Source organism: Gorilla gorilla, chromosome 14 (genome assembly GCF_029281585.2).
Source record: "Gorilla gorilla gorilla isolate KB3781 chromosome 14, NHGRI_mGorGor1-v2.1_pri, whole genome shotgun sequence".
NCBI lineage: Eukaryota > Metazoa > Chordata > Mammalia > Primates > Hominidae > Gorilla > Gorilla gorilla.
In genome coordinates, this window is record NC_073238.2 from 71,690,153 (window position 1) to 71,827,773 (window position 137,621).

At 49.4% G+C, this 137,621-nt stretch overlaps 15 protein-coding genes across 15 annotated transcripts; all 15 read left to right on the forward strand.

The window, feature by feature from the left end:
- Nucleotides 1-1,719: 1,719 nt before the first annotated feature.
- Nucleotides 1,720-3,402, forward strand: LOC134757064 (proline-rich protein 20E). Its single transcript, XM_063697657.1, has 2 exons — nt 1,720-1,771; nt 2,789-3,402. The coding sequence occupies exons 1-2, from the start codon at nt 1,720-1,722 to the stop codon at nt 3,400-3,402; spliced, it is 666 nt and encodes a 221-aa protein (XP_063553727.1).
- Nucleotides 3,403-8,253: 4,851 nt separating this feature from the next.
- On the forward strand, nt 8,254-9,936 carry LOC129526459 (proline-rich protein 20E). The gene is made up of 2 exons (XM_055360635.2): nt 8,254-8,305; nt 9,323-9,936. The coding sequence occupies exons 1-2, from the start codon at nt 8,254-8,256 to the stop codon at nt 9,934-9,936; spliced, it is 666 nt and encodes a 221-aa protein (XP_055216610.2).
- Nucleotides 9,937-14,787: 4,851 nt separating this feature from the next.
- On the forward strand, nt 14,788-16,470 carry LOC129526460 (proline-rich protein 20E-like). The gene is made up of 2 exons (XM_055360636.2): nt 14,788-14,839; nt 15,857-16,470. The coding sequence occupies exons 1-2, from the start codon at nt 14,788-14,790 to the stop codon at nt 16,468-16,470; spliced, it is 666 nt and encodes a 221-aa protein (XP_055216611.2).
- Nucleotides 16,471-20,876: 4,406 nt separating this feature from the next.
- Nucleotides 20,877-23,949, forward strand: LOC129526461 (proline-rich protein 20E-like). Its single transcript, XM_055360637.2, has 3 exons — nt 20,877-21,151; nt 21,306-21,376; nt 22,394-23,949. Exons 2-3 carry the CDS (start codon nt 21,325-21,327, stop codon nt 23,005-23,007), a joined length of 666 nt encoding a protein of 221 aa, XP_055216612.2. The 5' UTR covers nt 20,877-21,151; nt 21,306-21,324; the 3' UTR covers nt 23,008-23,949.
- Nucleotides 23,950-27,858: 3,909 nt separating this feature from the next.
- LOC129526457 (proline-rich protein 20E-like) lies at nt 27,859-29,541 on the forward strand. The gene is made up of 2 exons (XM_055360633.2): nt 27,859-27,910; nt 28,928-29,541. Exons 1-2 carry the CDS (start codon nt 27,859-27,861, stop codon nt 29,539-29,541), a joined length of 666 nt encoding a protein of 221 aa, XP_055216608.2.
- A 4,851-nt stretch (nt 29,542-34,392) lies between these two features.
- On the forward strand, nt 34,393-36,075 carry LOC129526458 (proline-rich protein 20E-like). Its single transcript, XM_055360634.2, has 2 exons — nt 34,393-34,444; nt 35,462-36,075. Exons 1-2 carry the CDS (start codon nt 34,393-34,395, stop codon nt 36,073-36,075), a joined length of 666 nt encoding a protein of 221 aa, XP_055216609.2.
- Nucleotides 36,076-40,929: 4,854 nt separating this feature from the next.
- Nucleotides 40,930-42,612, forward strand: LOC134757065 (proline-rich protein 20E). Its single transcript, XM_063697658.1, has 2 exons — nt 40,930-40,981; nt 41,999-42,612. The coding sequence occupies exons 1-2, from the start codon at nt 40,930-40,932 to the stop codon at nt 42,610-42,612; spliced, it is 666 nt and encodes a 221-aa protein (XP_063553728.1).
- Nucleotides 42,613-47,463: 4,851 nt separating this feature from the next.
- Nucleotides 47,464-49,146, forward strand: LOC129526370 (proline-rich protein 20E). The gene is made up of 2 exons (XM_055360424.2): nt 47,464-47,515; nt 48,533-49,146. Exons 1-2 carry the CDS (start codon nt 47,464-47,466, stop codon nt 49,144-49,146), a joined length of 666 nt encoding a protein of 221 aa, XP_055216399.1.
- A 4,406-nt stretch (nt 49,147-53,552) lies between these two features.
- LOC134757066 (proline-rich protein 20E-like) lies at nt 53,553-56,625 on the forward strand. The gene is made up of 3 exons (XM_063697659.1): nt 53,553-53,827; nt 53,982-54,052; nt 55,070-56,625. The coding sequence occupies exons 2-3, from the start codon at nt 54,001-54,003 to the stop codon at nt 55,681-55,683; spliced, it is 666 nt and encodes a 221-aa protein (XP_063553729.1). The 5' UTR covers nt 53,553-53,827; nt 53,982-54,000; the 3' UTR covers nt 55,684-56,625.
- A 10,451-nt stretch (nt 56,626-67,076) lies between these two features.
- Nucleotides 67,077-68,759, forward strand: LOC134757067 (proline-rich protein 20E-like). Its single transcript, XM_063697660.1, has 2 exons — nt 67,077-67,128; nt 68,146-68,759. Exons 1-2 carry the CDS (start codon nt 67,077-67,079, stop codon nt 68,757-68,759), a joined length of 666 nt encoding a protein of 221 aa, XP_063553730.1.
- A 4,852-nt stretch (nt 68,760-73,611) lies between these two features.
- Nucleotides 73,612-75,294, forward strand: LOC129526452 (proline-rich protein 20E-like). Its single transcript, XM_055360628.2, has 2 exons — nt 73,612-73,663; nt 74,681-75,294. Exons 1-2 carry the CDS (start codon nt 73,612-73,614, stop codon nt 75,292-75,294), a joined length of 666 nt encoding a protein of 221 aa, XP_055216603.2.
- Nucleotides 75,295-80,146: 4,852 nt separating this feature from the next.
- On the forward strand, nt 80,147-81,829 carry LOC129526455 (proline-rich protein 20E-like). Its single transcript, XM_055360631.2, has 2 exons — nt 80,147-80,198; nt 81,216-81,829. The coding sequence occupies exons 1-2, from the start codon at nt 80,147-80,149 to the stop codon at nt 81,827-81,829; spliced, it is 666 nt and encodes a 221-aa protein (XP_055216606.2).
- A 17,536-nt stretch (nt 81,830-99,365) lies between these two features.
- Nucleotides 99,366-102,385, forward strand: LOC134757068 (proline-rich protein 20E-like). Its single transcript, XM_063697661.1, has 3 exons — nt 99,366-99,584; nt 99,739-99,809; nt 100,827-102,385. The coding sequence occupies exons 2-3, from the start codon at nt 99,758-99,760 to the stop codon at nt 101,438-101,440; spliced, it is 666 nt and encodes a 221-aa protein (XP_063553731.1). The 5' UTR covers nt 99,366-99,584; nt 99,739-99,757; the 3' UTR covers nt 101,441-102,385.
- A 3,910-nt stretch (nt 102,386-106,295) lies between these two features.
- LOC134757069 (proline-rich protein 20E-like) lies at nt 106,296-107,978 on the forward strand. Its single transcript, XM_063697662.1, has 2 exons — nt 106,296-106,347; nt 107,365-107,978. Exons 1-2 carry the CDS (start codon nt 106,296-106,298, stop codon nt 107,976-107,978), a joined length of 666 nt encoding a protein of 221 aa, XP_063553732.1.
- A 17,928-nt stretch (nt 107,979-125,906) lies between these two features.
- LOC129526352 (proline-rich protein 20E-like) lies at nt 125,907-127,589 on the forward strand. The gene is made up of 2 exons (XM_055360305.2): nt 125,907-125,958; nt 126,976-127,589. Exons 1-2 carry the CDS (start codon nt 125,907-125,909, stop codon nt 127,587-127,589), a joined length of 666 nt encoding a protein of 221 aa, XP_055216280.1.
- The last annotated feature ends 10,032 nt before the right edge of the window (nt 127,590-137,621 follow it).

Here is a 137,621-nt window from a genome sequence, read left to right on the forward strand (position 1 = left end):
TTGAGCTGAGGACTTCCAAACAAGCCTGGGCACATAGCGAAACCTCGCCTCTCCAAAAAATCCCAAAATTATCCCGATGTGGTGGCGCTCACCTGTAGTCCAGCTACTCCGGAGGCTGAGACAGCAGAATCACTTGAACTGATTCTCCTATCTCAGCCCCCCAAGTAGCCGCAGCGAGCCGAGATGGCACCACTGCACTCCAGCCTGGGCTACAGAGCGAGAACCCGTCTCTGTAAAAAAACGAGGATGCAAACCGACCAAATAACCCACTGTGGGATCCCCTCCAGTGTCCTGCTGTGTTTCCTGCTGTCTTCCTCCACCCGTGTGTGCACCCACAGCAATAAAAGCCAGTGGTGTGGGTCTCACACGCATCTCCAGCCCCATCGCCATCGCGCTCAGCTCCACTCTTTTTACAAAAGGCCACTTGACATCCTCCCCTGGCAGTTCAAAAGCTCCTTCAACCAGATGTGCGCAAGCCAAGCTCCGCCACTTCCCACTCAGAGCAGGTTCTCGGTCCACCTCCGCCTGAACGAACGGGCGGGCTACCAAGGCCGCAGTCTCTTCCTCAAGGGCTGTCCACACTGGGTCTCGCTTTCTCTTGGAAATTTCTCTCCCACCAGGGAACTTTCTCCTCCTCTACCTCCCTGGGTCTCAGTCTAACAGCACCCTGCGCCCAACCCCGAGGGCTGCAATAGCCTTCTTGCCTCTCCTGACTTATTCTGCGGACCCTGGGTTGGCGCTCCTTCACAGCCAGGCTGGTCGTTTCTGAAATGTTAACCCACTGCCGGACACCGTTCCACGGTTTTCCGCTGCCTTGGAACAAGACCAGCTCCTGCGCGGACCCTGCCTCCACGTCGCACCACCTCTGCGCCCGGACTTGGCCTCCCGTCCATTCCCAGAATGTGCCGGGCTCCCTTCCAGTCCGGGCCTCAGCACACTTTCTTCACTCCCCTTCCTCTCTCCCTGCCTCTCCCAGCCCGGTGCAGGTTGACTAATTTCAAATTTTATGTTCCAGATTTCAGCCCAGATATCCCCCCTTTGGATGCTTTCCTTGACCATGCTCAGATCTAAGCTAATCACATCTTCCTGTCAGCCGCTTTCAGGGCACCGCACCTCACTGTGCTGACACTCAAAGCTCATTATGCATTTTCTTCCTCAATGATTAGATTAATCAATCCACCATTGACGTCTAGAAATGGCGGCATCTCAGAAGGGCCCCATTTGACTGGCAGGGGACTGGCCCAATGCGCCTCGCAAGCCCAGCCAGGCCCACCCCAGCCGGCCCCCCTCTGACGACGCCTGTCCCTTACGCGACTGCCTTGCTGCCATATAAGAGGGACCGCGCTCGGCCTCCAGCAGTCGGCTTTCTGCTGGGCTCGGAGCCAGAACCTGCTGCGTGCTCCCTCCAGACTCCCTGGCTGCGGCTGGACTACCTCAGAGCTACAGCGGTGAGGTGAACCTGTGGACACCTCCAACTCCTCGGGCCTCTCTTCGTCGAAGAGTCTCTTAATTTTCAGATCTCCGGAGCCAGCTGTAGGAAGATCAGGTGTGTGTCTGGGAGTCCCGGAGGGGTGGATAGATCTTGGGTGGGTGCAGTTGGGGACAGAATCCTCATTCCCCCAGAAAGGCCACGGCCATCCCCCTGCCTTGTCACCTCTGTCTTCCTAAATCCGTTCTTTCTCCCTTGTTTTTCTCCCCAGCCCCTCCCGCAGATTGCTCATGGAGGAGCCAAGGCCTTCGAAGCGACTTCGCTCCACGGCCCCTAATCAAGGTACATCAAACGCCTGCCACTCTCTTTTTAATTTCGCTTGTTCCCCAATTCTTCCCCAATTGTTTGAATTCAAACTCAATCAAGCATTCTCTGTTTCACCTTCTCATAGCCTGCCTCAACCTGGGCTGCTTGTTGTAAGTCAGCTCCCAGGTTCCACATCATCTGGGAAATTCCTTTCCCTCTTTCCAACTGTAATCCCATTTCCCAAATCTGAGATTTGCTGTTGTTGTCGCTGTTTTGTTCTGTTTAGTTTGTATTACTGTTTCTCCGTAGCAGAGCGAGTCCTCACGCTACATCTTGATCTATAATAAGCCAGTACTTCCACCTTGTTCTTTCCCGGAGGAGTTGGAATTTTACGGCTATTGCCACATTGTTCTCCAAAACATTTCCCTTCATACACTGAGTGTCCTAAATCTTTTAATCTTGTCTAGTTTGACAGACGCATAACAACAAAGCATCCACTGAAAGGAAATTCTTTAACATCTTGCTTGTCTGAAACATCTTCCTTCTACCCTCCCAGATTCTTTAGTGTAACTTTGGTTGGACACGAAATTTTAGGTGGGAAATTCATTTCCCTTGAAATTTCGAAGACATTTTCTCTTACGTTCTAGACTCAACTGCTGCTTTTGAGATGTCTGATTTGTGAGACATGTGGAATCCTAGCCCTTTCCATGTGACTTTTCCTTTCTCTGTCTCCCGCTCTCTAGAATCTTTTAGAATCTTCTCTTTTCCCTCAGCACTCTGAAATTTTATGGTGAAATGTCTCAGTGACAACATACCTCTAATTCTCTTATATCTCATCCTTCTTTCCATCACTTTAGATTTTTGCTTTGTTCTGTGGGAGATCTTCTCAACTTCCTTCTCCAATTTCCATGGAGAGTTTTGTTTCTTCTCTCACAATTTTAACTTCCAAAATCCCTCTTTCCTCTGAGTATTTATTTTTAAAAGTATCCTATAACTGCTTGATGGGTAAAATTCCTTCTATCTCTCTCTGCTCACGCTCTGCTTCTCTTTTAGCCTCAGGTGGGCCTCCTCCAGAGCCAGGCTGCTGTGTTGCGGACCCTGAAGACTCCGTGGAAGCAGATGGGCCCGCACAGCCAGCCCAACCCGCAAAACCCATCGCTTACGTGACACCCTTCAGATGGCAGACCCCGGCTCGCACAGAGTCACCCCGTCCTGCAGAGAGAGGCCGGCGCCGGGGAGGAAGCCGGCGGCCAGGGCGAGGCCGTGGCAGAAGGGCTGGGCCCCGCGGGGACGCTGGCCAGAGACAGGGGGCAGAACGCTTGACGGGACCGGACGTGCACATCCAACTGGACCACCATGGAGAGCCAGGCCACCAGGGGGAACCGGAAATCACGGAGACCGCAGCCTTCTCTCTTTCTGAAACTGGTCCTCTGCCTGGAACTGTGCAGGGAGGCCCTGGCCCCGACGTGGCGCAACCTGAGCTGGGGTTTCAGGAGCCGCCCACTGCTCCTGGGCCTCAGGCTGTTGCCTGGCAACCCGTGTTGACCCTCTATCCCTGCATCGGGTTTAGGGCTCTGGGTGACTCAGCTGTTTTACAAGTCATTCAAACCCCCCACGGCACCTATGTGCAAGGGGTCCCAGTGTTCCTCACCGACATTGCATATTGACCACTGTCTGCCACCCACGTTGTTCCCAGCCTCCCTTTCTTCCACCTGGACGTTCCCCCCAGCCCCAGTTCTGCTCCACTCCTCCCCCGACTGGACCTGAAGCCTGAGCTTCCCCTGAACTTAGAGTACACAACTTACAATATGCAAGCTGCTAAACCCCCTTTCTGTACAAGGCGATTGGAATGGAACTGTCATGTACAGTGAAAGTACACGTCACGTTTTTCAGCCAAGAAAAACCCAACCCAGACAACCTGGAAGAAGTGGGATGCAGCAACGATCAGGAAGCATGGAAATTAGGAAACTGTATTCTTAAGTCCAGAGAAGTACGATTCTGGAAAAAGGATTGATGACCTAGAATGAAAATTCCAGAAGACACTCATATAGACATGTGCGGCATGCGAAAATACAGAAGGAGCTAGAAGTTACTAAAGTTCTTGTCTAGTGCCTGGAGACGATAGAGTGGCTGAATATAAGAGCAATAAAACTCTAGACTGACACATTTTTAAGTCTCAATGTAGGTACCCTTTGGGAACCACTAAGTGAATTGGAATAGAAGGTAAAATTTCAAACCGATTGAGGACAAAGGGGATCAAAGGACATTTGATGAATCAGGCAAAAGGTGTTGGGGTGGGGGGGGTTAACGGAAACAAGGAGAGTGCGTGACTCACTGGAACCGCTAAATGAGGAATCAGTAATTTGACGGCAGTGTCCTTGGCTTCCTCCTGGCTTCAATGGGAATATTTTAAATGTTTCACCATTAACCAAGTCGTTTGCTGTAACTTTCTCATAGATGTTTAAGTTGAGTTAGTTCCCATCTTTTCAGAGTTTGATAAATGTTGCGTTACGAACTGTTGTATTTTGTATTATATTAAGTGGGCTCTTATTGGCTGGTTTTCACTCCTTTGTAAACGTCCAAATAAAATACAGACAACTTTTTACATCAAAGATTTTTCTCTCGTGTTTTCAATCCTTCTAAATAAACCTTTCTCTTCAGACTTATTTTATAGAACAGCTCTTTTACTAAAATTTCACAAATCGCAAATATAAAATGTGTTTACTAAAAGCAGAAAGGAAGGTAGAGAAAGGTCTCCAGTCTCTGTTCTCCATTCACATCGCATCTTTCCCCATAGTCACACAAGTCTACACCAACAAACGCATACATTAAGAGCATCGTTTGTGGCTCGCTTTCACAAACACCTGGCGTGCCATGTGCCGGGGTCCCGCTGAAGTGACTATAAGGTCCAGGCAGGCAACACAGGTGTGGTCAGGACCAGAGCCTCTGTGGGGTCCGTGTGTCTCCAAACTAGGAACAGGTGACTTCGTATTGCAGCATGGCATGGATCACAATGAGCACTGTGCAGTGGGAGCTGCTTCTTGGCTTGCCATTGGGGTCTGTCGTCCATAAGCCAGAAAGCCCCCTTGCAGTCATCCTACACACATGTGCCACTATCTCCTTGCTGTACATCTGTCTGGAAAGATGCACAGGTTTTACATTACGCGGGGGAGGGTCTGCTGATACGCTACTTCCAGGATATTTCTACCACCAGAATGCTTCATTAAACGTTTGTACGTGGAGTAAGACAGGGTCTCATTCAGTCATCCAGGCTGGAGTGCAGTGGTGCAATCACAGCTCACTGCAGCCTGCACCTCCTCAGCTCAGGTGACCCTCCAACATCAGGTTGCCAAGTAGCTCAGACTGCAGGCAGGCACCGAGACCCCTTGGTAATTCCTCCTGGTTTGTTGATTCATTCATTTACTTATTCATTTTGAAACAGAGTCTCACTCTTTCACCCAGGCTGGAGCGCGGTGGCTTCGGCTCACTGAGAACTCCATTCTCGGGAGTGAAGCGATTCTCATGTCTCGCCCTAATAAAAAGGGAAAAATTAGCCAGGCATGGTGGTGGGCCGCTGTAGTCCCAGCTGCTCAGGAGGCTGAGGCGGGAGAATCCTTTGAACCCAGGAGGCGGAGGTTGCAGTGAGCCCAGATTGAGCCATTGCAGTGATCCGAGATCATGCTATTGCCCTCCAGCCTGGGTGACAAGAGCAAAACTTTGTCTCATAATGGAAAAAAGAGAGAGAAAAGTCATCCCAGTAAGAAAGATCAAAGTTTGGAAGAGAAACTTCACAGAAGAATCTATGGGTTTGGTCAGTGAGCACACGCAATCCCAATAAGGATGAGAATACGCAAATAAGCGTGGAGCATCCTGTGGTGCCAGGGAGAAAGGAGCCGCCCAAAACCAAACAAAACCAAAAGCCACAGCGATGGGAGGTTGACAAAGGGACATGGAAGCCAACTAAAGGAGCTCCCGGTGGCCAAAGCTGGAAACATTGTGTAACAAAGTAATTAACTAAATAATTACTAATTAAATAGTTAAGTAAAATATTTGACAAAATAATCAGTTCAATTATTGAATAATTCATCCCCTGAAGTATTGGAGTGTAAACCAAAGTATACAATAGGTGTCCATAAGTCCATACTGATATAAATAAGTGATTAAATAAACAAACATGTGGGGAGAATGGGAAAATCCTCCACACAGGAGAACTCCGCAGAGTTTAGGTAGCTATTCCCCTGCAAGGAGATAAAGCATAACTTCCCTTTTATTTAAGTATAGGCTACAGGTAGCGACTTCCAAACAGTACAGTAGAGAAAGAGGTGGGAAAATCACTTTATGGTGGAGAAACGTAATCAACACTGCCCCAGCCAGGTGACCAGGACTAATAGCAGCAGTGATAAGCCGGCTTGATGGTGTGTACTCTAGACAGGATGGGATGGGAGTGGCACTTTCCCGCTGCAATCTTCCTTACAAAAACGTATAATTCCAGTCAGATCATAAGGAATACATCACACGAACTTCAGGAGAGGACATCCCACAATACATCTGATCAGTATGCAAAGTGTCAAGGTCATCAAAAACAAGGCAAGTGTGAGAAACCGTCGCAGCCAAGGGGAACCGTGACGAATTGTACGGTGGTACCCTGGATGGGGTCTTGGGACAGAAAAGGTATGTGAGGCGAAAACACAGCAAAACCTCACTTCAACAAAAAATACAAACCCAAAAAATAATTGGCCCGGCACGGTGGCTTGCGCCTGGGGTCCCAGCTACTCGGGAGGTTGAGCGGGAAGGATGGCTTGAGCTGAGGACTTCCAAACAAGCCTGGGCACATAGCGAAACCTCGCCTCTCCAAAAAATCCCAAAATTATCCCGATGTGGTGGCGCTCACCTGTAGTCCAGCTACTCCGGAGGCTGAGACAGCAGAATCACTTGAACTGATTCTCCTATCTCAGCCCCCCAAGTAGCCGCAGCGAGCCGAGATGGCACCACTGCACTCCAGCCTGGGCTACAGAGCGAGAACCCGTCTCTGTAAAAAAACGAGGATGCAAACCGACCAAATAACCCACTGTGGGATCCCCTCCAGTGTCCTGCTGTGTTTCCTGCTGTCTTCCTCCACCCGTGTGTGCACCCACAGCAATAAAAGCCAGTGGTGTGGGTCTCACACGCATCTCCAGCCCCATCGCCATCGCGCTCAGCTCCACTCTTTTTACAAAAGGCCACTTGACATCCTCCCCTGGCAGTTCAAAAGCTCCTTCAACCAGATGTGCGCAAGCCAAGCTCCGCCACTTCCCACTCAGAGCAGGTTCTCGGTCCACCTCCGCCTGAACGAACGGGCGGGCTACCAAGGCCGCAGTCTCTTCCTCAAGGGCTGTCCACACTGGGTCTCGCTTTCTCTTGGAAATTTCTCTCCCACCAGGGAACTTTCTCCTCCTCTACCTCCCTGGGTCTCAGTCTAACAGCACCCTGCGCCCAACCCCGAGGGCTGCAATAGCCTTCTTGCCTCTCCTGACTTATTCTGCGGACCCTGGGTTGGCGCTCCTTCACAGCCAGGCTGGTCGTTTCTGAAATGTTAACCCACTGCCGGACACCGTTCCACGGTTTTCCGCTGCCTTGGAACAAGACCAGCTCCTGCGCGGACCCTGCCTCCACGTCGCACCACCTCTGCGCCCGGACTTGGCCTCCCGTCCATTCCCAGAATGTGCCGGGCTCCCTTCCAGTCCGGGCCTCAGCACACTTTCTTCACTCCCCTTCCTCTCTCCCTGCCTCTCCCAGCCCGGTGCAGGTTGACTAATTTCAAATTTTATGTTCCAGATTTCAGCCCAGATATCCCCCCTTTGGATGCTTTCCTTGACCATGCTCAGATCTAAGCTAATCACATCTTCCTGTCAGCCGCTTTCAGGGCACCGCACCTCACTGTGCTGACACTCAAAGCTCATTATGCATTTTCTTCCTCAATGATTAGATTAATCAATCCACCATTGACGTCTAGAAATGGCGGCATCTCAGAAGGGCCCCATTTGACTGGCAGGGGACTGGCCCAATGCGCCTCGCAAGCCCAGCCAGGCCCACCCCAGCCGGCCCCCCTCTGACGACGCCTGTCCCTTACGCGACTGCCTTGCTGCCATATAAGAGGGACCGCGCTCGGCCTCCAGCAGTCGGCTTTCTGCTGGGCTCGGAGCCAGAACCTGCTGCGTGCTCCCTCCAGACTCCCTGGCTGCGGCTGGACTACCTCAGAGCTACAGCGGTGAGGTGAACCTGTGGACACCTCCAACTCCTCGGGCCTCTCTTCGTCGAAGAGTCTCTTAATTTTCAGATCTGCGGAGCCAGCTGTAGGAAGATCAGGTGTGTGTCTGGGAGTCCCGGAGGGGTGGATAGATCTTGGGTGGGTGCAGTTGGGGACAGAATCCTCATTCCCCCAGAAAGGCCACGGCCATCCCCCTGCCTTGTCACCTCTGTCTTCCTAAATCCGTTCTTTCTCCCTTGTTTTTCTCCCCAGCCCCTCCCGCAGATTGCTCATGGAGGAGCCAAGGCCTTCGAAGCGACTTCGCTCCACGGCCCCTAATCAAGGTACATCAAACGCCTGCCACTCTCTTTTTAATTTCGCTTGTTCCCCAATTCTTCCCCAATTGTTTGAATTCAAACTCAATCAAGCATTCTCTGTTTCACCTTCTCATAGCCTGCCTCAACCTGGGCTGCTTGTTGTAAGTCAGCTCCCAGGTTCCACATCATCTGGGAAATTCCTTTCCCTCTTTCCAACTGTAATCCCATTTCCCAAATCTGAGATTTGCTGTTGTTGTCGCTGTTTTGTTCTGTTTAGTTTGTATTACTGTTTCTCCGTAGCAGAGCGAGTCCTCACGCTACATCTTGATCTATAATAAGCCAGTACTTCCACCTTGTTCTTTCCCGGAGGAGTTGGAATTTTACGGCTATTGCCACATTGTTCTCCAAAACATTTCCCTTCATACACTGAGTGTCCTAAATCTTTTAATCTTGTCTAGTTTGACAGACGCATAACAACAAAGCATCCACTGAAAGGAAATTCTTTAACATCTTGCTTGTCTGAAACATCTTCCTTCTACCCTCCCAGATTCTTTAGTGTAACTTTGGTTGGACACGAAATTTTAGGTGGGAAATTCATTTCCCTTGAAATTTCGAAGACATTTTCTCTTACGTTCTAGACTCAACTGCTGCTTTTGAGATGTCTGATTTGTGAGACATGTGGAATCCTAGCCCTTTCCATGTGACTTTTCCTTTCTCTGTCTCCCGCTCTCTAGAATCTTTTAGAATCTTCTCTTTTCCCTCAGCACTCTGAAATTTTATGGTGAAATGTCTCAGTGACAACATACCTCTAATTCTCTTATATCTCATCCTTCTTTCCATCACTTTAGATTTTTGCTTTGTTCTGTGGGAGATCTTCTCAACTTCCTTCTCCAATTTCCATGGAGAGTTTTGTTTCTTCTCTCACAATTTTAACTTCCAAAATCCCTCTTTCCTCTGAGTATTTATTTTTAAAAGTATCCTATAACTGCTTGATGGGTAAAATTCCTTCTATCTCTCTCTGCTCACGCTCTGCTTCTCTTTTAGCCTCAGGTGGGCCTCCTCCAGAGCCAGGCTGCTGTGTTGCGGACCCTGAAGACTCCGTGGAAGCAGATGGGCCCGCACAGCCAGCCCAACCCGCAAAACCCATCGCTTACGTGACACCCTTCAGATGGCAGACCCCGGCTCGCACAGAGTCACCCCGTCCTGCAGAGAGAGGCCGGCGCCGGGGAGGAAGCCGGCGGCCAGGGCGAGGCCGTGGCAGAAGGGCTGGGCCCCGCGGGGACGCTGGCCAGAGACAGGGGGCAGAACGCTTGACGGGACCGGACGTGCACATCCAACTGGACCACCATGGAGAGCCAGGCCACCAGGGGGAACCGGAAATCACGGAGACCGCAGCCTTCTCTCTTTCTGAAACTGGTCCTCTGCCTGGAACTGTGCAGGGAGGCCCTGGCCCCGACGTGGCGCAACCTGAGCTGGGGTTTCAGGAGCCGCCCACTGCTCCTGGGCCTCAGGCTGTTGCCTGGCAACCCGTGTTGACCCTCTATCCCTGCATCGGGTTTAGGGCTCTGGGTGACTCAGCTGTTTTACAAGTCATTCAAACCCCCCACGGCACCTATGTGCAAGGGGTCCCAGTGTTCCTCACCGACATTGCATATTGACCACTGTCTGCCACCCACGTTGTTCCCAGCCTCCCTTTCTTCCACCTGGACGTTCCCCCCAGCCCCAGTTCTGCTCCACTCCTCCCCCGACTGGACCTGAAGCCTGAGCTTCCCCTGAACTTAGAGTACACAACTTACAATATGCAAGCTGCTAAACCCCCTTTCTGTACAAGGCGATTGGAATGGAACTGTCATGTACAGTGAAAGTACACGTCACGTTTTTCAGCCAAGAAAAACCCAACCCAGACAACCTGGAAGAAGTGGGATGCAGCAACGATCAGGAAGCATGGAAATTAGGAAACTGTATTCTTAAGTCCAGAGAAGTACGATTCTGGAAAAAGGATTGATGACCTAGAATGAAAATTCCAGAAGACACTCATATAGACATGTGCGGCATGCGAAAATACAGAAGGAGCTAGAAGTTACTAAAGTTCTTGTCTAGTGCCTGGAGACGATAGAGTGGCTGAATATAAGAGCAATAAAACTCTAGACTGACACATTTTTAAGTCTCAATGTAGGTACCCTTTGGGAACCACTAAGTGAATTGGAATAGAAGGTAAAATTTCAAACCGATTGAGGACAAAGGGGATCAAAGGACATTTGATGAATCAGGCAAAAGGTGTTGGGGTGGGGGGGGTTAACGGAAACAAGGAGAGTGCGTGACTCACTGGAACCGCTAAATGAGGAATCAGTAATTTGACGGCAGTGTCCTTGGCTTCCTCCTGGCTTCAATGGGAATATTTTAAATGTTTCACCATTAACCAAGTCGTTTGCTGTAACTTTCTCATAGATGTTTAAGTTGAGTTAGTTCCCATCTTTTCAGAGTTTGATAAATGTTGCGTTACGAACTGTTGTATTTTGTATTATATTAAGTGGGCTCTTATTGGCTGGTTTTCACTCCTTTGTAAACGTCCAAATAAAATACAGACAACTTTTTACATCAAAGATTTTTCTCTCGTGTTTTCAATCCTTCTAAATAAACCTTTCTCTTCAGACTTATTTTATAGAACAGCTCTTTTACTAAAATTTCACAAATCGCAAATATAAAATGTGTTTACTAAAAGCAGAAAGGAAGGTAGAGAAAGGTCTCCAGTCTCTGTTCTCCATTCACATCGCATCTTTCCCCATAGTCACACAAGTCTACACCAACAAACGCATACATTAAGAGCATCGTTTGTGGCTCGCTTTCACAAACACCTGGCGTGCCATGTGCCGGGGTCCCGCTGAAGTGACTATAAGGTCCAGGCAGGCAACACAGGTGTGGTCAGGACCAGAGCCTCTGTGGGGTCCGTGCGTCTCCAAACTAGGAACAGGTGACTTCGTATTGAAGCATGGCATGGATCACAATGAGCACTGTGCAGTGGGAGCTGCTTCTTGGCTTGCCATTGGGGTCTGTCGTCCATAAGCCAGAAAGCCCCCTTGCAGTCATCCTACACACATGTGCCACTATCTCCTTGCTGTACATCTGTCTGGAAAGATGCACAGGTTTTACATTACGCGGGGGAGGGTCTGCTGATACGCTACTTCCAGGATATTTCTACCACCAGAATGCTTCATTAAACGTTTGTACGTGGAGTAAGACAGGGTCTCATTCAGTCATCCAGGCTGGAGTGCAGTGGTGCAATCACAGCTCACTGCAGCCTGCACCTCCTCAGCTCAGGTGACCCTCCAACATCAGGTTGCCAAGTAGCTCAGACTGCAGGCAGGCACCGAGACCCCTTGGTAATTCCTCCTGGTTTGTTGATTCATTCATTTACTTATTCATTTTGAAACAGAGTCTCACTCTTTCACCCAGGCTGGAGCGCGGTGGCTTCGGCTCACTGAGAACTCCATTCCCGGGAGTGAAGCGATTCTCATGTCTCGCCCTAATAAAAAGGGAAAAATTAGCCAGGCATGGTGGTGGGCCGCTGTAGTCCCAGCTGCTCAGGAGGCTGAGGCGGGAGAATCCTTTGAACCCAGGAGGCGGAGGTTGCAGTGAGCCCAGATTGAGCCATTGCAGTGATCCGAGATCATGCTATTGCCCTCCAGCCTGGGTGACAAGAGCAAAACTTTGTCTCATAATGGAAAAAAGAGAGAGAAAAGTCATCCCAGTAAGAAAGATCAAAGTTTGGAAGAGAAACTTCACAGAAGAATCTATGGGTTTGGTCAGTGAGCACACGCAATCCCAATAAGGATGAGAATACGCAAATAAGCGTGGAGCATCCTGTGGTGCCAGGGAGAAAGGAGCCGCCCAAAACCAAACAAAACCAAAAGCCACAGCGATGGGAGGTTGACAAAGGGACATGGAAGCCAACTAAAGGAGCTCCCGGTGGCCAAAGCTGGAAACATTGTGTAACAAAGTAATTAACTAAATAATTACTAATTAAATAGTTAAGTAAAATATTTGACAAAATAATCAGTTCAATTATTGAATAATTCATCCCCTGAAGTATTGGAGTGTAAACCAAAGTATACAATAGGTGTCCATAAGTCCATACTGATATAAATAAGTGATTGAATAAACAAACATGTGGGGAGAATGGGAAAATCCTCCACACAGGAGAACTCCGCAGAGTTTAGGTAGCTATTCCCCTGCAAGGAGATAAAGCATAACTTCCCTTTTATTTAAGTATAGGCTACAGGTAGCGACTTCCAAACAGTACAGTAGAGAAAGAGGTGGGAAAATCACTTTATGGTGGAGAAACGTAATCAACACTGCCCCAGCCAGGTGACCAGGACTAATAGCAGCAGTGATAAGCCGGCTTGATGGTGTGTACTCTAGACAGGATGGGATGGGAGTGGCACTTTCCCGCTGCAATCTTCCTTACAAAAACGTATAATTCCAGTCAGATCATAAGGAATACATCACACGAACTTCAGGAGAGGACATCCCACAATACATCTGATCAGTATGCAAAGTGTCAAGGTCATCAAAAACAAGGCAAGTGTGAGAAACCGTCGCAGCCAAGGGGAACCGTGACGAATTGTACGGTGGTACCCTGGATGGGGTCTTGGGACAGAAAAGGTATGTGAGGCGAAAACACAGCAAAACCTCACTTCAACAAAAAATACAAACCCAAAAAATAATTGGCCCGGCACGGTGGCTTGCGCCTGGGGTCCCAGCTACTCGGGAGGTTGAGCGGGAAGGATGGCTTGAGCTGAGGACTTCCAAACAAGCCTGGGCACATAGCGAAACCTCGCCTCTCCAAAAAATCCCAAAATTATCCCGATGTGGTGGCGCTCACCTGTAGTCCAGCTACTCCGGAGGCTGAGACAGCAGAATCACTTGAACTGATTCTCCTATCTCAGCCCCCCAAGTAGCCGCAGCGAGCCGAGATGGCACCACTGCACTCCAGCCTGGGCTACAGAGCGAGAACCCGTCTCTGTAAAAAAACGAGGATGCAAACCGACCAAATAACCCACTGTGGGATCCCCTCCAGTGTCCTGCTGTGTTTCCTGCTGTCTTCCTCCACCCGTGTGTGCACCCACAGCAATAAAAGCCAGTGGTGTGGGTCTCACACGCATCTCCAGCCCCATCGCCATCGCGCTCAGCTCCACTCTTTTTACAAAAGGCCACTTGACATCCTCCCCTGGCAGTTCAAAAGCTCCTTCAACCAGATGTGCGCAAGCCAAGCTCCGCCACTTCCCACTCAGAGCAGGTTCTCGGTCCACCTCCGCCTGAACGAACGGGCGGGCTACCAAGGCCGCAGTCTCTTCCTCAAGGGCTGTCCACACTGGGTCTCGCTTTCTCTTGGAAATTTCTCTCCCACCAGGGAACTTTCTCCTCCTCTACCTCCCTCGGTCTCAGTCTAACAGCACCCTGCGCCCAACCCCGAGGGCTGCAATAGCCTTCTTGCCTCTCCTGACTTATTCTGCGGACCCTGGGTTGGCGCTCCTTCACAGCCAGGCTGGTCGTTTCTGAAATGTTAACCCACTGCCGGACACCGTTCCACGGTTTTCCGCTGCCTTGGAACAAGACCAGCTCCTGCGCGGACCCTGCCTCCACGTCGCACCACCTCTGCGCCCGGACTTGGCCTCCCGTCCATTCCCAGAATGTGCCGGGCTCCCTTCCAGTCCGGGCCTCAGCACACTTTCTTCACTCCCCTTCCTCTCTCCCTGCCTCTCCCAGCCCGGTGCAGGTTGACTAATTTCAAATTTTATGTTCCAGATTTCAGCCCAGATATCCCCCCTTTGGATGCTTTCCTTGACCATGCTCAGATCTAAGCTAATCACATCTTCCTGTCAGCCGCTTTCAGGGCACCGCACCTCACTGTGCTGACACTCAAAGCTCATTATGCATTTTCTTCCTCAATGATTAGATTAATCAATCCACCATTGACGTCTAGAAATGGCGGCATCTCAGAAGGGCCCCATTTGACTGGCAGGGGACTGGCCCAATGCGCCTCGCAAGCCCAGCCAGGCCCACCCCAGCCGGCCCCCCTCTGACGACGCCTGTCCCTTACGCGACTGCCTTGCTGCCATATAAGAGGGACCGCGCTCGGCCTCCAGCAGTCGGCTTTCTGCTGGGCTCGGAGCCAGAACCTGCTGCGTGCTCCCTCCAGACTCCCTGGCTGCGACTGGACTACCTCAGAGCTACAGCGGTGAGGTGAACCTGTGGACACCTCCAACTCCTCGGGCCTCTCTTCGTCGAAGAGTCTCTTAATTTTCAGATCTCCGGAGCCAGCTGTAGGAAGATCAGGTGTGTGTCTGGGAGTCCCGGAGGGGTGGATAGATCTTGGGTGGGTGCAGTTGGGGACAGAATCCTCATTCCCCCAGAAAGGCCACGGCCATCCCCCTGCCTTGTCACCTCTGTCTTCCTAAATCCGTTCTTTCTCCCTTGTTTTTCTCCCCAGCCCCTCCCGCAGATTGCTCATGGAGGAGCCAAGGCCTTCGAAGCGACTTCGCTCCACGGCCCCTAATCAAGGTACATCAAACGCCTGCCACTCTCTTTTTAATTTCGCTTGTTCCCCAGTTCTTCCCCAATTGTTTGAATTCAAACTCAATCAAGCATTCTCTGTTTCACCTTCTCATAGCCTGCCTCAACCTGGGCTGCTTGTTGTAAGTCAGCTCCCAGGTTCCACATCATCTGGGAAATTCCTTTCCCTCTTTCCAACTGTAATCCCATTTCCCAAATCTGAGATTTGCTGTTGTTGTCGCTGTTTTGTTCTGTTTAGTTTGTATTACTGTTTCTCCGTAGCAGAGCGAGTCCTCACGCTACATCTTGATCTATAATAAGCCAGTACTTCCACCTTGTTCTTTCCTGGAGGAGTTGGAATTTTACGGCTATTGCCACATTGTTCTCCAAAACATTTCCCTTCATACACTGAGTGTCCTAAATCTTTTAATCTTGTCTAGTTTGACAGACGCATAACAACAAAGCATCCACTGAAAGGAAATTCTTTAACATCTTGCTTGTCTGAAACATCTTCCTTCTACCCTCCCAGATTCTTTAGTGTAACTTTGGTTGGACACGAAATTTTAGGTGGGAAATTCATTTCCCTTGAAATTTCGAAGACATTTTCTCTTACGTTCTAGACTCAACTGCTGCTTTTGAGATGTCTGATTTGTGAGACATGTGGAATCCTAGCCCTTTCCATGTGACTTTTCCTTTCTCTGTCTCCCGCTCTCTAGAATCTTTTAGAATCTTCTCTTTTCCCTCAGCACTCTGAAATTTTATGGTGAAATGTCTCAGTGACAACATACCTCTAATTCTCTTATATCTCATCCTTCTTTCCGTCACTTTAGATTTTTGCTTTGTTCTGTGGGAGATCTTCTCAACTTCCTTCTCCAATTTCCATGGAGAGTTTTGTTTCTTCTCTCACAATTTTAACTTCCAAAATCCCTCTTTCCTCTGAGTATTTATTTTTAAAAGTATCCTATAACTGCTTGATGGGTAAAATTCCTTCTATCTCTCTCTGCTCACGCTCTGCTTCTCTTTTAGCCTCAGGTGGGCCTCCTCCAGAGCCAGGCTGCTGTGTTGCGGACCCTGAAGACTCCGTGGAAGCAGATGGGCCCGCACAGCCAGCCCAACCCGCAAAACCCATCGCTTACGTGACACCCTTCAGATGGCAGACCCCGGCTCGCACAGAGTCACCCCGTCCTGCAGAGAGAGGCCGGCGCCGGGGAGGAAGCCGGCGGCCAGGGCGAGGCCGTGGCAGAAGGGCTGGGCCCCGCGGGGACGCTGGCCAGAGACAGGGGGCAGAACGCTTGACGGGACCGGACGTGCACATCCAACTGGACCACCATGGAGAGCCAGGCCACCAGGGGGAACCGGAAATCACGGAGACCGCAGCCTTCTCTCTTTCTGAAACTGGTCCTCTGCCTGGAACTGTGCAGGGAGGCCCTGGCCCCGACGTGGCGCAACCTGAGCTGGGGTTTCAGGAGCCGCCCACTGCTCCTGGGCCTCAGGCTGTTGCCTGGCAACCCGTGTTGACCCTCTATCCCTGCATCGGGTTTAGGGCTCTGGGTGACTCAGCTGTTTTACAAGTCATTCAAACCCCCCACGGCACCTATGTGCAAGGGGTCCCAGTGTTCCTCACCCACATTGCATATTGACCACTGTCTGCCACCCACGTTGTTCCCAGCCTCCCTTTCTTCCACCTGGACGTTCCCCCCAGCCCCAGTTCTGCTCCACTCCTCCCCCGACTGGACCTGAAGCCTGAGCTTCCCCTGAACTTAGAGTACACAACTTACAATATGCAAGCTGCTAAACCCCCTTTCTGTACAAGGCGATTGGAATGGAACTGTCATGTACAGTGAAAGTACACGTCACGTTTTTCAGCCAAGAAAAACCCAACCCAGACAACCTGGAAGAAGTGGGATGCAGCAACGATCAGGAAGCATGGAAATTAGGAAACTGTATTCTTAAGTCCAGAGAAGTACGATTCTGGAAAAAGGATTGATGACCTAGAATGAAAATTCCAGAAGACACTCATATAGACATGTGCGGCATGCGAAAATTCAGAAGGAGCTAGAAGTTACTAAAGTTCTTGTCTAGTGCCTGGAGACGATAGAGTGGCTGAATATAAGAGCAATAAAACTCTAGACTGACACATTTTTAAGTCTCAATGTAGGTACCCTTTGGGAACCACTAAGTGAATTGGAATAGAAGGTAAAATTTCAAACCGATTGAGGACAAAGGGGATCAAAGGACATTTGATGAATCAGGCAAAAGGTGTTGGGGTGGGTGGGGGGGTTAACGGAAACAAGGAGAGTGCGTGACTCACTGGAACCGCTAAATGAGGAATCAGTAATTTGACGGCAGTGTCCTTGGCTTCCTCCTGGCTTCAATGGGAATATTTTAAATGTTTCACCATTAACCAAGTCGTTTGCTGTAACTTTCTCATAGATGTTTAAGTTGAGTTAGTTCCCATCTTTTCAGAGTTTGATAAATGTTGCGTTACGAACTGTTGTATTTTGTATTATATTAAGTGGGCTCTTATTGGCTGGTTTTCACTCCTTTGTAAACGTCCAAATAAAATACAGACAACTTTTTACATCAAAGATTTTTCTCTCGTGTTTTCAATCTTTCTAAATAAACCTTTCTCTTCAGACTTATTTTATAGAACAGCTCTTTTACTAAAATTTCACAAATCGCAAATATAAAATGTGTTTACTAAAAGCAGAAAGGAAGGTAGAGAAAGGTCTCCAGTCTCTGTTCTCCATTCACATCGCATCTTTCCCCATAGTCACACAAGTCTACACCAACAAACGCATACATTAAGAGCATCGTTTGTGGCTCGCTTTCACAAACACCTGGCGTGCCATGTGCCGGGGTCCCGCTGAAGTGACTATAAGGTCCAGGCAGGCAACACAGGTGTGGTCAGGACCAGAGCCTCTGTGGGGTCCGTGTGTCTCCAAACTAGGAACAGGTGACTTCGTATTGCAGCATGGCATGGATCACAATGAGCACTGTGCAGTGGGAGCTGCTTCTTGGCTTGCCATTGGGGTCTGTCGTCCATAAGCCAGAAAGCCCCCTTGCAGTCATCCTACACACATGTGCCACTATCTCCTTGCTGTACATCTGTCTGGAAAGATGCACAGGTTTTACATTACGCGGGGGAGGGTCTGCTGATACGCTACTTCCAGGATATTTCTACCACCAGAATGCTTCATTAAACGTTTGTACGTGGAGTAAGACAGGGTCTCATTCAGTCATCCAGGCTGGAGTGCAGTGGTGCAATCACAGCTCACTGCAGCCTGCACCTCCTCAGCTCAGGTGACCCTCCAACATCAGGTTGCCAAGTAGCTCAGACTGCAGGCAGGCACCGAGACCCCTTGGTAATTCCTCCTGGTTTGTTGATTCATTCATTTACTTATTCATTTTGAAACAGAGTCTCACTCTTTCACCCAGGCTGGAGCGCGGTGGCTTCGGCTCACTGAGAACTCCATTCTCGGGAGTGAAGCGATTCTCATGTCTCGCCCTAATAAAAAGGGAAAAATTAGCCAGGCATGGTGGTGGGCCGCTGTAGTCCCAGCTGCTCAGGAGGCTGAGGCGGGAGAATCCTTTGAACCCAGGAGGCGGAGGTTGCAGTGAGCCCAGATTGAGCCATTGCAGTGATCCGAGATCATGCTATTGCCCTCCAGCCTGGGTGACAAGAGCAAAACTTTGTCTCATAATGGAAAAAAGAGAGAGAAAAGTCATCCCAGTAAGAAAGATCAAAGTTTGGAAGAGAAACTTCACAGAAGAATCTATGGGTTTGGTCAGTGAGCACACGCAATCCCAATAAGGATGAGAATACGCAAATAAGCGTGGAGCATCCTGTGGTGCCAGGGAGAAAGGAGCCGCCCAAAACCAAACAAAACCAAAAGCCACAGCGATGGGAGGTTGACAAAGGGACATGGAAGCCAACTAAAGGAGCTCCCGGTGGCCAAAGCTGGAAACATTGTGTAACAAAGTAATTAACTAAATAATTACTAATTAAATAGTTAAGTAAAATATTTGACAAAATAATCAGTTCAATTATTGAATAATTCATCCCCTGAAGTATTGGAGTGTAAACCAAAGTATACAATAGGTGTCCATAAGTCCATACTGATATAAATAAGTGATTAAATAAACAAACATGTGGGGAGAATGGGAAAATCCTCCACACAGGAGAACTCCGCAGAGTTTAGGTAGCTATTCCCCTGCAAGGAGATAAAGCATAACTTCCCTTTTATTTAAGTATAGGCTACAGGTAGCGACTTCCAAACAGTACAGTAGAGAAAGAGGTGGGAAAATCACTTTATGGTGGAGAAACGTAATCAACACTGCCCCAGCCAGGTGACCAGGACTAATAGCAGCAGTGATAAGCCGGCTTGATGGTGTGTACTCTAGACAGGATGGGATGGGAGTGGCACTTTCCCGCTGCAATCTTCCTTACAAAAACGTATAATTCCAGTCAGATCATAAGGAATACATCACACGAACTTCAGGAGAGGACATCCCACAATACATCTGATCAGTATGCAAAGTGTCAAGGTCATCAAAAACAAGGCAAGTGTGAGAAACCGTCGCAGCCAAGGGGAACCGTGACGAATTGTACGGTGGTACCCTGGATGGGGTCTTGGGACAGAAAAGGTATGTGAGGCGAAAACATAGCAAAACCTCACTTCAACAAAAAATACAAACCCAAAAAATAATTGGCCCGGCACGGTGGCTTGCGCCTGGGGTCCCAGCTACTCGGGAGGTTGAGCGGGAAGGATGGCTTGAGCTGAGGACTTCCAAACAAGCCTGGGCACATAGCGAAACCTCGCCTCTCCAAAAAATCCCAAAATTATCCCGATGTGGTGGCGCTCACCTGTAGTCCAGCTACTCCGGAGGCTGAGACAGCAGAATCACTTGAACTGATTCTCCTATCTCAGCCCCCCAAGTAGCCGCAGCGAGCCGAGATGGCACCACTGCACTCCAGCCTGGGCTACAGAGCGAGAACCCGTCTCTGTAAAAAAACGAGGATGCAAACCGACCAAATAACCCACTGTGGGATCCCCTCCAGTGTCCTGCTGTGTTTCCTGCTGTCTTCCTCCACCCGTGTGTGCACCCACAGCAATAAAAGCCAGTGGTGTGGGTCTCACACGCATCTCCAGCCCCATCGCCATCGCGCTCAGCTCCACTCTTTTTACAAAAGGCCACTTGACATCCTCCCCTGGCAGTTCAAAAGCTCCTTCAACCAGATGTGCGCAAGCCAAGCTCCGCCACTTCCCACTCAGAGCAGGTTCTCGGTCCACCTCCGCCTGAACGAACGGGCGGGCTACAAAGGCCGCAGTCTCTTCCTCAAGGGCTGTCCACACTGGGTCTCGCTTTCTCTTGGAAATTTCTCTCCCACCAGGGAACTTTCTCCTCCTCTACCTCCCTCGGTCTCAGTCTAACAGCACCCTGCGCCCAACCCCGAGGGCTGCAATAGCCTTCTTGCCTCTCCTGACTTATTCTGTGGACCCTGGGTTGGCGCTCCTTCACAGCCAGGCTGGTCGTTTCTGAAATGTTAACCCACTGCCGGACACCGTTCCACGGTTTTCCGCTGCCTTGGAACAAGACCAGCTCCTGCGCGGACCCTGCCTCCACGTCGCACCACCTCTGCGCCCGGACTTGGCCTCCCGTCCATTCCCAGAATGTGCCGGGCTCCCTTCCAGTCCGGGCCTCAGCACACTTTCTTCACTCCCCTTCCTCTCTCCCTGCCTCTCCCAGCCCGGTGCAGGTTGACTAATTTCAAATTTTATGTTCCAGATTTCAGCCCAGATATCCCCCCTTTGGATGCTTTCCTTGACCATGCTCAGATCTAAGCTAATCACATCTTCCTGTCAGCCGCTTTCAGGGCACCGCACCTCACTGTGCTGACACTCAAAGCTCATTATGCATTTTCTTCCTCAATGATTAGATTAATCAATCCACCACTGACGTCTAGAAATGGCGGCATCTCAGAAGGGCCCCATTTGACTGGCAGGGGACTGGCCCAATGCGCCTCGCAAGCCCAGCCAGGCCCACCCCAGCCGGCCCCCCTCTGACGACGCCTGTCCCTTACGCGACTGCCTTGCTGCCATATAAGAGGGACCGCGCTCGGCCTCCAGCAGTCGGCTTTCTGCTGGGCTCGGAGCCAGAACCTGCTGCGTGCTCCCTCCAGACTCCCTGGCTGCGGCTGGACTACCTCAGAGCTACAGCGGTGAGGTGAACCTGTGGACACCTCCAACTCCTCGGGCCTCTCTTCGTCGAAGAGTCTCTTAATTTTCAGATCTCCGGAGCCAGCTGTAGGAAGATCAGGTGTGTGTCTGGGAGTCCCGGAGGGGTGGATAGATCTTGGGTGGGTGCAGTTGGGGACAGAATCCTCATTCCCCCAGAAAGGCCACGGCCATCCCCCTGCCTTGTCACCTCTGTCTTCCTAAATCCGTTCTTTCTCCCTTGTTTTTCTCCCCAGCCCCTCCCGCAGATTGCTCATGGAGGAGCCAAGGCCTTCGAAGCGACTTCGCTCCACGGCCCCTAATCAAGGTACATCAAACGCCTGCCACTCTCTTTTTAATTTCGCTTGTTCCCCAATTCTTCCCCAATTGTTTGAATTCAAACTCAATCAAGCATTCTCTGTTTCACCTTCTCATAGCCTGCCTCAACCTGGGCTGCTTGTTGTAAGTCAGCTCCCAGGTTCCACATCATCTGGGAAATTCCTTTCCCTCTTTCCAACTGTAATCCCATTTCCCAAATCTGAGATTTGCTGTTGTTGTCGCTGTTTTGTTCTGTTTAGTTTGTATTACTGTTTCTCCGTAGCAGAGCGAGTCCTCACGCTACATCTTGATCTATAATAAGCCAGTACTTCCACCTTGTTCTTTCCCGGAGGAGTTGGAATTTTACGGCTATTGCCACATTGTTCTCCAAAACATTTCCCTTCATACACTGAGTGTCCTAAATCTTTTAATCTTGTCTAGTTTGACAGACGCATAACAACAAAGCATCCACTGAAAGGAAATTCTTTAACATCTTGCTTGTCTGAAACATCTTCCTTCTACCCTCCCAGATTCTTTAGTGTAACTTTGGTTGGACACGAAATTTTAGGTGGGAAATTCATTTCCCTTGAAATTTCGAAGACATTTTCTCTTACGTTCTAGACTCAACTGCTGCTTTTGAGATGTCTGATTTGTGAGACATGTGGAATCCTAGCCCTTTCCATGTGACTTTTCCTTTCTCTGTCTCCCGCTCTCTAGAATCTTTTAGAATCTTCTCTTTTCCCTCAGCACTCTGAAATTTTATGGTGAAATGTCTCAGTGACAACATACCTCTAATTCTCTTATATCTCATCCTTCTTTCCATCACTTTAGATTTTTGCTTTGTTCTGTGGGAGATCTTCTCAACTTCCTTCTCCAATTTCCATGGAGAGTTTTGTTTCTTCTCTCACAATTTTAACTTCCAAAATCCCTCTTTTCTCTGAGTATTTATTTTTAAAAGTATCCTATAACTGCTTGATGGGTAAAATTCCTTCTATCTCTCTCTGCTCACGCTCTGCTTCTCTTTTAGCCTCAGGTGGGCCTCCTCCAGAGCCAGGCTGCTGTGTTGCGGACCCTGAAGACTCCGTGGAAGCAGATGGGCCCGCACAGCCAGCCCAACCCGCAAAACCCATCGCTTACGTGACACCCTTCAGATGGCAGACCCCGGCTCGCACAGAGTCACCCCGTCCTGCAGAGAGAGGCCGGCGCCGGGGAGGAAGCCGGCGGCCAGGGCGAGGCCGTGGCAGAAGGGCTGGGCCCCGCGGGGACGCTGGCCAGAGACAGGGGGCAGAACGCTTGACGGGACCGGACGTGCACATCCAACTGGACCACCATGGAGAGCCAGGCCACCAGGGGGAACCGGAAATCACGGAGACCGCAGCCTTCTCTCTTTCTGAAACTGGTCCTCTGCCTGGAACTGTGCAGGGAGGCCCTGGCCCCGACGTGGCGCAACCTGAGCTGGGGTTTCAGGAGCCGCCCACTGCTCCTGGGCCTCAGGCTGTTGCCTGGCAACCCGTGTTGACCCTCTATCCCTGCATCGGGTTTAGGGCTCTGGGTGACTCAGCTGTTTTACAAGTCATTCAAACCCCCCACGGCACCTATGTGCAAGGGGTCCCAGTGTTCCTCACCCACATTGCATATTGACCACTGTCTGCCACCCACGTTGTTCCCAGCCTCCCTTTCTTCCACCTGGACGTTCCCCCCAGCCCCAGTTCTGCTCCACTCCTCCCCCGACTGGACCTGAAGCCTGAGCTTCCCCTGAACTTAGAGTACACAACTTACAATATGCAAGCTGCTAAACCCCCTTTCTGTACAAGGCGATTGGAATGGAACTGTCATGTACAGTGAAAGTACACGTCACGTTTTTCAGCCAAGAAAAACCCAACCCAGACAACCTGGAAGAAGTGGGATGCAGCAACGATCAGGAAGCATGGAAATTAGGAAACTGTATTCTTAAGTCCAGAGAAGTACGATTCTGGAAAAAGGATTGATGACCTAGAATGAAAATTCCAGAAGACACTCATATAGACATGTGCGGCATGCGAAAATTCAGAAGGAGCTAGAAGTTACTAAAGTTCTTGTCTAGTGCCTGGAGACGATAGAGTGGCTGAATATAAGAGCAATAAAACTCTAGACTGACACATTTTTAAGTCTCAATGTAGGTACCCTTTGGGAACCACTAAGTGAATTGGAATAGAAGGTAAAATTTCAAACCGATTGAGGACAAAGGGGATCAAAGGACATTTGATGAATCAGGCAAAAGGTGTTGGGGTGGGGGGGGTTAACGGAAACAAGGAGAGTGCGTGACTCACTGGAACCGCTAAATGAGGAATCAGTAATTTGACGGCAGTGTCCTTGGCTTCCTCCTGGCTTCAATGGGAATATTTTAAATGTTTCACCATTAACCAAGTCGTTTGCTGTAACTTTCTCATAGATGTTTAAGTTGAGTTAGTTCCCATCTTTTCAGAGTTTGATAAATGTTGCGTTACGAACTGTTGTATTTTGTATTATATTAAGTGGGCTCTTATTGGCTGGTTTTCACTCCTTTGTAAACGTCCAAATAAAATACAGACAACTTTTTACATCAAAGATTTTTCTCTCGTGTTTTCAATCCTTCTAAATAAACCTTTCTCTTCAGACTTATTTTATAGAACAGCTCTTTTACTAAAATTTCACAAATCGCAAATATAAAATGTGTTTACTAAAAGCAGAAAGGAAGGTAGAGAAAGGTCTCCAGTCTCTGTTCTCCATTCACATCGCATCTTTCCCCATAGTCACACAAGTCTACACCAACAAACGCATACATTAAGAGCATCGTTTGTGGCTCGCTTTCACAAACACCTGGCGTGCCATGTGCCGGGGTCCCGCTGAAGTGACTATAAGGTCCAGGCAGGCAACACAGGTGTGGTCAGGACCAGAGCCTCTGTGGGGTCCGTGTGTCTCCAAACTAGGAACAGGTGACTTCGTATTGCAGCATGGCATGGATCACAATGAGCACTGTGCAGTGGGAGCTGCTTCTTGGCTTGCCATTGGGGTCTGTCGTCCATAAGCCAGAAAGCCCCCTTGCAGTCATCCTACACACATGTGCCACTATCTCCTTGCTGTACATCTGTCTGGAAAGATGCACAGGTTTTACATTACGCGGGGGAGGGTCTGCTGATACGCTACTTCCAGGATATTTCTACCACCAGAATGCTTCATTAAACGTTTGTACGTGGAGTAAGACAGGGTCTCATTCAGTCATCCAGGCTGGAGTGCAGTGGTGCAATCACAGCTCACTGCAGCCTGCACCTCCTCAGCTCAGGTGACCCTCCAACATCAGGTTGCCAAGTAGCTCAGACTGCAGGCAGGCACCGAGACCCCTTGGTAATTCCTCCTGGTTTGTTGATTCATTCATTTACTTATTCATTTTGAAACAGAGTCTCACTCTTTCACCCAGGCTGGAGCGCGGTGGCTTCGGCTCACTGAGAACTCCATTCTCGGGAGTGAAGCGATTCTCATGTCTCGCCCTAATAAAAAGGGAAAAATTAGCCAGGCATGGTGGTGGGCCGCTGTAGTCCCAGCTGCTCAGGAGGCTGAGGCGGGAGAATCCTTTGAACCCAGGAGGCGGAGGTTGCAGTGAGCCCAGATTGAGCCATTGCAGTGATCCGAGATCATGCTATTGCCCTCCAGCCTGGGTGACAAGAGCAAAACTTTGTCTCATAATGGAAAAAAGAGAGAGAAAAGTCATCCCAGTAAGAAAGATCAAAGTTTGGAAGAGAAACTTCACAGAAGAATCTATGGGTTTGGTCAGTGAGCACACGCAATCCCAATAAGGATGAGAATACGCAAATAAGCGTGGAGCATCCTGTGGTGCCAGGGAGAAAGGAGCCGCCCAAAACCAAACAAAACCAAAAGCCACAGCGATGGGAGGTTGACAAAGGGACATGGAAGCCAACTAAAGGAGCTCCCGGTGGCCAAAGCTGGAAACATTGTGTAACAAAGTAATTAACTAAATAATTACTAATTAAATAGTTAAGTAAAATATTTGACAAAATAATCAGTTCAATTATTGAATAATTCATCCCCTGAAGTATTGGAGTGTAAACCAAAGTATACAATAGGTGTCCATAAGTCCATACTGATATAAATAAGTGATTAAATAAACAAACATGTGGGGAGAATGGGAAAATCCTCCACACAGGAGAACTCCGCAGAGTTTAGGTAGCTATTCCCCTGCAAGGAGATAAAGCATAACTTCCCTTTTATTTAAGTATAGGCTACAGGTAGCGACTTCCAAACAGTACAGTAGAGAAAGAGGTGGGAAAATCACTTTATGGTGGAGAAACGTAATCAACACTGCCCCAGCCAGGTGACCAGGACTAATAGCAGCAGTGATAAGCCGGCTTGATGGTGTGTACTCTAGACAGGATGGGATGGGAGTGGCACTTTCCCGCTGCAATCTTCCTTACAAAAACGTATAATTCCAGTCAGATCATAAGGAATACATCACACGAACTTCAGGAGAGGACATCCCACAATACATCTGATCAGTATGCAAAGTGTCAAGGTCATCAAAAACAAGGCAAGTGTGAGAAACCGTCGCAGCCAAGGGGAACCGTGACGAATTGTACGGTGGTACCCTGGATGGGGTCTTGGGACAGAAAAGGTATGTGAGGCGAAAACATAGCAAAACCTCACTTCAACAAAAAATACAAACCCAAAAAATAATTGGCCCGGCACGGTGGCTTGCGCCTGGGGTCCCAGCTACTCGGGAGGTTGAGCGGGAAGGATGGCTTGAGCTGAGGACTTCCAAACAAGCCTGGGCACATAGCGAAACCTCGCCTCTCCAAAAAATCCCAAAATTATCCCGATGTGGTGGCGCTCACCTGTAGTCCAGCTACTCCGGAGGCTGAGACAGCAGAATCACTTGAACTGATTCTCCTATCTCAGCCCCCCAAGTAGCCGCAGCGAGCCGAGATGGCACCACTGCACTCCAGCCTGGGCTACAGAGCGAGAACCCGTCTCTGTAAAAAAACGAGGATGCAAACCGACCAAATAACCCACTGTGGGATCCCCTCCAGTGTCCTGCTGTGTTTCCTGCTGTCTTCCTCCACCCGTGTGTGCACCCACAGCAATAAAAGCCAGTGGTGTGGGTCTCACACGCATCTCCAGCCCCATCGCCATCGCGCTCAGCTCCACTCTTTTTACAAAAGGCCACTTGACATCCTCCCCTGGCAGTTCAAAAGCTCCTTCAACCAGATGTGCGCAAGCCAAGCTCCGCCACTTCCCACTCAGAGCAGGTTCTCGGTCCACCTCCGCCTGAACGAACGGGCGGGCTACCAAGGCCGCAGTCTCTTCCTCAAGGGCTGTCCACACTGGGTCTCGCTTTCTCTTGGAAATTTCTCTCCCACCAGGGAACTTTCTCCTCCTCTACCTCCCTCGGTCTCAGTCTAACAGCACCCTGCGCCCAACCCCGAGGGCTGCAATAGCCTTCTTGCCTCTCCTGACTTATTCTGCGGACCCTGGGTTGGCGCTCCTTCACAGCCAGGCTGGTCGTTTCTGAAATGTTAACCCACTGCCGGACACCGTTCCACGGTTTTCCGCTGCCTTGGAACAAGACCAGCTCCTGCGCGGACCCTGCCTCCACCTCGCACCACCTCTGCGCCCGGACTTGGCCTCCCGTCCATTCCCAGAATGTGCCGGGCTCCCTTCCAGTCCGGGCCTCAGCACACTTTCTTCACTCCCCTTCCTCTCTCCCTGCCTCTCCCAGCCCGGTGCAGGTTGACTAATTTCAAATTTTATGTTCCAGATTTCAGCCCAGATATCCCCCCTTTGGATGCTTTCCTTGACCATGCTCAGATCTAAGCTAATCACATCTTCCTGTCAGCCGCTTTCAGGGCACCGCACCTCACTGTGCTGACACTCAAAGCTCATTATGCATTTTCTTCCTCAATGATTAGATTAATCAATCCACCATTGACGTCTAGAAATGGCGGCATCTCAGAAGGGCCCCATTTGACTGGCAGGGGACTGGCCCAATGCGCCTCGCAAGCCCAGCCAGGCCCACCCCAGCCGGCCCCCCTCTGACGACGCCTGTCCCTTACGCGACTGCCTTGCTGCCATATAAGAGGGACCGCGCTCGGCCTCCAGCAGTCGGCTTTCTGCTGGGCTCGGAGCCAGAACCTGCTGCGTGCTCCCTCCAGACTCCCTGGCTGCGGCTGGACTACCTCAGAGCTACAGCGGTGAGGTGAACCTGTGGACACCTCCAACTCCTCGGGCCTCTCTTCGTCGAAGAGTCTCTTAATTTTCAGATCTCCGGAGCCAGCTGTAGGAAGATCAGGTGTGTGTCTGGGAGTCCCGGAGGGGTGGATAGATCTTGGGTGGGTGCAGTTGGGGACAGAATCCTCATTCCCCCAGAAAGGCCACGGCCATCCCCCTGCCTTGTCACCTCTGTCTTCCTAAATCCGTTCTTTCTCCCTTGTTTTTCTCCCCAGCCCCTCCCGCAGATTGCTCATGGAGGAGCCAAGGCCTTCGAAGCGACTTCGCTCCACGGCCCCTAATCAAGGTACATCAAACGCCTGCCACTCTCTTTTTAATTTCGCTTGTTCCCCAATTCTTCCCCAATTGTTTGAATTCAAACTCAATCAAGCATTCTCTGTTTCACCTTCTCATAGCCTGCCTCAACCTGGGCTGCTTGTTGTAAGTCAGCTCCCAGGTTCCACATCATCTGGGAAATTCCTTTCCCTCTTTCCAACTGTAATCCCATTTCCCAAATCTGAGATTTGCTGTTGTTGTCGCTGTTTTGTTCTGTTTAGTTTGTATTACTGTTTCTCCGTAGCAGAGCGAGTCCTCACGCTACATCTTGATCTATAATAAGCCAGTACTTCCACCTTGTTCTTTCCCGGAGGAGTTGGAATTTTACGGCTATTGCCACATTGTTCTCCAAAACATTTCCCTTCATACACTGAGTGTCCTAAATCTTTTAATCTTGTCTAGTTTGACAGACGCATAACAACAAAGCATCCACTGAAAGGAAATTCTTTAACATCTTGCTTGTCTGAAACATCTTCCTTCTACCCTCCCAGATTCTTTAGTGTAACTTTGGTTGGACACGAAATTTTAGGTGGGAAATTCATTTCCCTTGAAATTTCGAAGACATTTTCTCTTACGTTCTAGACTCAACTGCTGCTTTTGAGATGTCTGATTTGTGAGACATGTGGAATCCTAGCCCTTTCCATGTGACTTTTCCTTTCTCTGTCTCCCGCTCTCTAGAATCTTTTAGAATCTTCTCTTTTCCCTCAGCACTCTGAAATTTTATGGTGAAATGTCTCAGTGACAACATACCTCTAATTCTCTTATATCTCATCCTTCTTTCCATCACTTTAGATTTTTGCTTTGTTCTGTGGGAGATCTTCTCAACTTCCTTCTCCAATTTCCATGGAGAGTTTTGTTTCTTCTCTCACAATTTTAACTTCCAAAATCCCTCTTTCCTCTGAGTATTTATTTTTAAAAGTATCCTATAACTGCTTGATGGGTAAAATTCCTTCTATCTCTCTCTGCTCACGCTCTGCTTCTCTTTTAGCCTCAGGTGGGCCTCCTCCAGAGCCAGGCTGCTGTGTTGCGGACCCTGAAGACTCCGTGGAAGCAGATGGGCCCGCACAGCCAGCCCAACCCGCAAAACCCATCGCTTACGTGACACCCTTCAGATGGCAGACCCCGGCTCGCACAGAGTCACCCCGTCCTGCAGAGAGAGGCCGGCGCCGGGGAGGAAGCCGGCGGCCAGGGCGAGGCCGTGGCAGAAGGGCTGGGCCCCGCGGGGACGCTGGCCAGAGACAGGGGGCAGAACGCTTGACGGGACCGGACGTGCACATCCAACTGGACCACCATGGAGAGCCAGGCCACCAGGGGGAACCGGAAATCACGGAGACCGCAGCCTTCTCTCTTTCTGAAACTGGTCCTCTGCCTGGAACTGTGCAGGGAGGCCCTGGCCCCGACGTGGCGCAACCTGAGCTGGGGTTTCAGGAGCCGCCCACTGCTCCTGGGCCTCAGGCTGTTGCCTGGCAACCCGTGTTGACCCTCTATCCCTGCATCGGGTTTAGGGCTCTGGGTGACTCAGCTGTTTTACAAGTCATTCAAACCCCCCACGGCACCTATGTGCAAGGGGTCCCAGTGTTCCTCACCCACATTGCATATTGACCACTGTCTGCCACCCACGTTGTTCCCAGCCTCCCTTTCTTCCACCTGGACGTTCCCCCCAGCCCCAGTTCTGCTCCACTCCTCCCCCGACTGGACCTGAAGCCTGAGCTTCCCCTGAACTTAGAGTACACAACTTACAATATGCAAGCTGCTAAACCCCCTTTCTGTACAAGGCGATTGGAATGGAACTGTCATGTACAGTGAAAGTACACGTCACGTTTTTCAGCCAAGAAAAACCCAACCCAGACAACCTGGAAGAAGTGGGATGCAGCAACGATCAGGAAGCATGGAAATTAGGAAACTGTATTCTTAAGTCCAGAGAAGTACGATTCTGGAAAAAGGATTGATGACCTAGAATGAAAATTCCAGAAGACACTCATATAGACATGTGCGGCATGCGAAAATTCAGAAGGAGCTAGAAGTTACTAAAGTTCTTGTCTAGTGCCTGGAGACGATAGAGTGGCTGAATATAAGAGCAATAAAACTCTAGACTGACACATTTTTAAGTCTCAATGTAGGTACCCTTTGGGAACCACTAAGTGAATTGGAATAGAAGGTAAAATTTCAAACCGATTGAGGACAAAGGGGATCAAAGGACATTTGATGAATCAGGCAAAAGGTGTTGGGGTGGGGGGGGTTAACGGAAACAAGGAGAGTGCGTGACTCACTGGAACCGCTAAATGAGGAATCAGTAATTTGACGGCAGTGTCCTTGGCTTCCTCCTGGCTTCAATGGGAATACTTTAAATGTTTCACCATTAACCAAGTCGTTTGCTGTAACTTTCTCATAGATGTTTAAGTTGAGTTAGTTCCCATCTTTTCAGAGTTTGATAAATGTTGCGTTACGAACTGTTGTATTTTGTATTATATTAAGTGGGCTCTTATTGGCTGGTTTTCACTCCTTTGTAAACGTCCAAATAAAATACAGACAACTTTTTACATCAAAGATTTTTCTCTCGTGTTTTCAATCCTTCTAAATAAACCTTTCTCTTCAGACTTATTTTATAGAACAGCTCTTTTACTAAAATTTCACAAATCGCAAATATAAAATGTGTTTACTAAAAGCAGAAAGGAAGGTAGAGAAAGGTCTCCAGTCTCTGTTCTCCATTCACATCGCATCTTTCCCCATAGTCACACAAGTCTACACCAACAAACGCATACATTAAGAGCATCGTTTGTGGCTCGCTTTCACAAACACCTGGCGTGCCATGTGCCGGGGTCCCGCTGAAGTGACTATAAGGTCCAGGCAGGCAACACAGGTGTGGTCAGGACCAGAGCCTCTGTGGGGTCCGTGCGTCTCCAAACTAGGAACAGGTGACTTCGTATTGCAGCATGGCATGGATCACAATGAGCACTGTGCAGTGGGAGCTGCTTCTTGGCTTGCCATTGGGGTCTGTCGTCCATAAGCCAGAAAGCCCCCTTGCAGTCATCCTACACACATGTGCCACTATCTCCTTGCTGTACATCTGTCTGGAAAGATGCACAGGTTTTACATTACGTGGGGGAGGGTCTGCTGATACGCTACTTCCAGGATATTTCTACCACCAGAATGCTTCATTAAACGTTTGTACGTGGAGTAAGACAGGGTCTCATTCAGTCATCCAGGCTGGAGTGCAGTGGTGCAATCACAGCTCACTGCAGCCTGCACCTCCTCAGCTCAGGTGACCCTCCAACATCAGGTTGCCAAGTAGCTCAGACTGCAGGCAGGCACCGAGACCCCTTGGTAATTCCTCCTGGTTTGTTGATTCATTCATTTACTTATTCATTTTGAAACAGAGTCTCACTCTTTCACCCAGGCTGGAGCGCGGTGGCTTCGGCTCACTGAGAACTCCATTCCCGGGAGTGAAGCGATTCTCATGTCTCGCCCTAATAAAAGGGGAAAAATTAGCCAGGCATGGTGGTGGGCCGCTGTAGTCCCAGCTGCTCAGGAGGCTGAGGCGGGAGAATCCTTTGAACCCAGGAGGCGGAGGTTGCAGTGAGCCCAGATTGAGCCATTGCAGTGATCCGAGATCATGCTATTGCCCTCCAGCCTGGGTGACAAGAGCAAAACTTTGTCTCATAATGGAAAAAAGAGAGAGAAAAGTCATCCCAGTAAGAAAGATCAAAGTTTGGAAGAGAAACTTCACAGAAGAATCTATGGGTTTGGTCAGTGAGCACACGCAATCCCAATAAGGATGAGAATACGCAAATAAGCGTGGAGCATCCTGTGGTGCCAGGGAGAAAGGAGCCGCCCAAAACCAAACAAAACCAAAAGCCACAGCGATGGGAGGTTGACAAAGGGACATGGAAGCCAACTAAAGGAGCTCCCGGTGGCCAAAGCTGGAAACATTGTGTAACAAAGTAATTAACTAAATAATTACTAATTAAATAGTTAAGTAAAATATTTGACAAAATAATCAGTTCAATTATTGAATAATTCATCCCCTGAAGTATTGGAGTGTAAACCAAAGTATACAATAGGTGTCCATAAGTCCATACTGATATAAATAAGTGATTAAATAAACAAACATGTGGGGAGAATGGGAAAATCCTCCACACAGGAGAACTCCGCAGAGTTTAGGTAGCTATTCCCCTGCAAGGAGATAAAGCATAACTTCCCTTTTATTTAAGTATAGGCTACAGGTAGCGACTTCCAAACAGTACAGTAGAGAAAGAGGTGGGAAAATCACTTTATGGTGGAGAAACGTAATCAACACTGCCCCAGCCAGGTGACCAGGACTAATAGCAGCAGTGATAAGCCGGCTTGATGGTGTGTACTCTAGACAGGATGGGATGGGAGTGGCACTTTCCCGCTGCAATCTTCCTTACAAAAACGTATAATTCCAGTCAGATCATAAGGAATACATCACACGAACTTCAGGAGAGGACATCCCACAATACATCTGATCAGTATGCAAAGTGTCAAGGTCATCAAAAACAAGGCAAGTGTGAGAAACCGTCGCAGCCAAGGGGAACCGTGACGAATTGTACGGTGGTACCCTGGATGGGGTCTTGGGACAGAAAAGGTATGTGAGGCGAAAACATAGCAAAACCTCACTTCAACAAAAAATACAAACCCAAAAAATAATTGGCCCGGCACGGTGGCTTGCGCCTGGGGTCCCAGCTACTCGGGAGGTTGAGCGGGAAGGATGGCTTGAGCTGAGGACTTCCAAACAAGCCTGGGCACATAGCGAAACCTCGCCTCTCCAAAAAATCCCAAAATTATCCCGATGTGGTGGCGCTCACCTGTAGTCCAGCTACTCTGGAGGCTGAGACAGCAGAATCACTTGAACTGATTCTCCTATCTCAGCCCCCCAAGTAGCCGCAGCGAGCCGAGATGGCACCACTGCACTCCAGCCTGGGCTACAGAGCGAGAACCCGTCTCTGTAAAAAAACGAGGATGCAAACCGACCAAATAACCCACTGTGGGATCCCCTCCAGTGTCCTGCTGTGTTTCCTGCTGTCTTCCTCCACCCGTGTGTGCACCCACAGCAATAAAAGCCAGTGGTGTGGGTCTCACACGCATCTCCAGCCCCATCGCCATCGCGCTCAGCTCCACTCTTTTTACAAAAGGCCACTTGACATCCTCCCCTGGCAGTTCAAAAGCTCCTTCAACCAGATGTGCGCAAGCCAAGCTCCGCCACTTCCCACTCAGAGCAGGTTCTCGGTCCACCTCCGCCTGAACGAACGGGCGGGCTACCAAGGCCGCAGTCTCTTCCTCAAGGGCTGTCCACACTGGGTCTCGCTTTCTCTTGGAAATTTCTCTCCCACCAGGGAACTTTCTCCTCCTCTACCTCCCTCGGTCTCAGTCTAACAGCACCCTGCGCCCAACCCCGAGGGCTGCAATAGCCTTCTTGCCTCTCCTGACTTATTCTGTGGACCCTGGGTTGGCGCTCCTTCACAGCCAGGCTGGTCGTTTCTGAAATGTTAACCCACTGCCGGACACCGTTCCACGGTTTTCCGCTGCCTTGGAACAAGACCAGCTCCTGCGCGGACCCTGCCTCCACCTCGCACCACCTCTGCGCCCGGACTTGGCCTCCCGTCCATTCCCAGAATGTGCCGGGCTCCCTTCCAGTCCGGGCCTCAGCACACTTTCTTCACTCCCCTTCCTCTCTCCCTGCCTCTCCCAGCCCGGTGCAGGTTGACTAATTTCAAATTTTATGTTCCAGATTTCAGCCCAGATATCCCCCCTTTGGATGCTTTCCTTGACCATGCTCAGATCTAAGCTAATCACATCTTCCTGTCAGCCGCTTTCAGGGCACCGCACCTCACTGTGCTGACACTCAAAGCTCATTATGCATTTTCTTCCTCAATGATTAGATTAATCAATCCACCATTGACGTCTAGAAATGGCGGCATCTCAGAAGGGCCCCATTTGACTGGCAGGGGACTGGCCCAATGCGCCTCGCAAGCCCAGCCAGGCCCACCCCAGCCGGCCCCCCTCTGACGACGCCTGTCCCTTACGCGACTGCCTTGCTGCCATATAAGAGGGACCGCGCTCGGCCTCCAGCAGTCGGCTTTCTGCTGGGCTCGGAGCCAGAACCTGCTGCGTGCTCCCTCCAGACTCCCTGGCTGCGGCTGGACTACCTCAGAGCTACAGCGGTGAGGTGAACCTGTGGACACCTCCAACTCCTCGGGCCTCTCTTCGTCGAAGAGTCTCTTAATTTTCAGATCTCCGGAGCCAGCTGTAGGAAGATCAGGTGTGTGTCTGGGAGTCCCGGAGGGGTGGATAGATCTTGGGTGGGTGCAGTTGGGGACAGAATCCTCATTCCCCCAGAAAGGCCACGGCCATCCCCCTGCCTTGTCACCTCTGTCTTCCTAAATCCGTTCTTTCTCCCTTGTTTTTCTCCCCAGCCCCTCCCGCAGATTGCTCATGGAGGAGCCAAGGCCTTCGAAGCGACTTCGCTCCACGGCCCCTAATCAAGGTACATCAAACGCCTGCCACTCTCTTTTTAATTTCGCTTGTTCCCCAATTCTTCCCCAATTGTTTGAATTCAAACTCAATCAAGCATTCTCTGTTTCACCTTCTCATAGCCTGCCTCAACCTGGGCTGCTTGTTGTAAGTCAGCTCCCAGGTTCCACATCATCTGGGAAATTCCTTTCCCTCTTTCCAACTGTAATCCCATTTCCCAAATCTGAGATTTGCTGTTGTTGTCGCTGTTTTGTTCTGTTTAGTTTGTATTACTGTTTCTCCGTAGCAGAGCGAGTCCTCACGCTACATCTTGATCTATAATAAGCCAGTACTTCCACCTTGTTCTTTCCCGGAGGAGTTGGAATTTTACGGCTATTGCCACATTGTTCTCCAAAACATTTCCCTTCATACACTGAGTGTCCTAAATCTTTTAATCTTGTCTAGTTTGACAGACGCATAACAACAAAGCATCCACTGAAAGGAAATTCTTTAACATCTTGCTTGTCTGAAACATCTTCCTTCTACCCTCCCAGATTCTTTAGTGTAACTTTGGTTGGACACGAAATTTTAGGTGGGAAATTCATTTCCCTTGAAATTTCGAAGACATTTTCTCTTACGTTCTAGACTCAACTGCTGCTTTTGAGATGTCTGATTTGTGAGACATGTGGAATCCTAGCCCTTTCCATGTGACTTTTCCTTTCTCTGTCTCCCGCTCTCTAGAATCTTTTAGAATCTTCTCTTTTCCCTCAGCACTCTGAAATTTTATGGTGAAATGTCTCAGTGACAACATACCTCTAATTCTCTTATATCTCATCCTTCTTTCCATCACTTTAGATTTTTGCTTTGTTCTGTGGGAGATCTTCTCAACTTCCTTCTCCAATTTCCATGGAGAGTTTTGTTTCTTCTCTCACAATTTTAACTTCCAAAATCCCTCTTTTCTCTGAGTATTTATTTTTAAAAGTATCCTATAACTGCTTGATGGGTAAAATTCCTTCTATCTCTCTCTGCTCACGCTCTGCTTCTCTTTTAGCCTCAGGTGGGCCTCCTCCAGAGCCAGGCTGCTGTGTTGCGGACCCTGAAGACTCCGTGGAAGCAGATGGGCCCGCACAGCCAGCCCAACCCGCAAAACCCATCGCTTACGTGACACCCTTCAGATGGCAGACCCCGGCTCGCACAGAGTCACCCCGTCCTGCAGAGAGAGGCCGGCGCCGGGGAGGAAGCCGGCGGCCAGGGCGAGGCCGTGGCAGAAGGGCTGGGCCCCGCGGGGACGCTGGCCAGAGACAGGGGGCAGAACGCTTGACGGGACCGGACGTGCACATCCAACTGGACCACCATGGAGAGCCAGGCCACCAGGGGGAACCGGAAATCACGGAGACCGCAGCCTTCTCTCTTTCTGAAACTGGTCCTCTGCCTGAAACTGTGCAGGGAGGCCCTGGCCCCGACGTGGCGCAACCTGAGCTGGGGTTTCAGGAGCCGCCCACTGCTCCTGGGCCTCAGGCTGTTGCCTGGCAACCCGTGTTGACCCTCTATCCCTGCATCGGGTTTAGGGCTCTGGGTGACTCAGCTGTTTTACAAGTCATTCAAACCCCCCACGGCACCTATGTGCAAGGGGTCCCAGTGTTCCTCACCCACATTGCATATTGACCACTGTCTGCCACCCACGTTGTTCCCAGCCTCCCTTTCTTCCACCTGGACGTTCCCCCCAGCCCCAGTTCTGCTCCACTCCTCCCCCGACTGGACCTGAAGCCTGAGCTTCCCCTGAACTTAGAGTACACAACTTACAATATGCAAGCTGCTAAACCCCCTTTCTGTACAAGGCGATTGGAATGGAACTGTCATGTACAGTGAAAGTACACGTCACGTTTTTCAGCCAAGAAAAACCCAACCCAGACAACCTGGAAGAAGTGGGATGCAGCAACGATCAGGAAGCATGGAAATTAGGAAACTGTATTCTTAAGTCCAGAGAAGTACGATTCTGGAAAAAGGATTGATGACCTAGAATGAAAATTCCAGAAGACACTCATATAGACATGTGCGGCATGCGAAAATTCAGAAGGAGCTAGAAGTTACTAAAGTTCTTGTCTAGTGCCTGGAGACGATAGAGTGGCTGAATATAAGAGCAATAAAACTCTAGACTGACACATTTTTAAGTCTCAATGTAGGTACCCTTTGGGAACCACTAAGTGAATTGGAATAGAAGGTAAAATTTCAAACCGATTGAGGACAAAGGGGATCAAAGGACATTTGATGAATCAGGCAAAAGGTGTTGGGGTGGGTGGGGGGGTTAACGGAAACAAGGAGAGTGCGTGACTCACTGGAACCGCTAAATGAGGAATCAGTAATTTGACGGCAGTGTCCTTGGCTTCCTCCTGGCTTCAATGGGAATACTTTAAATGTTTCACCATTAACCAAGTCGTTTGCTGTAACTTTCTCATAGATGTTTAAGTTGAGTTAGTTCCCATCTTTTCAGAGTTTGATAAATGTTGCGTTACGAACTGTTGTATTTTGTATTATATTAAGTGGGCTCTTATTGGCTGGTTTTCACTCCTTTGTAAACGTCCAAATAAAATACAGACAACTTTTTACATCAAAGATTTTTCTCTCGTGTTTTCAATCCTTCTAAATAAACCTTTCTCTTCAGACTTATTTTATAGAACAGCTCTTTTACTAAAATTTCACAAATCGCAAATATAAAATGTGTTTACTAAAAGCAGAAAGGAAGGTAGAGAAAGGTCTCCAGTCTCTGTTCTCCATTCACATCGCATCTTTCCCCATAGTCACACAAGTCTACACCAACAAACGCATACATTAAGAGCATCGTTTGTGGCTCGCTTTCACAAACACCTGGCGTGCCATGTGCCGGGGTCCCGCTGAAGTGACTATAAGGTCCAGGCAGGCAACACAGGTGTGGTCAGGACCAGAGCCTCTGTGGGGTCCGTGCGTCTCCAAACTAGGAACAGGTGACTTCGTATTGCAGCATGGCATGGATCACAATGAGCACTGTGCAGTGGGAGCTGCTTCTTGGCTTGCCATTGGGGTCTGTCGTCCATAAGCCAGAAAGCCCCCTTGCAGTCATCCTACACACATGTGCCACTATCTCCTTGCTGTACATCTGTCTGGAAAGATGCACAGGTTTTACATTACATGGGGGAGGGTCTGCTGATACGCTACTTCCAGGATATTTCTACCACCAGAATGCTTCATTAAACGTTTGTACGTGGAGTAAGACAGGGTCTCATTCAGTCATCCAGGCTGGAGTGCAGTGGTGCAATCACAGCTCACTGCAGCCTGCACCTCCTCAGCTCAGGTGACCCTCCAACATCAGGTTGCCAAGTAGCTCAGACTGCAGGCAGGCACCGAGACCCCTTGGTAATTCCTCCTGGTTTGTTGATTCATTCATTTACTTATTCATTTTGAAACAGAGTCTCACTCTTTCACCCAGGCTGGAGCGCGGTGGCTTCGGCTCACTGAGAACTCCATTCCCGGGAGTGAAGCGATTCTCATGTCTCGCCCTAATAAAAAGGGAAAAATTAGCCAGGCATGGTGGTGGGCCGCTGTAGTCCCAGCTGCTCAGGAGGCTGAGGCGGGAGAATCCTTTGAACCCAGGAGGCGGAGGTTGCAGTGAGCCCAGATTGAGCCATTGCAGTGATCCGAGATCATGCTGTTGCCCTCCAGCCTGGGTGACAAGAGCAAAACTTTGTCTCATAATGGAAAAAAGAGAGAGAAAAGTCATCCCAGTAAGAAAGATCAAAGTTTGGAAGAGAAACTTCACAGAAGAATCTATGGGTTTGGTCAGTGAGCACACGCAATCCCAATAAGGATGAGAATACGCAAATAAGCGTGGAGCATCCTGTGGTGCCAGGGAGAAAGGAGCCGCCCAAAACCAAACAAAACCAAAAGCCACAGCGATGGGAGGTTGACAAAGGGACATGGAAGCCAACTAAAGGAGCTCCCGGTGGCCAAAGCTGGAAACATTGTGTAACAAAGTAATTAACTAAATAATTACTAATTAAATAGTTAAGTAAAATATTTGACAAAATAATCAGTTCAATTATTGAATAATTCATCCCCTGAAGTATTGGAGTGTAAACCAAAGTATACAATAGGTGTCCATAAGTCCATACTGATATAAATAAGTGATTAAATAAACAAACATGTGGGGAGAATGGGAAAATCCTCCACACAGGAGAACTCCGCAGAGTTTAGGTAGCTATTCCCCTGCAAGGAGATAAAGCATAACTTCCCTTTTATTTAAGTATAGGCTACAGGTAGCGACTTCCAAACAGTACAGTAGAGAAAGAGGTGGGAAAATCACTTTATGGTGGAGAAACGTAATCAACACTGCCCCAGCCAGGTGACCAGGACTAATAGCAGCAGTGATAAGCCGGCTTGATGGTGTGTACTCTAGACAGGATGGGATGGGAGTGGCACTTTCCCGCTGCAATCTTCCTTACAAAAACGTATAATTCCAGTCAGATCATAAGGAATACATCACACGAACTTCAGGAGAGGACATCCCACAATACATCTGATCAGTATGCAAAGTGTCAAGGTCATCAAAAACAAGGCAAGTGTGAGAAACCGTCGCAGCCAAGGGGAACCGTGACGAATTGTACGGTGGTACCCTGGATGGGGTCTTGGGACAGAAAAGGTATGTGAGGCGAAAACATAGCAAAACCTCACTTCAACAAAAAATACAAACCCAAAAAATAATTGGCCCGGCACGGTGGCTTGCGCCTGGGGTCCCAGCTACTCGGGAGGTTGAGCGGGAAGGATGGCTTGAGCTGAGGACTTCCAAACAAGCCTGGGCACATAGCGAAACCTCGCCTCTCCAAAAAATCCCAAAATTATCCCGATGTGGTGGCGCTCACCTGTAGTCCAGCTACTCTGGAGGCTGAGACAGCAGAATCACTTGAACTGATTCTCCTATCTCAGCCCCCCAAGTAGCCGCAGCGAGCCGAGATGGCACCACTGCACTCCAGCCTGGGCTACAGAGCGAGAACCCGTCTCTGTAAAAAAACGAGGATGCAAACCGACCAAATAACCCACTGTGGGATCCCCTCCAGTGTCCTGCTGTGTTTCCTGCTGTCTTCCTCCACCCGTGTGTGCACCCACAGCAATAAAAGCCAGTGGTGTGGGTTTCACACGCATCTCCAGCCCCATCGCCATCGCGCTCAGCTCCACTCTTTTTACAAAAGGCCACTTGACATCCTCCCCTGGCAGTTCAAAAGCTCCTTCAACCAGATGTGCGCAAGCCAAGCTCCGCCACTTCCCACTCAGAGCAGGTTCTCGGTCCACCTCCGCCTGAACGAACGGGCGGGCTACCAAGGCCGCAGTCTCTTCCTCAAGGGCTGTCCACACTGGGTCTCGCTTTCTCTTGGAAATTTCTCTCCCACCAGGGAACTTTCTCCTCCTCTACCTCCCTCGGTCTCAGTCTAACAGCACCCTGCGCCCAACCCCGAGGGCTGCAATAGCCTTCTTGCCTCTCCTGACTTATTCTGTGGACCCTGGGTTGGCGCTCCTTCACAGCCAGGCTGGTCGTTTCTGAAATGTTAACCCACTGCCGGACACCGTTCCACGGTTTTCCGCTGCCTTGGAACAAGACCAGCTCCTGCGCGGACCCTGCCTCCACCTCGCACCACCTCTGCGCCCGGACTTGGCCTCCCGTCCATTCCCAGAATGTGCCGGGCTCCCTTCCAGTCCGGGCCTCAGCACACTTTCTTCACTCCCCTTCCTCTCTCCCTGCCTCTCCCAGCCCGGTGCAGGTTGACTAATTTCAAATTTTATGTTCCAGATTTCAGCCCAGATATCCCCCCTTTGGATGCTTTCCTTGACCATGCTCAGATCTAAGCTAATCACATCTTCCTGTCAGCCGCTTTCAGGGCACCGCACCTCACTGTGCTGACACTCAAAGCTCATTATGCATTTTCTTCCTCAATGATTAGATTAATCAATCCACCATTGACGTCTAGAAATGGCGGCATCTCAGAAGGGCCCCATTTGACTGGCAGGGGACTGGCCCAATGCGCCTCGCAAGCCCAGCCAGGCCCACCCCAGCCGGCCCCCCTCTGACGACGCCTGTCCCTTACGCGACTGCCTTGCTGCCATATAAGAGGGACCGCGCTCGGCCTCCAGCAGTCGGCTTTCTGCTGGGCTCGGAGCCAGAACCTGCTGCGTGCTCCCTCCAGACTCCCTGGCTGCGGCTGGACTACCTCAGAGCTACAGCGGTGAGGTGAACCTGTGGACACCTCCAACTCCTCGGGCCTCTCTTCGTCGAAGAGTCTCTTAATTTTCAGATCTCCGGAGCCAGCTGTAGGAAGATCAGGTGTGTGTCTGGGAGTCCCGGAGGGGTGGATAGATCTTGGGTGGGTGCAGTTGGGGACAGAATCCTCATTCCCCCAGAAAGGCCACGGCCATCCCCCTGCCTTGTCACCTCTGTCTTCCTAAATCCGTTCTTTCTCCCTTGTTTTTCTCCCCAGCCCCTCCCGCAGATTGCTCATGGAGGAGCCAAGGCCTTCGAAGCGACTTCGCTCCACGGCCCCTAATCAAGGTACATCAAACGCCTGCCACTCTCTTTTTAATTTCGCTTGTTCCCCAATTCTTCCCCAATTGTTTGAATTCAAACTCAATCAAGCATTCTCTGTTTCACCTTCTCATAGCCTGCCTCAACCTGGGCTGCTTGTTGTAAGTCAGCTCCCAGGTTCCACATCATCTGGGAAATTCCTTTCCCTCTTTCCAACTGTAATCCCATTTCCCAAATCTGAGATTTGCTGTTGTTGTCGCTGTTTTGTTCTGTTTAGTTTGTATTACTGTTTCTCCGTAGCAGAGCGAGTCCTCACGCTACATCTTGATCTATAATAAGCCAGTACTTCCACCTTGTTCTTTCCCGGAGGAGTTGGAATTTTACGGCTATTGCCACATTGTTCTCCAAAACATTTCCCTTCATACACTGAGTGTCCTAAATCTTTTAATCTTGTCTAGTTTGACAGACGCATAACAACAAAGCATCCACTGAAAGGAAATTCTTTAACATCTTGCTTGTCTGAAACATCTTCCTTCTACCCTCCCAGATTCTTTAGTGTAACTTTGGTTGGACACGAAATTTTAGGTGGGAAATTCATTTCCCTTGAAATTTCGAAGACATTTTCTCTTACGTTCTAGACTCAACTGCTGCTTTTGAGATGTCTGATTTGTGAGACATGTGGAATCCTAGCCCTTTCCATGTGACTTTTCCTTTCTCTGTCTCCCGCTCTCTAGAATCTTTTAGAATCTTCTCTTTTCCCTCAGCACTCTGAAATTTTATGGTGAAATGTCTCAGTGACAACATACCTCTAATTCTCTTATATCTCATCCTTCTTTCCATCACTTTAGATTTTTGCTTTGTTCTGTGGGAGATCTTCTCAACTTCCTTCTCCAATTTCCATGGAGAGTTTTGTTTCTTCTCTCACAATTTTAACTTCCAAAATCCCTCTTTTCTCTGAGTATTTATTTTTAAAAGTATCCTATAACTGCTTGATGGGTAAAATTCCTTCTATCTCTCTCTGCTCACGCTCTGCTTCTCTTTTAGCCTCAGGTGGGCCTCCTCCAGAGCCAGGCTGCTGTGTTGCGGACCCTGAAGACTCCGTGGAAGCAGATGGGCCCGCACAGCCAGCCCAACCCGCAAAACCCATCGCTTACGTGACACCCTTCAGATGGCAGACCCCGGCTCGCACAGAGTCACCCCGTCCTGCAGAGAGAGGCCGGCGCCGGGGAGGAAGCCGGCGGCCAGGGCGAGGCCGTGGCAGAAGGGCTGGGCCCCGCGGGGACGCTGGCCAGAGACAGGGGGCAGAACGCTTGACGGGACCGGACGTGCACATCCAACTGGACCACCATGGAGAGCCAGGCCACCAGGGGGAACCGGAAATCACGGAGACCGCAGCCTTCTCTCTTTCTGAAACTGGTCCTCTGCCTGGAACTGTGCAGGGAGGCCCTGGCCCCGACGTGGCGCAACCTGAGCTGGGGTTTCAGGAGCCGCCCACTGCTCCTGGGCCTCAGGCTGTTGCCTGGCAACCCGTGTTGACCCTCTATCCCTGCATCGGGTTTAGGGCTCTGGGTGACTCAGCTGTTTTACAAGTCATTCAAACCCCCCACGGCACCTATGTGCAAGGGGTCCCAGTGTTCCTCACCGACATTGCATATTGACCACTGTCTGCCACCCACGTTGTTCCCAGCCTCCCTTTCTTCCACCTGGACGTTCCCCCCAGCCCCAGTTCTGCTCCACTCCTCCCCCGACTGGACCTGAAGCCTGAGCTTCCCCTGAACTTAGAGTACACAACTTACAATATGCAAGCTGCTAAACCCCCTTTCTGTACAAGGCGATTGGAATGGAACTGTCATGTACAGTGAAAGTACACGTCACGTTTTTCAGCCAAGAAAAACCCAACCCAGACAACCTGGAAGAAGTGGGATGCAGCAACGATCAGGAAGCATGGAAATTAGGAAACTGTATTCTTAAGTCCAGAGAAGTACGATTCTGGAAAAAGGATTGATGACCTAGAATGAAAATTCCAGAAGACACTCATATAGACATGTGCGGCATGCGAAAATTCAGAAGGAGCTAGAAGTTACTAAAGTTCTTGTCTAGTGCCTGGAGACGATAGAGTGGCTGAATATAAGAGCAATAAAACTCTAGACTGACACATTTTTAAGTCTCAATGTAGGTACCCTTTGGGAACCACTAAGTGAATTGGAATAGAAGGTAAAATTTCAAACCGATTGAGGACAAAGGGGATCAAAGGACATTTGATGAATCAGGCAAAAGGTGTTGGGGTGGGGGGGGTTAACGGAAACAAGGAGAGTGCGTGACTCACTGGAACCGCTAAATGAGGAATCAGTAATTTGACGGCAGTGTCCTTGGCTTCCTCCTGGCTTCAATGGGAATATTTTAAATGTTTCACCATTAACCAAGTCGTTTGCTGTAACTTTCTCATAGATGTTTAAGTTGAGTTAGTTCCCATCTTTTCAGAGTTTGATAAATGTTGCGTTACGAACTGTTGTATTTTGTATTATATTAAGTGGGCTCTTATTGGCTGGTTTTCACTCCTTTGTAAACGTCCAAATAAAATACAGACAACTTTTTACATCAAAGATTTTTCTCTCGTGTTTTCAATCCTTCTAAATAAACCTTTCTCTTCAGACTTATTTTATAGAACAGCTCTTTTACTAAAATTTCACAAATCGCAAATATAAAATGTGTTTACTAAAAGCAGAAAGGAAGGTAGAGAAAGGTCTCCAGTCTCTGTTCTCCATTCACATCGCATCTTTCCCCATAGTCACACAAGTCTACACCAACAAACGCATACATTAAGAGCATCGTTTGTGGCTCGCTTTCACAAACACCTGGCGTGCCATGTGCCGGGGTCCCGCTGAAGTGACTATAAGGTCCAGGCAGGCAACACAGGTGTGGTCAGGACCAGAGCCTCTGTGGGGTCCGTGCGTCTCCAAACTAGGAACAGGTGACTTCGTATTGAAGCATGGCATGGATCACAATGAGCACTGTGCAGTGGGAGCTGCTTCTTGGCTTGCCATTGGGGTCTGTCGTCCATAAGCCAGAAAGCCCCCTTGCAGTCATCCTACACACATGTGCCACTATCTCCTTGCTGTACATCTGTCTGGAAAGATGCACAGGTTTTACATTACGCGGGGGAGGGTCTGCTGATACGCTACTTCCAGGATATTTCTACCACCAGAATGCTTCATTAAACGTTTGTACGTGGAGTAAGACAGGGTCTCATTCAGTCATCCAGGCTGGAGTGCAGTGGTGCAATCACAGCTCACTGCAGCCTGCACCTCCTCAGCTCAGGTGACCCTCCAACATCAGGTTGCCAAGTAGCTCAGACTGCAGGCAGGCACCGAGACCCCTTGGTAATTCCTCCTGGTTTGTTGATTCATTCATTTACTTATTCATTTTGAAACAGAGTCTCACTCTTTCACCCAGGCTGGAGCGCGGTGGCTTCGGCTCACTGAGAACTCCATTCCCGGGAGTGAAGCGATTCTCATGTCTCGCCCTAATAAAAAGGGAAAAATTAGCCAGGCATGGTGGTGGGCCGCTGTAGTCCCAGCTGCTCAGGAGGCTGAGGCGGGAGAATCCTTTGAACCCAGGAGGCGGAGGTTGCAGTGAGCCCAGATTGAGCCATTGCAGTGATCCGAGATCATGCTATTGCCCTCCAGCCTGGGTGACAAGAGCAAAACTTTGTCTCATAATGGAAAAAAGAGAGAGAAAAGTCATCCCAGTAAGAAAGATCAAAGTTTGGAAGAGAAACTTCACAGAAGAATCTATGGGTTTGGTCAGTGAGCACACGCAATCCCAATAAGGATGAGAATACGCAAATAAGCGTGGAGCATCCTGTGGTGCCAGGGAGAAAGGAGCCGCCCAAAACCAAACAAAACCAAAAGCCACAGCGATGGGAGGTTGACAAAGGGACATGGAAGCCAACTAAAGGAGCTCCCGGTGGCCAAAGCTGGAAACATTGTGTAACAAAGTAATTAACTAAATAATTACTAATTAAATAGTTAAGTAAAATATTTGACAAAATAATCAGTTCAATTATTGAATAATTCATCCCCTGAAGTATTGGAGTGTAAACCAAAGTATACAATAGGTGTCCATAAGTCCATACTGATATAAATAAGTGATTGAATAAACAAACATGTGGGGAGAATGGGAAAATCCTCCACACAGGAGAACTCCGCAGAGTTTAGGTAGCTATTCCCCTGCAAGGAGATAAAGCATAACTTCCCTTTTATTTAAGTATAGGCTACAGGTAGCGACTTCCAAACAGTACAGTAGAGAAAGAGGTGGGAAAATCACTTTATGGTGGAGAAACGTAATCAACACTGCCCCAGCCAGGTGACCAGGACTAATAGCAGCAGTGATAAGCCGGCTTGATGGTGTGTACTCTAGACAGGATGGGATGGGAGTGGCACTTTCCCGCTGCAATCTTCCTTACAAAAACGTATAATTCCAGTCAGATCATAAGGAATACATCACACGAACTTCAGGAGAGGACATCCCACAATACATCTGATCAGTATGCAAAGTGTCAAGGTCATCAAAAACAAGGCAAGTGTGAGAAACCGTCGCAGCCAAGGGGAACCGTGACGAATTGTACGGTGGTACCCTGGATGGGGTCTTGGGACAGAAAAGGTATGTGAGGCGAAAACACAGCAAAACCTCACTTCAACAAAAAATACAAACCCAAAAAATAATTGGCCCGGCACGGTGGCTTGCGCCTGGGGTCCCAGCTACTCGGGAGGTTGAGCGGGAAGGATGGCTTGAGCTGAGGACTTCCAAACAAGCCTGGGCACATAGCGAAACCTCGCCTCTCCAAAAAATCCCAAAATTATCCCGATGTGGTGGCGCTCACCTGTAGTCCAGCTACTCCGGAGGCTGAGACAGCAGAATCACTTGAACTGATTCTCCTATCTCAGCCCCCCAAGTAGCCGCAGCGAGCCGAGATGGCACCACTGCACTCCAGCCTGGGCTACAGAGCGAGAACCCGTCTCTGTAAAAAAACGAGGATGCAAACCGACCAAATAACCCACTGTGGGATCCCCTCCAGTGTCCTGCTGTGTTTCCTGCTGTCTTCCTCCACCCGTGTGTGCACCCACAGCAATAAAAGCCAGTGGTGTGGGTCTCACACGCATCTCCAGCCCCATCGCCATCGCGCTCAGCTCCACTCTTTTTACAAAAGGCCACTTGACATCCTCCCCTGGCAGTTCAAAAGCTCCTTCAACCAGATGTGCGCAAGCCAAGCTCCGCCACTTCCCACTCAGAGCAGGTTCTCGGTCCACCTCCGCCTGAACGAACGGGCGGGCTACCAAGGCCGCAGTCTCTTCCTCAAGGGCTGTCCACACTGGGTCTCGCTTTCTCTTGGAAATTTCTCTCCCACCAGGGAACTTTCTCCTCCTCTACCTCCCTCGGTCTCAGTCTAACAGCACCCTGCGCCCAACCCCGAGGGCTGCAATAGCCTTCTTGCCTCTCCTGACTTATTCTGCGGACCCTGGGTTGGCGCTCCTTCACAGCCAGGCTGGTCGTTTCTGAAATGTTAACCCACTGCCGGACACCGTTCCACGGTTTTCCGCTGCCTTGGAACAAGACCAGCTCCTGCGCGGACCCTGCCTCCACGTCGCACCACCTCTGCGCCCGGACTTGGCCTCCCGTCCATTCCCAGAATGTGCCGGGCTCCCTTCCAGTCCGGGCCTCAGCACACTTTCTTCACTCCCCTTCCTCTCTCCCTGCCTCTCCCAGCCCGGTGCAGGTTGACTAATTTCAAATTTTATGTTCCAGATTTCAGCCCAGATATCCCCCCTTTGGATGCTTTCCTTGACCATGCTCAGATCTAAGCTAATCACATCTTCCTGTCAGCCGCTTTCAGGGCACCGCACCTCACTGTGCTGACACTCAAAGCTCATTATGCATTTTCTTCCTCAATGATTAGATTAATCAATCCACCATTGACGTCTAGAAATGGCGGCATCTCAGAAGGGCCCCATTTGACTGGCAGGGGACTGGCCCAATGCGCCTCGCAAGCCCAGCCAGGCCCACCCCAGCCGGCCCCCCTCTGACGACGCCTGTCCCTTACGCGACTGCCTTGCTGCCATATAAGAGGGACCGCGCTCGGCCTCCAGCAGTCGGCTTTCTGCTGGGCTCGGAGCCAGAACCTGCTGCGTGCTCCCTCCAGACTCCCTGGCTGCGACTGGACTACCTCAGAGCTACAGCGGTGAGGTGAACCTGTGGACACCTCCAACTCCTCGGGCCTCTCTTCGTCGAAGAGTCTCTTAATTTTCAGATCTCCGGAGCCAGCTGTAGGAAGATCAGGTGTGTGTCTGGGAGTCCCGGAGGGGTGGATAGATCTTGGGTGGGTGCAGTTGGGGACAGAATCCTCATTCCCCCAGAAAGGCCACGGCCATCCCCCTGCCTTGTCACCTCTGTCTTCCTAAATCCGTTCTTTCTCCCTTGTTTTTCTCCCCAGCCCCTCCCGCAGATTGCTCATGGAGGAGCCAAGGCCTTCGAAGCGACTTCGCTCCACGGCCCCTAATCAAGGTACATCAAACGCCTGCCACTCTCTTTTTAATTTCGCTTGTTCCCCAGTTCTTCCCCAATTGTTTGAATTCAAACTCAATCAAGCATTCTCTGTTTCACCTTCTCATAGCCTGCCTCAACCTGGGCTGCTTGTTGTAAGTCAGCTCCCAGGTTCCACATCATCTGGGAAATTCCTTTCCCTCTTTCCAACTGTAATCCCATTTCCCAAATCTGAGATTTGCTGTTGTTGTCGCTGTTTTGTTCTGTTTAGTTTGTATTACTGTTTCTCCGTAGCAGAGCGAGTCCTCACGCTACATCTTGATCTATAATAAGCCAGTACTTCCACCTTGTTCTTTCCTGGAGGAGTTGGAATTTTACGGCTATTGCCACATTGTTCTCCAAAACATTTCCCTTCATACACTGAGTGTCCTAAATCTTTTAATCTTGTCTAGTTTGACAGACGCATAACAACAAAGCATCCACTGAAAGGAAATTCTTTAACATCTTGCTTGTCTGAAACATCTTCCTTCTACCCTCCCAGATTCTTTAGTGTAACTTTGGTTGGACACGAAATTTTAGGTGGGAAATTCATTTCCCTTGAAATTTCGAAGACATTTTCTCTTACGTTCTAGACTCAACTGCTGCTTTTGAGATGTCTGATTTGTGAGACATGTGGAATCCTAGCCCTTTCCATGTGACTTTTCCTTTCTCTGTCTCCCGCTCTCTAGAATCTTTTAGAATCTTCTCTTTTCCCTCAGCACTCTGAAATTTTATGGTGAAATGTCTCAGTGACAACATACCTCTAATTCTCTTATATCTCATCCTTCTTTCCGTCACTTTAGATTTTTGCTTTGTTCTGTGGGAGATCTTCTCAACTTCCTTCTCCAATTTCCATGGAGAGTTTTGTTTCTTCTCTCACAATTTTAACTTCCAAAATCCCTCTTTCCTCTGAGTATTTATTTTTAAAAGTATCCTATAACTGCTTGATGGGTAAAATTCCTTCTATCTCTCTCTGCTCACGCTCTGCTTCTCTTTTAGCCTCAGGTGGGCCTCCTCCAGAGCCAGGCTGCTGTGTTGCGGACCCTGAAGACTCCGTGGAAGCAGATGGGCCCGCACAGCCAGCCCAACCCGCAAAACCCATCGCTTACGTGACACCCTTCAGATGGCAGACCCCGGCTCGCACAGAGTCACCCCGTCCTGCAGAGAGAGGCCGGCGCCGGGGAGGAAGCCGGCGGCCAGGGCGAGGCCGTGGCAGAAGGGCTGGGCCCCGCGGGGACGCTGGCCAGAGACAGGGGGCAGAACGCTTGACGGGACCGGACGTGCACATCCAACTGGACCACCATGGAGAGCCAGGCCACCAGGGGGAACCGGAAATCACGGAGACCGCAGCCTTCTCTCTTTCTGAAACTGGTCCTCTGCCTGGAACTGTGCAGGGAGGCCCTGGCCCCGACGTGGCGCAACCTGAGCTGGGGTTTCAGGAGCCGCCCACTGCTCCTGGGCCTCAGGCTGTTGCCTGGCAACCCGTGTTGACCCTCTATCCCTGCATCGGGTTTAGGGCTCTGGGTGACTCAGCTGTTTTACAAGTCATTCAAACCCCCCACGGCACCTATGTGCAAGGGGTCCCAGTGTTCCTCACCCACATTGCATATTGACCACTGTCTGCCACCCACGTTGTTCCCAGCCTCCCTTTCTTCCACCTGGACGTTCCCCCCAGCCCCAGTTCTGCTCCACTCCTCCCCCGACTGGACCTGAAGCCTGAGCTTCCCCTGAACTTAGAGTACACAACTTACAATATGCAAGCTGCTAAACCCCCTTTCTGTACAAGGCGATTGGAATGGAACTGTCATGTACAGTGAAAGTACACGTCACGTTTTTCAGCCAAGAAAAACCCAACCCAGACAACCTGGAAGAAGTGGGATGCAGCAACGATCAGGAAGCATGGAAATTAGGAAACTGTATTCTTAAGTCCAGAGAAGTACGATTCTGGAAAAAGGATTGATGACCTAGAATGAAAATTCCAGAAGACACTCATATAGACATGTGCGGCATGCGAAAATTCAGAAGGAGCTAGAAGTTACTAAAGTTCTTGTCTAGTGCCTGGAGACGATAGAGTGGCTGAATATAAGAGCAATAAAACTCTAGACTGACACATTTTTAAGTCTCAATGTAGGTACCCTTTGGGAACCACTAAGTGAATTGGAATAGAAGGTAAAATTTCAAACCGATTGAGGACAAAGGGGATCAAAGGACATTTGATGAATCAGGCAAAAGGTGTTGGGGTGGGTGGGGGGGTTAACGGAAACAAGGAGAGTGCGTGACTCACTGGAACCGCTAAATGAGGAATCAGTAATTTGACGGCAGTGTCCTTGGCTTCCTCCTGGCTTCAATGGGAATATTTTAAATGTTTCACCATTAACCAAGTCGTTTGCTGTAACTTTCTCATAGATGTTTAAGTTGAGTTAGTTCCCATCTTTTCAGAGTTTGATAAATGTTGCGTTACGAACTGTTGTATTTTGTATTATATTAAGTGGGCTCTTATTGGCTGGTTTTCACTCCTTTGTAAACGTCCAAATAAAATACAGACAACTTTTTACATCAAAGATTTTTCTCTCGTGTTTTCAATCTTTCTAAATAAACCTTTCTCTTCAGACTTATTTTATAGAACAGCTCTTTTACTAAAATTTCACAAATCGCAAATATAAAATGTGTTTACTAAAAGCAGAAAGGAAGGTAGAGAAAGGTCTCCAGTCTCTGTTCTCCATTCACATCGCATCTTTCCCCATAGTCACACAAGTCTACACCAACAAACGCATACATTAAGAGCATCGTTTGTGGCTCGCTTTCACAAACACCTGGCGTGCCATGTGCCGGGGTCCCGCTGAAGTGACTATAAGGTCCAGGCAGGCAACACAGGTGTGGTCAGGACCAGAGCCTCTGTGGGGTCCGTGTGTCTCCAAACTAGGAACAGGTGACTTCGTATTGCAGCATGGCATGGATCACAATGAGCACTGTGCAGTGGGAGCTGCTTCTTGGCTTGCCATTGGGGTCTGTCGTCCATAAGCCAGAAAGCCCCCTTGCAGTCATCCTACACACATGTGCCACTATCTCCTTGCTGTACATCTGTCTGGAAAGATGCACAGGTTTTACATTACGCGGGGGAGGGTCTGCTGATACGCTACTTCCAGGATATTTCTACCACCAGAATGCTTCATTAAACGTTTGTACGTGGAGTAAGACAGGGTCTCATTCAGTCATCCAGGCTGGAGTGCAGTGGTGCAATCACAGCTCACTGCAGCCTGCACCTCCTCAGCTCAGGTGACCCTCCAACATCAGGTTGCCAAGTAGCTCAGACTGCAGGCAGGCACCGAGACCCCTTGGTAATTCCTCCTGGTTTGTTGATTCATTCATTTACTTATTCATTTTGAAACAGAGTCTCACTCTTTCACCCAGGCTGGAGCGCGGTGGCTTCGGCTCACTGAGAACTCCATTCTCGGGAGTGAAGCGATTCTCATGTCTCGCCCTAATAAAAAGGGAAAAATTAGCCAGGCATGGTGGTGGGCCGCTGTAGTCCCAGCTGCTCAGGAGGCTGAGGCGGGAGAATCCTTTGAACCCAGGAGGCGGAGGTTGCAGTGAGCCCAGATTGAGCCATTGCAGTGATCCGAGATCATGCTATTGCCCTCCAGCCTGGGTGACAAGAGCAAAACTTTGTCTCATAATGGAAAAAAGAGAGAGAAAAGTCATCCCAGTAAGAAAGATCAAAGTTTGGAAGAGAAACTTCACAGAAGAATCTATGGGTTTGGTCAGTGAGCACACGCAATCCCAATAAGGATGAGAATACGCAAATAAGCGTGGAGCATCCTGTGGTGCCAGGGAGAAAGGAGCCGCCCAAAACCAAACAAAACCAAAAGCCACAGCGATGGGAGGTTGACAAAGGGACATGGAAGCCAACTAAAGGAGCTCCCGGTGGCCAAAGCTGGAAACATTGTGTAACAAAGTAATTAACTAAATAATTACTAATTAAATAGTTAAGTAAAATATTTGACAAAATAATCAGTTCAATTATTGAATAATTCATCCCCTGAAGTATTGGAGTGTAAACCAAAGTATACAATAGGTGTCCATAAGTCCATACTGATATAAATAAGTGATTAAATAAACAAACATGTGGGGAGAATGGGAAAATCCTCCACACAGGAGAACTCCGCAGAGTTTAGGTAGCTATTCCCCTGCAAGGAGATAAAGCATAACTTCCCTTTTATTTAAGTATAGGCTACAGGTAGCGACTTCCAAACAGTACAGTAGAGAAAGAGGTGGGAAAATCACTTTATGGTGGAGAAACGTAATCAACACTGCCCCAGCCAGGTGACCAGGACTAATAGCAGCAGTGATAAGCCGGCTTGATGGTGTGTACTCTAGACAGGATGGGATGGGAGTGGCACTTTCCCGCTGCAATCTTCCTTACAAAAACGTATAATTCCAGTCAGATCATAAGGAATACATCACACGAACTTCAGGAGAGGACATCCCACAATACATCTGATCAGTATGCAAAGTGTCAAGGTCATCAAAAACAAGGCAAGTGTGAGAAACCGTCGCAGCCAAGGGGAACCGTGACGAATTGTACGGTGGTACCCTGGATGGGGTCTTGGGACAGAAAAGGTATGTGAGGCGAAAACATAGCAAAACCTCACTTCAACAAAAAATACAAACCCAAAAAATAATTGGCCCGGCACGGTGGCTTGCGCCTGGGGTCCCAGCTACTCGGGAGGTTGAGCGGGAAGGATGGCTTGAGCTGAGGACTTCCAAACAAGCCTGGGCACATAGCGAAACCTCGCCTCTCCAAAAAATCCCAAAATTATCCCGATGTGGTGGCGCTCACCTGTAGTCCAGCTACTCCGGAGGCTGAGACAGCAGAATCACTTGAACTGATTCTCCTATCTCAGCCCCCCAAGTAGCCGCAGCGAGCCGAGATGGCACCACTGCACTCCAGCCTGGGCTACAGAGCGAGAACCCGTCTCTGTAAAAAAACGAGGATGCAAACCGACCAAATAACCCACTGTGGGATCCCCTCCAGTGTCCTGCTGTGTTTCCTGCTGTCTTCCTCCACCCGTGTGTGCACCCACAGCAATAAAAGCCAGTGGTGTGGGTCTCACACGCATCTCCAGCCCCATCGCCATCGCGCTCAGCTCCACTCTTTTTACAAAAGGCCACTTGACATCCTCCCCTGGCAGTTCAAAAGCTCCTTCAACCAGATGTGCGCAAGCCAAGCTCCGCCACTTCCCACTCAGAGCAGGTTCTCGGTCCACCTCCGCCTGAACGAACGGGCGGGCTACAAAGGCCGCAGTCTCTTCCTCAAGGGCTGTCCACACTGGGTCTCGCTTTCTCTTGGAAATTTCTCTCCCACCAGGGAACTTTCTCCTCCTCTACCTCCCTCGGTCTCAGTCTAACAGCACCCTGCGCCCAACCCCGAGGGCTGCAATAGCCTTCTTGCCTCTCCTGACTTATTCTGTGGACCCTGGGTTGGCGCTCCTTCACAGCCAGGCTGGTCGTTTCTGAAATGTTAACCCACTGCCGGACACCGTTCCACGGTTTTCCGCTGCCTTGGAACAAGACCAGCTCCTGCGCGGACCCTGCCTCCACGTCGCACCACCTCTGCGCCCGGACTTGGCCTCCCGTCCATTCCCAGAATGTGCCGGGCTCCCTTCCAGTCCGGGCCTCAGCACACTTTCTTCACTCCCCTTCCTCTCTCCCTGCCTCTCCCAGCCCGGTGCAGGTTGACTAATTTCAAATTTTATGTTCCAGATTTCAGCCCAGATATCCCCCCTTTGGATGCTTTCCTTGACCATGCTCAGATCTAAGCTAATCACATCTTCCTGTCAGCCGCTTTCAGGGCACCGCACCTCACTGTGCTGACACTCAAAGCTCATTATGCATTTTCTTCCTCAATGATTAGATTAATCAATCCACCACTGACGTCTAGAAATGGCGGCATCTCAGAAGGGCCCCATTTGACTGGCAGGGGACTGGCCCAATGCGCCTCGCAAGCCCAGCCAGGCCCACCCCAGCCGGCCCCCCTCTGACGACGCCTGTCCCTTACGCGACTGCCTTGCTGCCATATAAGAGGGACCGCGCTCGGCCTCCAGCAGTCGGCTTTCTGCTGGGCTCGGAGCCAGAACCTGCTGCGTGCTCCCTCCAGACTCCCTGGCTGCGGCTGGACTACCTCAGAGCTACAGCGGTGAGGTGAACCTGTGGACACCTCCAACTCCTCGGGCCTCTCTTCGTCGAAGAGTCTCTTAATTTTCAGATCTCCGGAGCCAGCTGTAGGAAGATCAGGTGTGTGTCTGGGAGTCCCGGAGGGGTGGATAGATCTTGGGTGGGTGCAGTTGGGGACAGAATCCTCATTCCCCCAGAAAGGCCACGGCCATCCCCCTGCCTTGTCACCTCTGTCTTCCTAAATCCGTTCTTTCTCCCTTGTTTTTCTCCCCAGCCCCTCCCGCAGATTGCTCATGGAGGAGCCAAGGCCTTCGAAGCGACTTCGCTCCACGGCCCCTAATCAAGGTACATCAAACGCCTGCCACTCTCTTTTTAATTTCGCTTGTTCCCCAATTCTTCCCCAATTGTTTGAATTCAAACTCAATCAAGCATTCTCTGTTTCACCTTCTCATAGCCTGCCTCAACCTGGGCTGCTTGTTGTAAGTCAGCTCCCAGGTTCCACATCATCTGGGAAATTCCTTTCCCTCTTTCCAACTGTAATCCCATTTCCCAAATCTGAGATTTGCTGTTGTTGTCGCTGTTTTGTTCTGTTTAGTTTGTATTACTGTTTCTCCGTAGCAGAGCGAGTCCTCACGCTACATCTTGATCTATAATAAGCCAGTACTTCCACCTTGTTCTTTCCCGGAGGAGTTGGAATTTTACGGCTATTGCCACATTGTTCTCCAAAACATTTCCCTTCATACACTGAGTGTCCTAAATCTTTTAATCTTGTCTAGTTTGACAGACGCATAACAACAAAGCATCCACTGAAAGGAAATTCTTTAACATCTTGCTTGTCTGAAACATCTTCCTTCTACCCTCCCAGATTCTTTAGTGTAACTTTGGTTGGACACGAAATTTTAGGTGGGAAATTCATTTCCCTTGAAATTTCGAAGACATTTTCTCTTACGTTCTAGACTCAACTGCTGCTTTTGAGATGTCTGATTTGTGAGACATGTGGAATCCTAGCCCTTTCCATGTGACTTTTCCTTTCTCTGTCTCCCGCTCTCTAGAATCTTTTAGAATCTTCTCTTTTCCCTCAGCACTCTGAAATTTTATGGTGAAATGTCTCAGTGACAACATACCTCTAATTCTCTTATATCTCATCCTTCTTTCCATCACTTTAGATTTTTGCTTTGTTCTGTGGGAGATCTTCTCAACTTCCTTCTCCAATTTCCATGGAGAGTTTTGTTTCTTCTCTCACAATTTTAACTTCCAAAATCCCTCTTTTCTCTGAGTATTTATTTTTAAAAGTATCCTATAACTGCTTGATGGGTAAAATTCCTTCTATCTCTCTCTGCTCACGCTCTGCTTCTCTTTTAGCCTCAGGTGGGCCTCCTCCAGAGCCAGGCTGCTGTGTTGCGGACCCTGAAGACTCCGTGGAAGCAGATGGGCCCGCACAGCCAGCCCAACCCGCAAAACCCATCGCTTACGTGACACCCTTCAGATGGCAGACCCCGGCTCGCACAGAGTCACCCCGTCCTGCAGAGAGAGGCCGGCGCCGGGGAGGAAGCCGGCGGCCAGGGCGAGGCCGTGGCAGAAGGGCTGGGCCCCGCGGGGACGCTGGCCAGAGACAGGGGGCAGAACGCTTGACGGGACCGGACGTGCACATCCAACTGGACCACCATGGAGAGCCAGGCCACCAGGGGGAACCGGAAATCACGGAGACCGCAGCCTTCTCTCTTTCTGAAACTGGTCCTCTGCCTGGAACTGTGCAGGGAGGCCCTGGCCCCGACGTGGCGCAACCTGAGCTGGGGTTTCAGGAGCCGCCCACTGCTCCTGGGCCTCAGGCTGTTGCCTGGCAACCCGTGTTGACCCTCTATCCCTGCATCGGGTTTAGGGCTCTGGGTGACTCAGCTGTTTTACAAGTCATTCAAACCCCCCACGGCACCTATGTGCAAGGGGTCCCAGTGTTCCTCACCCACATTGCATATTGACCACTGTCTGCCACCCACGTTGTTCCCAGCCTCCCTTTCTTCCACCTGGACGTTCCCCCCAGCCCCAGTTCTGCTCCACTCCTCCCCCGACTGGACCTGAAGCCTGAGCTTCCCCTGAACTTAGAGTACACAACTTACAATATGCAAGCTGCTAAACCCCCTTTCTGTACAAGGCGATTGGAATGGAACTGTCATGTACAGTGAAAGTACACGTCACGTTTTTCAGCCAAGAAAAACCCAACCCAGACAACCTGGAAGAAGTGGGATGCAGCAACGATCAGGAAGCATGGAAATTAGGAAACTGTATTCTTAAGTCCAGAGAAGTACGATTCTGGAAAAAGGATTGATGACCTAGAATGAAAATTCCAGAAGACACTCATATAGACATGTGCGGCATGCGAAAATTCAGAAGGAGCTAGAAGTTACTAAAGTTCTTGTCTAGTGCCTGGAGACGATAGAGTGGCTGAATATAAGAGCAATAAAACTCTAGACTGACACATTTTTAAGTCTCAATGTAGGTACCCTTTGGGAACCACTAAGTGAATTGGAATAGAAGGTAAAATTTCAAACCGATTGAGGACAAAGGGGATCAAAGGACATTTGATGAATCAGGCAAAAGGTGTTGGGGTGGGGGGGGTTAACGGAAACAAGGAGAGTGCGTGACTCACTGGAACCGCTAAATGAGGAATCAGTAATTTGACGGCAGTGTCCTTGGCTTCCTCCTGGCTTCAATGGGAATATTTTAAATGTTTCACCATTAACCAAGTCGTTTGCTGTAACTTTCTCATAGATGTTTAAGTTGAGTTAGTTCCCATCTTTTCAGAGTTTGATAAATGTTGCGTTACGAACTGTTGTATTTTGTATTATATTAAGTGGGCTCTTATTGGCTGGTTTTCACTCCTTTGTAAACGTCCAAATAAAATACAGACAACTTTTTACATCAAAGATTTTTCTCTCGTGTTTTCAATCCTTCTAAATAAACCTTTCTCTTCAGACTTATTTTATAGAACAGCTCTTTTACTAAAATTTCACAAATCGCAAATATAAAATGTGTTTACTAAAAGCAGAAAGGAAGGTAGAGAAAGGTCTCCAGTCTCTGTTCTCCATTCACATCGCATCTTTCCCCATAGTCACACAAGTCTACACCAACAAACGCATACATTAAGAGCATCGTTTGTGGCTCGCTTTCACAAACACCTGGCGTGCCATGTGCCGGGGTCCCGCTGAAGTGACTATAAGGTCCAGGCAGGCAACACAGGTGTGGTCAGGACCAGAGCCTCTGTGGGGTCCGTGTGTCTCCAAACTAGGAACAGGTGACTTCGTATTGCAGCATGGCATGGATCACAATGAGCACTGTGCAGTGGGAGCTGCTTCTTGGCTTGCCATTGGGGTCTGTCGTCCATAAGCCAGAAAGCCCCCTTGCAGTCATCCTACACACATGTGCCACTATCTCCTTGCTGTACATCTGTCTGGAAAGATGCACAGGTTTTACATTACGCGGGGGAGGGTCTGCTGATACGCTACTTCCAGGATATTTCTACCACCAGAATGCTTCATTAAACGTTTGTACGTGGAGTAAGACAGGGTCTCATTCAGTCATCCAGGCTGGAGTGCAGTGGTGCAATCACAGCTCACTGCAGCCTGCACCTCCTCAGCTCAGGTGACCCTCCAACATCAGGTTGCCAAGTAGCTCAGACTGCAGGCAGGCACCGAGACCCCTTGGTAATTCCTCCTGGTTTGTTGATTCATTCATTTACTTATTCATTTTGAAACAGAGTCTCACTCTTTCACCCAGGCTGGAGCGCGGTGGCTTCGGCTCACTGAGAACTCCATTCTCGGGAGTGAAGCGATTCTCATGTCTCGCCCTAATAAAAAGGGAAAAATTAGCCAGGCATGGTGGTGGGCCGCTGTAGTCCCAGCTGCTCAGGAGGCTGAGGCGGGAGAATCCTTTGAACCCAGGAGGCGGAGGTTGCAGTGAGCCCAGATTGAGCCATTGCAGTGATCCGAGATCATGCTGTTGCCCTCCAGCCTGGGTGACAAGAGCAAAACTTTGTCTCATAATGGAAAAAAGAGAGAGAAAAGTCATCCCAGTAAGAAAGATCAAAGTTTGGAAGAGAAACTTCACAGAAGAATCTATGGGTTTGGTCAGTGAGCACACGCAATCCCAATAAGGATGAGAATACGCAAATAAGCGTGGAGCATCCTGTGGTGCCAGGGAGAAAGGAGCCGCCCAAAACCAAACAAAACCAAAAGCCACAGCGATGGGAGGTTGACAAAGGGACATGGAAGCCAACTAAAGGAGCTCCCGGTGGCCAAAGCTGGAAACATTGTGTAACAAAGTAATTAACTAAATAATTACTAATTAAATAGTTAAGTAAAATATTTGACAAAATAATCAGTTCAATTATTGAATAATTCATCCCCTGAAGTATTGGAGTGTAAACCAAAGTATACAATAGGTGTCCATAAGTCCATACTGATATAAATAAGTGATTAAATAAACAAACATGTGGGGAGAATGGGAAAATCCTCCACACAGGAGAACTCCGCAGAGTTTAGGTAGCTATTCCCCTGCAAGGAGATAAAGCATAACTTCCCTTTTATTTAAGTATAGGCTACAGGTAGCGACTTCCAAACAGTACAGTAGAGAAAGAGGTGGGAAAATCACTTTATGGTGGAGAAACGTAATCAACACTGCCCCAGCCAGGTGACCAGGACTAATAGCAGCAGTGATAAGCCGGCTTGATGGTGTGTACTCTAGACAGGATGGGATGGGAGTGGCACTTTCCCGCTGCAATCTTCCTTACAAAAACGTATAATTCCAGTCAGATCATAAGGAATACATCACACGAACTTCAGGAGAGGACATCCCACAATACATCTGATCAGTATGCAAAGTGTCAAGGTCATCAAAAACAAGGCAAGTGTGAGAAACCGTCGCAGCCAAGGGGAACCGTGACGAATTGTACGGTGGTACCCTGGATGGGGTCTTGGGACAGAAAAGGTATGTGAGGCGAAAACATAGCAAAACCTCACTTCAACAAAAAATACAAACCCAAAAAATAATTGGCCCGGCACGGTGGCTTGCGCCTGGGGTCCCAGCTACTCGGGAGGTTGAGCGGGAAGGATGGCTTGAGCTGAGGACTTCCAAACAAGCCTGGGCACATAGCGAAACCTCGCCTCTCCAAAAAATCCCAAAATTATCCCGATGTGGTGGCGCTCACCTGTAGTCCAGCTACTCCGGAGGCTGAGACAGCAGAATCACTTGAACTGATTCTCCTATCTCAGCCCCCCAAGTAGCCGCAGCGAGCCGAGATGGCACCACTGCACTCCAGCCTGGGCTACAGAGCGAGAACCCGTCTCTGTAAAAAAACGAGGATGCAAACCGACCAAATAACCCACTGTGGGATCCCCTCCAGTGTCCTGCTGTGTTTCCTGCTGTCTTCCTCCACCCGTGTGTGCACCCACAGCAATAAAAGCCAGTGGTGTGGGTCTCACACGCATCTCCAGCCCCATCGCCATCGCGCTGAGCTCCACTCTTTTTACAAAAGGCCACTTGACATCCTCCCCTGGCAGTTCAAAAGCTCCTTCAACCAGATGTGCGCAAGCCAAGCTCCGCCACTTCCCACTCAGAGCAGGTTCTCGGTCCACCTCCGCCTGAACGAACGGGCGGGCTACCAAGGCCGCAGTCTCTTCCTCAAGGGCTGTCCACACTGGGTCTCGCTTTCTCTTGGAAATTTCTCTCCCACCAGGGAACTTTCTCCTCCTCTACCTCCCTCGGTCTCAGTCTAACAGCACCCTGCGCCCAACCCCGAGGGCTGCAATAGCCTTCTTGCCTCTCCTGACTTATTCTGTGGACCCTGGGTTGGCGCTCCTTCACAGCCAGGCTGGTCGTTTCTGAAATGTTAACCCACTGCCGGACACCGTTCCACGGTTTTCCGCTGCCTTGGAACAAGACCAGCTCCTGCGCGGACCCTGCCTCCACGTCGCACCACCTCTGCGCCCGGACTTGGCCTCCCGTCCATTCCCAGAATGTGCCGGGCTCCCTTCCAGTCCGGGCCTCAGCACACTTTCTTCACTCCCCTTCCTCTCTCCCTGCCTCTCCCAGCCCGGTGCAGGTTGACTAATTTCAAATTTTATGTTCCAGATTTCAGCCCAGATATCCCCCCTTTGGATGCTTTCCTTGACCATGCTCAGATCTAAGCTAATCACATCTTCCTGTCAGCCGCTTTCAGGGCACCGCACCTCACTGTGCTGACACTCAAAGCTCATTATGCATTTTCTTCCTCAATGATTAGATTAATCAATCCACCATTGACGTCTAGAAATGGCGGCATCTCAGAAGGGCCCCATTTGACTGGCAGGGGACTGGCCCAATGCGCCTCGCAAGCCCAGCCAGGCCCACCCCAGCCGGCCCCCCTCTGACGACGCCTGTCCCTTACGCGACTGCCTTGCTGCCATATAAGAGGGACCGCGCTCGGCCTCCAGCAGTCGGCTTTCTGCTGGGCTCGGAGCCAGAACCTGCTGCGTGCTCCCTCCAGACTCCCTGGCTGCGGCTGGACTACCTCAGAGCTACAGCGGTGAGGTGAACCTGTGGACACCTCCAACTCCTCGGGCCTCTCTTCGTGGAAGAGTCTCTTAATTTTCAGATCTGCGGAGCCAGCTGTAGGAAGATCAGGTGTGTGTCTGGGAGTCCCGGAGGGGTGGATAGATCTTGGGTGGGTGCAGTTGGGGACAGAATCCTCATTCCCCCAGAAAGGCCACGGCCATCCCCCTGCCTTGTCACCTCTGTCTTCCTAAATCCGTTCTTTCTCCCTTGTTTTTCTCCCCAGCCCCTCCCGCAGATTGCTCATGGAGGAGCCAAGGCCTTCGAAGCGACTTCGCTCCACGGCCCCTAATCAAGGTACATCAAACGCCTGCCACTCTCTTTTTAATTTCGCTTGTTCCCCAGTTCTTCCCCAATTGTTTGAATTCAAACTCAATCAAGCATTCTCTGTTTCACCTTCTCATAGCCTGCCTCAACCTGGGCTGCTTGTTGTAAGTCAGCTCCCAGGTTCCACATCATCTGGGAAATTCCTTTCCCTCTTTCCAACTGTAATCCCATTTCCCAAATCTGAGATTTGCTGTTGTTGTCGCTGTTTTGTTCTGTTTAGTTTGTATTACTGTTTCTCCGTAGCAGAGCGAGTCCTCACGCTACATCTTGATCTATAATAAGCCAGTACTTCCACCTTGTTCTTTCCCGGAGGAGTTGGAATTTTACGGCTATTGCCACATTGTTCTCCAAAACATTTCCCTTCATACACTGAGTGTCCTAAATCTTTTAATCTTGTCTAGTTTGACAGACGCATAACAACAAAGCATCCACTGAAAGGAAATTCTTTAACATCTTGCTTGTCTGAAACATCTTCCTTCTACCCTCCCAGATTCTTTAGTGTAACTTTGGTTGGACACGAAATTTTAGGTGGGAAATTCATTTCCCTTGAAATTTCGAAGACATTTTCTCTTACGTTCTAGACTCAACTGCTGCTTTTGAGATGTCTGATTTGTGAGACATGTGGAATCCTAGCCCTTTCCATGTGACTTTTCCTTTCTCTGTCTCCCGCTCTCTAGAATCTTTTAGAATCTTCTCTTTTCCCTCAGCACTCTGAAATTTTATGGTGAAATGTCTCAGTGACAACATACCTCTAATTCTCTTATATCTCATCCTTCTTTCCATCACTTTAGATTTTTGCTTTGTTCTGTGGGAGATCTTCTCAACTTCCTTCTCCAATTTCCATGGAGAGTTTTGTTTCTTCTCTCACAATTTTAACTTCCAAAATCCCTCTTTTCTCTGAGTATTTATTTTTAAAAGTATCCTATAACTGCTTGATGGGTAAAATTCCTTCTATCTCTCTCTGCTCACGCTCTGCTTCTCTTTTAGCCTCAGGTAGGCCTCCTCCAGAGCCAGGCTGCTGTGTTGCGGACCCTGAAGACTCCGTGGAAGCAGATGGGCCCGCACAGCCAGCCCAACCCGCAAAACCCATCGCTTACGTGACACCCTTCAGATGGCAGACCCCGGCTCGCACAGAGTCACCCCATCCTGCAGAGAGAGGCCAGCGCCGGGGAGGAAGACGGCGGCCAGGGCGAGGCCGTGGCAGAAGGGCTGGGCCCCACGGGGACGCTGGCCAGAGACAGGGGGCAGAACGCTTGACGGGACCGGACGTGCACATCCAACTGGACCACCATGGAGAGCCAGGCCACCAGGGGGAACCGGAAATCACGGAGACCGCAGCCTTCTCTCTTTCTGAAACTGGTCCTCTGCCTGGAACTGTGCAGGGAGGCCCTGGCCCCGACGTGGCGCAACCTGAGCTGGGGTTTCAGGAGCCGCCCACTGCTCCTGGGCCTCAGGCTGTTGCCTGGCAACCCGTGTTGACCCTCTATCCCTGCATCGGGTTTAGGGCTCTGGGTGACTCAGCTGTTTTACAAGTCATTCAAACCCCCCACGGCACCTATGTGCAAGGGGTCCCAGTGTTCCTCACCCACATTGCATATTGACCACTGTCTGCCACCCACGTTGTTCCCAGCCTCCCTTTCTTCCACCTGGACGTTCCCCCCAGCCCCAGTTCTGCTCCACTCCTCCCCCGACTGGACCTGAAGCCTGAGCTTCCCCTGAACTTAGAGTACACAACTTACAATATGCAAGCTGCTAAACCCCCTTTCTGTACAAGGCGATTGGAATGGAACTGTCATGTACAGTGAAAGTACACGTCACGTTTTTCAGCCAAGAAAAACCCAACCCAGACAACCTGGAAGAAGTGGGATGCAGCAACGATCAGGAAGCATGGAAATTAGGAAACTGTATTCTTAAGTCCAGAGAAGTACGATTCTGGAAAAAGGATTGATGACCTAGAATGAAAATTCCAGAAGACACTCATATAGACATGTGCGGCATGCGAAAATTCAGAAGGAGCTAGAAGTTACTAAAGTTCTTGTCTAGTGCCTGGAGACGATAGAGTGGCTGAATATAAGAGCAATAAAACTCTAGACTGACACATTTTTAAGTCTCAATGTAGGTACCCTTTGGGAACCACTAAGTGAATTGGAATAGAAGGTAAAATTTCAAACCGATTGAGGACAAAGGGGATCAAAGGACATTTGATGAATCAGGCAAAAGGTGTTGGGGTGGGGGGGGTTAACGGAAACAAGGAGAGTGCGTGACTCACTGGAACCGCTAAATGAGGAATCAGTAATTTGACGGCAGTGTCCTTGGCTTCCTCCTGGCTTCAATGGGAATATTTTAAATGTTTCACCATTAACCAAGTCGTTTGCTGTAACTTTCTCATAGATGTTTAAGTTGAGTTAGTTCCCATCTTTTCAGAGTTTGATAAATGTTGCGTTACGAACTGTTGTATTTTGTATTATATTAAGTGGGCTCTTATTGGCTGGTTTTCACTCCTTTGTAAACGTCCAAATAAAATACAGACAACTTTTTACATCAAAGATTTTTCTCTCGTGTTTTCAATCCTTCTAAATAAACCTTTCTCTTCAGACTTATTTTATAGAACAGCTCTTTTACTAAAATTTCACAAATCGCAAATATAAAATGTGTTTACTAAAAGCAGAAAGGAAGGTAGAGAAAGGTCTCCAGTCTCTGTTCTCCATTCACATCGCATCTTTCCCCATAGTCACACAAGTCTACACCAACAAACGCATACATTAAGAGCATCGTTTGTGGCTCGCTTTCACAAACACCTGGCGTGCCATGTGCCGGGGTCCCGCTGAAGTGACTATATAAGGTCCAGGCAGGCAACACAGGTGTGGTCAGGACCAGAGCCTCTGTGGGGTCCGTGCGTCTCCAAACTAGGAACAGGTGACTTCGTATTGAAGCATGGCATGGATCACAATGAGCACTGTGCAGTGGGAGCTGCTTCTTGGCTTGCCATTGGGGTCTGTCGTCCATAAGCCAGAAAGCCCCCTTGCAGTCATCCTACACACATGTGCCACTATCTCCTTGCTGTACATCTGTCTGGAAAGATGCACAGGTTTTACATTACGCGGGGGAGGGTCTGCTGATACGCTACTTCCAGGATATTTCTACCACCAGAATGCTTCATTAAACGTTTGTACGTGGAGTAAGACAGGGTCTCATTCAGTCATCCAGGCTGGAGTGCAGTGGTGCAATCACAGCTCACTGCAGCCTGCACCTCCTCAGCTCAGGTGACCCTCCAACATCAGGTTGCCAAGTAGCTCAGACTGCAGGCAGGCACCGAGACCCCTTGGTAATTCCTCCTGGTTTGTTGATTCATTCATTTACTTATTCATTTTGAAACAGAGTCTCACTCTTTCACCCAGGCTGGAGCGCGGTGGCTTCGGCTCACTGAGAACTCCATTCCCGGGAGTGAAGCGATTCTCATGTCTCGCCCTAATAAAAAGGGAAAAATTAGCCAGGCATGGTGGTGGGCCGCTGTAGTCCCAGCTGCTCAGGAGGCTGAGGCGGGAGAATCCTTTGAACCCAGGAGGCGGAGGTTGCAGTGAGCCCAGATTGAGCCATTGCAGTGATCCGAGATCATGCTGTTGCCCTCCAGCCTGGGTGACAAGAGCAAAACTTTGTCTCATAATGGAAAAAAGAGAGAGAAAAGTCATCCCAGTAAGAAAGATCAAAGTTTGGAAGAGAAACTTCACAGAAGAATCTGTGGGTTTGGTCAGTGAGCACACGCAATCCCAATAAGGATGAGAATACGCAAATAAGCGTGGAGCATCCTGTGGTGCCAGGGAGAAAGGAGCCGCCCAAAACCAAACAAAACCAAAAGCCACAGCGATGGGAGGTTGACAAAGGGACATGGAAGCCAACTAAAGGAGCTCCCGGTGGCCAAAGCTGGAAACATTGTGTAACAAAGTAATTAACTAAATAATTACTAATTAAATAGTTAAGTAAAATATTTGACAAAATAATCAGTTCAATTATTGAATAATTCATCCCCTGAAGTATTGGAGTGTAAACCAAAGTATACAATAGGTGTCCATAAGTCCATACTGATATAAATAAGTGATTAAATAAACAAACATGTGGGGAGAATGGGAAAATCCTCCACACAGGAGAACTCCGCAGAGTTTAGGTAGCTATTCCCCTGCAAGGAGATAAAGATAAAGCATAACTTCCCTTTTATTTAAGTATAGGCTACAGGTAGCGACTTCCAAACAGTACAGTAGAGAAAGAGGTGGGAAAATCACTTTATGGTGGAGAAACGTAATCAACACTGCCCCAGCCAGGTGACCAGGACTAATAGCAGCAGTGATAAGCCGGCTTGATGGTGTGTACTCTAGACAGGATGGGATGGGAGTGGCACTTTCCCGCTGCAATCTTCCTTACAAAAACGTATAATTCCAGTCAGATCATAAGGAATACATCACACGAACTTCAGGAGAGGACATCCCACAATACATCTGATCAGTATGCAAAGTGTCAAGGTCATCAAAAACAAGGCAAGTGTGAGAAACCGTCGCAGCCAAGGGGAACCGTGACGAATTGTACGGTGGTACCCTGGATGGGGTCTTGGGACACAAAAGGTATGTGAGGCGAAAACATAGCAAAACCTCACTTCAACAAAAAATACAAACCCAAAAAATAATTGGCCCGGCACGGTGGCTTGCGCCTGGGGTCCCAGCTACTCGGGAGGTTGAGCGGGAAGGATGGCTTGAGCTGAGGACTTCCAAACAAGCCTGGGCACATAGCGAAACCTCGCCTCTCCAAAAAATCCCAAAATTATCCCGATGTGGTGGCGCTCACCTGTAGTCCAGCTACTCCGGAGGCTGAGACAGCAGAATCACTTGAACTGATTCTCCTATCTCAGCCCCCCAAGTAGCCGCAGCGAGCCGAGATGGCACCACTGCACTCCAGCCTGGGCTACAGAGCGAGAACCCGTCTCTGTAAAAAAACGAGGATGCAAACCGACCAAATAACCCACTGTGGGATCCCCTCCAGTGTCCTGCTGTGTTTCCTGCTGTCTTCCTCCACCCGTGTGTGCACCCACAGCAATAAAAGCCAGTGGTGTGGGTCTCACACGCATCTCCAGCCCCATCGCCATCGCGCTCAGCTCCACTCTTTTTACAAAAGGCCACTTGACATCCTCCCCTGGCAGTTCAAAAGCTCCTTCAACCAGATGTGCGCAAGCCAAGCTCCGCCACTTCCCACTCAGAGCAGGTTCTCGGTCCACCTCCGCCTGAACGAACGGGCGGGCTACCAAGGCCGCAGTCTCTTCCTCAAGGGCTGTCCACACTGGGTCTCGCTTTCTCTTGGAAATTTCTCTCCCACCAGGGAACTTTCTCCTCCTCTACCTCCCTCGGTCTCAGTCTAACAGCACCCTGCGCCCAACCCCGAGGGCTGCAATAGCCTTCTTGCCTCTCCTGACTTATTCTGTGGACCCTGGGTTGGCGCTCCTTCACAGCCAGGCTGGTCGTTTCTGAAATGTTAACCCACTGCCGGACACCGTTCCACGGTTTTCTGCTGCCTTGGAACAAGACCAGCTCCTGCGCGGACCCTGCCTCCACGTCGCACCACCTCTGCGCCCGGACTTGGCCTCCCGTCCATTCCCAGAATGTGCCGGGCTCCCTTCCAGTCCGGGCCTCAGCACACTTTCTTCACTCCCCTTCCTCTCTCCCTGCCTCTCCCAGCCCGGTGCAGGTTGACTAATTTCAAATTTTATGTTCCAGATTTCAGCCCAGATATCCCCCCTTTGGATGCTTTCCTTGACCATGCTCAGATCTAAGCTAATCACATCTTCCTGTCAGCCGCTTTCAGGGCACCGCACCTCACTGTGCTGACACTCAAAGCTCATTATGCATTTTCTTCCTCAATGATTAGATTAATCAATCCACCATTGACGTCTAGAAATGGCGGCATCTCAGAAGGGCCCCATTTGACTGGCAGGGGACTGGCCCAATGCGCCTCGCAAGCCCAGCCAGGCCCACCCCAGCCGGCCCCCCTCTGACGACGCCTGTCCCTTACGCGACTGCCTTGCTGCCATATAAGAGGGACCGCGCTCGGCCTCCAGCAGTCGGCTTTCTGCTGGGCTCGGAGCCAGAACCTGCTGCGTGCTCCCTCCAGACTCCCTGGCTGCGGCTGGACTACCTCAGAGCTACAGCGGTGAGGTGAACCTGTGGACACCTCCAACTCCTCGGGCCTCTCTTCGTCGAAGAGTCTCTTAATTTTCAGATCTCCGGAGCCAGCTGTAGGAAGATCAGGTGTGTGTCTGGGAGTCCCGGAGGGGTGGATAGATCTTGGGTGGGTGCAGTTGGGGACAGAATCCTCATTCCCCCAGAAAGGCCACGGCCATCCCCCTGCCTTGTCACCTCTGTCTTCCTAAATCCGTTCTTTCTCCCTTGTTTTTCTCCCCAGCCCCTCCCGCAGATTGCTCATGGAGGAGCCAAGGCCTTCGAAGCGACTTCGCTCCACGGCCCCTAATCAAGGTACATCAAACGCCTGCCACTCTCTTTTTAATTTCGCTTGTTCCCCAGTTCTTCCCCAATTGTTTGAATTCAAACTCAATCAAGCATTCTCTGTTTCACCTTCTCATAGCCTGCCTCAACCTGGGCTGCTTGTTGTAAGTCAGCTCCCAGGTTCCACATCATCTGGGAAATTCCTTTCCCTCTTTCCAACTGTAATCCCATTTCCCAAATCTGAGATTTGCTGTTGTTGTCGCTGTTTTGTTCTGTTTAGTTTGTATTACTGTTTCTCCGTAGCAGAGCGAGTCCTCACGCTACATCTTGATCTATAATAAGCCAGTACTTCCACCTTGTTCTTTCCCGGAGGAGTTGGAATTTTACGGCTATTGCCACATTGTTCTCCAAAACATTTCCCTTCATACACTGAGTGTCCTAAATCTTTTAATCTTGTCTAGTTTGACAGACGCATAACAACAAAGCATCCACTGAAAGGAAATTCTTTAACATCTTGCTTGTCTGAAACATCTTCCTTCTACCCTCCCAGATTCTTTAGTGTAACTTTGGTTGGACACGAAATTTTAGGTGGGAAATTCATTTCCCTTGAAATTTCGAAGACATTTTCTCTTACGTTCTAGACTCAACTGCTGCTTTTGAGATGTCTGATTTGTGAGACATGTGGAATCCTAGCCCTTTCCATGTGACTTTTCCTTTCTCTGTCTCCCGCTCTCTAGAATCTTTTAGAATCTTCTCTTTTCCCTCAGCACTCTGAAATTTTATGGTGAAATGTCTCAGTGACAACATACCTCTAATTCTCTTATATCTCATCCTTCTTTCCATCACTTTAGATTTTTGCTTTGTTCTGTGGGAGATCTTCTCAACTTCCTTCTCCAATTTCCATGGAGAGTTTTGTTTCTTCTCTCACAATTTTAACTTCCAAAATCCCTCTTTCCTCTGAGTATTTATTTTTAAAAGTATCCTATAACTGCTTGATGGGTAAAATTCCTTCTATCTCTCTCTGCTCACGCTCTGCTTCTCTTTTAGCCTCAGGTGGGCCTCCTCCAGAGCCAGGCTGCTGTGTTGCGGACCCTGAAGACTCCGTGGAAGCAGATGGGCCCGCACAGCCAGCCCAACCCGCAAAACCCATCGCTTACGTGACACCCTTCAGATGGCAGACCCCGGCTCGCACAGAGTCACCCCATCCTGCAGAGAGAGGCCGGCGCCGGGGAGGAAGACGGCGGCCAGGGCGAGGCCGTGGCAGAAGGGCTGGGCCCCGCGGGGACGCTGGCCAGAGACAGGGGGCAGAACGCTTGACGGGACCGGACGTACACATCCAACTGGACCACCATGGAGAGCCAGGCCACCAGGGGGAACCGGAAATCACGGAGACCGCAGCCTTCTCTCTTTCTGAAACTGGTCCTCTGCCTGGAACTGTGCAGGGAGGCCCTGGCCCCGACGTGGCGCAACCTGAGCTGGGGTTTCAGGAGCCGCCCACTGCTCCTGGGCCTCAGGCTGTTGCCTGGCAACCCGTGTTGACCCTCTATCCCTGCATCGGGTTTAGGGCTCTGGGTGACTCAGCTGTTTTACAAGTCATTCAAACCCCCCACGGCACCTATGTGCAAGGGATCCCAGTGTTCCTCACCCACATTGCATATTGACCACTGTCTGCCACCCATGTTGTTCCCAGCCTCCCTTTCTTCCACCTGGACGTTCCCCCCAGCCCCAGTTCTGCTCCACTCCTCCCCCGACTGGACCTGAAGCCTGAGCTTCCCCTGAACTTAGAGTACACAACTTACAATATGCAAGCTGCTAAACCCCCTTTCTGTACAAGGCGATTGGAATGGAACTGTCATGTACAGTGAAAGTACACGTCACGTTTTTCAGCCAAGAAAAACCCAACCCAGACAACCTGGAAGAAGTGGGATGCAGCAACGATCAGGAAGCATGGAAATTAGGAAACTGTATTCTTAAGTCCAGAGAAGTACGATTCTGGAAAAAGGATTGATGACCTAGAATGAAAATTCCAGAAGACACTCATATAGACATGTGCGGCATGCGAAAATTCAGAAGGAGCTAGAAGTTACTAAAGTTCTTGTCTAGTGCCTGGAGACGATAGAGTGGCTGAATATAAGAGCAATAAAACTCTAGACTGACACATTTTTAAGTCTCAATGTAGGTACCCTTTGGGAACCACTAAGTGAATTGGAATAGAAGGTAAAATTTCAAACCGATTGAGGACAAAGGGGATCAAAGGACATTTGATGAATCAGGCAAAAGGTGTTGGGGTGGGGGGGGTTAACGGAAACAAGGAGAGTGCGTGACTCACTGGAACCGCTAAATGAGGAATCAGTAATTTGACGGCAGTGTCCTTGGCTTCCTCCTGGCTTCAATGGGAATATTTTAAATGTTTCACCATTAACCAAGTCGTTTGCTGTAACTTTCTCATAGATGTTTAAGTTGAGTTAGTTCCCATCTTTTCAGAGTTTGATAAATGTTGCGTTACGAACTGTTGTATTTTGTATTATATTAAGTGGGCTCTTATTGGCTGGTTTTCACTCCTTTGTAAACGTCCAAATAAAATACAGACAACTTTTTACATCAAAGATTTTTCTCTCGTGTTTTCAATCCTTCTAAATAAACCTTTCTCTTCAGACTTATTTTATAGAACAGCTCTTTTACTAAAATTTCACAAATCGCAAATATAAAATGTGTTTACTAAAAGCAGAAAGGAAGGTAGAGAAAGGTCTCCAGTCTCTGTTCTCCATTCACATCGCATCTTTCCCCATAGTCACACAAGTCTACACCAACAAACGCATACATTAAGAGCATCGTTTGTGGCTCGCTTTCACAAACACATGGCGTGCCATGTGCCAGTGGTCGCGCTGAAGTGACTATAAGGTCCAGGCAGGCAACACAGGTGTGGTCAGGACCAGAGCCTCTGTGGGGTCCGTGCGTCTCCAAACTAGGAACAGGTGACTTCGTATTGAAGCATGGCATGGATCACAATGAGCACTGTGCAGTGGGAGCTGCTTCTTGGCTTGCCATTGGGGTCTGTCGTCCATAAGCCAGAAAGCCCCCTTGCAGTCATCCTACACACATGTGCCACTATCTCCTTGCTGTACATCTGTCTGGAAAGATGCACAGGTTTTACATTACGCGGGGGAGGGTCTGCTGATACGCTACTTCCAGGATATTTCTACCACCAGAATGCTTCATTAAACGTTTGTACGTGGAGTAAGACAGGGTCTCATTCAGTCATCCAGGCTGGAGTGCAGTGGTGCAATCACAGCTCACTGCAGCCTGCACCTCCTCAGCTCAGGTGACCCTCCAACATCAGGTTGCCAAGTAGCTCAGACTGCAGGCAGGCACCGAGACCCCTTGGTAATTCCTCCTGGTTTGTTGATTCATTCATTTACTTATTCATTTTGAAACAGAGTCTCACTCTTTCACCCAGGCTGGAGCGCGGTGGCTTCGGCTCACTGAGAACTCCATTCCCGGGAGTGAAGCGATTCTCATGTCTCGCCCTAATAAAAAGGGAAAAATTAGCCAGGCATGGTGGTGGGCCGCTGTAGTCCCAGCTGCTCAGGAGGCTGAGGCGGGAGAATCCTTTGAACCCAGGAGGCGGAGGTTGCAGTGAGCCCAGATTGAGCCATTGCAGTGATCCGAGATCATGCTGTTGCCCTCCAGCCTGGGTGACAAGAGCAAAACTTTGTCTCATAATGGAAAAAAGAGAGAGAAAAGTCATCCCAGTAAGAAAGATCAAAGTTTGGAAGAGAAACTTCACAGAAGAATCTATGGGTTTGGTCAGTGAGCACACGCAATCCCAATAAGGATGAGAATACGCAAATAAGCGTGGAGCATCCTGTGGTGCCAGGGAGAAAGGAGCCGCCCAAAACCAAACAAAACCAAAAGCCACAGCGATGGGAGGTTGACAAAGGGACATGGAAGCCAACTAAAGGAGCTCCCGGTGGCCAAAGCTGGAAACATTGTGTAACAAAGTAATTAACTAAATAATTACTAATTAAATAGTTAAGTAAAATATTTGACAAAATAATCAGTTCAATTATTGAATAATTCATCCCCTGAAGTATTGGAGTGTAAACCAAAGTATACAATAGGTGTCCATAAGTCCATACTGATATAAATAAGTGATTAAATAAACAAACATGTGGGGAGAATGGGAAAATCCTCCACACAGGAGAACTCCGCAGAGTTTAGGTAGCTATTCCCCTGCAAGGAGATAAAGCATAACTTCCCTTTTATTTAAGTATAGGCTACAGGTAGCGACTTCCAAACAGTACAGTAGAGAAAGAGGTGGGAAAATCACTTTATGGTGGAGAAACGTAATCAACACTGCCCCAGCCAGGTGACCAGGACTAATAGCAGCAGTGATAAGCCGGCTTGATGGTGTGTACTCTAGACAGGATGGGATGGGAGTGGCACTTTCCCGCTGCAATCTTCCTTACAAAAACGTATAATTCCAGTCAGATCATAAGGAATACATCACACGAACTTCAGGAGAGGACATCCCACAATACATCTGATCAGTATGCAAAGTGTCAAGGTCATCAAAAACAAGGCAAGTGTGAGAAACCGTCGCAGCCAAGGGGAACCGTGACGAATTGTACGGTGGTACCCTGGATGGGGTCTTGGGACAGAAAAGGTATGTGAGGCGAAAACATAGCAAAACCTCACTTCAACAAAAAATACAAACCCAAAAAATAATTGGCCCGGCACGGTGGCTTGCGCCTGGGGTCCCAGCTACTCGGGAGGTTGAGCGGGAAGGATGGCTTGAGCTGAGGACTTCCAAACAAGCCTGGGCACATAGCGAAACCTCGCCTCTCCAAAAAATCCCAAAATTATCCCGATGTGGTGGCGCTCACCTGTAGTCCAGCTACTCCGGAGGCTGAGACAGCAGAATCACTTGAACTGATTCTCCTATCTCAGCCCCCCAAGTAGCCGCAGCGAGCCGAGATGGCACCACTGCACTCCAGCCTGGGCTACAGAGCGAGAACCCGTCTCTGTAAAAAAACGAGGATGCAAACCGACCAAATAACCCACTGTGGGATCCCCTCCAGTGTCCTGCTGTGTTTCCTGCTGTCTTCCTCCACCCGTGTGTGCACCCACAGCAATAAAAGCCAGTGGTGTGGGTCTCACACGCATCTCCAGCCCCATCGCCATCGCGCTGAGCTCCACTCTTTTTACAAAAGGCCACTTGACATCCTCCCCTGGCAGTTCAAAAGCTCCTTCAACCAGATGTGCGCAAGCCAAGCTCCGCCACTTCCCACTCAGAGCAGGTTCTCGGTCCACCTCCGCCTGAACGAACGGGCGGGCTACCAAGGCCGCAGTCTCTTCCTCAAGGGCTGTCCACACTGGGTCTCGCTTTCTCTTGGAAATTTCTCTCCCACCAGGGAACTTTCTCCTCCTCTACCTCCCTCGGTCTCAGTCTAACAGCACCCTGCGCCCAACCCCGAGGGCTGCAATAGCCTTCTTGCCTCTCCTGACTTATTCTGTGGACCCTGGGTTGGCGCTCCTTCACAGCCAGGCTGGTCGTTTCTGAAATGTTAACCCACTGCCGGACACCGTTCCACGGTTTTCCGCTGCCTTGGAACAAGACCAGCTCCTGCGCGGACCCTGCCTCCACGTCGCACCACCTCTGCGCCCGGACTTGGCCTCCCGTCCATTCCCAGAATGTGCCGGGCTCCCTTCCAGTCCGGGCCTCAGCACACTTTCTTCACTCCCCTTCCTCTCTCCCTGCCTCTCCCAGCCCGGTGCAGGTTGACTAATTTCAAATTTTATGTTCCAGATTTCAGCCCAGATATCCCCCCTTTGGATGCTTTCCTTGACCATGCTCAGATCTAAGCTAATCACATCTTCCTGTCAGCCGCTTTCAGGGCACCGCACCTCACTGTGCTGACACTCAAAGCTCATTATGCATTTTCTTCCTCAATGATTAGATTAATCAATCCACCATTGACGTCTAGAAATGGCGGCATCTCAGAAGGGCCCCATTTGACTGGCAGGGGACTGGCCCAATGCGCCTCGCAAGCCCAGCCAGGCCCACCCCAGCCGGCCCCCCTCTGACGACGCCTGTCCCTTACGCGACTGCCTTGCTGCCATATAAGAGGGACCGCGCTCGGCCTCCAGCAGTCGGCTTTCTGCTGGGCTCGGAGCCAGAACCTGCTGCGTGCTCCCTCCAGACTCCCTGGCTGCGGCTGGACTACCTCAGAGCTACAGCGGTGAGGTGAACCTGTGGACACCTCCAACTCCTCGGGCCTCTCTTCGTGGAAGAGTCTCTTAATTTTCAGATCTGCGGAGCCAGCTGTAGGAAGATCAGGTGTGTGTCTGGGAGTCCCGGAGGGGTGGATAGATCTTGGGTGGGTGCAGTTGGGGACAGAATCCTCATTCCCCCAGAAAGGCCACGGCCATCCCCCTGCCTTGTCACCTCTGTCTTCCTAAATCCGTTCTTTCTCCCTTGTTTTTCTCCCCAGCCCCTCCCGCAGATTGCTCATGGAGGAGCCAAGGCCTTCGAAGCGACTTCGCTCCACGGCCCCTAATCAAGGTACATCAAACGCCTGCCACTCTCTTTTTAATTTCGCTTGTTCCCCAGTTCTTCCCCAATTGTTTGAATTCAAACTCAATCAAGCATTCTCTGTTTCACCTTCTCATAGCCTGCCTCAACCTGGGCTGCTTGTTGTAAGTCAGCTCCCAGGTTCCACATCATCTGGGAAATTCCTTTCCCTCTTTCCAACTGTAATCCCATTTCCCAAATCTGAGATTTGCTGTTGTTGTCGCTGTTTTGTTCTGTTTAGTTTGTATTACTGTTTCTCCGTAGCAGAGCGAGTCCTCACGCTACATCTTGATCTATAATAAGCCAGTACTTCCACCTTGTTCTTTCCCGGAGGAGTTGGAATTTTACGGCTATTGCCACATTGTTCTCCAAAACATTTCCCTTCATACACTGAGTGTCCTAAATCTTTTAATCTTGTCTAGTTTGACAGACGCATAACAACAAAGCATCCACTGAAAGGAAATTCTTTAACATCTTGCTTGTCTGAAACATCTTCCTTCTACCCTCCCAGATTCTTTAGTGTAACTTTGGTTGGACACGAAATTTTAGGTGGGAAATTCATTTCCCTTGAAATTTCGAAGACATTTTCTCTTACGTTCTAGACTCAACTGCTGCTTTTGAGATGTCTGATTTGTGAGACATGTGGAATCCTAGCCCTTTCCATGTGACTTTTCCTTTCTCTGTCTCCCGCTCTCTAGAATCTTTTAGAATCTTCTCTTTTCCCTCAGCACTCTGAAATTTTATGGTGAAATGTCTCAGTGACAACATACCTCTAATTCTCTTATATCTCATCCTTCTTTCCATCACTTTAGATTTTTGCTTTGTTCTGTGGGAGATCTTCTCAACTTCCTTCTCCAATTTCCATGGAGAGTTTTGTTTCTTCTCTCACAATTTTAACTTCCAAAATCCCTCTTTCCTCTGAGTATTTATTTTTAAAAGTATCCTATAACTGCTTGATGGGTAAAATTCCTTCTATCTCTCTCTGCTCACGCTCTGCTTCTCTTTTAGCCTCAGGTGGGCCTCCTCCAGAGCCAGGCTGCTGTGTTGCGGACCCTGAAGACTCCGTGGAAGCAGATGGGCCCGCACAGCCAGCCCAACCCGCAAAACCCATCGCTTACGTGACACCCTTCAGATGGCAGACCCCGGCTCGCACAGAGTCACCCCATCCTGCAGAGAGAGGCCGGCGCCGGGGAGGAAGACGGCGGCCAGGGCGAGGCCGTGGCAGAAGGGCTGGGCCCCGCGGGGACGCTGGCCAGAGACAGGGGGCAGAACGCTTGACGGGACCGGACGTACACATCCAACTGGACCACCATGGAGAGCCAGGCCACCAGGGGGAACCGGAAATCACGGAGACCGCAGCCTTCTCTCTTTCTGAAACTGGTCCTCTGCCTGGAACTGTGCAGGGAGGCCCTGGCCCCGACGTGGCGCAACCTGAGCTGGGGTTTCAGGAGCCGCCCACTGCTCCTGGGCCTCAGGCTGTTGCCTGGCAACCCGTGTTGACCCTCTATCCCTGCATCGGGTTTAGGGCTCTGGGTGACTCAGCTGTTTTACAAGTCATTCAAACCCCCCACGGCACCTATGTGCAAGGGGTCCCAGTGTTCCTCACCCACATTGCATATTGACCACTGTCTGCCACCCACGTTGTTCCCAGCCTCCCTTTCTTCCACCTGGACGTTCCCCCCAGCCCCAGTTCTGCTCCACTCCTCCCCCGACTGGACCTGAAGCCTGAGCTTCCCCTGAACTTAGAGTACACAACTTACAATATGCAAGCTGCTAAACCCCCTTTCTGTACAAGGCGATTGGAATGGAACTGTCATGTACAGTGAAAGTACACGTCACGTTTTTCAGCCAAGAAAAACCCAACCCAGACAACCTGGAAGAAGTGGGATGCAGCAACGATCAGGAAGCATGGAAATTAGGAAACTGTATTCTTAAGTCCAGAGAAGTACGATTCTGGAAAAAGGATTGATGACCTAGAATGAAAATTCCAGAAGACACTCATATAGACATGTGCGGCATGCGAAAATTCAGAAGGAGCTAGAAGTTACTAAAGTTCTTGTCTAGTGCCTGGAGACGATAGAGTGGCTGAATATAAGAGCAATAAAACTCTAGACTGACACATTTTTAAGTCTCAATGTAGGTACCCTTTGGGAACCACTAAGTGAATTGGAATAGAAGGTAAAATTTCAAACCGATTGAGGACAAAGGGGATCAAAGGACATTTGATGAATCAGGCAAAAGGTGTTGGGGTGGGGGGGGTTAACGGAAACAAGGAGAGTGCGTGACTCACTGGAACCGCTAAATGAGGAATCAGTAATTTGACGGCAGTGTCCTTGGCTTCCTCCTGGCTTCAATGGGAATATTTTAAATGTTTCACCATTAACCAAGTCGTTTGCTGTAACTTTCTCATAGATGTTTAAGTTGAGTTAGTTCCCATCTTTTCAGAGTTTGATAAATGTTGCGTTACGAACTGTTGTATTTTGTATTATATTAAGTGGGCTCTTATTGGCTGGTTTTCACTCCTTTGTAAACGTCCAAATAAAATACAGACAACTTTTTACATCAAAGATTTTTCTCTCGTGTTTTCAATCCTTCTAAATAAACCTTTCTCTTCAGACTTATTTTATAGAACAGCTCTTTTACTAAAATTTCACAAATCGCAAATATAAAATGTGTTTACTAAAAGCAGAAAGGAAGGTAGAGAAAGGTCTCCAGTCTCTGTTCTCCATTCACATCGCATCTTTCCCCATAGTCACACAAGTCTACACCAACAAACGCATACATTAAGAGCATCGTTTGTGGCTCGCTTTCACAAACACATGGCGTGCCATGTGCCAGGGGTCGCGCTGAAGTGACTATAAGGTCCAGGCAGGCAACACAGGTGTGGTCAGGACCAGAGCCTCTGTGGGGTCCGTGCGTCTCCAAACTAGGAACAGGTGACTTCGTATTGAAGCATGGCATGGATCACAATGAGCACTGTGCAGTGGGAGCTGCTTCTTGGCTTGCCATTGGGGTCTGTCGTCCATAAGCCAGAAAGCCCCCTTGCAGTCATCCTACACACATGTGCCACTATCTCCTTGCTGTACATCTGTCTGGAAAGATGCACAGGTTTTACATTACGCGGGGGAGGGTCTGCTGATACGCTACTTCCAGGATATTTCTACCACCAGAATGCTTCATTAAACGTTTGTACGTGGAGTAAGACAGGGTCTCATTCAGTCATCCAGGCTGGAGTGCAGTGGTGCAATCACAGCTCACTGCAGCCTGCACCTCCTCAGCTCAGGTGACCCTCCAACATCAGGTTGCCAAGTAGCTCAGACTGCAGGCAGGCACCGAGACCCCTTGGTAATTCCTCCTGGTTTGTTGATTCATTCGTTTATTTATGCATTTTGAAACAGAGTCTCACTCTTTCACCCAGGCTGGAGCGCGGTGGCTTCGGCTCACTGAGAACTCCATTCCCGGGAGTGAAGCGATTCTCATGTCTCGCCCTAATAAAAAGGGAAAAATTAGCCAGGCATGGTGGTGGGCCGCTGTAGTCCCAGCTGCTCAGGAGGCTGAGGCGGGAGAATCCTTTGAACCCAGGAGGCGGAGGTTGCAGTGAGCCCAGATTGAGCCATTGCAGTGATCCGAGATCATGCTGTTGCCCTCCAGCCTGGGTGACAAGAGCAAAACTTTGTCTCATAATGGAAAAAAGAGAGAGAAAAGTCATCCCAGTAAGAAAGATCAAAGTTTGGAAGAGAAACTTCACAGAAGAATCTATGGGTTTGGTCAGTGAGCACACGCAATCCCAATAAGGATGAGAATACGCAAATAAGCGTGGAGCATCCTGTGGTGCCAGGGAGAAAGGAGCCGCCCAAAACCAAACAAAACCAAAAGCCACAGCGATGGGAGGTTGACAAAGGGACATGGAAGCCAACTAAAGGAGCTCCCGGTGGCCAAAGCTGGAAACATTGTGTAACAAAGTAATTAACTAAATAATTACTAATTAAATAGTTAAGTAAAATATTTGACAAAATAATCAGTTCAATTATTGAATAATTCATCCCCTGAAGTATTGGAGTGTAAACCAAAGTATACAATAGGTGTCCATAAGTCCATACTGATATAAATAAGTGATTAAATAAACAAACATGTGGGGAGAATGGGAAAATCCTCCACACAGGAGAACTCCGCAGAGTTTAGGTAGCTATTCCCCTGCAAGGAGATAAAGCATAACTTCCCTTTTATTTAAGTATAGGCTACAGGTAGCGACTTCCAAACAGTACAGTAGAGAAAGAGGTGGGAAAATCACTTTATGGTGGAGAAACGTAATCAACACTGCCCCAGCCAGGTGACCAGGACTAATAGCAGCAGTGATAAGCCGGCTTGATGGTGTGTACTCTAGACAGGATGGGATGGGAGTGGCACTTTCCCGCTGCAATCTTCCTTACAAAAACGTATAATTCCAGTCAGATCATAAGGAATACATCACACGAACTTCAGGAGAGGACATCCCACAATACATCTGATCAGTATGCAAAGTGTCAAGGTCATCAAAAACAAGGCAAGTGTGAGAAACCGTCGCAGCCAAGGGGAACCGTGACGAATTGTACGGTGGTACCCTGGATGGGGTCTTGGGACACAAAAGGTATGTGAGGCGAAAACATAGCAAAACCTCACTTCAACAAAAAATACAAACCCAAAAAATAATTGGCCCGGCACGGTGGCTTGCGCCTGGGGTCCCAGCTACTCGGGAGGTTGAGCGGGAAGGATGGCTTGAGCTGAGGACTTCCAAACAAGCCTGGGCACATAGCGAAACCTCGCCTCTCCAAAAAATCCCAAAATTATCCCGATGTGGTGGCGCTCACCTGTAGTCCAGCTACTCCGGAGGCTGAGACAGCAGAATCACTTGAACTGATTCTCCTATCTCAGCCCCCCAAGTAGCCGCAGCGAGCCGAGATGGCACCACTGCACTCCAGCCTGGGCTACAGAGCGAGAACCCGTCTCTGTAAAAAAACGAGGATGCAAACCGACCAAATAACCCACTGTGGGATCCCCTCCAGTGTCCTGCTGTGTTTCCTGCTGTCTTCCTCCACCCGTGTGTGCACCCACAGCAATAAAAGCCAGTGGTGTGGGTCTCACACGCATCTCCAGCCCCATCGCCATCGCGCTGAGCTCCACTCTTTTTACAAAAGGCCACTTGACATCCTCCCCTGGCAGTTCAAAAGCTCCTTCAACCAGATGTGCGCAAGCCAAGCTCCGCCACTTCCCACTCAGAGCAGGTTCTCGGTCCACCTCCGCCTGAACGAACGGGCGGGCTACCAAGGCCGCAGTCTCTTCCTCAAGGGCTGTCCACACTGGGTCTCGCTTTCTCTTGGAAATTTCTCTCCCACCAGGGAACTTTCTCCTCCTCTACCTCCCTCGGTCTCAGTCTAACAGCACCCTGCGCCCAACCCCGAGGGCTGCAATAGCCTTCTTGCCTCTCCTGACTTATTCTGTGGACCCTGGGTTGGCGCTCCTTCACAGCCAGGCTGGTCGTTTCTGAAATGTTAACCCACTGCCGGACACCGTTCCACGGTTTTCCGCTGCCTTGGAACAAGACCAGCTCCTGCGCGGACCCTGCCTCCACGTCGCACCACCTCTGCGCCCGGACTTGGCCTCCCGTCCATTCCCAGAATGTGCCGGGCTCCCTTCCAGTCCGGGCCTCAGCACACTTTCTTCACTCCCCTTCCTCTCTCCCTGCCTCTCCCAGCCCGGTGCAGGTTGACTAATTTCAAATTTTATGTTCCAGATTTCAGCCCAGATATCCCCCCTTTGGATGCTTTCCTTGACCATGCTCAGATCTAAGCTAATCACATCTTCCTGTCAGCCGCTTTCAGGGCACCGCACCTCACTGTGCTGACACTCAAAGCTCATTATGCATTTTCTTCCTCAATGATTAGATTAATCAATCCACCATTGACGTCTAGAAATGGCGGCATCTCAGAAGGGCCCCATTTGACTGGCAGGGGACTGGCCCAATGCGCCTCGCAAGCCCAGCCAGGCCCACCCCAGCCGGCCCCCCTCTGACGACGCCTGTCCCTTACGCGACTGCCTTGCTGCCATATAAGAGGGACCGCGCTCGGCCTCCAGCAGTCGGCTTTCTGCTGGGCTCGGAGCCAGAACCTGCTGCGTGCTCCCTCCAGACTCCCTGGCTGCGGCTGGACTACCTCAGAGCTACAGCGGTGAGGTGAACCTGTGGACACCTCCAACTCCTCGGGCCTCTCTTCGTGGAAGAGTCTCTTAATTTTCAGATCTGCGGAGCCAGCTGTAGGAAGATCAGGTGTGTGTCTGGGAGTCCCGGAGGGGTGGATAGATCTTGGGTGGGTGCAGTTGGGGACAGAATCCTCATTCCCCCAGAAAGGCCACGGCCATCCCCCTGCCTTGTCACCTCTGTCTTCCTAAATCCGTTCTTTCTCCCTTGTTTTTCTCCCCAGCCCCTCCCGCAGATTGCTCATGGAGGAGCCAAGGCCTTCGAAGCGACTTCGCTCCACGGCCCCTAATCAAGGTACATCAAACGCCTGCCACTCTCTTTTTAATTTCGCTTGTTCCCCAGTTCTTCCCCAATTGTTTGAATTCAAACTCAATCAAGCATTCTCTGTTTCACCTTCTCATAGCCTGCCTCAACCTGGGCTGCTTGTTGTAAGTCAGCTCCCAGGTTCCACATCATCTGGGAAATTCCTTTCCCTCTTTCCAACTGTAATCCCATTTCCCAAATCTGAGATTTGCTGTTGTTGTCGCTGTTTTGTTCTGTTTAGTTTGTATTACTGTTTCTCCGTAGCAGAGCGAGTCCTCACGCTACATCTTGATCTATAATAAGCCAGTACTTCCACCTTGTTCTTTCCCGGAGGAGTTGGAATTTTACGGCTATTGCCACATTGTTCTCCAAAACATTTCCCTTCATACACTGAGTGTCCTAAATCTTTTAATCTTGTCTAGTTTGACAGACGCATAACAACAAAGCATCCACTGAAAGGAAATTCTTTAACATCTTGCTTGTCTGAAACATCTTCCTTCTACCCTCCCAGATTCTTTAGTGTAACTTTGGTTGGACACGAAATTTTAGGTGGGAAATTCATTTCCCTTGAAATTTCGAAGACATTTTCTCTTACGTTCTAGACTCAACTGCTGCTTTTGAGATGTCTGATTTGTGAGACATGTGGAATCCTAGCCCTTTCCATGTGACTTTTCCTTTCTCTGTCTCCCGCTCTCTAGAATCTTTTAGAATCTTCTCTTTTCCCTCAGCACTCTGAAATTTTATGGTGAAATGTCTCAGTGACAACATACCTCTAATTCTCTTATATCTCATCCTTCTTTCCATCACTTTAGATTTTTGCTTTGTTCTGTGGGAGATCTTCTCAACTTCCTTCTCCAATTTCCATGGAGAGTTTTGTTTCTTCTCTCACAATTTTAACTTCCAAAATCCCTCTTTCCTCTGAGTATTTATTTTTAAAAGTATCCTATAACTGCTTGATGGGTAAAATTCCTTCTATCTCTCTCTGCTCACGCTCTGCTTCTCTTTTAGCCTCAGGTGGGCCTCCTCCAGAGCCAGGCTGCTGTGTTGCGGACCCTGAAGACTCCGTGGAAGCAGATGGGCCCGCACAGCCAGCCCAACCCGCAAAACCCATCGCTTACGTGACACCCTTCAGATGGCAGACCCCGGCTCGCACAGAGTCACCCCATCCTGCAGAGAGAGGCCGGCGCCGGGGAGGAAGCCGGCGGCCAGGGCGAGGCCGTGGCAGAAGGGCTGGGCCCCGCGGGGACGCTGGCCAGAGACAGGGGGCAGAACGCTTGACGGGACCGGACGTACACATCCAACTGGACCACCATGGAGAGCCAGGCCACCAGGGGGAACCGGAAATCACGGAGACCGCAGCCTTCTCTCTTTCTGAAACTGGTCCTCTGCCTGGAACTGTGCAGGGAGGCCCTGGCCCCGACGTGGCGCAACCTGAGCTGGGGTTTCAGGAGCCGCCCACTGCTCCTGGGCCTCAGGCTGTTGCCTGGCAACCCGTGTTGACCCTCTATCCCTGCATCGGGTTTAGGGCTCTGGGTGACTCAGCTGTTTTACAAGTCATTCAAACCCCCCACGGCACCTATGTGCAAGGGGTCCCAGTGTTCCTCACCCACATTGCATATTGACCACTGTCTGCCACCCACGTTGTTCCCAGCCTCCCTTTCTTCCACCTGGACGTTCCCCCCAGCCCCAGTTCTGCTCCACTCCTCCCCCGACTGGACCTGAAGCCTGAGCTTCCCCTGAACTTAGAGTACACAACTTACAATATGCAAGCTGCTAAACCCCCTTTCTGTACAAGGCGATTGGAATGGAACTGTCATGTACAGTGAAAGTACACGTCACGTTTTTCAGCCAAGAAAAACCCAACCCAGACAACCTGGAAGAAGTGGGATGCAGCAACGATCAGGAAGCATGGAAATTAGGAAACTGTATTCTTAAGTCCAGAGAAGTACGATTCTGGAAAAAGGATTGATGACCTAGAATGAAAATTCCAGAAGACACTCATATAGACATGTGCGGCATGCGAAAATTCAGAAGGAGCTAGAAGTTACTAAAGTTCTTGTCTAGTGCCTGGAGACGATAGAGTGGCTGAATATAAGAGCAATAAAACTCTAGACTGACACATTTTTAAGTCTCAATGTAGGTACCCTTTGGGAACCACTAAGTGAATTGGAATAGAAGGTAAAATTTCAAACCGATTGAGGACAAAGGGGATCAAAGGACATTTGATGAATCAGGCAAAAGGTGTTGGGGTGGGGGGGGTTAACGGAAACAAGGAGAGTGCGTGACTCACTGGAACCGCTAAATGAGGAATCAGTAATTTGACGGCAGTGTCCTTGGCTTCCTCCTGGCTTCAATGGGAATATTTTAAATGTTTCACCATTAACCAAGTCGTTTGCTGTAACTTTCTCATAGATGTTTAAGTTGAGTTAGTTCCCATCTTTTCAGAGTTTGATAAATGTTGCGTTACGAACTGTTGTATTTTGTATTATATTAAGTGGGCTCTTATTGGCTGGTTTTCACTCCTTTGTAAACGTCCAAATAAAATACAGACAACTTTTTACATCAAAGATTTTTCTCTCGTGTTTTCAATCCTTCTAAATAAACCTTTCTCTTCAGACTTATTTTATAGAACAGCTCTTTTACTAAAATTTCACAAATCGCAAATATAAAATGTGTTTACTAAAAGCAGAAAGGAAGGTAGAGAAAGGTCTCCAGTCTCTGTTCTCCATTCACATCGCATCTTTCCCCATAGTCACACAAGTCTACACCAACAAACGCATACATTAAGAGCATCGTTTGTGGCTCGCTTTCACAAACACATGGCGTGCCATGTGCCAGGGGTCGCGCTGAAGTGACTATAAGGTCCAGGCAGGCAACACAGGTGTGGTCAGGACCAGAGCCTCTGTGGGGTCCGTGCGTCTCCAAACTAGGAACAGGTGACTTCGTATTGAAGCATGGCATGGATCACAATGAGCACTGTGCAGTGGGAGCTGCTTCTTGGCTTGCCATTGGGGTCTGTCGTCCATAAGCCAGAAAGCCCCCTTGCAGTCATCCTACACACATGTGCCACTATCTCCTTGCTGTACATCTGTCTGGAAAGATGCACAGGTTTTACATTACGCGGGGGAGGGTCTGCTGATACGCTACTTCCAGGATATTTCTACCACCAGAATGCTTCATTAAACGTTTGTACGTGGAGTAAGACAGGGTCTCATTCAGTCATCCAGGCTGGAGTGCAGTGGTGCAATCACAGCTCACTGCAGCCTGCACCTCCTCAGCTCAGGTGACCCTCCAACATCAGGTTGCCAAGTAGCTCAGACTGCAGGCAGGCACCGAGACCCCTTGGTAATTCCTCCTGGTTTGTTGATTCATTCGTTTATTTATGCATTTTGAAACAGAGTCTCACTCTTTCACCCAGGCTGGAGCGCGGTGGCTTCGGCTCACTGAGAACTCCATTCCCGGGAGTGAAGCGATTCTCATGTCTCGCCCTAATAAAAAGGGAAAAATTAGCCAGGCATGGTGGTGGGCCGCTGTAGTCCCAGCTGCTCAGGAGGCTGAGGCGGGAGAATCCTTTGAACCCAGGAGGCGGAGGTTGCAGTGAGCCCAGATTGAGCCATTGCAGTGATCCGAGATCATGCTGTTGCCCTCCAGCCTGGGTGACAAGAGCAAAACTTTGTCTCATAATGGAAAAAAGAGAGAGAAAAGTCATCCCAGTAAGAAAGATCAAAGTTTGGAAGAGAAACTTCACAGAAGAATCTATGGGTTTGGTCAGTGAGCACACGCAATCCCAATAAGGATGAGAATACGCAAATAAGCGTGGAGCATCCTGTGGTGCCAGGGAGAAAGGAGCCGCCCAAAACCAAACAAAACCAAAAGCCACAGCGATGGGAGGTTGACAAAGGGACATGGAAGCCAACTAAAGGAGCTCCCGGTGGCCAAAGCTGGAAACATTGTGTAACAAAGTAATTAACTAAATAATTACTAATTAAATAGTTAAGTAAAATATTTGACAAAATAATCAGTTCAATTATTGAATAATTCATCCCCTGAAGTATTGGAGTGTAAACCAAAGTATACAATAGGTGTCCATAAGTCCATACTGATATAAATAAGTGATTAAATAAACAAACATGTGGGGAGAATGGGAAAATCCTCCACACAGGAGAACTCCGCAGAGTTTAGGTAGCTATTCCCCTGCAAGGAGATAAAGCATAACTTCCCTTTTATTTAAGTATAGGCTACAGGTAGCGACTTCCAAACAGTACAGTAGAGAAAGAGGTGGGAAAATCACTTTATGGTGGAGAAACGTAATCAACACTGCCCCAGCCAGGTGACCAGGACTAATAGCAGCAGTGATAAGCCGGCTTGATGGTGTGTACTCTAGACAGGATGGGATGGGAGTGGCACTTTCCCGCTGCAATCTTCCTTACAAAAACGTATAATTCCAGTCAGATCATAAGGAATACATCACACGAACTTCAGGAGAGGACATCCCACAATACATCTGATCAGTATGCAAAGTGTCAAGGTCATCAAAAACAAGGCAAGTGTGAGAAACCGTCGCAGCCAAGGGGAACCGTGACGAATTGTACGGTGGTACCCTGGATGGGGTCTTGGGACACAAAAGGTATGTGAGGCGAAAACATAGCAAAACCTCACTTCAACAAAAAATACAAACCCAAAAAATAATTGGCCCGGCACGGTGGCTTGCGCCTGGGGTCCCAGCTACTCGGGAGGTTGAGCGGGAAGGATGGCTTGAGCTGAGGACTTCCAAACAAGCCTGGGCACATAGCGAAACCTCGCCTCTCCAAAAAATCCCAAAATTATCCCGATGTGGTGGCGCTCACCTGTAGTCCAGCTACTCCGGAGGCTGAGACAGCAGAATCACTTGAACTGATTCTCCTATCTCAGCCCCCCAAGTAGCCGCAGCGAGCCGAGATGGCACCACTGCACTCCAGCCTGGGCTACAGAGCGAGAACCCGTCTCTGTAAAAAAACGAGGATGCAAACCGACCAAATAACCCACTGTGGGATCCCCTCCAGTGTCCTGCTGTGTTTCCTGCTGTCTTCCTCCACCCGTGTGTGCACCCACAGCAATAAAAGCCAGTGGTGTGGGTCTCACACGCATCTCCAGCCCCATCGCCATCGCGCTGAGCTCCACTCTTTTTACAAAAGGCCACTTGACATCCTCACCTGGCAGTTCAAAAGCTCCTTCAACCAGATGTGCGCAAGCCAAGCTCCGCCACTTCCCACTCAGAGCAGGTTCTCGGTCCACCTCCGCCTGAACGAACGGGCGGGCTACCAAGGCCGCAGTCTCTTCCTCAAGGGCTGTCCACACTGGGTCTCGCTTTCTCTTGGAAATTTCTCTCCCACCAGGGAACTTTCTCCTCCTCTACCTCCCTCGGTCTCAGTCTAACAGCACCCTGCGCCCAACCCCGAGGGCTGCAATAGCCTTCTTGCCTCTCCTGACTTATTCTGTGGACCCTGGGTTGGCGCTCCTTCACAGCCAGGCTGGTCGTTTCTGAAATGTTAACCCACTGCCGGACACCGTTCCACGGTTTTCCGCTGCCTTGGAACAAGACCAGCTCCTGCGCGGACCCTGCCTCCACGTCGCACCACCTCTGCGCCCGGACTTGGCCTCCCGTCCATTCCCAGAATGTGCCGGGCTCCCTTCCAGTCCGGGCCTCAGCACACTTTCTTCACTCCCCTTCCTCTCTCCCTGCCTCTCCCAGCCCGGTGCAGGTTGACTAATTTCAAATTTTATGTTCCAGATTTCAGCCCAGATATCCCCCCTTTGGATGCTTTCCTTGACCATGCTCAGATCTAAGCTAATCACATCTTCCTGTCAGCCGCTTTCAGGGCACCGCACCTCACTGTGCTGACACCCAAAGCTCATTATGCATTTTCTTCCTCAATGATTAGATTAATCAATCCACCATTGACGTCTAGAAATGGCGGCATCTCAGAAGGGCCCCATTTGACTGGCAGGGGACTGGCCCAATGCGCCTCGCAAGCCCAGCCAGGCCCACCCCAGCCGGCCCCCCTCTGACGACGCCTGTCCCTTACGCGACTGCCTTGCTGCCATATAAGAGGGACCGCGCTCGGCCTCCAGCAGTCGGCTTTCTGCTGGGCTCGGAGCCAGAACCTGCTGCGTGCTCCCTCCAGACTCCCTGGCTGCGGCTGGACTACCTCAGAGCTACAGCGGTGAGGTGAACCTGTGGACACCTCCAACTCCTCGGGCCTCTCTTCGTCGAAGAGTCTCTTAATTTTCAGATCTCCGGAGCCAGCTGTAGGAAGATCAGGTGTGTGTCTGGGAGTCCCGGAGGGGTGGATAGATCTTGGGTGGGTGCAGTTGGGGACAGAATCCTCATTCCCCCAGAAAGGCCACGGCCATCCCCCTGCCTTGTCACCTCTGTCTTCCTAAATCCGTTCTTTCTCCCTTGTTTTTCTCCCCAGCCCCTCCCGCAGATTGCTCATGGAGGAGCCAAGGCCTTCGAAGCGACTTCGCTCCACGGCCCCTAATCAAGGTACATCAAACGCCTGCCACTCTCTTTTTAATTTCGCTTGTTCCCCAATTCTTCCCCAATTGTTTGAATTCAAACTCAATCAAGCATTCTCTGTTTCACCTTCTCATAGCCTGCCTCAACCTGGGCTGCTTGTTGTAAGTCAGCTCCCAGGTTCCACATCATCTGGGAAATTCCTTTCCCTCTTTCCAACTGTAATCCCATTTCCCAAATCTGAGATTTGCTGTTGTTGTCGCTGTTTTGTTCTGTTTAGTTTGTATTACTGTTTCTCCGTAGCAGAGCGAGTCCTCACGCTACATCTTGATCTATAATAAGCCAGTACTTCCACCTTGTTCTTTCCCGGAGGAGTTGGAATTTTACGGCTGTTGCCACATTGTTCTCCAAAACATTTCCCTTCATACACTGAGTGTCCTAAATCTTTTAATCTTGTCTAGTTTGACAGACGCATAACAACAAAGCATCCACTGAAAGGAAATTCTTTAACATCTTGCTTGTCTGAAACATCTTCCTTCTACCCTCCCAGATTCTTTAGTGTAACTTTGGTTGGACACGAAATTTTAGGTGGGAAATTCATTTCCCTTGAAATTTCGAAGACATTTTCTCTTACGTTCTAGACTCAACTGCTGCTTTTGAGATGTCTGATTTGTGAGACATGTGGAATCCTAGCCATTTCCATGTGACTTTTCCTTTCTCTGTCTCCCGCTCTCTAGAATCTTTTAGAATCTTCTCTTTTCCCTCAGCACTCTGAAATTTTATGGTGAAATGTCTCAGTGACAACATACCTCTAATTCTCTTATATCTCATCCTTCTTTCCGTCACTTTAGATTTTTGCTTTGTTCTGTGGGAGATCTTCTCAACTTCCTTCTCCAATTTCCATGGAGAGTTTTGTTTCTTCTCTCACAATTTTAACTTCCAAAATCCCTCTTTTCTCTGAGTATTTATTTTTAAAAGTATCCTATAACTGCTTGATGGGTAAAATTCCTTCTATCTCTCTCTGCTCACGCTCTGCTTCTCTTTTAGCCTCAGGTGGGCCTCCTCCAGAGCCAGGCTGCTGTGTTGCGGACCCTGAAGACTCCGTGGAAGCAGATGGGCCCGCACAGCCAGCCCAACCCGCAAAACCCATCGCTTACGTGACACCCTTCAGATGGCAGCCCCCGGCTCGCACAGAGTCACCCCGTCCTGCAGAGAGAGGCCGGCGCCGGGGAGGAAGCCGGCGGCCAGGGCGAGGCCGTGGCAGAAGGGCTGGGCCCCGCGGGGACGCTGGCCAGAGACAGGGGGCAGAACGCTTGACGGGACCGGACGTACACATCCAACTGGACCACCATGGAGAGCCAGACCACCAGGGGGAACTGGAAATCATGGAGACCGCAGCCTTCTCTCTTTCTGAAACTGGTCCTCTGCCTGGAACTGTGCAGGGAGGCCCTGGCCCCGAAGTGGCGCAACCTGAGCTGGGGTTTCAGGAGCCGCCCACTGCTCCTGGGCCTCAGGCTGTTGCCTGGCAACCCGTGTTGACCCTCTATCCCTGCATCGGGTTTAGGGCTCTGGGTGACTCAGCTGTTTTACAAGTCATTCAAACCCCCCACGGCACCTATGTGCAAGGGGTCCCAGTGTTCCTCACCCACATTGCATATTGACCACTGTCTGCCACCCCCGTTGTTCCCAGCCTCCCTTTCTTCCACCTGGACGTTCCCCCCAGCCCCAGTTCTGCTCCACTCCTCCCCCGACTGGACCTGAAACCTGAGCTTCCCCTGAACTTAGAGTACACAACTTACAATATGCAAGCTGCTAAACCCCCTTTCTGTACAAGGCGATTGGAATGGAACTGTCATGTACAGTGAAAGTACACGTCACGTTTTTCAGCCAAGAAAAAGCCAACCCAGACAACCTGGAAGAAGTGGGATGCAGCAAGGATCAGGAAGCATGGAAAGTAGGAAACTGTATTCTTAAGTCCAGAGAAGTACGATTCTGGAAAAAGGATTGATGACCTAGAATGAAAACTCCAGAAGACACTCATATAGACATGTGCGGCATGCGAAAATTCAGAAGGAGCTAGAAGTTACTAAAGTTCTTGTCTAGTGCCTGGAGACGATAGAGTGGCTGAATATAAGAGCAATAAAACTCTAGACTGACACATTTTTAAGTCTCAATGTAGGTACCCTTTGGGAACCACTAAGTGAATTGGAATAGAAGGTAAAATTTCAAACCGATTGAGGACAAAGGGGATCAAAGGACATTTGATGAATCAGACAAAAGGTGTTGGGGTGGGTGGGGGGGTTAACGGAAACAAGGAGAGTGCGTGACTCACTGGAACCGCTAAATGAGGAATCAGTAATTTGACGGCAGTGTCCTTGGCTTCCTCCTGGCTTCAATGGGAATATTTTAAATGTTTCACCATTAACCAAGTCGTTTGCTGTAACTTTCTCATAGATGTTTAAGTTGAGTTAGTTCCCATCTTTTCAGAGTTTGATAAATGTTGCGTTACGAATTGTTGTATTTTGTATTATATTAAGTGGGCTCTTATTGGCTGGTTTTCACTCCTTTGTAAACGTCCAAATAAAATACAGACAACTTTTTACATCAAAGATTTTTCTCTCGTGTTTTCAATCCTTCTAAATAAAGCTTTCTCTTCAGACTTATTTTATAGAACAGCTCTTTTACTAAAATTTCACAAATCGCAAATATAAAATGTGTTTACTAAAAGCAGAAAGGAAGGTAGAGAAAGGTCTCCAGTCTCTGTTCTCCATTCACATCGCATCTTTCCCCATAGTCACACAAGTCTACACCAACAAACGCATACATTAAGAGCATCGTTTGTGGCTCGCTTTCACAAACACCTGGCGTGCCATGTGCCAGGGGTCCCGCTGAAGTGACTATAAGGTCCAGGCAGGCAACACAGGTGTGGTCAGGACCAGAGCCTCTGTGGGGTCCGTGCGTCTCCAAACTAGGAACAGGTGACTTCGTATTGAAGCATGGCATGGATCACAATGAGCACTGTGCAGTGGGAGCTGCTTCTTGGCTTGCCATTGGGGTCTGTCGTCCATAAGCCAGAAAGCCCCCTTGCAGTCATCCTACACACATGTGCCACTATCTCCTTGCTGTACATCTGTCTGGAAAGATGCACAGGTTTTACATTACGCGGGGGAGGGTCTGCTGATACCCTACTTCCAGGATATTTCTACCACCAGAATGCTTCATTAAACGTTTGTACGTGGAGTAAGACAGGGTCTCATTCAGTCATCCAGGCTGGAGTGCAGTGGTGCAATCACAGCTCACTGCAGCCTGCACCTCCTCAGCTCAGGTGACCCTCCAACATCAGGTTGCCAAGTAGCTCAGACTGCAGGCAGGCACCGAGACCCCTTGGTAATTCCTCCTGGTTTGTTGATTCATTCGTTTATTTATGCATTTTGAAACAGAGTCTCACTCTTTCACCCAGGCTGGAGCGCGGTGGCTTCGGCTCACTGAGAACTCCATTCCCGGGAGTGAAGCGATTCTCATGTCTCGCCCTAATAAAAAGGGAAAAATTAGCCAGGCATGGTGGTGGGCCGCTGTAGTCCCAGCTGCTCAGGAGGCTGAGGCGGGAGAATCCTTTGAACCCAGGAGGCGGAGGTTGCAGTGAGCCCAGATTGAGCCATTGCAGTGATCCGAGATCATGCTGTTGCCCTCCAGCCTGGGTGACAAGAGCAAAACTTTGTCTCATAATGGAAAAAAGAGAGAGAAAAGTCATCCCAGTAAGAAAGATCAAAGTTTGGAAGAGAAACTTCACAGAAGAATCTATGGGTTTGGTCAGTGAGCACACGCAATCCCAATAAGGATGAGAATACGCAAATAAGCGTGGAGCATCCTGTGGTGCCAGGGAGAAAGGAGCCGCCCAAAACCAAACAAAACCAAAAGCCACAGCGATGGGAGGTTGACAAAGGGACATGGAAGCCAACTAAAGGAGCTCCCGGTGGCCAAAGCTGGAAACATTGTGTAACAAAGTAATTAACTAAATAATTACTAATTAAATAGTTAAGTAAAATATTTGACAAAATAATCAGTTCAATTATTGAATAATTCATCCCCTGAAGTATTGGAGTGTAAACCAAAGTATACAATAGGTGTCCATAAGTCCATACTGATATAAATAAGTGATTAAATAAACAAACATGTGGGGAGAATGGGAAAATCCTCCACACAGGAGAACTCCGCAGAGTTTAGGTAGCTATTCCCCTGCAAGGAGATAAAGCATAACTTCCCTTTTATTTAAGTATAGGCTACAGGTAGCGACTTCCAAACAGTACAGTAGAGAAAGAGGTGGGAAAATCACTTTATGGTGGAGAAACGTAATCAACACTGCCCCAGCCAGGTGACCAGGACTAATAGCAGCAGTGATAAGCCGGCTTGATGGTGTGTACTCTAGACAGGATGGGATGGGAGTGGCACTTTCCCGCTGCAATCTTCCTTACAAAAACGTATAATTCCAGTCAGATCATAAGGAATACATCACACGAACTTCAGGAGAGGACATCCCACAATACATCTGATCAGTATGCAAAGTGTCAAGGTCATCAAAAACAAGGCAAGTGTGAGAAACCGTCGCAGCCAAGGGGAACCGTGACGAATTGTACGGTGGTACCCTGGATGGGGTCTTGGGACACAAAAGGTATGTGAGGCGAAAACATAGCAAAACCTCACTTCAACAAAAAATACAAACCCAAAAAATAATTGGCCCGGCACGGTGGCTTGCGCCTGGGGTCCCAGCTACTCGGGAGGTTGAGCGGGAAGGATGGCTTGAGCTGAGGACTTCCAAACAAGCCTGGGCACATAGCGAAACCTCGCCTCTCCAAAAAATCCCAAAATTATCCCGATGTGGTGGCGCTCACCTGTAGTCCAGCTACTCCGGAGGCTGAGACAGCAGAATCACTTGAACTGATTCTCCTATCTCAGCCCCCCAAGTAGCCGCAGCGAGCCGAGATGGCACCACTGCACTCCAGCCTGGGCTACAGAGCGAGAACCCGTCTCTGTAAAAAAACGAGGATGCAAACCGACCAAATAACCCACTGTGGGATCCCCTCCAGTGTCCTGCTGTGTTTCCTGCTGTCTTCCTCCACCCGTGTGTGCACCCACAGCAATAAAAGCCAGTGGTGTGGGTCTCACACGCATCTCCAGCCCCATCGCCATCGCGCTGAGCTCCACTCTTTTTACAAAAGGCCACTTGACATCCTCCCCTGGCAGTTCAAAAGCTCCTTCAACCAGATGTGCGCAAGCCAAGCTCCGCCACTTCCCACTCAGAGCAGGTTCTCGGTCCACCTCCGCCTGAACGAACGGGCGGGCTACCAAGGCCGCAGTCTCTTCTTCAAGGGCTGTCCACACTGGGTCTCGCTTTCTCTTGGAAATTTCTCTCCCACCAGGGAACTTTCTCCTCCTCTACCTCCCTCGGTCTCAGTCTAACAGCACCCTGCGCCCAACCCCGAGGGCTGCAATAGCCTTCTTGCCTCTCCTGACTTATTCTGTGGACCCTGGGTTGGCGCTCCTTCACAGCCAGGCTGGTCGTTTCTGAAATGTTAACCCACTGCCGGACACCGTTCCACGGTTTTCCGCTGCCTTGGAACAAGACCAGCTCCTGCGCGGACCCTGCCTCCACGTCGCACCACCTCTGCGCCCGGACTTGGCCTCCCGTCCGTTCCCAGAATGTGCCGGGCTCCCTTCCAGTCCGGGCCTCAGCACACTTTCTTCACTCCCCTTCCTCTCTCCCTGCCTCTCCCAGCCCGGTGCAGGTTGACTAATTTCAAATTTTATGTTCCAGATTTCAGCCCAGATATCCCCCCTTTGGATGCTTTCCTTGACCATGCTCAGATCTAAGCTAATCACATCTTCCTGTCAGCCGCTTTCAGGGCACCGCACCTCACTGTGCTGACACCCAAAGCTCATTATGCATTTTCTTCCTCAATGATTAGATTAATCAATCCACCATTGACGTCTAGAAATGGCGGCATCTCAGAAGGGCCCCATTTGACTGGCAGGGGACTGGCCCAATGCGCCTCGCAAGCCCAGCCAGGCCCACCCCAGCCGGCCCCCCTCTGACGACGCCTGTCCCTTACGCGACTGCCTTGCTGCCATATAAGAGGGACCGCGCTCGGCCTCCAGCAGTCGGCTTTCTGCTGGGCTCGGAGCCAGAACCTGCTGCGTGCTCCCTCCAGACTCCCTGGCTGCGGCTGGACTACCTCAGAGCTACAGCGGTGAGGTGAACCTGTGGACACCTCCAACTCCTCGGGCCTCTCTTCGTCGAAGAGTCTCTTAATTTTCAGATCTCCGGAGCCAGCTGTAGGAAGATCAGGTGTGTGTCTGGGAGTCCCGGAGGGGTGGATAGATCTTGGGTGGGTGCAGTTGGGGACAGAATCCTCATTCCCCCAGAAAGGCCACGGCCATCCCCCTGCCTTGTCACCTCTGTCTTCCTAAATCCGTTCTTTCTCCCTTGTTTTTCTCCCCAGCCCCTCCCGCAGATTGCTCATGGAGGAGCCAAGGCCTTCGAAGCGACTTCGCTCCACGGCCCCTAATCAAGGTACATCAAACGCCTGCCACTCTCTTTTTAATTTCGCTTGTTCCCCAATTCTTCCCCAATTGTTTGAATTCAAACTCAATCAAGCATTCTCTGTTTCACCTTCTCATAGCCTGCCTCAACCTGGGCTGCTTGTTGTAAGTCAGCTCCCAGGTTCCACATCATCTGGGAAATTCCTTTCCCTCTTTCCAACTGTAATCCCATTTCCCAAATCTGAGATTTGCTGTTGTTGTCGCTGTTTTGTTCTGTTTAGTTTGTATTACTGTTTCTCCGTAGCAGAGCGAGTCCTCACGCTACATCTTGATCTATAATAAGCCAGTACTTCCACCTTGTTCTTTCCCGGAGGAGTTGGAATTTTACGGCTGTTGCCACATTGTTCTCCAAAACATTTCCCTTCATACACTGAGTGTCCTAAATCTTTTAATCTTGTCTAGTTTGACAGACGCATAACAACAAAGCATCCACTGAAAGGAAATTCTTTAACATCTTGCTTGTCTGAAACATCTTCCTTCTACCCTCCCAGATTCTTTAGTGTAACTTTGGTTGGACACGAAATTTTAGGTGGGAAATTCATTTCCCTTGAAATTTCGAAGACATTTTCTCTTACGTTCTAGACTCAACTGCTGCTTTTGAGATGTCTGATTTGTGAGACATGTGGAATCCTAGCCATTTCCATGTGACTTTTCCTTTCTCTGTCTCCCGCTCTCTAGAATCTTTTAGAATCTTCTCTTTTCCCTCAGCACTCTGAAATTTTATGGTGAAATGTCTCAGTGACAACATACCTCTAATTCTCTTATATCTCATCCTTCTTTCCGTCACTTTAGATTTTTGCTTTGTTCTGTGGGAGATCTTCTCAACTTCCTTCTCCAATTTCCATGGAGAGTTTTGTTTCTTCTCTCACAATTTTAACTTCCAAAATCCCTCTTTTCTCTGAGTATTTATTTTTAAAAGTATCCTATAACTGCTTGATGGGTAAAATTCCTTCTATCTCTCTCTGCTCACGCTCTGCTTCTCTTTTAGCCTCAGGTGGGCCTCCTCCAGAGCCAGGCTGCTGTGTTGCGGACCCTGAAGACTCCGTGGAAGCAGATGGGCCCGCACAGCCAGCCCAACCCGCAAAACCCATCGCTTACGTGACACCCTTCAGATGGCAGCCCCCGGCTCGCACAGAGTCACCCCGTCCTGCAGAGAGAGGCCGGCGCCGGGGAGGAAGCCGGCGGCCAGGGCGAGGCCGTGGCAGAAGGGCTGGGCCCCGCGGGGACGCTGGCCAGAGACAGGGGGCAGAACGCTTGACGGGACCGGACGTACACATCCAACTGGACCACCATGGAGAGCCAGACCACCAGGGGGAACTGGAAATCATGGAGACCGCAGCCTTCTCTCTTTCTGAAACTGGTCCTCTGCCTGGAACTGTGCAGGGAGGCCCTGGCCCCGAAGTGGCGCAACCTGAGCTGGGGTTTCAGGAGCCGCCCACTGCTCCTGGGCCTCAGGCTGTTGCCTGGCAACCCGTGTTGACCCTCTATCCCTGCATCGGGTTTAGGGCTCTGGGTGACTCAGCTGTTTTACAAGTCATTCAAACCCCCCACGGCACCTATGTGCAAGGGGTCCCAGTGTTCCTCACCCACATTGCATATTGACCACTGTCTGCCACCCCCGTTGTTCCCAGCCTCCCTTTCTTCCACCTGGACGTTCCCCCCAGCCCCAGTTCTGCTCCACTCCTCCCCCGACTGGACCTGAAACCTGAGCTTCCCCTGAACTTAGAGTACACAACTTACAATATGCAAGCTGCTAAACCCCCTTTCTGTACAAGGCGATTGGAATGGAACTGTCATGTACAGTGAAAGTACACGTCACGTTTTTCAGCCAAGAAAAAGCCAACCCAGACAACCTGGAAGAAGTGGGATGCAGCAAGGATCAGGAAGCATGGAAAGTAGGAAACTGTATTCTTAAGTCCAGAGAAGTACGATTCTGGAAAAAGGATTGATGACCTAGAATGAAAACTCCAGAAGACACTCATATAGACATGTGCGGCATGCGAAAATTCAGAAGGAGCTAGAAGTTACTAAAGTTCTTGTCTAGTGCCTGGAGACGATAGAGTGGCTGAATATAAGAGCAATAAAACTCTAGACTGACACATTTTTAAGTCTCAATGTAGGTACCCTTTGGGAACCACTAAGTGAATTGGAATAGAAGGTAAAATTTCAAACCGATTGAGGACAAAGGGGATCAAAGGACATTTGATGAATCAGACAAAAGGTGTTGGGGTGGGTGGGGGGGTTAACGGAAACAAGGAGAGTGCGTGACTCACTGGAACCGCTAAATGAGGAATCAGTAATTTGACGGCAGTGTCCTTGGCTTCCTCCTGGCTTCAATGGGAATATTTTAAATGTTTCACCATTAACCAAGTCGTTTGCTGTAACTTTCTCATAGATGTTTAAGTTGAGTTAGTTCCCATCTTTTCAGAGTTTGATAAATGTTGCGTTACGAACTGTTGTATTTTGTATTATATTAAGTGGGCTCTTATTGGCTGGTTTTCACTCCTTTGTAAACGTCCAAATAAAATACAGACAACTTTTTACATCAAAGATTTTTCTCTCGTGTTTTCAATCCTTCTAAATAAACCTTTCTCTTCAGACTTATTTTATAGAACAGCTCTTTTACTAAAATTTCACAAATCGCAAATATAAAATGTGTTTACTAAAAGCAGAAAGGAAGGTAGAGAAAGGTCTCCAGTCTCTGTTCTCCATTCACATCGCATCTTTCCCCATAGTCACACAAGTCTACACCAACAAACGCATACATTAAGAGCATCGTTTGTGGCTCGCTTTCACAAACACCTGGCGTGCCATGTGCCAGGGGTCCCGCTGAAGTGACTATAAGGTCCAGGCAGGCAACACAGGTGTGGTCAGGACCAGAGCCTCTGTGGGGTCCGTGCGTCTCCAAACTAGGAACAGGTGACTTCGTATTGAAGCATGGCATGGATCACAATGAGCACTGTGCAGTGGGAGCTGCTTCTTGGCTTGCCATTGGGGTCTGTCGTCCATAAGCCAGAAAGCCCCCTTGCAGTCATCCTACACACATGTGCCACTATCTCCTTGCTGTACATCTGTCTGGAAAGATGCACAGGTTTTACATTACGCGGGGGAGGGTCTGCTGATACCCTACTTCCAGGATATTTCTACCACCAGAATGCTTCATTAAACGTTTGTACGTGGAGTAAGACAGGGTCTCATTCAGTCATCCAGGCTGGAGTGCAGTGGTGCAATCACAGCTCACTGCAGCCTGCACCTCCTCAGCTCAGGTGACCCTCCAACATCAGGTTGCCAAGTAGCTCAGACTGCAGGCAGGCACCGAGACCCCTTGGTAATTCCTCCTGGTTTGTTGATTCATTCATTTACTTATTCATTTTGAAACAGAGTCTCACTCTTTCACCCAGGCTGGAGCGAAGTGGCTTCTGCTCACTGAGAACTCCATTCCCGGGAGTGAAGCGATTCTCATGTCTCGCCCTAATAAAAAGGGAAAAATTAGCCAGGCATGGTGGTGGGCCGCTGTAGTCCCAGCTGCTCAGGAGGCTGAGGCGGGAGAATCCTTTGAACCCAGGAGGCGGAGGTTGCAGTGAGCCCAGATTGAGCCATTGCAGTGATCCGAGATCATGCTATTGCCCTCCAGCCTGGGTGACAAGAGCAAAACTTTGTCTCATAATGGAAAAAAGAGAGAGAAAAGTCATCCCAGTAAGAAAGATCAAAGTTTGGAAGAGAAACTTCACAGAAGAATCTGTGGGTTTGGTCAGTGAGCACACGCAATCCCAATAAGGATGAGAATACGCAAATAAGCGTGGAGCATCCTGTGGTGCCAGGGAGAAAGGAGCCGCCCAAAACCAAACAAAACCAAAAGCCACAGCGATGGGAGGTTGACAAAGGGACATGGAAGCCAACTAAAGGAGCTCCCGGTGGCCAAAGCTGGAAACATTGTGTAACAAAGTAATTAACTAAATAATTACTAATTAAATAGTTAAGTAAAATATTTGACAAAATAATCAGTTCAATTATTGAATAATTCATCCCCTGAAGTATTGGAGTGTAAACCAAAGTATACAATAGGTGTCCATAAGTCCATACTGATATAAATAAGTGATTAAATAAACAAACATGTGGGGAGAATGGGAAAATCCTCCACACAGGAGAACTCCGCAGAGTTTAGGTAGCTATTCCCCTGCAAGGAGATAAAGCATAACTTCCCTTTTATTTAAGTATAGGCTACAGGTAGCGACTTCCAAACAGTACAGTAGAGAAAGAGGTGGGAAAATCACTTTATGGTGGAGAAACGTAATCAACACTGCCCCAGCCAGGTGACCAGGACTAATAGCAGCAGTGATAAGCCGGCTTGATGGTGTGTACTCTAGACAGGATGGGATGGGAGTGGCACTTTCCCGCTGCAATCTTCCTTACAAAAACGTATAATTCCAGTCAGATCATAAGGAATACATCACACGAACTTCAGGAGAGGACATCCCACAATACATCTGATCAGTATGCAAAGTGTCAAGGTCATCAAAAACAAGGCAAGTGTGAGAAACCGTCGCAGCCAAGGGGAACCGTGACGAATTGTACGGTGGTACCCTGGATGGGGTCTTGGGACAGAAAAGGTATGTGAGGCGAAAACATAGCAAAACCTCACTTCAACAAAAAATACAAACCCAAAAAATAATTGGCCCGGCACGGTGGCTTGCGCCTGGGGTCCCAGCTACTCGGGAGGTTGAGCGGGAAGGATGGCTTGAGCTGAGGACTTCCAAACAAGCCTGGGCACATAGCGAAACCTCGCCTCTCCAAAAAATCCCAAAATTATCCCGATGTGGTGGCGCTCACCTGTAGTCCAGCTACTCCGGAGGCTGAGACAGCAGAATCACTTGAACTGATTCTCCTATCTCAGCCCCCCAAGTAGCCGCAGCGAGCCGAGATGGCACCACTGCACTCCAGCCTGGGCTACAGAGCGAGAACCCGTCTCTGTAAAAAAACGAGGATGCAAACCGACCAAATAACCCACTGTGGGATCCCCTCCAGTGTCCTGCTGTGTTTCCTGCTGTCTTCCTCCACCCGTGTGTGCACCCACAGCAATAAAAGCCAGTGGTGGGGGTCTCACACGCATCTCCAGCCCCATCGCCATCGCGCTGAGCTCCACTCTTTTTACAAAAGGCCACTTGACATCCTCCCCTGGCAGTTCAAAAGCTCCTTCAACCAGATGTGCACAAGCCAAGCTCCTCCACTTCCCACTCAGAGCAGGTTCTCGGTCCACCTCCGCCTGAACGAACGGGCGGGCTACCAAGGCCGCAGTCTCTTCCTCAAGGGCTGTCCACACTGGGTCTCGCTTTCTCTTGGAAATTTCTCTCCCACCAGGGAACTTTCTCCTCCTCTACCTCCCTCGGTCTCAGTCTAACAGCACCCTGCGCCCAACCCCGAGGGCTGCAATAGCCTTCTTGCCTCTCCTGACTTATTCTGAGGACCCTGGGTTGGCGCTCCTTCACAGCCAGGCTGGTCGTTTCTGAAATGTTAACCCACTGCCCGACACCGTTCCACGGTTTTCCGCTGCCTTGGAACAAGACCAGCTCCTGCGCGGACCCTGCCTCCACGTCGCACCACCTCTGCGCCCGGACTTGGCCTCCCGTCCGTTCCCAGAATGTGCCGGGCTCCCTTCCAGTCCGGGCCTCAGCACACTTTCCTCACTCCCCTTCCTCTCTCCCTGCCTCTCCCAGCCCGGTGCAGGTTGACTAATTTCAAATTTTATGTTCCAGATTTCAGCCCAGATATCCCCCCTTTGGATGCTTTCCTTGACCATGCTCAGATCTAAGCTAATCACATCTTCCTGTCAGCCGCTTTCAGGGCACCGCACCTCACTGTGCTGACACCCAAAGCTCATTATGCATTTTCTTCCTCAATGATTAGATTAATCAATCCACCATTGACGTCTAGAAATGGCGGCATCTCAGAAGGGCCCCATTTGACTGGCAGGGGACTGGCCCAATGCGCCTCGCAAGCCCAGCCAGGCCCACCCCAGCCGGCCCCCCTCTGACGACGCCTGTCCCTTACGCGACTGCCTTGCTGCCATATAAGAGGGACCGCGCTCGGCCTCCAGCAGTCGGCTTTCTGCTGGGCTCGGAGCCAGAACCTGCTGCGTGCTCCCTCCAGACTCCCTGGCTGCGGCTGGACTACCTCAGAGCTACAGCGGTGAGGTGAACCTGTGGACACCTCCAACTCCTCGGGCCTCTCTTCGTCGAAGAGTCTCTTAATTTTCAGATCTCCGGAGCCAGCTGTAGGAAGATCAGGTGTGTGTCTGGGAGTCCCGGAGGGGTGGATAGATCTTGGGTGGGTGCAGTTGGGGACAGAATCCTCATTCCCCCAGAAAGGCCACGGCCATCCCCCTGCCTTGTCACCTCTGTCTTCCTAAATCCGTTCTTTCTCCCTTGTTTTTCTCCCCAGCCCCTCCCGCAGATTGCTCATGGAGGAGCCAAGGCCTTCGAAGCGACTTCGCTCCACGGCCCCTAATCAAGGTACATCAAACGCCTGCCACTCTCTTTTTAATTTCGCTTGTTCCCCAATTCTTCCCCAATTGTTTGAATTCAAACTCAATCAAGCATTCTCTGTTTCACCTTCTCATAGCCTGCCTCAACCTGGGCTGCTTGTTGTAAGTCAGCTCCCAGGTTCCACATCATCTGGGAAATTCCTTTCCCTCTTTCCAACTGTAATCCCATTTCCCAAATCTGAGATTTGCTGTTGTTGTCGCTGTTTTGTTCTGTTTAGTTTGTATTACTGTTTCTCCGTAGCAGAGCGAGTCCTCACGCTACATCTTGATCTATAATAAGCCAGTACTTCCACCTTGTTCTTTCCCGGAGGAGTTGGAATTTTACGGCTGTTGCCACATTGTTCTCCAAAACATTTCCCTTCATACACTGAGTGTCCTAAATCTTTTAATCTTGTCTAGTTTGACAGACGCATAACAACAAAGCATCCACTGAAAGGAAATTCTTTAACATCTTGCTTGTCTGAAACATCTTCCTTCTACCCTCCCAGATTCTTTAGTGTAACTTTGGTTGGACACGAAATTTTAGGTGGGAAATTCATTTCCCTTGAAATTTCGAAGACATTTTCTCTTACGTTCTAGACTCAACTGCTGCTTTTGAGATGTCTGATTTGTGAGACATGTGGAATCCTAGCCCTTTCCATGTGACTTTTCCTTTCTCTGTCTCCCGCTCTCTAGAATCTTTTAGAATCTTCTCTTTTCCCTCAGCACTCTGAAATTTTATGGTGAAATGTCTCAGTGACAACATACCTCTAATTCTCTTATATCTCATCCTTCTTTCCGTCACTTTAGATTTTTGCTTTGTTCTGTGGGAGATCTTCTCAACTTCCTTCTCCAATTTCCATGGAGAGTTTTGTTTCTTCTCTCACAATTTTAACTTCCAAAATCCCTCTTTTCTCTGAGTATTTATTTTTAAAAGTATCCTATAACTGCTTGATGGGTAAAATTCCTTCTATCTCTCTCTGCTCACGCTCTGCTTCTCTTTTAGCCTCAGGTGGGCCTCCTCCAGAGCCAGGCTGCTGTGTTGCGGACCCTGAAGACTCCGTGGAAGCAGATGGGCCCGCACAGCCAGCCCAACCCGCAAAACCCATCGCTTACGTGACACCCTTCAGATGGCAGACCCCGGCTCGCACAGAGTCACCCCGTCCTGCAGAGAGAGGCCGGCGCCGGGGAGGAAGCCGGCGGCCAGGGCGAGGCCGTGGCAGAAGGGCTGGGCCCCGCGGGGACGCTGGCCAGAGACAGGGGGCAGAACGCTTGACGGGACCGGATGTGCACATCCAACTGGACCACCATGGAGAGCCAGGCCACCAGGGGGAACCGGAAATCACGGAGACCGCAGCCTTCTCTCTTTCTGAAACAGGTCCTCTGCCTGGAACTGTGCAGGGAGGCCCTGGCCCCGACGTGGCGCAACCTGAGCTGGGGTTTCAGGAGCCGCCCACTGCTCCTGGGCCTCAGGCTGTTGCCTGGCAACCCGTGTTGACCCTCTATCCCTGCATCGGGTTTAGGGCTCTGGGTGACTCAGCTGTTTTACAAGTCATTCAAACCCCCCACGGCACCTATGTGCAAGGGGTCCCAGTGTTCCTCACCCACATTGCATATTGACCACTGTCTGCCACCCACGTTGTTCCCAGCCTCCCTTTCTTCCACCTGGACGTTCCCCCCAGCCCCAGTTCTGCTCCACTCCTCCCCCGACTGGACCTGAAGCCTGAGCTTCCCCTGAACTTAGAGTACACAACTTACAATATGCAAGCTGCTAAACCCCCTTTCTGTACAAGGCGATTGGAATGGAACTGTCATGTACAGTGAAAGTACACGTCACGTTTTTCAGCCAAGAAAAAGCCAACCCAGACAACCTGGAAGAAGTGGGATGCAGCAAGGATCAGGAAGCATGGAAAGTAGGAAACTGTATTCTTAAGTCCAGAGAAGTACGATTCTGGAAAAAGAATTGATGACCTAGAATGAAAACTCCAGAAGACACTCATATAGACATGTGCGGCATGCGAAAATTCAGAAGGAGCTAGAAGTTACTAAAGTTCTTGTCTAGTGCCTGGAGACGATAGAGTGGCTGAATATAAGAGCAATAAAACTCTAGACTGACACATTTTTAAGTCTCAATGTAGGTACCCTTTGGGAACCACTAAGTGAATTGGAATAGAAGGTAAAATTTCAAACCGATTGAGGACAAAGGGGATCAAAGGACATTTGATGAATCAGACAAAAGGTGTTGGGGTGGGTGGGGGGGTTAACGGAAACAAGGAGAGTGCGTGACTCACTGGAACCGCTAAATGAGGAATCAGTAATTTGACGGCAGTGTCCTTGGCTTCCTCCTGGCTTTAATGGGAATATTTTAAATGTTTCACCATTAACCAAGTCGTTTGCTGTAACTTTCTCATAGATGTTTAAGTTGAGTTAGTTCCCATCTTTTCAGAGTTTGATAAATGTTGCGTTACGAACTGTTGTATTTTGTATTATATTAAGTGGGCTCTTATTGGCTGGTTTTCACTCCTTTGTAAACGTCCAAATAAAATACAGACAACTTTTTACATCAAAGATTTTTCTCTCGTGTTTTCAATCCTTCTAAATAAACCTTTCTCTTCAGACTTATTTTATAGAACAGCTCTTTTACTAAAATTTCACAAATCGCAAATATAAAATGTGTTTACTAAAAGCAGAAAGGAAGGTAGAGAAAGGTCTCCAGTCTCTGTTCTCCATTCACATCGCATCTTTCCCCATAGTCACACAAGTCTACACCAACAAACGCATACATTAAGAGCATCGTTTGTGGCTCGCTTTCACAAACACCTGGCGTGCCATGTGCCAGGGGTCCCGCTGAAGTGACTATAAGGTCCAGGCAGGCAACAGAGGTGTGGTCAGGACCAGAGCCTCTGTGGGGTCCGTGCGTCTCCAAACTAGGAACAGGTGACTTCGTATTGAAGCATGGCATGGATCACAATGAGCACTGTGCAGTGGGAGCTGCTTCTTGGCTTGCCATTGGGGTCTGTCGTCCATAAGCCAGAAAGCCCCCTTGCAGTCATCCTACACACATGTGCCACTATCTCCTTGCTGTACATCTGTCTGGAAAGATGCACAGGTTTTACATTACGCGGGGGAGGGTCTGCTGATACGCTACTTCCAGGATATTTCTACCACCAGAATGCTTCATTAAACGTTTGTACGTGGAGTAAGACAGGGTCTCATTCAGTCATCCAGGCTGGAGTGCAGTGGTGCAATCACAGCTCACTGCAGCCTGCACCTCCTCAGCTCAGGTGACCCTCCAACATCAGGTTGCCAAGTAGCTCAGACTGCAGGCAGGCACCGAGACCCCTTGGTAATTCCTCCTGGTTTGTTGATTCATTCGTGTATTTATGCATTTTGAAACAGAGTCTCACTCTTTCACCCAGGCTGGAGCGCGGTGGCTTCGGCTCACTGAGAACTCCATTCCCGGGAGTGAAGCGATTCTCATGTCTCGCCCTAATAAAAAGGGAAAAATTAGCCAGGCATGGTGGTGGGCCGCTGTAGTCCCAGCTGCTCAGGAGGCTGAGGCGGGAGAATCCTTTGAACCCAGGAGGCGGAGGTTGCAGTGAGCCCAGATTGAGCCATTGCAGTGATCCGAGATCATGCTGTTGCCCTCCAGCCTGGGTGACAAGAGCAAAACTTTGTCTCATAATGGAAAAAAGAGAGAGAAAAGTCATCCCAGTAAGAAAGATCAAAGTTTGGAAGAGAAACTTCACAGAAGAATCTATGGGTTTGGTCAGTGAGCACACGCACTCCCAATAAGGATGAGAATACTCAAATAAGCGTGGAGCATCCTGTGGTGCCAGGGAGAAAGGAGCCGCCCAAAACCAAACAAAACCAAAAGCCACAGCGATGGGAGGTTGACAAAGGGACATGGAAGCCAACTAAAGGAGCTCCCGGTGGCCAAAGCTGGAAACATTGTGTAACAAAGTAGTTAACTAAATAATTACTAATTAAATAGTTAAGTAAAATATTTGACAAAATAATCAGTTCAATTATTGAATAATTCATCCCCTGAAGTATTGGAGTGTAAATCAAAGTATACAATAGGTGTCCATAAGTCCATACTGATATAAATAAGTGATTAAATAAACAAACATGTGGGGAGAATGGGAAAATCCTCCACACAGGAGAACTCCGCAGAGTTTAGGTAGCTATTCCCCTGCAAGGAGATAAAGCATAACTTCCCTTTTATTTAAGTATAGGCTACAGGTAGCGACTTCCAAACAGTACAGTAGAGAAAGAGGTGGGAAAATCACTTTATGGTGGAGAAACGTAATCAACACTGCCCCAGCCAGGTGACCAGGACTAATAGCAGCAGTGATAAGCCGGCTTGATGGTGTGTACTCTAGACAGGATGGGATGGGAGTGGCACTTTCCCGCTGCAATCTTCCTTACAAAAACGTATAATTCCAGTCAGATCATAAGGAATACATCACACGAACTTCAGGAGAGGACATCCCACAATACATCTGATCAGTATGCAAAGTGTCAAGGTCATCAAAAACAAGGCAAGTGTGAGAAACCGTCGCAGCCAAGGGGAACCGTGACGAATTGTACGGTGGTACCCTGGATGGGGTCTTGGGACACAAAAGGTATGTGAGGCGAAAACATAGCAAAACCTCACTTCAACAAAAAATACAAACCCAAAAAATAATTGGCCCGGCACGGTGGCTTGCGCCTGGGGTCCCAGCTACTCGGGAGGTTGAGCGGGAAGGATGGCTTGAGCTGAGGACTTCCAAACAAGCCTGGGCACATAGCGAAACCTCGCCTCTCCAAAAAATCCCAAAATTATCCCGATGTGGTGGCGCTCACCTGTAGTCCAGCTACTCCGGAGGCTGAGACAGCAGAATCACTTGAACTGATTCTCCTATCTCAGCCCCCCAAGTAGCCGCAGCGAGCCGAGATGGCACCACTGCACTCCAGCCTGGGCTACAGAGCGAGAACCCGTCTCTGTAAAAAAACGAGGATGCAAACCGACCAAATAACCCACTGTGGGATCCCCTCCAGTGTCCTGCTGTGTTTCCTGCTGTCTTCCTCCACCCGTGTGTGCACCCACAGCAATAAAAGCCAGTGGTGTGGGTCTCACACGCATCTCCAGCCCCATCGCCATCGCGCTGAGCTCCACTCTTTTTACAAAAGGCCACTTGACATCCTCCCCTGGCAGTTCAAAAGCTCCTTCAACCAGATGTGCACAAGCCAAGCTCCTCCACTTCCCACTCAGAGCAGGTTCTCGGTCCACCTCCGCCTGAACGAACGGGCGGGCTACCAAGGCCGCAGTCTCTTCCTCAAGGGCTGTCCACACTGGGTCTCGCTTTCTCTTGGAAATTTCTCTCCCACCAGGGAACTTTCTCCTCCTCTACCTCCCTCGGTCTCAGTCTAACAGCACCCTGCGCCCAACCCCGAGGGCTGCAATAGCCTTCTTGCCTCTCCTGACTTATTCTGCGGACCCTGGGTTGGCGCTCCTTCACAGCCAGGCTGGTCGTTTCTGAAATGTTAACCCACTGCCCGACACCGTTCCACGGTTTTCCGCTGCCTTGGAACAAGACCAGCTCCTGCGCGGACCCTGCCTCCACGTCGCACCACCTCTGCGCCCGGACTTGGCCTCCCGTCCATTCCCAGAATGTGCCGGGCTCCCTTCCAGTCCGGGCCTCAGCACACTTTCTTCACTCCCCTTCCTCTCTCCCTGCCTCTCCCAGCCCGGTGCAGGTTGACTAATTTCAAATTTTATGTTCCAGATTTCAGCCCAGATATCCCCCCTTTGGATGCTTTCCTTGACCATGCTCAGATCTAAGCTAATCACATCTTCCTGTCAGCCGCTTTCAGGGCACCGCACCTCACTGTGCTGACACCCAAAGCTCATTATGCATTTTCTTCCTCAATGATTAGATTAATCAATCCACCATTGACGTCTAGAAATGGCGGCATCTCAGAAGGGCCCCATTTGACTGGCAGGGGACTGGCCCAATGCGCCTCGCAAGCCCAGCCAGGCCCACCCCAGCCGGCCCCCCTCTGACGACGCCTGTCCCTTACGCGACTGCCTTGCTGCCATATAAGAGGGACCGCGCTCGGCCTCCAGCAGTCGGCTTTCTGCTGGGCTCGGAGCCAGAACCTGCTGCGTGCTCCCTCCAGACTCCCTGGCTGCGGCTGGACTACCTCAGAGCTACAGCGGTGAGGTGAACCTGTGGACACCTCCAACTCCTCGGGCCTCTCTTCGTCGAAGAGTCTCTTAATTTTCAGATCTGCGGAGCCAGCTGTAGGAAGATCAGGTGTGTGTCTGGGAGTCCCGGAGGGGTGGATAGATCTTGGGTGGGTGCAGTTGGGGACAGAATCCTCATTCCCCCAGAAAGGCCACGGCCATCCCCCTGCCTTGTCACCTCTGTCTTCCTAAATCCGTTCTTTCTCCCTTGTTTTTCTCCCCAGCCCCTCCCGCAGATTGCTCATGGAGGAGCCAAGGCCTTCGAAGCGACTTCGCTCCACGGCCCCTAATCAAGGTACATCAAACGCCTGCCACTCTCTTTTTAATTTCGCTTGTTCCCCAATTCTTCCCCAATTGTTTGAATTCAAACTCAATCAAGCATTCTCTGTTTCACCTTCTCATAGCCTGCCTCAACCTGGGCTGCTTGTTGTAAGTCAGCTCCCAGGTTCCACATCATCTGGGAAATTCCTTTCCCTCTTTCCAACTGTAATCCCATTTCCCAAATCTGAGATTTGCTGTTGTTGTCGCTGTTTTGTTCTGTTTAGTTTGTATTACTGTTTCTCCGTAGCAGAGCGAGTCCTCACGCTACATCTTGATCTATAATAAACCAGTACTTCCACCTTGTTCTTTCCCGGAGGAGTTGGAATTTTACGGCTGTTGCCACATTGTTCTCCAAAACATTTCCCTTCATACACTGAGTGTCCTAAATCTTTTAATCTTGTCTAGTTTGACAGACGCATAACAACAAAGCATCCACTGAAAGGAAATTCTTTAACATCTTGCTTGTCTGAAACATCTTCCTTCTACCCTCCCAGATTCTTTAGTGTAACTTTGGTTGGACACGAAATTTTAGGTGGGAAATTCATTTCCCTTGAAATTTCGAAGACATTTTCTCTTACGTTCTAGACTCAACTGCTGCTTTTGAGATGTCTGATTTGTGAGACATGTGGAATCCTAGCCCTTTCCATGTGACTTTTCCTTTCTCTGTCTCCCTCTCTCTAGAATCTTTTAGAATCTTCTCTTTTCCCTCAGCACTCTGAAATTTTATGGTGAAATGTCTCAGTGACAACATACCTCTAATTCTCTTATATCTCATCCTTCTTTCCGTCACTTTAGATTTTTGCTTTGTTCTGTGGGAGATCTTCTCAACTTCCTTCTCCAATTTCCATGGAGAGTTTTGTTTCTTCTCTCACAATTTTAACTTCCAAAATCCCTCTTTTCTCTGAGTATTTATTTTTAAAAGTATCCTATAACTGCTTGATGGGTAAAATTCCTTCTATCTCTCTCTGCTCACGCTCTGCTTCTCTTTTAGCCTCAGGTGGGCCTCCTCCAGAGCCAGGCTGCTGTGTTGCGGACCCTGAAGACTCCGTGGAAGCAGATGGGCCCGCACAGCCAGCCCAACCCGCAAAACCCGTCGCTTACGTGACACCCTCCAGATGGCAGACCCCGGCTCGCACAGAGTCACCCCGTCCTGCAGAGAGAGGCCGGCGCCGGGGAGGAAGCCGGCGGCCAGGGCGAGGCCGTGGCAGAAGGGCTGGGCCCCGCGGGGACGCTGGCCAGAGACAGGGGGCAGAACGCTTGACGGGACCGGACGTGCACATCCAACTGGACCACCATGGAGAGCCAGGCCACCAGGGGGAACCGGAAATCACGGAGACCGCAGCCTTCTCTCTTTCTGAAACTGGTCCTCTGCCTGGAACTGTGCAGGGAGGCCCTGGCCCCGACGTGGCGCAACCTGAGCTGGGGTTTCAGGAGCCGCCCACTGCTCCTGGGCCTCAGGCTGTTGCCTGGCAACCCGTGTTGACCCTCTATCCCTGCATCGGGTTTAGGGCTCTGGGTGACTCAGCTGTTTTACAAGTCATTCAAACCCCCCACGGCACCTATGTGCAAGGGGTCCCAGTGTTCCTCACCCACATTGCATATTGACCACTGTCTGCCACCCACGTTGTTCCCAGCCTCCCTTTCTTCCACCTGGACGTTCCCCCCAGCCCCAGTTCTGCTCCACTCCTCCCCCGACTGGACCTGAAGCCTGAGCTTCCCCTGAACTTAGAGTACACAACTTACAATATGCAAGCTGCTAAACCCCCTTTCTGTACAAGGCGATTGGAATGGAGCTGTCATGTACAGTGAAAGTACACGTCACGTTTTTCAGCCAAGAAAAAGCCAACCCAGACAACCTGGAAGAAGTGGGATGCAGCAACGATCAGGAAGCATGGAAATTAGGAAACTGTATTCTTAAGTCCAGAGAAGTACGATTCTGGAAAAAGGATTGATGACCTAGAATGAAAACTCCAGAAGACACTCATATAGACATGTGCGGCATGCGAAAATTCAGAAGGAGCTAGAAGTTACTAAAGTTCTTGTCTAGTGCCTGGAGACGATAGAGTGGCTGAATATAAGAGCAATAAAACTCTAGACTGACACATTTTTAAGTCTCAATGTAGGTACCCTTTGGGAACCACTAAGTGAATTGGAATAGAAGGTAAAATTTCAAACCGATTGAGGACAAAGGGGATCAAAGGACATTTGATGAATCAGACAAAAGGTGTTGGGGTGGGTGGGGGGGTTAACGGAAACAAGGAGAGTGCGTGACTCACTGGAACCGCTAAATGAGGAATCAGTAATTTGACGGCAGTGTCCTTGGCTTCCTCCTGGCTTTAATGGGAATATTTTAAATGTTTCACCATTAACCAAGTCGTTTGCTGTAACTTTCTCATAGATGTTTAAGTTGAGTTAGTTCCCATCTTTTCAGAGTTTGATAAATGTTGCGTTACGAACTGTTGTATTTTGTATTATATTAAGTGGGCTCTTATTGGCTGGTTTTCACTCCTTTGTAAACGTCCAAATAAAATACAGACAACTTTTTACATCAAAGATTTTTCTCTCGTGTTTTCAATCCTTCTAAATAAACCTTTCTCTTCAGACTTATTTTATAGAACAGCTCTTTTACTAAAATTTCACAAATCGCAAATATAAAATGTGTTTACTAAAAGCAGAAAGGAAGGTAGAGAAAGGACTCCAGTCTCTGTTCTCCATTCACATCGCATCTTTCCCCATAGTCACACAAGTCTACACCAACAAACGCATACATTAAGAGCATCGTTTGTGGCTCGCTTTCACAAACACCTGGCGTGCCATGTGCCGGGGTCCCGCTGAAGTGACTATAAGGTCCAGGCAGGCAACACAGGTGTGGTCAGGACCAGAGCCTCTGTGGGGTCCGTGCGTCTCCAAACTAGGAACAGGTGACTTCGTATTGAAGCATGGCATGGATCACAATGAGCACTGTGCAGTGGGAGCTGCTTCTTGGCTTGCCATTGGGGTCTGTCGTCCATAAGCCAGAAAGCCCCCTTGCAGTCATCCTACACACATGTGCCACTATCTCCTTGCTGTACATCTGTCTGGAAAGATGCACAGGTTTTACATTACGCGGGGGAGGGTCTGCTGATACGCTACTTCCAGGATATTTCTACCACCAGAATGCTTCATTAAACGTTTGTACGTGGAGTAAGACAGGGTCTCATTCAGTCATCCAGGCTGGAGTGCAGTGGTGCAATCACAGCTCACTGCAGCCTGCACCTCCTCAGCTCAGGTGACCCTCCAACATCAGGTTGCCAAGTAGCTCAGACTGCAGGCAGGCACCGAGACCCCTTGGTAATTCCTCCTGGTTTGTTGATTCATTCGTGTATTTATGCATTTTGAAACAGAGTCTCACTCTTTCACCCAGGCTGGAGCGCGGTGGCTTCGGCTCACTGAGAACTCCATTCCCGGGAGTGAAGCGATTCTCATGTCTCGCCCTAATAAAAAGGGAAAAATTAGCCAGGCATGGTGGTGGGCCGCTGTAGTCCCAGCTGCTCAGGAGGCTGAGGCGGGAGAATCCTTTGAACCCAGGAGGCGGAGGTTGCAGTGAGCCCAGATTGAGCCATTGCAGTGATCCGAGATCATGCTGTTGCCCTCCAGCCTGGGTGACAAGAGCAAAACTTTGTCTCATAATGGAAAAAAGAGAGAGAAAAGTCATCCCAGTAAGAAAGATCAAAGTTTGGAAGAGAAACTTCACAGAAGAATCTATGGGTTTGGTCAGTGAGCACACGCACTCCCAATAAGGATGAGAATACTCAAATAAGCGTGGAGCATCCTGTGGTGCCAGGGAGAAAGGAGCCGCCCAAAACCAAACAAAACCAAAAGCCACAGCGATGGGAGGTTGACAAAGGGACATGGAAGCCAACTAAAGGAGCTCCCGGTGGCCAAAGCTGGAAACATTGTGTAACAAAGTAGTTAACTAAATAATTACTAATTAAATAGTTAAGTAAAATATTTGACAAAATAATCAGTTCAATTATTGAATAATTCATCCCCTGAAGTATTGGAGTGTAAATCAAAGTATACAATAGGTGTCCATAAGTCCATACTGATATAAATAAGTGATTAAATAAACAAACATGTGGGGAGAATGGGAAAATCCTCCACACAGGAGAACTCCGCAGAGTTTAGGTAGCTATTCCCCTGCAAGGAGATAAAGCATAACTTCCCTTTTATTTAAGTATAGGCTACAGGTAGCGACTTCCAAACAGTACAGTAGAGAAAGAGGTGGGAAAATCACTTTATGGTGGAGAAACGTAATCAACACTGCCCCAGCCAGGTGACCAGGACTAATAGCAGCAGTGATAAGCCGGCTTGATGGTGTGTACTCTAGACAGGATGGGATGGGAGTGGCACTTTCCCGCTGCAATCTTCCTTACAAAAACGTATAATTCCAGTCAGATCATAAGGAATACATCACACGAACTTCAGGAGAGGACATCCCACAATACATCTGATCAGTATGCAAAGTGTCAAGGTCATCAAAAACAAGGCAAGTGTGAGAAACCGTCGCAGCCAAGGGGAACCGTGACGAATTGTACGGTGGTACCCTGGATGGGGTCTTGGGACACAAAAGGTATGTGAGGCGAAAACATAGCAAAACCTCACTTCAACAAAAAATACAAACCCAAAAAATAATTGGAACGGCACGGTGGCTTGCGCCTGGGGTCCCAGCTACTCGGGAGGTTGAGCGGGAAGGATGGCTTGAGCTGAGGACTTCCAAACAAGCCTGGGCACATAGCGAAACCTCGCCTCTCCAAAAAATCCCAAAATTATCCCGATGTGGTGGCGCTCACCTGTAGTCCAGCTACTCCGGAGGCTGAGACAGCAGAATCACTTGAACTGATTCTCCTATCTCAGACCCCCAAGTAGCCGCAGCGAGCCGAGATGGCACCACTGCACTCCAGCCTGGGCTACAGAGCGAGAACCCGTCTCTGTAAAAAAACGAGGATGCAAACCGACCAAATAACCCACTGTGGGATCCCCTCCAGTGTCCTGCTGTGTTTCCTGCTGTCTTCCTCCACCCGTGTGTGCACCCACAGCAATAAAAGCCAGTGGTGGGGGTCTCACACGCATCTCCAGCCCCATCGCCATCGCGCTGAGCTCCACTCTTTTTACAAAAGGCCACTTGACATCCTCCCCTGGCAGTTCAAAAGCTCCTTCAACCAGATGTGCACAAGCCAAGCTCCTCCACTTCCCACTCAGAGCAGGTTCTCGGTCCACCTCCGCCTGAACGAACGGGCGGGCTACCAAGGCCGCAGTCTCTTCCTCAAGGGCTGTCCACACTGGGTCTCGCTTTCTCTTGGAAATTTCTCTCCCACCAGGGAACTTTCTCCTCCTCTACCTCCCTCGGTCTCAGTCTAACAGCACCCTGCGCCCAACCCCGAGGGCTGCAATAGCCTTCTTGCCTCTCCTGACTTATTCTGCGGACCCTGGGTTGGCGCTCCTTCACAGCCAGGCTGGTCGTTTCTGAAATGTTAACCCACTGCCCGACACCGTTCCACGGTTTTCCGCTGCCTTGGAACAAGACCAGCTCCTGCGCGGACCCTGCCTCCACCTCGCACCACCTCTGCGCCCGGACTTGGCCTCCCGTCCATTCCCAGAATGTGCCGGGCTCCCTTCCAGTCCGGGCCTCAGCACACTTTCTTCACTCCCCTTCCTCTCTCCCTGCCTCTCCCAGCCCGGTGCAGGTTGACTAATTTCAAATTTTATGTTCCAGATTTCAGCCCAGATATCCCCCCTTTGGATGCTTTCCTTGACCATGCTCAGATCTAAGCTAATCACATCTTCCTGTCAGCCGCTTTCAGGGCACCGCACCTCACTGTGCTGACACCCAAAGCTCATTATGCATTTTCTTCCTCAATGATTAGATTAATCAATCCACCATTGACGTCTAGAAATGGCGGCATCTCAGAAGGGCCCCATTTGACTGGCAGGGGACTGGCCCAATGCGCCTCGCAAGCCCAGCCAGGCCCACCCCAGCCGGCCCCCCTCTGACGACGCCTGTCCCTTACGCGACTGCCTTGCTGCCATATAAGAGGGACCGCGCTCGGCCTCCAGCAGTCGGCTTTCTGCTGGGCTCGGAGCCAGAACCTGCTGCGTGCTCCCTCCAGACTCCCTGGCTGCGGCTGGACTACCTCAGAGCTACAGCGGTGAGGTGAACCTGTGGACACCTCCAACTCCTCGGGCCTCTCTTCGTCGAAGAGTCTCTTAATTTTCAGATCTCCGGAGCCAGCTGTAGGAAGATCAGGTGTGTGTCTGGGAGTCCCGGAGGGGTGGATAGATCTTGGGTGGGTGCAGTTGGGGACAGAATCCTCATTCCCCCAGAAAGGCCACGGCCATCCCCCTGCCTTGTCACCTCTGTCTTCCTAAATCCGTTCTTTCTCCCTTGTTTTTCTCCCCAGCCCCTCCCGCAGATTGCTCATGGAGGAGCCAAGGCCTTCGAAGCGACTTCGCTCCACGGCCCCTAATCAAGGTACATCAAACGCCTGCCACTCTCTTTTTAATTTCGCTTGTTCCCCAATTCTTCCCCAATTGTTTGAATTCAAACTCAATCAAGCATTCTCTGTTTCACCTTCTCATATCCTGCCTCAACCTGGGCTGCTTGTTGTAAGTCAGCTCCCAGGTTCCACATCATCTGGGAAATTCCTTTCCCTCTTTCCAACTGTAATCCCATTTCCCAAATCTGAGATTTGCTGTTGTTGTCGCTGTTTTGTTCTGTTTAGTTTGTATTACTGTTTCTCCGTAGCAGAGCGAGTCCTCACGCTACATCTTGATCTATAATAAACCAGTACTTCCACCTTGTTCTTTCCCGGAGGAGTTGGAATTTTACGGCTGTTGCCACATTGTTCTCCAAAACATTTCCCTTCATACACTGAGTGTCCTAAATCTTTTAATCTTGTCTAGTTTGACAGACGCATAACAACAAAGCATCCACTGAAAGGAAATTCTTTAACATCTTGCTTGTCTGAAACATCTTCCTTCTACCCTCCCAGATTCTTTAGTGTAACTTTGGTTGGACACGAAATTTTAGGTGGGAAATTCATTTCCCTTGAAATTTCGAAGACATTTTCTCTTACGTTCTAGACTCAACTGCTGCTTTTGAGATGTCTGATTTGTGAGACATGTGGAATCCTAGCCCTTTCCATGTGACTTTTCCTTTCTCTGTCTCCCTCTCTCTAGAATCTTTTAGAATCTTCTCTTTTCCCTCAGCACTCTGAAATTTTATGGTGAAATGTCTCAGTGACAACATACCTCTAATTCTCTTATATCTCATCCTTCTTTCCGTCACTTTAGATTTTTGCTTTGTTCTGTGGGAGATCTTCTCAACTTCCTTCTCCAATTTCCATGGAGAGTTTTGTTTCTTCTCTCACAATTTTAACTTCCAAAATCCCTCTTTTCTCTGAGTATTTATTTTTAAAAGTATCCTATAACTGCTTGATGGGTAAAATTCCTTCTATCTCTCTCTGCTCACGCTCTGCTTCTCTTTTAGCCTCAGGTGGGCCTCCTCCAGAGCCAGGCTGCTGTGTTGCAGACCCTGAAGACTCCGTGGAAGCAGATGGGCCCGCACAGCCAGCCCAACCCGCAAAACCCGTCGCTTACGTGACACCCTCCAGATGGCAGACCCCGGCTCGCACAGAGTCACCCCGTCCTGCAGAGAGAGGCCGGCGCCGGGGAGGAAGCCGGCGGCCAGGGCGAGGCCGTGGCAGAAGGGCTGGGCCCCGCGGGGACGCTGGCCAGAGACAGGGGGCAGAACGCTTGACGGGACCGGACGTGCACATCCAACAGGACCACCATGGAGAGCCAGGCCACCAGGGGGAACCGGAAATCACGGAGACCGCAGCCTTCTCTCTTTCTGAAACTGGTCCTCTGCCTGGAACTGTGCAGGGAGGCCCTGGCCCCGACGTGGCGCAACCTGAGCTGGGGTTTCAGGAGCCGCCCACTGCTCCTGGGCCTCAGGCTGTTGCCTGGCAACCCGTGTTGACCCTCTATCCCTGCATCGGGTTTAGGGCTCTGGGTGACTCAGCTGTTTTACAAGTCATTCAAACCCCCCACGGCACCTATGTGCAAGGGGTCCCAGTGTTCCTCACCCACATTGCATATTGACCACTGTCTGCCACCCACGTTGTTCCCAGCCTCCCTTTCTTCCACCTGGACGTTCCCCCCAGCCCCAGTTCTGCTCCACTCCTCCCCCGACTGGACCTGAAGCCTGAGCTTCCCCTGAACTTAGAGTACACAACTTACAATATGCAAGCTGCTAAACCCCCTTTCTGTACAAGGCGATTGGAATGGAGCTGTCATGTACAGTGAAAGTACACGTCACGTTTTTCAGCCAAGAAAAAGCCAACCCAGACAACCTGGAAGAAGTGGGATGCAGCAACGATCAGGAAGCATGGAAATTAGGAAACTGTATTCTTAAGTCCAGAGAAGTACGATTCTGGAAAAAGGATTGATGACCTAGAATGAAAACTCCAGAAGACACTCATATAGACATGTGCGGCATGCGAAAATTCAGAAGGAGCTAGAAGTTACTAAAGTTCTTGTCTAGTGCCTGGAGACGATAGAGTGGCTGAATATAAGAGCAATAAAACTCTAGACTGACACATTTTTAAGTCTCAATGTAGGTACCCTTTGGGAACCACTAAGTGAATTGGAATAGAAGGTAAAATTTCAAACCGATTGAGGACAAAGGGGATCAAAGGACATTTGATGAATCAGACAAAAGGTGTTGGGGTGGGTGGGGGGGTTAACGGAAACAAGGAGAGTGCGTGACTCACTGGAACCGCTAAATGAGGAATCAGTAATTTGACGGCAGTGTCCTTGGCTTCCTCCTGGCTTTAATGGGAATATTTTAAATGTTTCACCATTAACCAAGTCGTTTGCTGTAACTTTCTCATAGATGTTTAAGTTGAGTTAGTTCCCATCTTTTCAGAGTTTGATAAATGTTGCGTTACGAACTGTTGTATTTTGTATTATATTAAGTGGGCTCTTATTGGCTGGTTTTCACTCCTTTGTAAACGTCCAAATAAAATACAGACAACTTTTTACATCAAAGATTTTTCTCTCGTGTTTTCAATCCTTCTAAATAAACCTTTCTCTTCAGACTTATTTTATAGAACAGCTCTTTTACTAAAATTTCACAAATCGCAAATATAAAATGTGTTTACTAAAAGCAGAAAGGAAGGTAGAGAAAGGTCTCCAGTCTCTGTTCTCCATTCACATCGCATCTTTCCCCATAGTCACACAAGTCTACACCAACAAACGCATACATTAAGAGCATCGTTTGTGGCTCGCTTTCACAAACACCTGGCGTGCCATGTGCCGGGGTCCCGCTGAAGTGACTATAAGGTCCAGGCAGGCAACACAGGTGTGGTCAGGACCAGAGCCTCTGTGGGGTCCGTGCGTCTCCAAACTAGGAACAGGTGACTTCGTATTGAAGCATGGCATGGATCACAATGAGCACTGTGCAGTGGGAGCTGCTTCTTGGCTTGCCATTGGGGTCTGTCGTCCATAAGCCAGAAAGCCCCCTTGCAGTCATCCTACACACATGTGCCACTATCTCCTTGCTGTACATCTGTCTGGAAAGATGCACAGGTTTTACATTACGCGGGGGAGGGTCTGCTGATACGCTACTTCCAGGATATTTCTACCACCAGAATGCTTCATTAAACGTTTGTACGTGGAGTAAGACAGGGTCTCATTCAGTCATCCAGGCTGGAGTGCAGTGGTGCAATCACAGCTCACTGCAGCCTGCACCTCCTCAGCTCAGGTGACCCTCCAACATCAGGTTGCCAAGTAGCTCAGACTGCAGGCAGGCACCGAGACCCCTTGGTAATTCCTCCTGGTTTGTTGATTCATTCGTGTATTTATTCATTTTGAAACAGAGTCTCACTCTTTCACCCAGGCTGGAGCGCGGTGGCTTCGGCTCACTGAGAACTCCATTCCCGGGAGTGAAGCGATTCTCATGTCTCGCCCTAATAAAAAGGGAAAAATTAGCCAGGCATGGTGGTGGGCCGCTGTAGTCCCAGCTGCTCAGGAGGCTGAGGCGGGAGAATCCTTTGAACCCAGGAGGCGGAGGTTGCAGTGAGCCCAGATTGAGCCATTGCAGTGATCCGAGATCATGCTGTTGCCCTCCAGCCTGGGTGACAAGAGCAAAACTTTGTCTCATAATGGAAAAAAGAGAGAGAAAAGTCATCCCAGTAAGAAAGATCAAAGTTTGGAAGAGAAACTTCACAGAAGAATCTATGGGTTTGGTCAGTGAGCACACGCACTCCCAATAAGGATGAGAATACTCAAATAAGCGTGGAGCATCCTGTGGTGCCAGGGAGAAAGGAGCCGCCCAAAACCAAACAAAACCAAAAGCCACAGCGATGGGAGGTTGACAAAGGGACATGGAAGCCAACTAAAGGAGCTCCCGGTGGCCAAAGCTGGAAACATTGTGTAACAAAGTAGTTAACTAAATAATTACTAATTAAATAGTTAAGTAAAATATTTGACAAAATAATCAGTTCAATTATTGAATAATTCATCCCCTGAAGTATTGGAGTGTAAATCAAAGTATACAATAGGTGTCCATAAGTCCATACTGATATAAATAAGTGATTAAATAAACAAACATGTGGGGAGAATGGGAAAATCCTCCACACAGGAGAACTCCGCAGAGTTTAGGTAGCTATTCCCCTGCAAGGAGATAAAGCATAACTTCCCTTTTATTTAAGTATAGGCTACAGGTAGCGACTTCCAAACAGTACAGTAGAGAAAGAGGTGGGAAAATCACTTTATGGTGGAGAAACGTAATCAACACTGCCCCAGCCAGGTGACCAGGACTAATAGCAGCAGTGATAAGCCGGCTTGATGGTGTGTACTCTAGACAGGATGGGATGGGAGTGGCACTTTCCCGCTGCAATCTTCCTTACAAAAACGTATAATTCCAGTCAGATCATAAGGAATACATCACACGAACTTCAGGAGAGGACATCCCACAATACATCTGATCAGTATGCAAAGTGTCAAGGTCATCAAAAACAAGGCAAGTGTGAGAAACCGTCGCAGCCAAGGGGAACCGTGACGAATTGTACGGTGGTACCCTGGATGGGGTCTTGGGACACAAAAGGTATGTGAGGCGAAAACATAGCAAAACCTCACTTCAACAAAAAATACAAACCCAAAAAATAATTGGAACGGCACGGTGGCTTGCGCCTGGGGTCCCAGCTACTCGGGAGGTTGAGCGGGAAGGATGGCTTGAGCTGAGGACTTCCAAACAAGCCTGGGCACATAGCGAAACCTCGCCTCTCCAAAAAATCCCAAAATTATCCCGATGTGGTGGCGCTCACCTGTAGTCCAGCTACTCCGGAGGCTGAGACAGCAGAATCACTTGAACTGATTCTCCTATCTCAGCCCCCCAAGTAGCCGCAGCGAGCCGAGATGGCACCACTGCACTCCAGCCTGGGCTACAGAGCGAGAACCCGTCTCTGTAAAAAAACGAGGATGCAAACCGACCAAATAACCCACTGTGGGATCCCCTCCAGTGTCCTGCTGTGTTTCCTGCTGTCTTCCTCCACCCGTGTGTGCACCCACAGCAATAAAAGCCAGTGGTGTGGGTCTCACACGCATCTCCAGCCCCATCGCCATCGCGCTGAGCTCCACTCTTTTTACAAAAGGCCACTTGACATCCTCCCCTGGCAGTTCAAAAGCTCCTTCAACCAGATGTGCACAAGCCAAGCTCCTCCACTTCCCACTCAGAGCAGGTTCTCGGTCCACCTCCGCCTGAACGAACGGGCGGGCTACCAAGGCCGCAGTCTCTTCCTCAAGGGCTGTCCACACTGGGTCTCGCTTTCTCTTGGAAATTTCTCTCCCACCAGGGAACTTTCTCCTCCTCTACCTCCCTCGGTCTCAGTCTAACAGCACCCTGCGCCCAACCCCGAGGGCTGCAATAGCCTTCTTGCCTCTCCTGACTTATTCTGCGGACCCTGGGTTGGCGCTCCTTCACAGCCAGGCTGGTCGTTTCTGAAATGTTAACCCACTGCCCGACACCGTTCCACGGTTTTCCGCTGCCTTGGAACAAGACCAGCTCCTGCGCGGACCCTGCCTCCACCTCGCACCACCTCTGCGCCCGGACTTGGCCTCCCGTCCATTCCCAGAATGTGCCGGGCTCCCTTCCAGTCCGGGCCTCAGCACACTTTCTTCACTCCCCTTCCTCTCTCCCTGCCTCTCCCAGCCCGGTGCAGGTTGACTAATTTCAAATTTTATGTTCCAGATTTCAGCCCAGATATCCCCCCTTTGGATGCTTTCCTTGACCATGCTCAGATCTAAGCTAATCACATCTTCCTGTCAGCCGCTTTCAGGGCACCGCACCTCACTGTGCTGACACCCAAAGCTCATTATGCATTTTCTTCCTCAATGATTAGATTAATCAATCCACCATTGACGTCTAGAAATGGCGGCATCTCAGAAGGGCCCCATTTGACTGGCAGGGGACTGGCCCAATGCGCCTCGCAAGCCCAGCCAGGCCCACCCCAGCCGGCCCCCCTCTGACGACGCCTGTCCCTTACGCGACTGCCTTGCTGCCATATAAGAGGGACCGCGCTCGGCCTCCAGCAGTCGGCTTTCTGCTGGGCTCGGAGCCAGAACCTGCTGCGTGCTCCCTCCAGACTCCCTGGCTGCGGCTGGACTACCTCAGAGCTACAGCGGTGAGGTGAACCTGTGGACACCTCCAACTCCTCGGGCCTCTCTTCGTCGAAGAGTCTCTTAATTTTCAGATCTCCGGAGCCAGCTGTAGGAAGATCAGGTGTGTGTCTGGGAGTCCCGGAGGGGTGGATAGATCTTGGGTGGGTGCAGTTGGGGACAGAATCCTCATTCCCCCAGAAAGGCCACGGCCATCCCCCTGCCTTGTCACCTCTGTCTTCCTAAATCCGTTCTTTCTCCCTTGTTTTTCTCCCCAGCCCCTCCCGCAGATTGCTCATGGAGGAGCCAAGGCCTTCGAAGCGACTTCGCTCCACGGCCCCTAATCAAGGTACATCAAACGCCTGCCACTCTCTTTTTAATTTCGCTTGTTCCCCAATTCTTCCCCAATTGTTTGAATTCAAACTCAATCAAGCATTCTCTGTTTCACCTTCTCATAGCCTGCCTCAACCTGGGCTGCTTGTTGTAAGTCAGCTCCCAGGTTCCACATCATCTGGGAAATTCCTTTCCCTCTTTCCAACTGTAATCCCATTTCCCAAATCTGAGATTTGCTGTTGTTGTCGCTGTTTTGTTCTGTTTAGTTTGTATTACTGTTTCTCCGTAGCAGAGCGAGTCCTCACGCTACATCTTGATCTATAATAAACCAGTACTTCCACCTTGTTCTTTCCCGGAGGAGTTGGAATTTTACGGCTGTTGCCACATTGTTCTCCAAAACATTTCCCTTCATACACTGAGTGTCCTAAATCTTTTAATCTTGTCTAGTTTGACAGACGCATAACAACAAAGCATCCACTGAAAGGAAATTCTTTAACATCTTGCTTGTCTGAAACATCTTCCTTCTACCCTCCCAGATTCTTTAGTGTAACTTTGGTTGGACACGAAATTTTAGGTGGGAAATTCATTTCCCTTGAAATTTCGAAGACATTTTCTCTTACGTTCTAGACTCAACTGCTGCTTTTGAGATGTCTGATTTGTGAGACATGTGGAATCCTAGCCCTTTCCATGTGACTTTTCCTTTCTCTGTCTCCCTCTCTCTAGAATCTTTTAGAATCTTCTCTTTTCCCTCAGCACTCTGAAATTTTATGGTGAAATGTCTCAGTGACAACATACCTCTAATTCTCTTATATCTCATCCTTCTTTCCGTCACTTTAGATTTTTGCTTTGTTCTGTGGGAGATCTTCTCAACTTCCTTCTCCAATTTCCATGGAGAGTTTTGTTTCTTCTCTCACAATTTTAACTTCCAAAATCCCTCTTTTCTCTGAGTATTTATTTTTAAAAGTATCCTATAACTGCTTGATGGGTAAAATTCCTTCTATCTCTCTCTGCTCACGCTCTGCTTCTCTTTTAGCCTCAGGTGGGCCTCCTCCAGAGCCAGGCTGCTGTGTTGCGGACCCTGAAGACTCCGTGGAAGCAGATGGGCCCGCACAGCCAGCCCAACCCGCAAAACCCGTCGCTTACGTGACACCCTCCAGATGGCAGACCCCGGCTCGCACAGAGTCACCCCGTCCTGCAGAGAGAGGCCGGCGCCGGGGAGGAAGCCGGCGGCCAGGGCGAGGCCGTGGCAGAAGGGCTGGGCCCCGCGGGGACGCTGGCCAGAGACAGGGGGCAGAACGCTTGACGGGACCGGACGTGCACATCCAACAGGACCACCATGGAGAGCCAGGCCACCAGGGGGAACCGGAAATCACGGAGACCGCAGCCTTCTCTCTTTCTGAAACTGGTCCTCTGCCTGGAACTGTGCAGGGAGGCCCTGGCCCCGACGTGGCGCAACCTGAGCTGGGGTTTCAGGAGCCGCCCACTGCTCCTGGGCCTCAGGCTGTTGCCTGGCAACCCGTGTTGACCCTCTATCCCTGCATCGGGTTTAGGGCTCTGGGTGACTCAGCTGTTTTACAAGTCATTCAAACCCCCCACGGCACCTATGTGCAAGGGGTCCCAGTGTTCCTCACCCACATTGCATATTGACCACTGTCTGCCACCCACGTTGTTCCCAGCCTCCCTTTCTTCCACCTGGACGTTCCCCCCAGCCCCAGTTCTGCTCCACTCCTCCCCCGACTGGACCTGAAGCCTGAGCTTCCCCTGAACTTAGAGTACACAACTTACAATATGCAAGCTGCTAAACCCCCTTTCTGTACAAGGCGATTGGAATGGAGCTGTCATGTACAGTGAAAGTACACGTCACGTTTTTCAGCCAAGAAAAAGCCAACCCAGACAACCTGGAAGAAGTGGGATGCAGCAACGATCAGGAAGCATGGAAATTAGGAAACTGTATTCTTAAGTCCAGAGAAGTACGATTCTGGAAAAAGGATTGATGACCTAGAATGAAAACTCCAGAAGACACTCATATAGACATGTGCGGCATGCGAAAATTCAGAAGGAGCTAGAAGTTACTAAAGTTCTTGTCTAGTGCCTGGAGACGATAGAGTGGCTGAATATAAGAGCAATAAAACTCTAGACTGACACATTTTTAAGTCTCAATGTAGGTACCCTTTGGGAACCACTAAGTGAATTGGAATAGAAGGTAAAATTTCAAACCGATTGAGGACAAAGGGGATCAAAGGACATTTGATGAATCAGACAAAAGGTGTTGGGGTGGGTGGGGGGGTTAACGGAAACAAGGAGAGTGCGTGACTCACTGGAACCGCTAAATGAGGAATCAGTAATTTGACGGCAGTGTCCTTGGCTTCCTCCTGGCTTTAATGGGAATATTTTAAATGTTTCACCATTAACCAAGTCGTTTGCTGTAACTTTCTCATAGATGTTTAAGTTGAGTTAGTTCCCATCTTTTCAGAGTTTGATAAATGTTGCGTTACGAACTGTTGTATTTTGTATTATATTAAGTGGGCTCTTATTGGCTGGTTTTCACTCCTTTGTAAACGTCCAAATAAAATACAGACAACTTTTTACATCAAAGATTTTTCTCTCGTGTTTTCAATCCTTCTAAATAAACCTTTCTCTTCAGACTTATTTTATAGAACAGCTCTTTTACTAAAATTTCACAAATCGCAAATATAAAATGTGTTTACTAAAAGCAGAAAGGAAGGTAGAGAAAGGTCTCCAGTCTCTGTTCTCCATTCACATCGCATCTTTCCCCATAGTCACACAAGTCTACACCAACAAACGCATACATTAAGAGCATCGTTTGTGGCTCGCTTTCACAAACACCTGGCGTGCCATGTGCCGGGGTCCCGCTGAAGTGACTATAAGGTCCAGGCAGGCAACACAGGTGTGGTCAGGACCAGAGCCTCTGTGGGGTCCGTGCGTCTCCAAACTAGGAACAGGTGACTTCGTATTGAAGCATGGCATGGATCACAATGAGCACTGTGCAGTGGGAGCTGCTTCTTGGCTTGCCATTGGGGTCTGTCGTCCATAAGCCAGAAAGCCCCCTTGCAGTCATCCTACACACATGTGCCACTATCTCCTTGCTGTACATCTGTCTGGAAAGATGCACAGGTTTTACATTACGCGGGGGAGGGTCTGCTGATACGCTACTTCCAGGATATTTCTACCACCAGAATGCTTCATTAAACGTTTGTACGTGGAGTAAGACAGGGTCTCATTCAGTCATCCAGGCTGGAGTGCAGTGGTGCAATCACAGCTCACTGCAGCCTGCACCTCCTCAGCTCAGGTGACCCTCCAACATCAGGTTGCCAAGTAGCTCAGACTGCAGGCAGGCACCGAGACCCCTTGGTAATTCCTCCTGGTTTGTTGATTCATTCGTGTATTTATTCATTTTGAAACAGAGTCTCACTCTTTCACCCAGGCTGGAGCGCGGTGGCTTCGGCTCACTGAGAACTCCATTCCCGGGAGTGAAGCGATTCTCATGTCTCGCCCTAATAAAAAGGGAAAAATTAGCCAGGCATGGTGGTGGGCCGCTGTAGTCCCAGCTGCTCAGGAGGCTGAGGCGGGAGAATCCTTTGAACCCAGGAGGCGGAGGTTGCAGTGAGCCCAGATTGAGCCATTGCAGTGATCCGAGATCATGCTGTTGCCCTCCAGCCTGGGTGACAAGAGCAAAACTTTGTCTCATAATGGAAAAAAGAGAGAGAAAAGTCATCCCAGTAAGAAAGATCAAAGTTTGGAAGAGAAACTTCACAGAAGAATCTATGGGTTTGGTCAGTGAGCACACGCACTCCCAATAAGGATGAGAATACTCAAATAAGCGTGGAGCATCCTGTGGTGCCAGGGAGAAAGGAGCCGCCCAAAACCAAACAAAACCAAAAGCCACAGCGATGGGAGGTTGACAAAGGGACATGGAAGCCAACTAAAGGAGCTCCCGGTGGCCAAAGCTGGAAACATTGTGTAACAAAGTAGTTAACTAAATAATTACTAATTAAATAGTTAAGTAAAATATTTGACAAAATAATCAGTTCAATTATTGAATAATTCATCCCCTGAAGTATTGGAGTGTAAATCAAAGTATACAATAGGTGTCCATAAGTCCATACTGATATAAATAAGTGATTAAATAAACAAACATGTGGGGAGAATGGGAAAATCCTCCACACAGGAGAACTCCGCAGAGTTTAGGTAGCTATTCCCCTGCAAGGAGATAAAGCATAACTTCCCTTTTATTTAAGTATAGGCTACAGGTAGCGACTTCCAAACAGTACAGTAGAGAAAGAGGTGGGAAAATCACTTTATGGTGGAGAAACGTAATCAACACTGCCCCAGCCAGGTGACCAGGACTAATAGCAGCAGTGATAAGCCGGCTTGATGGTGTGTACTCTAGACAGGATGGGATGGGAGTGGCACTTTCCCGCTGCAATCTTCCTTACAAAAACGTATAATTCCAGTCAGATCATAAGGAATACATCACACGAACTTCAGGAGAGGACATCCCACAATACATCTGATCAGTATGCAAAGTGTCAAGGTCATCAAAAACAAGGCAAGTGTGAGAAACCGTCGCAGCCAAGGGGAACCGTGACGAATTGTACGGTGGTACCCTGGATGGGGTCTTGGGACACAAAAGGTATGTGAGGCGAAAACATAGCAAAACCTCACTTCAACAAAAAATACAAACCCAAAAAATAATTGGAACGGCACGGTGGCTTGCGCCTGGGGTCCCAGCTACTCGGGAGGTTGAGCGGGAAGGATGGCTTGAGCTGAGGACTTCCAAACAAGCCTGGGCACATAGCGAAACCTCGCCTCTCCAAAAAATCCCAAAATTATCCCGATGTGGTGGTGCTCACCTGTAGTCCAGCTACTCCGGAGGCTGAGACAGCAGAATCACTTGAACTGATTCTCCTATCTCAGACCCCCAAGTAGCCGCAGCGAGCCGAGATGGCACCACTGCACTCCAGCCTGGGCTACAGAGCGAGAACCCGTCTCTGTAAAAAAACGAGGATGCAAACCGACCAAATAACCCACTGTGGGATCCCCTCCAGTGTCCTGCTGTGTTTCCTGCTGTCTTCCTCCACCCGTGTGTGCACCCACAGCAATAAAAGCCAGTGGTGTGGGTCTCACACGCATCTCCAGCCCCATCGCCATCGCGCTGAGCTCCACTCTTTTTACAAAAGGCCACTTGACATCCTCCCCTGGCAGTTCAAAAGCTCCTTCAACCAGATGTGCACAAGCCAAGCTCCTCCACTTCCCACTCAGAGCAGGTTCTCGGTCCACCTCCGCCTGAACGAACGGGCGGGCTACCAAGGCCGCAGTCTCTTCCTCAAGGGCTGTCCACACTGGGTCTCGCTTTCTCTTGGAAATTTCTCTCCCACCAGGGAACTTTCTCCTCCTCTACCTCCCTCGGTCTCAGTCTAACAGCACCCTGCGCCCAACCCCGAGGGCTGCAATAGCCTTCTTGCCTCTCCTGACTTATTCTGCGGACCCTGGGTTGGCGCTCCTTCACAGCCAGGCTGGTCGTTTCTGAAATGTTAACCCACTGCCCGACACCGTTCCACGGTTTTCCGCTGCCTTGGAACAAGACCAGCTCCTGCGCGGACCCTGCCTCCACCTCGCACCACCTCTGCGCCCGGACTTGGCCTCCCGTCCATTCCCAGAATGTGCCGGGCTCCCTTCCAGTCCGGGCCTCAGCACACTTTCTTCACTCCCCTTCCTCTCTCCCTGCCTCTCCCAGCCCGGTGCAGGTTGACTAATTTCAAATTTTATGTTCCAGATTTCAGCCCAGATATCCCCCCTTTGGATGCTTTCCTTGACCATGCTCAGATCTAAGCTAATCACATCTTCCTGTCAGCCGCTTTCAGGGCACCGCACCTCACTGTGCTGACACCCAAAGCTCATTATGCATTTTCTTCCTCAATGATTAGATTAATCAATCCACCATTGACGTCTAGAAATGGCGGCATCTCAGAAGGGCCCCATTTGACTGGCAGGGGACTGGCCCAATGCGCCTCGCAAGCCCAGCCAGGCCCACCCCAGCCGGCCCCCCTCTGACGACGCCTGTCCCTTACGCGACTGCCTTGCTGCCATATAAGAGGGACCGCGCTCGGCCTCCAGCAGTCGGCTTTCTGCTGGGCTCGGAGCCAGAACCTGCTGCGTGCTCCCTCCAGACTCCCTGGCTGCGGCTGGACTACCTCAGAGCTACAGCGGTGAGGTGAACCTGTGGACACCTCCAACTCCTCGGGCCTCTCTTCGTCGAAGAGTCTCTTAATTTTCAGATCTCCGGAGCCAGCTGTAGGAAGATCAGGTGTGTGTCTGGGAGTCCCGGAGGGGTGGATAGATCTTGGGTGGGTGCAGTTGGGGACAGAATCCTCATTCCCCCAGAAAGGCCACGGCCATCCCCCTGCCTTGTCACCTCTGTCTTCCTAAATCCGTTCTTTCTCCCTTGTTTTTCTCCCCAGCCCCTCCCGCAGATTGCTCATGGAGGAGCCAAGGCCTTCGAAGCGACTTCGCTCCACGGCCCCTAATCAAGGTACATCAAACGCCTGCCACTCTCTTTTTAATTTCGCTTGTTCCCCAATTCTTCCCCAATTGTTTGAATTCAAACTCAATCAAGCATTCTCTGTTTCACCTTCTCATAGCCTGCCTCAACCTGGGCTGCTTGTTGTAAGTCAGCTCCCAGGTTCCACATCATCTGGGAAATTCCTTTCCCTCTTTCCAACTGTAATCCCATTTCCCAAATCTGAGATTTGCTGTTGTTGTCGCTGTTTTGTTCTGTTTAGTTTGTATTACTGTTTCTCCGTAGCAGAGCGAGTCCTCACGCTACATCTTGATCTATAATAAACCAGTACTTCCACCTTGTTCTTTCCCGGAGGAGTTGGAATTTTACGGCTGTTGCCACATTGTTCTCCAAAACATTTCCCTTCATACACTGAGTGTCCTAAATCTTTTAATCTTGTCTAGTTTGACAGACGCATAACAACAAAGCATCCACTGAAAGGAAATTCTTTAACATCTTGCTTGTCTGAAACATCTTCCTTCTACCCTCCCAGATTCTTTAGTGTAACTTTGGTTGGACACGAAATTTTAGGTGGGAAATTCATTTCCCTTGAAATTTCGAAGACATTTTCTCTTACGTTCTAGACTCAACTGCTGCTTTTGAGATGTCTGATTTGTGAGACATGTGGAATCCTAGCCCTTTCCATGTGACTTTTCCTTTCTCTGTCTCCCTCTCTCTAGAATCTTTTAGAATCTTCTCTTTTCCCTCAGCACTCTGAAATTTTATGGTGAAATGTCTCAGTGACAACATACCTCTAATTCTCTTATATCTCATCCTTCTTTCCGTCACTTTAGATTTTTGCTTTGTTCTGTGGGAGATCTTCTCAACTTCCTTCTCCAATTTCCATGGAGAGTTTTGTTTCTTCTCTCACAATTTTAACTTCCAAAATCCCTCTTTTCTCTGAGTATTTATTTTTAAAAGTATCCTATAACTGCTTGATGGGTAAAATTCCTTCTATCTCTCTCTGCTCACGCTCTGCTTCTCTTTTAGCCTCAGGTGGGCCTCCTCCAGAGCCAGGCTGCTGTGTTGCGGACCCTGAAGACTCCGTGGAAGCAGATGGGCCCGCACAGCCAGCCCAACCCGCAAAACCCGTCGCTTACGTGACACCCTTCAGATGGCAGACCCCGGCTCGCACAGAGTCACCCCGTCCTGCAGAGAGAGGCCGGCGCCGGGGAGGAAGCCGGCGGCCAGGGCGAGGCCGTGGCAGAAGGGCTGGGCCCCGCGGGGACGCTGGCCAGAGACAGGGGGCAGAACGCTTGACGGGACCGGACGTGCACATCCAACTGGACCACCATGGAGAGCCAGGCCACCAGGGGGAACCGGAAATCACGGAGACCGCAGCCTTCTCTCTTTCTGAAACTGGTCCTCTGCCTGGAACTGTGCAGGGAGGCCCTGGCCCCGACGTGGCGCAACCTGAGCTGGGGTTTCAGGAGCCGCCCACTGCTCCTGGGCCTCAGGCTGTTGCCTGGCAACCCGTGTTGACCCTCTATCCCTGCATCGGGTTTAGGGCTCTGGGTGACTCAGCTGTTTTACAAGTCATTCAAACCCCCCACGGCACCTATGTGCAAGGGGTCCCAGTGTTCCTCACCCACATTGCATATTGACCACTGTCTGCCACCCACGTTGTTCCCAGCCTCCCTTTCTTCCACCTGGACGTTCCCCCCAGCCCCAGTTCTGCTCCACTCCTCCCCCGACTGGACCTGAAGCCTGAGCTTCCCCTGAACTTAGAGTACACAACTTACAATATGCAAGCTGCTAAACCCCCTTTCTGTACAAGGCGATTGGAATGGAGCTGTCATGTACAGTGAAAGTACACGTCACGTTTTTCAGCCAAGAAAAAGCCAACCCAGACAACCTGGAAGAAGTGGGATGCAGCAACGATCAGGAAGCATGGAAATTAGGAAACTGTATTCTTAAGTCCAGAGAAGTACGATTCTGGAAAAAGGATTGATGACCTAGAATGAAAACTCCAGAAGACACTCATATAGACATGTGCGGCATGCGAAAATTCAGAAGGAGCTAGAAGTTACTAAAGTTCTTGTCTAGTGCCTGGAGACGATAGAGTGGCTGAATATAAGAGCAATAAAACTCTAGACTGACACATTTTTAAGTCTCAATGTAGGTACCCTTTGGGAACCACTAAGTGAATTGGAATAGAAGGTAAAATTTCAAACCGATTGAGGACAAAGGGGATCAAAGGACATTTGATGAATCAGACAAAAGGTGTTGGGGTGGGTGGGGGGGTTAACGGAAACAAGGAGAGTGCGTGACTCACTGGAACCGCTAAATGAGGAATCAGTAATTTGACGGCAGTGTCCTTGGCTTCCTCCTGGCTTTAATGGGAATATTTTAAATGTTTCACCATTAACCAAGTCGTTTGCTGTAACTTTCTCATAGATGTTTAAGTTGAGTTAGTTCCCATCTTTTCAGAGTTTGATAAATGTTGCGTTACGAACTGTTGTATTTTGTATTATATTAAGTGGGCTCTTATTGGCTGGTTTTCACTCCTTTGTAAACGTCCAAATAAAATACAGACAACTTTTTACATCAAAGATTTTTCTCTCGTGTTTTCAATCCTTCTAAATAAACCTTTCTCTTCAGACTTATTTTATAGAACAGCTCTTTTACTAAAATTTCACAAATCGCAAATATAAAATGTGTTTACTAAAAGCAGAAAGGAAGGTAGAGAAAGGTCTCCAGTCTCTGTTCTCCATTCACATCGCATCTTTCCCCATAGTCACACAAGTCTACACCAACAAACGCATACATTAAGAGCATCGTTTGTGGCTCGCTTTCACAAACACCTGGCGTGCCATGTGCCGGGGTCCCGCTGAAGTGACTATAAGGTCCAGGCAGGCAACACAGGTGTGGTCAGGACCAGAGCCTCTGTGGGGTCCGTGCGTCTCCAAACTAGGAACAGGTGACTTCGTATTGAAGCATGGCATGGATCACAATGAGCACTGTGCAGTGGGAGCTGCTTCTTGGCTTGCCATTGGGGTCTGTCGTCCATAAGCCAGAAAGCCCCCTTGCAGTCATCCTACACACATGTGCCACTATCTCCTTGCTGTACATCTGTCTGGAAAGATGCACAGGTTTTACATTACGCGGGGGAGGGTCTGCTGATACGCTACTTCCAGGATATTTCTACCACCAGAATGCTTCATTAAACGTTTGTACGTGGAGTAAGACAGGGTCTCATTCAGTCATCCAGGCTGGAGTGCAGTGGTGCAATCACAGCTCACTGCAGCCTGCACCTCCTCAGCTCAGGTGACCCTCCAACATCAGGTTGCCAAGTAGCTCAGACTGCAGGCAGGCACCGAGACCCCTTGGTAATTCCTCCTGGTTTGTTGATTCATTCGTGTATTTATTCATTTTGAAACAGAGTCTCACTCTTTCACCCAGGCTGGAGCGCGGTGGCTTCGGCTCACTGAGAACTCCATTCCCGGGAGTGAAGCGATTCTCATGTCTCGCCCTAATAAAAAGGGAAAAATTAGCCAGGCATGGTGGTGGGCCGCTGTAGTCCCAGCTGCTCAGGAGGCTGAGGCGGGAGAATCCTTTGAACCCAGGAGGCGGAGGTTGCAGTGAGCCCAGATTGAGCCATTGCAGTGATCCGAGATCATGCTATTGCCCTCCAGCCTGGGTGACAAGAGCAAAACTTTGTCTCATAATGGAAAAAAGAGAGAGAAAAGTCATCCCAGTAAGAAAGATCAAAGTTTGGAAGAGAAACTTCACAGAAGAATCTATGGGTTTGGTCAGTGAGCACACGCAATCCCAATAAGGATGAGAATACGCAAATAAGCGTGGAGCATCCTGTGGTGCCAGGGAGAAAGGAGCCGCCCAAAACCAAACAAAACCAAAAGCCACAGCGATGGGAGGTTGACAAAGGGACATGGAAGCCAACTAAAGGAGCTCCCGGTGGCCAAAGCTGGAAACATTGTGTAACAAAGTAATTAACTAAATAATTACTAATTAAATAGTTAAGTAAAATATTTGACAAAATAATCAGTTCAATTATTGAATAATTCATCCCCTGAAGTATTGGAGTGTAAACCAAAGTATACAATAGGTGTCCATAAGTCCATACTGATATAAATAAGTGATTAAATAAACAAACATGTGGGGAGAATGGGAAAATCCTCCACACAGGAGAACTCCGCAGAGTTTAGGTAGCTATTCCCCTGCAAGGAGATAAAGCATAACTTCCCTTTTATTTAAGTATAGGCTACAGGTAGCGACTTCCAAACAGTACAGTAGAGAAAGAGGTGGGAAAATCACTTTATGGTGGAGAAACGTAATCAACACTGCCCCAGCCAGGTGACCAGGACTAATAGCAGCAGTGATAAGCCGGCTTGATGGTGTGTACTCTAGACAGGATGGGATGGGAGTGGCACTTTCCCGCTGCAATCTTCCGTATAAAAACGTATAATTCCAGTCAGATCATAAGGAATACATCACACGAACTTCAGGAGAGGACATCCCACAATACATCTGATCAGTATGCAAAGTGTCAAGGTCATCAAAAACAAGGCAAGTGTGAGAAACCGTCGCAGCCAAGGGGAACCGTGACGAATTGTACGGTGGTACCCTGGATGGGGTCTTGGGACAGAAAAGGTATGTGAGGCGAAAACATAGCACAACCTCACTTCAACAAAAAATACAAACCCAAAAAATATTTGGCCCGGCACGGTGGCTTGCGCCTGGGGTCCCAGCTACTCGGGAGGTTGAGCGGGAAGGATGGCTTGAGCTGAGGACTTCCAAACAAGCCTGGGCACATAGCGAAACCTCGCCTCTCCAAAAAATCCCAAAATTATCCCGATGTGGTGGTGCTCACCTGTAGTCCAGCTACTCCGGAGGCTGAGACAGCAGAATCACTTGAACTGATTCTCCTATCTCAGCCCCCCAAGTAGCCGCAGCGAGCCGAGATGGCACCACTGCACTCCAGCCTGGGCTACAGAGCGAGAACCCGTCTCTGTAAAAAAACGAGGATGCAAACCGACCAAATAACCCACTGTGGGATCCCCTCCAGTGTCCTGCTGTGTTTCCTGCTGTCTTCCTCCACCCGTGTGTGCTCCCACAGCAATAAAAGCCAGTGGTGTGGGTCTCACACGCATCTCCAGCCCCATCGCCATCGCGCTGAGCTCCACTCTTTTTACAAAAGGCCACTTGACATCCTCACCTGGCAGTTCAAAAGCTCCTTCAACCAGATGTGCGCAAGCCAAGCTCCGCCACTTCCCACTCAGAGCAGGTTCTCGGTCCACCTCTGCCTGAACGAACGGGCGGGCTACCAAGGCCGCAGTCTCTTCCTCAAGGGCTGTCCACACTGGGTCTCGCTTTCTCTTGGAAATTTCTCTCCCACCAGGGAACTTTCTCCTCCTCTACCTCCCTCAGTCTCAGTCTAACAGCACCCTGCGCCCAACCCCGAGGGCTGCAATAGCCTTCTTGCCTCTCCTGACTTATTCTGCGGACCCTGGGTTGGCGCTCCTTCACAGCCAGGCTGGTCGTTTCTGAAATGTTAACCCACTGCCGGACACCGTTCCATGGTTTTCCGCTGCCTTGGAACAAGACCAGCTCCTGCGCGGACCCTGCCTCCACCTCGCACCACCTCTGCGCCCGGACTTGGCCTCCCTTCCATTCCCAGAATGTGCCGGGCTCCCTTCCAGTCCGGGCCTCAGCACACTTTCTTCACTCCCCTTCCTCTCTCCCTGCCTCTCCCAGCCCGGTGCAGGTTGACTAATTTCAAATTTTATGTTCCAGATTTCAGCCCAGATATCCCCCCTTTGGATGCTTTCCTTGACCATGCTCAGATCTAAGCTAATCACATCTTCCTGTCAGCCGCTTTCAGGGCACCGCACCTCACTGTGCTGACACCCAAAGCTCATTATGCATTTTCTTCCTCAATGATTAGATTAATCAATCCACCATTGACGTCTAGAAATGGCGGCATCTCAGAAGGGCCCCATTTGACTGGCAGGGGACTGGCCCAATGCGCCTCGCAAGCCCAGCCAGGCCCACCCCAGCCGGCCCCCCTCTGACGACGCCTGTCCCTTACGCGACTGCCTTGCTGCCATATAAGAGGGACCGCGCTCGGCCTCCAGCAGTCGGCTTTCTGCTGGGCTCGGAGCCAGAACCTGCTGCGTGCTCCCTCCAGACTCCCTGGCTGCGGCTGGACTACCTCAGAGCTACAGCGGTGAGGTGAACCTGTGGACACCTCCAACTCCTCGGGCCTCTCTTCGTCGAAGAGTCTCTTAATTTTCAGATCTCCGGAGCCAGCTGTAGGAAGATCAGGTGTGTGTCTGGGAGTCCCGGAGGGGTGGATAGATCTTGGGTGGGTGCAGTTGGGGACAGAATCCTCATTCCCCCAGAAAGGCCACGGCCATCCCCCTGCCTTGTCACCTCTGTCTTCCTAAATCCGTTCTTTCTCCCTTGTTTTTCTCCCCAGCCCCTCCCGCAGATTGCTCATGGAGGAGCCAAGGCCTTCGAAGCGACTTCGCTCCACGGCCCCTAATCAAGGTACATCAAACGCCTGCCACTCTCTTTTTAATTTCGCTTGTTCCTCAATTCTTCCCCAATTGTTTGAATTCAAACTCAATCAAGCATTCTCTGTTTCACCTTCTCATAGCCTGCCTCAACCTGGGCTGCTTGTTGTAAGTCAGCTCCCAGGTTCCACATCATCTGGGAAATTCCTTTCCCTCTTTCCAACTGTAATCCCATTTCCCAAATCTGAGATTTGCTGTTGTTGTCGCTGTTTTGTTCTGTTTAGTTTGTATTACTGTTTCTCCGTAGCAGAGCGAGTCCTCACGCTACATCTTGATCTATAATAAACCAGTACTTCCACCTTGTTCTTTCCCGGAGGAGTTGGAATTTTACGGCTGTTGCCACATTGTTCTCCAAAACATTTCCCTTCATACACTGAGTGTCCTAAATCTTTTAATCTTGTCTAGTTTGACAGACGCATAACAACAAAGCATCCACTGAAAGGAAATTCTTTAACATCTTGCTTGTCTGAAACATCTTCCTTCTACCCTCCCAGATTCTTTAGTGTAACTTTGGTTGGACACGAAATTTTAGGTGGGAAATTCATTTCCCTTGAAATTTCGAAGACATTTTCTCTTACGTTCTAGACTCAACTGCTGCTTTTGAGATGTCTGATTTGTGAGACATGTGGAATCCTAGCCCTTTCCATGTGACTTTTCCTTTCTCTGTCTCCCGCTCTCTAGAATCTTTTAGAATCTTCTCTTTTCCCTCAGCACTCTGAAATTTTATGGTGAAATGTCTCAGTGACAACATACCTCTAATTCTCTTATATCTCATCCTTCTTTCCATCACTTTAGATTTTTGCTTTGTTCTGTGGGAGATCTTCTCAACTTCCTTCTCCAATTTCCATGGAGAGTTTTGTTTCTTCTCTCACAATTTTAACTTCCAAAATCCCTCTTTCCTCTGAGTATTTATTTTTAAAAGTATCCTATAACTGCTTGATGGGTAAAATTCCTTCTATCTCTCTCTGCTCACGCTCTGCTTCTCTTTTAGCCTCAGGTGGGCCTCCTCCAGAGCCAGGCTGCTTTGTTGCGGACCCTGAAGACCCCGTCGAAGCAGATGGGCCCGCACAGCCAGCCCAACCCGCAAAACCCATCGCTTACGTGACACCCTTCAGATGGCAGACCCCGGCTCGCACAGAGTCACCCCGTCCTGCAGAGAGAGGCCGGCGCCGGGGAGGAAGCCGGCGGCCAGGGCGAGGCCGTGGCAGAAGGGCTGGGCCCCGCGGGGACGCTGGCCAGAGACAGGGGGCAGAACGCTTGACGGGACCGGACGTGCACATCCAACTGGACCACCATGGAGAGCCAGGCCACCAGGGGGAACCGGAAATCACGGAGACCGCAGCCTTCTCTCTTTCTGAAACAGGTCCTCTGCCTGGAACTGTGCAGGGAGGCCCTGGCCCCGACGTGGCGCAACATGAGCTGGGGTTTCAGGAGCCGCCCACTGCTCCTGGGCCTCAGGCTGTTGCCTGGCAACCCGTGTTGACCCTCTATCCCTGCATCGGGTTTAGGGCTCTGGGTGACTCAGCTGTTTTACAAGTCATTCAAACCCCCCACGGCACCTATGTGCAAGGGGTCCCAGTGTTCCTCACCCACATTGCATATTGACCACTGTCTGCCACCCACGTTGTTCCCAGCCTCCCTTTCTTCCACCTGGACGTTCCCCCCAGCCCCAGTTCTGCTCCACTCCTGCCCTCCCAACCCAACCGGAGCCCTCACCTTGTGTAGTCAGAATGGAGTATCCACACCCTCCTCCCAGGATGCTGACAGTAGTCCATCTGCTTCCAATGCCCCTCTTGTCTCTGCTTTGTACCTTCTCACAAAGTTACACATACTCGGAGTTCCTCAATGCTTTTTTAAATAACCCAGCAGCTCCGCAATCTTCTTGTGCTTATATTAAAAGTGAATTAGAGGTACTCGGGATAAAAAACGAGATTGTTTGAATCCAAAGTTATGTTGATGTTATGAGTCACAGAATAGATAAGACTGAGGAGCAAATCAGTAAAAACTAGGGGCTTTGGCAAGAGAGAGATGGACAGTGTGACGGAACAGTCATCTTGAGGACCGGAGGTCGTCTAACATGGAGCTCTCCTGAGAGAGCCAGAACCTGTGTATGACAGCAAAATACAAGGAAATCATGGCTAATGATTTCTCCCAGTGGAAGAAATCTATGAATCCTGAGGAGGAAACAATAATAACACCCATTGAGAGTATGAAGTATGGTGAAGAGAATATTCCAAAAGCTACCTGGAGCTGAGCCCTACAAGGAAATCAGAATTAAGGTGACATTAGACTTTGCCTGACAGCATGGATGACTACGGAAAGCGATGGTGCGATATCCTCAGAGCTTCAAGAGGGAAATCACTCTGAATCTAGTGTTCTACGAGCAATCAAAGAAATTGTTGGGGAGAGAAGGAGGCAGGCTGTTTCAGCTCAAGGGCACGGCCACATGAAGGGAGGAATGGCATATAGAAAAAGAAGGAAAAGGCAGAATCCTACTCAGACTGGACCTGAAGCCTGAGCTTCTCCTGAAATTAGAGTACACAGCTTATAATGTGCAAGCTGCTAAACCCCCTTTCTGTACAAGGTGATTGGAATGGAACTCTTATGTACAGTGAAAGTACATGTCACGTTTTTCAGCCAGGAAAAAGCCAAACCAGACAACCTGGAAGAAGTGGGATGCAACAAGTGTCAGTAAGGAAGGAAAATAGTAAACTGTATTCTTAAGTCTAGAGAAGTATGATTCTGGGGGAAAGATGTGTGGCCTAGAATTAAAATTCCAGAAAACTTTTACATAGACATGTGGGGAATGGGAAAATTCAGAAGGAGCTAGATGTTACTAAAGTTCTTGTCTAGTGCCTGGAGATGATATAGTGGCTGAATAGAAGAGCAATGAAACTCTAGACTCTGACACATTTTTAAGTCTCAATGTAGGTACCCTTTGGGAACCGCTAAATGAATTGGAATAGAATGTAAAATTTCAAACATACTGAAGAAAAAGGGGATGAAAGAACATTTGTTGAATCAAACAAAAGGTGTGGGGGGTTTAACAGAAACAAGGAGAGTGCATGACTCACTGAAACTCCTGAATAAGGAATCAGTAATTTGATGGCAGCGTCCTTGGCTTCCTCCTGGCTTTAATGGGAATATTTTAAATGTTTCACCATTGACGAAGATGTTTGCTGTAAGTTTCTCATAGATGTTTAAGTTGAGGTAGTTCCTATCTTTTCAGAGTTTGATAAAAGTTGTACTATGAATTTTTGTATTTTGTATTTTATTTTGTATTTTATTAAGTAGGCTTTTATTCGCTGATTTTCACTCATTTGTAAATGTCCAAATATAATAAAGATAACATTTTACATCAAAGGATTTTTTGTTTGTATTCAATCCTTTGAAATAAACCCTTCTGTTAAGACTTATTTTATGCTACGGTTCTTTTGCTAAAATATCACAAATTGCAAATATAAAATGTGTTTACTTAAACCAGAAAAAAGGTAGAAAAATAATATCTGCTGTCTCTGTTCTCCTTTCATATTGCATCTTTCCCCGTAATCACACAAGTCTATACAAACAAACGTAAATATTGAGAGCATCGTTTGTGGCTTGACTTTACAAACACCTGGCATGCCATCTGCCAGGGGTCATGCTGAAGTGACTATAGGGTCCAGGCAGGTAACGCAGGAGTGGTCAGGACCAGCACCTCTGTGGAGCCCATTCCTCTCCATACTAGGCACAGGCGACTTCGTATTGAAACATGGCATGGGTCAAAATGGGCACTGTGCAGTGATAGCTGCTTCTTGGCTTGCCATAGGGATCTGTCATCCATAAGCCAGAAAGCACCCTCTCAATCATCCTACACACATGTGCCACTATCTTCTTGCTGTATATCTGTCTGAAAGATGCACAGGCTTTAAGTTGTGCAAGTGATGGTCTGCTGATAGTGTGCTTCCAGGATGTTTCTACCACCAAAATGCTTAATTAAACATTTGTACATATAGTAAGACAGGGTCTCATTCAGTCATCCAGGCTGGAGTGCAGTGGTGGAATCATAGCTCACTGCAGCCTGTACTGCCTGAGCTCAGGTGATCCTCCCACATCGGCCTGCTAAGTAGCTGGGACTACAGGCAGGCACAAAGACCCCTTGGTAATTTCTCTTGGTGTATGTATGTATGTATGTATGTATGTATGTATGTATGTATGTAAGTATTTATTTTGAAACAGAGTCTCACTCTTTCACCCAGGCTGGAGTGCGGTGGCTTCAGCTCACTGAAAACTCTCCTCCCCTGGTTGAAGCGATTCTCATGCCTCAGTCTCCCAAGTAGCTGGGACCACAGTCCTGTGCCACCACGCCTGGCTAATTTTGTATTTTTAGTAGAGATGGAGTTTCACCATGTTGGCCAGACTGGTCTCAAACTCCTGATCTCAAGTTATCTGCCCACCTTGTCCTCCTAAAGTGCTGGAATTACAGGCATGAGTCAACACACCCAGCCAACTGGGGTTTCATCATGTTGTGAAGGCTGGTCTTGAACTCATGAGCTCAAGCCATCTGCCCACCTTGGCCTCCTGAAGTGCTGGGATTATAGGTGTGAACCACTGCACCCGGCCTTTTTATAAAAATCTTTATGAAACAAATTCTCAAAGTGAGATTCCTACACCAATTGGTATGGCCATATTTTATTTTATTTATTTACTCTTAATTTAACAGTTAAGTTACATTAACTTATCTTTTATGTTAAATTAGGATCCAGCATGTGTTGTTCCCCTGTATGTGTCCATGTGTGTTCACCGTTTAGCTCCCACTTATAAGTGACAGCATTGTGGTAACTGGTTTTCTGTTTCCGTGTTAGTTTGTTAAGGATAATGGCCTCCAGCTCCATCTGTGTTCTTGCAAAGGATGTGATCTTATTTTTGTCATGTCTGTGTAGTATTTCATGCTGTATACATTGATGGGTATTTCAGTTGATTCCATGTCTTTGCCATTGTGAATAGTGCTGCAATGAACATACCCATGCATGTGTCTTTATAATTGATTTATATCCCTTTGAGTATATACCCAGCAATAAATGTTGGGACACTATAATTTTTTCCAGTCTCTTGGATAAA

What these genes read in the sequence shown, in the direction of transcription:
- LOC134757064 (XM_063697657.1), top strand. Translation starts at nt 1,720, where the DNA reads ATGGAGGAGCCAAGGCCTTCGAAGCGACTTCGCTCCACGGCCCCTAAT. An exon ending in CTCCACGGCCCCTAATCAAG is followed by an intron (nt 1,772 to 2,788) that starts GTACATCAAACG and finishes CTTCTCTTTTAG; the next exon opens with CCTCAGGTGGGCCTCCTCCA.
- LOC129526459 (XM_055360635.2), top strand. Translation starts at nt 8,254, where the DNA reads ATGGAGGAGCCAAGGCCTTCGAAGCGACTTCGCTCCACGGCCCCTAAT. An exon ending in CTCCACGGCCCCTAATCAAG is followed by an intron (nt 8,306 to 9,322) that starts GTACATCAAACG and finishes CTTCTCTTTTAG; the next exon opens with CCTCAGGTGGGCCTCCTCCA.
- LOC129526460 (XM_055360636.2), top strand. Translation starts at nt 14,788, where the DNA reads ATGGAGGAGCCAAGGCCTTCGAAGCGACTTCGCTCCACGGCCCCTAAT. An exon ending in CTCCACGGCCCCTAATCAAG is followed by an intron (nt 14,840 to 15,856) that starts GTACATCAAACG and finishes CTTCTCTTTTAG; the next exon opens with CCTCAGGTGGGCCTCCTCCA.
- LOC129526461 (XM_055360637.2), top strand. Translation starts at nt 21,325, where the DNA reads ATGGAGGAGCCAAGGCCTTCGAAGCGACTTCGCTCCACGGCCCCTAAT. An exon ending in CTCCACGGCCCCTAATCAAG is followed by an intron (nt 21,377 to 22,393) that starts GTACATCAAACG and finishes CTTCTCTTTTAG; the next exon opens with CCTCAGGTGGGCCTCCTCCA.
- LOC129526457 (XM_055360633.2), top strand. Translation starts at nt 27,859, where the DNA reads ATGGAGGAGCCAAGGCCTTCGAAGCGACTTCGCTCCACGGCCCCTAAT. An exon ending in CTCCACGGCCCCTAATCAAG is followed by an intron (nt 27,911 to 28,927) that starts GTACATCAAACG and finishes CTTCTCTTTTAG; the next exon opens with CCTCAGGTGGGCCTCCTCCA.
- LOC129526458 (XM_055360634.2), top strand. Translation starts at nt 34,393, where the DNA reads ATGGAGGAGCCAAGGCCTTCGAAGCGACTTCGCTCCACGGCCCCTAAT. An exon ending in CTCCACGGCCCCTAATCAAG is followed by an intron (nt 34,445 to 35,461) that starts GTACATCAAACG and finishes CTTCTCTTTTAG; the next exon opens with CCTCAGGTGGGCCTCCTCCA.
- LOC134757065 (XM_063697658.1), top strand. Translation starts at nt 40,930, where the DNA reads ATGGAGGAGCCAAGGCCTTCGAAGCGACTTCGCTCCACGGCCCCTAAT. An exon ending in CTCCACGGCCCCTAATCAAG is followed by an intron (nt 40,982 to 41,998) that starts GTACATCAAACG and finishes CTTCTCTTTTAG; the next exon opens with CCTCAGGTGGGCCTCCTCCA.
- LOC129526370 (XM_055360424.2), top strand. Translation starts at nt 47,464, where the DNA reads ATGGAGGAGCCAAGGCCTTCGAAGCGACTTCGCTCCACGGCCCCTAAT. An exon ending in CTCCACGGCCCCTAATCAAG is followed by an intron (nt 47,516 to 48,532) that starts GTACATCAAACG and finishes CTTCTCTTTTAG; the next exon opens with CCTCAGGTGGGCCTCCTCCA.
- LOC134757066 (XM_063697659.1), top strand. Translation starts at nt 54,001, where the DNA reads ATGGAGGAGCCAAGGCCTTCGAAGCGACTTCGCTCCACGGCCCCTAAT. An exon ending in CTCCACGGCCCCTAATCAAG is followed by an intron (nt 54,053 to 55,069) that starts GTACATCAAACG and finishes CTTCTCTTTTAG; the next exon opens with CCTCAGGTGGGCCTCCTCCA.
- LOC134757067 (XM_063697660.1), top strand. Translation starts at nt 67,077, where the DNA reads ATGGAGGAGCCAAGGCCTTCGAAGCGACTTCGCTCCACGGCCCCTAAT. An exon ending in CTCCACGGCCCCTAATCAAG is followed by an intron (nt 67,129 to 68,145) that starts GTACATCAAACG and finishes CTTCTCTTTTAG; the next exon opens with CCTCAGGTGGGCCTCCTCCA.
- LOC129526452 (XM_055360628.2), top strand. Translation starts at nt 73,612, where the DNA reads ATGGAGGAGCCAAGGCCTTCGAAGCGACTTCGCTCCACGGCCCCTAAT. An exon ending in CTCCACGGCCCCTAATCAAG is followed by an intron (nt 73,664 to 74,680) that starts GTACATCAAACG and finishes CTTCTCTTTTAG; the next exon opens with CCTCAGGTGGGCCTCCTCCA.
- LOC129526455 (XM_055360631.2), top strand. Translation starts at nt 80,147, where the DNA reads ATGGAGGAGCCAAGGCCTTCGAAGCGACTTCGCTCCACGGCCCCTAAT. An exon ending in CTCCACGGCCCCTAATCAAG is followed by an intron (nt 80,199 to 81,215) that starts GTACATCAAACG and finishes CTTCTCTTTTAG; the next exon opens with CCTCAGGTGGGCCTCCTCCA.
- LOC134757068 (XM_063697661.1), top strand. Translation starts at nt 99,758, where the DNA reads ATGGAGGAGCCAAGGCCTTCGAAGCGACTTCGCTCCACGGCCCCTAAT. An exon ending in CTCCACGGCCCCTAATCAAG is followed by an intron (nt 99,810 to 100,826) that starts GTACATCAAACG and finishes CTTCTCTTTTAG; the next exon opens with CCTCAGGTGGGCCTCCTCCA.
- LOC134757069 (XM_063697662.1), top strand. Translation starts at nt 106,296, where the DNA reads ATGGAGGAGCCAAGGCCTTCGAAGCGACTTCGCTCCACGGCCCCTAAT. An exon ending in CTCCACGGCCCCTAATCAAG is followed by an intron (nt 106,348 to 107,364) that starts GTACATCAAACG and finishes CTTCTCTTTTAG; the next exon opens with CCTCAGGTGGGCCTCCTCCA.
- LOC129526352 (XM_055360305.2), top strand. Translation starts at nt 125,907, where the DNA reads ATGGAGGAGCCAAGGCCTTCGAAGCGACTTCGCTCCACGGCCCCTAAT. An exon ending in CTCCACGGCCCCTAATCAAG is followed by an intron (nt 125,959 to 126,975) that starts GTACATCAAACG and finishes CTTCTCTTTTAG; the next exon opens with CCTCAGGTGGGCCTCCTCCA.